The sequence below is a fragment of the Muntiacus reevesi genome, chromosome 1, assembly GCF_963930625.1.
Source record: "Muntiacus reevesi chromosome 1, mMunRee1.1, whole genome shotgun sequence".
NCBI lineage: Eukaryota > Metazoa > Chordata > Mammalia > Artiodactyla > Cervidae > Muntiacus > Muntiacus reevesi.
Window position 1 is genome coordinate 27851565 of NC_089249.1, and position 121896 is coordinate 27973460.

General features: G+C 39.9%; 1 protein-coding gene across 4 annotated transcripts; it reads right to left on the minus strand.

Moving 5' to 3' along the window:
* Positions 1-18187: 18187 nt before the first annotated feature.
* Positions 18188-120704, minus strand: BMAL2 (basic helix-loop-helix ARNT like 2). Of its 4 annotated transcripts, none has more exons than XM_065940015.1 (16): positions 120450-120704; positions 82759-82900; positions 79105-79206; positions 63789-63946; positions 57875-57954; positions 56046-56138; positions 53162-53279; positions 52255-52398; positions 41605-41845; positions 41026-41132; positions 40726-40876; positions 38740-38798; positions 37449-37557; positions 27103-27178; positions 25408-25516; positions 18188-22891 (listed from the first exon to the last, which is right to left on the minus strand). In XM_065940015.1, exons 1-16 carry the CDS (start codon positions 120478-120480, stop codon positions 22755-22757), a joined length of 1857 nt encoding a protein of 618 aa, XP_065796087.1. In that variant the 5' UTR covers positions 120481-120704; the 3' UTR covers positions 18188-22754. The 4 variants fall into 4 exon arrangements, with proteins under 4 accessions (XP_065796087.1, XP_065796086.1, XP_065796088.1 ...); XM_065940014.1 differs by having other exon boundaries at positions 82759-82914; XM_065940016.1 differs by lacking the exon at positions 79105-79206 and having other exon boundaries at positions 82759-82914; positions 120450-120703.
* Between the last annotated feature and the right edge of the window lie 1192 nt (positions 120705-121896).

Genomic DNA, 121896 nt, shown 5'->3' on the forward strand with positions numbered 1-121896 from the left:
TTGTACACTCATGTTCATAAAAGCATTATTCATGATAGCTAAGCTGCTGCTGCTGCTAAGTCGCTTCAGTTGTTTCCGACTCTGTGCGACCCCATAGACGGCAGCCCACCAGGCTCCTCTGTCCATGGGATCTTCCAGGCAAGAGATGGAAGCAAATATTTATTGATGGATGAACAAAGAAAGGCATGGTATATACATATAATGGAATATTATTCAGCCTTACAAATAAAATTCTGGCATATGCTACAACATAGATGAAACTTGGAGACAATAAGCTGAGTGAAATAAGCCAGTCAAAAAATAAACACTGTATGACTCCACTTACATGAGATATTCCAAGTGGTGCTAAAAGTGAAAGTGTTAGTCATTCAGTCCTCTCTCTTTGTGACCCCGAGGACTGCCACCCACCAGACTCCTCTGTCAAATGGTAAAGAATCCGCCTGCCAAAGTAGGAGACGCAAGAGATGCGTATTTGATCCCTGAGTAGGGAAGATCCCCTGGAGAAGGAAATGGCAACTTACTCTAGTATTCTTGCCAGGAAAATTCCATGGGCAGAGGAGCATGGCGGGCTACAGTCCATGGGGTCCCAAAAGAGTCAGACACTACTGAGTGACTGAATACACACACCACTTATATGAGATATTTAAAGCAGTCAAACTTACAGAAACAGAGAATAGACTAGTGGTTGTCAGAGGCTGAGAGCAGGAGGAAGTAAGGAGTTGTTTAATGGGTATAGAGTTTCAGTCTTGCATAGTGAAAAAGTTCTAGAGGTCTATTGGATAACAACATGAATATAGTTAATCCTGTTGAACTGTACACTTAAAAATAGTTAAGACAATACATTTTGCTGTATGTTTTGTAATTTAAAAAATATTTTTTAAAAAAGGAAACCAAAAATAGTGGTGCATTAAGGAGGGGGTTGGGAGAAGGTAGAAAGACCCTGAGAGTCCTACAGCAAATCAAAGGGTTTACCAAAATCCAGGGTTAAGAGCATCAGTCTGGGCAGATCAGGTCTAGATCCAACTCCACAGCTTATGAGCAGAGTGACACTGTTGAGTTATTTAACTCTGAGATTCAGTTTCCTCACGTATAAAATGGGACAATACCAGCATTTATCTTCAGGGTTGTTAGGCAGCTTAAATTCGCACACAGAAAAGGATTAGGAACTGTGCCTGCCATTGTAAGAATTTAATAAAGTTTAGATTTTATTCTTATTCCTTCAGATTGTCAACAATTTAAGGGAAAGCAAGCTGTAGCACTGGACAGATGGTTGTTCCAAGAATAAGTGTCTTCTATATATAACAAAAGTGTGGAAGAATGTGAAACATATCAACACCATTTCTGAAAGATTCAGTTGTAACATAAGTGTAATTAATTCAAGTGATCTATTTGTAGTCTGATAAATTTAAAAGTTTACTAAAGAAGAAATGTTGAGATCAGAAAAGACCACTATTGACATGATTTTATAAATGTATAAATACATAGAAATATATATTTATTTTTAAAACTTTTCAGAAAAAAGGAATAAAGAAGTGTTGAGGGAGGAAAATCTTCCTTCTACTCCGTTAGGTTCTGTGATGGGCCTGAGGATTCAATTGACAAAAGACAGATTAACAGAAGAAAAGCATTCAAATTTATTTAATTTTGTGTGTGTACAGGAGAGTCTTCAGATGGAAAATGAAGACCCAAAGAAGCTCTTAGGCCCAAAAGCTTATAACCATTTTTACACAAAGAAGGATAAATTGTGGGGATGTGACAAGACACAGGAGCAAGGAACTAAACGGAGGGAGCGAATGAAAGATTGGGGTAATGTTTCAAAATTTCTTTTCTCTTTATATATAGCACTTTAACCTATGTTTTGCCTGCCAACTGGAACTGGACCTCTTTTCTGGGCAGCCTCTGGTCTTAATTGTGGCCCACTCTCTAGTTATGGCAGGCAGGCTCCGGAGTGTGTGGGCTCTGTAGTCCCAGCGGGGGTCTAGTTGCCATGTGCATGTGGGAATCTTAGCTCCCTGACCAGGCTTCACATCTGGAACCTGAGTCCCCTACACTGGAAAGCAGATTCTTTTTCCTTGTTTGGCTGCACTTGGTCTTCCTGTGGTCTGTGTGAGCTTCTCATTGTGGAGGCTTCTCTTGCTAAGGAGAATGGGCTCTAGAGTACAGGCTCAGTATTTATGGCGTTCTGGCTTACTTGCCCCGCAGCATGTGGAATCTTCCCAGACCAGGGACTAAACTCGTGTCTCCTGCATCGGCAGGCAGATTTTTAACCACTGGACCACCAGGGAAGTCCCTGGGTTTATTTTAGATGGTCTGTTTGGACAGGTACATTTCAGCATCAATTTCCAGGCTCTGGTGATAAGAATGTTCTTCTCTTCCTGGTACTGGGATGGCAACCTTTCTTTGGGGAAATTTCATGTCCTGCTTTTAGGTAGAATCAGACAGTCACAGAGCCCTTTTCATATTTGATGTTTCTCAAGTGCCTTCAACTTAAAATAATCTGCCAAAGCAGCATGTTTTGGGAAGTCATGTTCTGAACCTTTCAGAAGAAAAGTGGGTGATATACTACCAGAATCAAACTCTGTTGCATTTAAAAGAACAGTTTGGTACTGCCAAAAGAAAAGTCAGATTAACTCAGTAATATGGAAGTCTCTTCTCTCCCTCCTCCCCACCACCTCCACCTCCACCACGACCTCTTTTCCAAGCAGGTTCCTGAATAGTATACAGTATGAGAACTTAAAAGATGATAAATGTAACATTTCAAAACAGTAGGGAAAGGGACTAGTCACTGAGCAAGTGGGTAATATTTTGGAAAGACATAAACTTCTGTATGATCATCAACTAGAATAAACTTCAGCTAGATCGAAGACTTTAGGGTGAAATTATGAAACCACATGACACCTAGGAGGGGTGTTTATATGATCCTGGAAGGAAAGTTTTCTTTCTTTTTTATTTTTAATTAGAAGATAAATACTTTACAATATTGTGATGGTTTCTGCCATACATCAACATGAATCAGCCATAGGTATACATATGCCCCTCCCTCTTAACCTCCCACCCACCTCCCTCCCTATACCACCCCTCTAGGTTGTCACAAAGCACTAGATTTGGGTTCCCTACTTCATACAGTGAAACTTTTCTTTCTAAGAAAACAAATTTTTTAAAAAAATCAACATATTTAGCCTGGGTAAAAATCAACAGTTAGAACTGGACATGGAACAACAGACTGGTTCCAAATAGGAAAAGGAGTACGTAAAGGCTGTATGTTGTCACCCTGCTTATTTAACTTATACGCAGAGTACATCATGAGAAATGCTGGTCTGGAAGAAGCACAAGCTGGAATCAAGATTGCCGGGAGAAATATCAATAACCACAGAGATGCAGATGACAGCACCCTTAGGGCAGAAAGTGAAGAGGAACTAAAAAACCTCTTGATGAAAGTGAAAGAGGAGAGTGAAAAAGTTGGCTTAAAGATTAACATTCAGAAAACTAAGATCATGGCATTTGGGCCCATTACCTCATGGGAAATAGATGGGGAGACAGTGGAAACAGTGACAGACTTTATTTTGGGGTGCTCCAAAATCACTTCAGATGGTGACTGCAGTCATGAAATTAAAAGACACTTACTCCTTGGAAGAAAAGTGATGACCAACCTAGATAGCATATTAAAAAGCAGAGACATTACTTTGCCAACAAAGGTCCGTCTGGTCAAGGCTATGGTTTTTCCAGTGGTCATGTATGGATGTGAGAGTTGGACTGTGAAGAAAGCTGAGTGCCAAAAATTGATGCTTTTGAACTGTGGTGTTGGAGAAGACTCTTGAGAGTCCCTTGGATTGCAAGGAGATCCAACCAGTCCATCCTAAAGGAGATCAGTCCTGGGTGTTCATTGGAAGGACTGATGCTGAAGCTGAAACTCCAGTACTTTGGCCACCTCATGCGAAGAGTTGACTCATTGGAAAAGACCCTGATGCTGGGAGGGATTGGGGGCAGGAGGAGAAGGGGACGACAGAGGATGAGATGGCTGGATGGCATCACCGACTCGATGGGCATGGATTTGGGTAGACTCCAAGAGCTGGTGATGGATAAGGAGGTCTGGCATGCTGCGATTCATGGGGTCACAAAGAGTTGGACGTGACTGAGCGACTGAACTGAAAAATTAACTCTGGGAAGAACACTGTATACACACATAATGGAAATTGGGCAATTTTGATCTGTGATTAAACTTCAAAAAATTCATTCTAAACAAAATAATAAATATATTTGTGTAGGAGAATATTAACTGACATATTACCCATAATAGTAAAACTTGCCAAACATCCTAAATGTTTCATAATAGGGGAATATTTTAAATAAATTGTTGGCTCCCTGTTCTATACCCATTCTGGACAAATCAAGAAGTGGAAATAAAACTACATTTAGAAATATAACTATAAATAACATAATCAGTGAAAAAAGTTTATATGATTGTTCTGGAGATTGAGAATTAGCAATAAGCAAGCTCTTTTTTGGGGGGTAATTTTATGCCTTTCAATACTGACTTTTAATTGATATACATCTCTTACTTTCCTAGAAAAAAATTAAGACTAATAAAATTATCTAAACAGCAGGATTCTAACTTTAAAAAATCATCAGAATATTAAAGCCTAAAAAAAGAAATATTCAAGTGTCAAATGTGATTTTCACTAGGTAGTAAATTATGACGCTTCCAAGGTGGCACTAGTGGTAAAGAACCCACCTGCCGGAGAGTTAAGAGATACGGGTTCAATCCCTGGATGGGGAAGATCCTTGGAGGAGGGCATGGCAACCCCCTCCAGTGTTCTTGCCTGGAGAATTTTATGGACAGAGGAGACTGGCAGGCTACAGTCCATGGGGTTGTAAAGAATTGGACACAACTGAAGCGACTTGGCATGCACACACATGCAAATTATAGGTGATTTTTTTTCTTAGCATGACTCTGTATTTCTTTTTTTTAATTTCCACCATTACACATTTTTAAACTGAAGTACAGTTAGTTTACAATGTTGTGTTAGTTTCTGCTGTAATGGAAAGAGATTCAGTTATATATACATTCTTTCACATTTTATTTTCCATTATGGTTTATCACAGGACATCAAATATAGTTCCCTGTGCTAAATACAGGACCATGTTGTTTATCCAGTCTATATATAGTAGTTTGCATCTGCTAATCCCAAACTCCTAATGCTTTCTTTCCCCACCCTCAAAACATCTTGGCAATCATGAATCTGTTCTCTATATCTGTGGGTCTATTTCTGTTTCATAGATAAGTTCATTTGTGTCATATTTTAGAAACTACATATAAGTGATTTCATTTGTCTTTCTCTGTCTGACTTAGTCACTTGGCATGATAATCTCTAGGTCCATCCATGTAGCTGCAAATGGCATTATTTCATTATTTTTATGGCCAAGTGGTATTTCATTGTATGCATGTATCACATTTTCTTTATGCACTCATCTGTCGATGGATATTTAGGTTGTTTCTGTGTCTTGGCTATTGTGAATAGTGCTGTTATGAACATAGGGGTGCATGCGTCTTTTTTGAGTTATAGTTCTGTCTGGATATATGCCCAAGAATGGAGCAGGAACTGGCAACACACTCCAATATTCTTGCTTGGAGAATTTCATGGACAGAGGAGCCTGGCGGGCTACAGTCCATGGGGTCGCAAAGAGTTGGATATGACTGAACGATTAATACACCAACACACATGCCCAAGAATGAGATTGCTGGATCATATGGCAACTCTATCTTTAGTTTCTCTGAGGAACCTCCATACTCTTTTCCATAGCGACTGCACCAACTTACCTTCCCACCAACAGTGTAAGAGGTCCCCTTTCTCCACAATCTCTCCAGTATTTGTTATTTATAAACTTTTTAATAGTGGCCATTTTGACTGGTGTGAGGTGGTACCTCATTGTAGTTTTGATTTGCTTTCTGTAATAATTAGTGACATTGAAGATCTTTTCATGTGTCTGTTGGCCATCTTCATGTTTGTATATCTTCTTTGGAGAAATGTCCATTTAGGTCTCCTACCCATTTTTTGATTGGGTTGTTTTTGTTGTTGTTGTTCCTGTTGCATTGTATGAGCTTTTTGTATATTTTGGATGAATATTAAATAATTAACAATAATAATATTTATTTACATTATCATTATTAGAATTATTTATCAACACTAATAACCAGTATATTAAGTACTATAAAGAATTATAAACATTGATATTAATGTAATTAATATTGATAATCATTTATTTAATGATATTAAGTAAATATTTGGATACTTATTACCATTTTGAAGTTCTCATCATGTAAGTCTTTTACTTCCTTGCTAAGGTTTATACCTAAGTATTTTATTTTATTTTATTGGATGTGGTTTTATGATTTTGGAAAGTAAGCCCTTGCTGTTTGCATCATTTGCAAGTAATTTCTCCCATTCTGTAGGTTGTCTTTTCATTTTGTGTATGGTTTCCTTGCTATGCAAAAGCTTATAAGTTTGATTAGGTCCCTTTTTTTTTTTTTTTTCAATTGTCTTGGGAGACTGATCTAAGAAAACATTGGTATGATTTCTTTAACATTCTCATTGTAAGAGTTTGACTTGCCTGTGTTCTTTTCTAGGAGTTTTATGGTGTCATGTGTCTTTAAGCCATTTTGAATTTATGTTTCTGTGTAGTGTAAGGGTATGTTCTAACTTGGATTTGCATACAAGCTTGGACTCCAACTTTCCCAACACCACTTGCTCAAGAGACTATCTTTCCTCCACTGTATATTCTTGCATCCTCTGTTGAAGATTAATTGACCATAGGTGTGTGGGGTTTATGTCTCAGCTCTTTATTCAGTTCCATTGATCCACATGTCTGTCTTCATGTCAGTACTACACCTTTTTGAATACTGTAGCTTTGTAGTATTGTCTGAAGTCTTGGAGGGTTAGGCCTCCTGCTTTGTTCCTTTTCTTCAGAATTGCAATTCTGGGTATTTTATATTTTTACATATTTATAAAATATATAAATTTGGGGATTATTTGTTCTAGTTCCATGAAAAATGTGATGGATAATTTGATAGGAATCACATTAAATCTTCAGATTGCTTTGGGTAATATTGCCATTTTAACAATATTAATTCTTCCAATCTAAGAGTATTGTTATCTTTCCATTTCTTTGAATCATCTTCAATTCCCTTTATTACTATTTTAAAATTTTCAACATATAAGTCTTTCACCTCCTTGTTCAGGTTTATTCCTAAGGTTTTTTTTTTTAAGATATGGTTTTATAAGGAATTATTTTTTGCCTTTCTTTTCTGATATTTCATTGTTAGTATAAAGAAACAAAACTGATTTCTATATGTTAATCTTATGTCCTACTATTTTGCTGAAATCATTTATCAGTTCTAGTAGTTTTTGTGTGGAGTCTTTAGGATTTTCTATATACAGTGCTATGTCATCTGTGTACAATTTAACCTCTTCCCTTCCAATTTGGATACATTTTATTTCTTTTTCTTGTTTGATTGCTGTGGATAGGACTTCCAGTACTATGTTGAACAGAAGTGATGAGACTAGGCATCTTTGTCTTGTTCCAGATTTTAGAAAGAAGGATTTCGGCTTTTCACTGTTGAGTTTTATTGGCTGTGGGTTTGTCAAAAATAGCTTTTATTATGTTGAGACATGTTCCTTCTATACCCACTTTGGTAAGAGTTTTTAGCATGAATGGATGTTAAATCTTGTCAAATACTCTTTCTGCATCTATTAAGATCATCATGTGGTTTTGGTCTTTTCTGTTGTTGATGTGGTGTGTCACATTGATCTGTGTATGTTGAACCACCCTTGTGACCCTGAAGTGAATTAAACTTGGTCATGGTATATGATTTTTTATGTAATTTTTTACTCAGTTTGCTAATATTTTGTTAAGAACTTTAACAAAAGTTAAAATCATATCCATATTTATGAAAGATATTGGCCTGTAATTTTCTTTTTTGGTAGTGTCTTTGCCTGGTTTTGGTATCAGGGTGATGGTGGCTTCATAGAATGCCTTTGGGAGTGTTCCCTCCTTTTCAACCTTTTGGAAGAGTTTGATAAGAATCAGTAAAAGTTCTTCTTTGTATGTTTGGTAGAACTTGGTTGTGAAGCCATCTGGTCCTGGACTTTTGTTTGTAGGGAATTTTAGAATTACAGAGTGTGGTTTACTTCTAGTGTTTGGTCTGTTGAAATTATCTATTTTTTCTTGATTCAGTTTTGGTGGGTGGTATATTTTTAGGAACGTGACCATTTCTCATAGATTGTTGGGTTTGTTGGCATATAATTCTTCATAGTATTCTCTTATGGTTTCTAAAATTTATGTGGTATCAGTTGTTATTTCTTTTTCACTTTTTATATTGTTTATTTAGGCCTCCTCTCTTTTCTTCTTAGTTAGCCTGGTCAGAGATTTGTCAATTTTGTTTTCCCTTTCAAAGAACCAGCTTTTGGTTTTATTGATTTTTTTCCCTACTTTTTAATCTCTATTTTATTTATTTCCTCTCTGATTGTTATTATTCCCTTCCTTTTTCTGACTTTAGCTTTTGTTTTTTCTTTCTCTAATTCTTTTAGGTGGTAGGATAGGTTATTCATTTGAAAATTTTCTTGGTTTTTGAGGGAGGCCTACCTCATTATGAGCTTCCCTCTAAGAACTGCTTTTGTTGCATCCTATAGATTTTGTATGGTTGTGTTTTTATTGTCATTTGCCCCCAGGTATTTTTTAATTTCCTCGTTGATTTCATCAACCCATTAGTTTTTCAGTAACATGCTGTTTTTTTCATGTAATCATTTTTTTCTCATTTTTCTGTGATTGATTTCCAGTTTTATGCCATTATAATCTGAAAAGTACTTGAAAAGATTTCTATGCTCTTAAATTTGTTGAGACTTGTTTTATGCTCTAGCATGTGGTCAGTCCTAGAGAATGATCCATGTGCACTTGAAAAGAAGGTGTATATTGGTTTTTTGTATATAATGTCCTGAAAATATCAATTAAGTTTAACTGTTCTATTTTATCACTTAGGATATCTGTTACCTTACTGATTTTGTCTAGAAGATCTGTCCATTGATGTTAAATTCTCCTACTATTATTGTATTCCCACCTAGTTCTCCCTTTATATCTGTTAGTCTTCATTTTATGTATTTGAGTGCATCTATATTGGGTACATAAATATTGACAAATGTAATATCCTCTTCTTCTATTGATCTTTTTATCACTATATGGTGTCCTTCTTTATCTTTCTTTGTGGACTTTGTTTTAAAGTATATTTTCTCTGATATTGTGACCCCCACTTTCTTACCATTTCTGTTTGTGTGAAATATCTTTTTCCATCCCCTCACTTTCAATCTATGTGTGTCCTTTGCCCTAAAGTGAATCTCTTGTAGGCTCTTATTTTACCCAATCTGACACTTTGTCTTTTGATTGGTACATTTACTCCATTGACACTTAAGGTAATTTTTGATAGATATCTATTCGTTACCAGTTTAAACCTTGTTTTCCAGTTGAGTCTATATTTCTTCTTTGTTCCTTCCTTTGTGTTTTTCCTTTTGTGTGCTTGATGATTTCCTTTTCTATTATGCTTATGTTCTCTTCTTTTTGGTTTTTGTGACTCTATTGTATGTTTGTGATTTTCATTTTTCAAGTATTGTTAACCCCTTCCTATAACTACTTGCTATGGACTGAAATTCATATACGTTCAAATGTATTATAGAAGAAAAAAAATCTACATTTTCTTACTCTCCTCCTCCACATTTTATGATTTTTGATGTCCTCTTTTACATCTTCATGTTTATCCTTTTGCTGTTTGTTGTGGTTATCATTGTCTCAAAAAACTTTTTTTTGGATTTTTAAAAATATGTATAATGGCTTACTTAAGTGATTCACTTCCTACTTGTTATTTTCTTTCTTATAGCTTCTTGTTTCTCTTCCACTTAAAGAAGACCTTTCATTATTTCTTTTAGGATATGTTTAGTATTGCTGTATTCTTTTAGATTTTGTCTGTCTGAGAAACTCTTTATCTCTTCCTCTATTCTAAATTTTAATCTTGCTGAGTAGGGTAAGCTAGATTTTTCCCTTTCAAGACTTTGAATATATCTTTACATTCCCTTCTGGACTACAATATTTCTGTAGAGATATCAGCGATAGCCTTATGGGGATTCATTTGTAATTAACCCTTTCTTTTTCTCTTGCTGCCCTAAGATTCCTCCTTTTTTTTTTTTTTCTTTTATAGAAAATTATTTATTTTTGTCTGTGCTGGGTCTTCACTGCTGCATACAAGCTTTCTCTGGTTGTGGCGAATTGGGGCTGCTCTCTAGTTTCATTATGCAGGTTTCTCACTGCAGTGGCTTCTCCTGTTGTGGAGCACAGACTCTAGGGCATGCGCGTTTCAGTAGTTGTGGCATGTGGGCTCAATAGTTGCAGCTCGTCCGCTCGAGACCCCAGACCCAGCAGTTGCGGCACACAGGCTTGTTTGCCCCATGGCATATGGAATCCTCCCAGACCAGGAGTTAAACCTGTGTCCCCTGCACTGGCATGCAGATTCTTAACCACTGGACCACCAGGGAAGTCTGATAATCCTCTCTTCAACGTTTGCCATTTTAATTATATGTTTTGGTGCAGTTTGGATTGGGTTCATCTTATTTGGGACTCTCTATGCTTCCTGTATATGGATGTGTTTCCTTCTTTAGAAGTGGGTCATTTTCAGATCAGAGAAGGCAATGGCACCCCACTCCAGTACTCTTGCCTGGAAAATCCCATGGATGGAGGAGCCTGGTAGGCTGCAGACCATGGAGTCACACAGAGTCGGACACAACTGAAGCGACTTAGCAGCAGCATTTTCAGATATAATTTCTTCAGATAAATTTTTGCTCTTCTTTTCTCTTTCTTCTCCCTCTGTAATTCCTATTACACATAGGTTGGCATGCTTCATGGTATCCCATATGTCTCTTTTATTGCTTTCATTTATTTTTAAATTTGGCTTTCTGTCTGCTGTTCTAATTGGGTGATTTCTATTATTCTGTCTTCCAAATCACATATTCATTCTTCCACATTAATCAATCTGCTATTCATTGCCTGTAGCTCAGCTTTCATCTCAGCAAATGAGTTTTCTAATTTTTCTTGGCTCATCTTTATAGCTTCTAGTGCCTTTTTTTTTTTTTTACAATAATCTGCATTTCTATTGATAGTCTTTCTTAATTTCTTCAATATTTTTATTATCTCCTTTTTGAACTCAGAGTCTGTCAGAGTAAAGAAGTCTGTTTCATTGTTTGTCCTTTCAGGGAAGTTCTCTTGATCTCTTAACTGGAAGCAGTTCCTATGCTTATTCATTTTACACATATTTCTCTTGCTCTGTGAGTTAAGAAGAGGTAATTATTTACTATAGTCTTGGAGGGCTATTTTTATATGGGAGGACCCAAGTTTACCCTGCATGGGTTTAATATTTTTGATATGAGGGCTGTTTTGTATGCATGCCTGCCACCTCCTTCCTCAGCGTGTCCTGGTCACTATCCCCTTGATAAGAGGGAGTGACTGGTTTTGGGTGACCAGCAACCAACTGGTCCTCCTTTTTGCTCAGTGGTTGTCACAGCCCTGTCACAGGCAGGGTCTGCTCCCAGATGTTGGAGTTGAAGACTCCAAATCCATTTCTGAGCTGTGCTTCTGAGCTGAGGCTCCAGGAAAGTGGGATTGGCGCACTCCCGGTGGGAGAGGAGCCACCGAGTATTCCTCTGCCACTGGTGAGTGTGCTCTGTTGTGGCACCTGCCACCCATTGTGTAGGCTCACGAAGTACTCTGTTGTGGGCACTGCCCTTGGCCCCACCTCAACTGTGAGAATGATGACAATCAGCGTTGGTATTGGTATCCTTCGGGCATTGTTTCCACCAGAACTGATCCACTGAAGTCAGGTCCCAGGAAGCCATGGTCATGCATCTAGACACCCCATGGGAGCTAAGGAGGAAGTGCAGACCTTGGCCCAGCCCAGCCCCCAGTGTATGCACCCGCAAAGTTCACAGTTGCTAAGGACAGACCTATCCCAGCTGCAGAAGCACCCATGTCCACTTGGATGTCCCACAGGCTCTGAGTTTACAAAGCTCACAGCAGAGACCATAAGTCTATGGTTTGTGCAGCTATAGGAAGACATTTCAGCTCTGTGCCCTAAGTCATGCAGCCCCCGGGGCTTAGCTATGATTTCAACCCCATTTCTGTGGTGGTCAACCCACTGGTGCCTGTTCCTGGAGCCTCCAAGGTGGTGGCTGGCACAGGATCCCTCAGAGGTGGTGGCAGGTGCATGGGGAAAGAGGCTGTGGTGGTGCTTCCTGCCTCTCGCTTTGTGTTCCCATTAGGAATGGGGGCTTCTCTGGTGTCTCAGATGGTAAGGAATCTGCCTGCAATGCGGGAGACCTAGGTATGATCCCTGGGTTGGGAAGATCCCCTGGAGGAGGGAATGGCAACCCACTCCATTATTCTTGCCTGGGAAATCCCATGGACAGAGGAGCCTGGCAGGCTACTGTCCATAGAGTCACAAAGATTGGACATGACTGAGTGACTAGTGCTTTCGCTTCCACTTTAGGAACGGCGCTTGGCTGCTATGGCATCCCTCGGTTTCTTCACGGATACCCCTAGTTGCAGCTGTACCACACTCCTGCCCCTTCAGATTGTCTCTGCACAGTCAACCTCAGTCCTTTCCCTGAGGCTGGCTGCTAAACCCCAAGTTTCAGCAGCACCCCCACCCTCTACCAGCAGACGTGTGTCTCAAGCTGGGTATGCAGGGAGGTGGCACAGACCGCCTGGGCAATCTCCCTCCATTCTGCCTGCTGCCCACTAGTTGCTGCGGTTTCCACCGAGCCTCTGAGGTCCCTTTCTGTCCCAGCTGGTGTCCCTGCAGGTAAGGGGACTTCACAGTGTGCGGGGACATTTCCTCTTTTGTAGCTTGCTCCCAGGGATGCAGGTCCCATCCCACTTCTTTTTTTTCCCTTTCATCCTACTCAGTTACATGGAGAGCTCTCTAGAGGCTTTCTGCCAGTTATCAGTTGGCATTCTGTGAGAACTATTCCATGTGTAGATATACTTTTGGTGTATTTGTGGTAGGGGGTGAGCTCCACATCCTTGTACTCCACCCCCCTGATTGCAGACTCCCTTTTTTTGTATTTCTGAATCTTCAATAAGGAATATAAAGTTCCTTTACAATCAGAAAACTAATTGATCGGTTGGTACTAAAGAAATTGTGGCTTCAGACTGTGAATTTTAAGTCATTGTAACTAGGTTCAAACACATCTTTATTAGTCAAAATAGGAACCATTACACAATCAACACATTTTTGCCAATGAGAAATAAGTTTTGTTTATTCCTGTAGTGGAAAAATCCATGCCTCGGGATTCAACAAACTCTTGGAAAACATTTTCTGTCTCCTGCTGGCTTTCGAAATGCTTTCCATGCAAGAAGTTGTCAAGATGTTTGAAAACGTGGTAGTCAGTTGGTGAGAGGTCACGTGAATATGGCAGATGACGCCCAATTCATTCAACTTTTGAAGTGTTGGCCGTGTGACACGTGGTCAGGCACTGTTGTGGAGAAGAATTGGGCCCTTTCTGTTGACCAGTGCCAGCTGCAGGTGTTGCAGTTTTTGGTACATCTCACTGATATGTACATACTTCTCAGATGTGATGGTTTCGTTGGGATTCAGAAAGCTGTAGCAGATCAGACTGGCAGCAGCCTGCCAGACAGTGACCATAACCTTTTTATGGTGCAAGTTTGGCTTTGGGAAGTGCTTTGGAGCTTCTTCTTGGTCTAGCCTCTGAGCTGCTCAGCGCTGGTTGTTGTATACAATCCACTTTTCATTGCACATCACAATCCAATTGAGAAAAGGTTTGTTGTTGTACAGGGTAAAAGAAGACAACTCTTTAAAACAATGATTTTTTTGATTTTCAGTCAACTCATGAGGCACCCACTTATGGAGGTCTTTCACCTTTCTGATTTGCTTCAAATGTTGAATGACTGTGGAATGGTTGATGTTGAGCTCTTTAGCAACTTCTCATGTAGTTGTAAAAAGGACAAGCTTCAATGATGGCTCTCAACTGGCTGTTGTCAGCTTCTGATGGCCGGCCACTACGCTCATCTTCAAGGCTCTCATCTCTTTTGTAAAATTTCCTGAAGCACCACTGCACTGTATGTTGGTTAGCAGTTCCTGAGCCAAAGTGTTGTTGATGTTGTGAGTTGTCTCTGCTGCTTTACCACACTCAAATAGAAAAATCTCTTGAGTTTGCTTTTGTCTAACATCATTTTTATAGTATAAAATAAATATAGACAGCAAGTAGTAAGTCATTAGCAAAAAAATAAAGTGAGAAATATGCATTAAAATGATGTATGGCATAACCAGATTTATTTAAGAATATACTCCAATATCAAATGGCAAATTTCAACAATACAAAACTGCAATTCCTTTTGCACCACTCTAACAAAAGCAAAACATGCTACTAATGTTATTATAAAGAAATAGAATGACATTTTTTCAATGTAAATATTATGAATTTTATGATCTTACATATAATCTGATATGTATCCATCCATCTTCTTGCCTCCCCTAGAAGATATTTCAGGCACTGTAACTATGTCTCTCTTGATCTTTGTTAAATAGAATCCTATGGATTCCCACAAATAACTGAACAATCAAGTAATCATATGCTATTGGTCTAAATGTCAGTTCTGATAGATAGGAAGGCTTTTGGTTACTGCTCACTCAATCAAGTATTAAATGAAATTTCCAAGAGTTCACTTAAGTTATAAGTTTACATAAACTAGGCTTCTTATTTATGTGTTTTTTTTTTTTTTTTTAGTTTCATTTATTTTTATTAGTTGGAGGCCAATCACTCTACATTACTGTAGTGGGTTATTTATGTTTTAAAAAAATTTTTTATCACAAAAATTATTTTGATGTATTTACACCCAAGATAACATGCAACAGATTTCTCCCTGGATAAGAGTCTGTGTGTGTGTGTGTGTGTGTGTGTGTGTGTGTGTGCATGTGCGTGTGTGTGTGTGTGTGTGTGCGTGTGCGTGTGCGTGTGTGTGTTAGTCATTCAGTCATGTCTGACTCTGTGATCCCATGGACTGTAGCCCGCCAGGCTCTTCTGTCCATGGAATTCTCCAGGCAAGAATACTGGAGTTGATTGCCATGTCCTCCTCCAGGAGCAACTGAACTTCCCGAACAATCTTCCCCACCAGGGATTGAACCCAGGTCTCGCACGTTGAAGGAAGGTTCTTTACCATCTGAGCCACCAGGGAAGCCATGTGGGAAAGATTGCTTAACAGTCAGTCAAGTGCTAGGACTGCCTAAGTGTCAATTCAATGCCAGAAACACATAAGTGGAAAAGGATTTCACAACTTTTTATGGTCTGTCTCAACACACACTTACTTAAGCTATGGTCAGTTTAGTTCAGTTGCTCAGTCGTGTCTGATTCTTTGTGACCCCATGAACTGCAGCACACTAGGCTTCCCTGTCCATCACCAACTCCCGGAGTTTACTCAAACTCATGTCCATTAAGTCGGTGATGCTATCCAACCAACTCATCCTCTGTCATCCCCTTCTCCCCCTGCCTTCAATCTTTCCCAGTGTCAGGGTCTTTTCTAATGAGTCAGTTCTTTGCATCACATGGCCAAAATATTGGAGTTTCAGCTTCAGCATCAGTCCTTCCAATGAATATTCAGGACTGATTTCCTTTAGGATTGATGGGTTGGATCTCCTTACAGTCCCAGGGATTCTCAAGAGTCTTCTCCAACACCACAGTTCAAAAGCATCAATTCTTCGGTGCTCAGTTTTCTTTATAGTCCAACTCCCACATCCATACATGACTACTGAAAAAACCATAGCCTTGACTAGATGGACCTTTCAGCAAAGTAATGCCTCTGCTTTTTAATATGCTGTCTAGATTGGTCAGTTTTTCTTCCAAGGAGTAAGCATCTTTTAATTTCATGGCTGCAGTCACCATCTGCAATGATTTTGGAGCCCCCAAAAATAAAGTCTCTCACTGCTTCCATTGTTTCCCCATCTATTTGCCATGAAGGGATGGGACCAGATGCCACAATCTTAGTCTTCTGAATGTTGAGCTTTAAGCCAACTTTTTCACTCTCCTCTTTCACTTTCATCAAGGGACTCTTTAGTTCTTCTTCACTTTCTGCCATAAGGGTGGTGTCATCTGCATATCTAAGGTTATTGATATTCTCCCAGCAGTCTTGATTCCAGCTTGTGCTTCATCCAGTCCAGCATTTCTAATGATGTACTCTGCATATAAGTTAAATAAGCAGAGTGACAATATACAGCCCTGACGTACTCCTTTCCCATGTTGGAACCAGTCTGTTGTTCCATGTCCAGTTCTAATTGTTGCTTCCTGACCTGCATACAGATTTCTTAGGTAGCAGGTCAGGTGGTCCAATATTTCCATCTCTTTAAGAATTTCCCACAGTTATTTGTGACCCACACAGTCAAAGACTTTGGCATAGTCATTAAAGCAGAAGTAGATGTTTTTCTGATACTCTCTCGCTTTTTTGGTGATCCAATGGATATTGGCAATTTGATCTCTGGTTCCTCTGCCTTTTCTAAAACCAGCTTGAACATCTGGAAGTTCACAGTTCACATACTGTTGAAGCCTGACTTGGAGAATTTTTGCATTACTTTGCTAGCATGTGAGATGAGTGCAATTGTCTGGTGGTTTGAACATTCTTTGGCATTGCCCTTCTTTGGGATTGGAATGAAAACTGACCTTTTCCAGTCCTGTGGCCACTGCCAAGTTTTCCAAAATTGCTGGCATATTGAGTGCAGCACTTTCATAGCATCGTCTTTTAGGATTTGAAACAGCTCAACTGGAATTCCATCACCTCCACTAGTTTTATTTGAAGCTATGGTCAGAGCCCTCCAAACTGACTAGTGGCTTGGTATTAAACAAGTCAAGGCTTGTTTAAGATAGCCAAGGCTTAGAAACATATGATATAAATTGCTACTGAAGATGCAGGTTTGATCTCTTAATCAACAAGATCCCCTGGAGTAGGAAATGGCAACCCACTCCAGGATTCTTGCCTGGAAAATCCCATGGACAGAGGAGCCTGGTGGGCTACAGTCCATGGGATTGCAAAGAGTTGGACACGACTGAGTGACTGAGTAGGCACACACACTACCCCCACCCTCAAGAAAAAAAAAAGAAAAAAAACAAACCACCAAAACCAAACAATCTGAAAAATCTTGAGGGTCACATAATCTAAACTCACAATTCTAGGAAATCATCAACTCTCAAGAATTATGAGTTTTCCATTGTTCAGTCTGCCTACATCTCCATTCCTTCCTCTGGACCTAGGCAGTTGGGTCAGGCAGTTGGCTATTTTTGACATGATTTCCCTTTCAAGGATGCCTTTTAACTTAGGTTTGGTCACGGGACCAAAGCCTGGCCATCTGTATATTCATTCCAGCCTACTGAACACAGAAGAGTGTCCATGTGAACCAAGCTGAAACAGAGGCCTGGTCAATGGACATTTTTCTGTCAGTTACTAGGAAACAGAGAAGTTTTTTGATTGTTAATTGCCAGGTACAAGAGCAATATATGCTTGGAGCTTTTGAGCATCAGTATGGGGAAAAAGGTTCATTAGAGGATAAAACTCACTTAGAAAAAAGCAGAACTGAGAGATGGAAAGAGGGAGAGGCAGAGAAGAGGGACGACGAGTGGAGTAAGAGAGACCGACAGTGTTAATATCGGATGTGATACGAGCAGAAGGAAACCAGGCTAAGCCACTGCTATTTTAGAGCTGCTATAGCAGTTAGCACACCCTGATGAGCACACCCTAAAATGTGTAAGTGATATGTATCTCCCTTCCCAGTGGTTTTATTTATTTATTTGGCTGAGCCAGGTCTTAGTTATAGCATGCAGGATCTTCTAGCTTCGTTGCAGCACATGGGATCTTTAGTTGTAGCATGTGAACTCTTAGCTATGGCATGTGGATTCTAGTTCCCTGACCTAGGATTGAACCCAGGCCCCTGCATTGGGAGTGTGGAATCTTAGCCCCTGGACCACCACGGAAGTACCCTCCGTGGTTTTAGAACACTGGATCTTCTACCCACTCTTTCCACTTTAGAAAGTAATTAAGAGCATACTTTTTTGGAGGAAGTTTAATATTTTAAATAAAAACCCCAAACTAGTAGTTACTACAAAATATAGTTTAATTTCACTCTTCATTATTTCCCACAAAATTTTAAAAATACCAACATACAGACAAGAGCAAGTGAAACAGAAAAGACCTTAAAAGTTGTATAAAATACAGACCTAAAGTCAAGATTGTATGAGCAGTGACACACACACACACCAAATACTCTGAATTCAGAAAGCATGTCCCCAGTTGGATGCGTTTTCTTTCTAAAGTCAGCTTTTACTGGAGTCACATCTGGAATGATCCTAAACAAAAGTTCTTTTATGTGGAAAGGATTTTCCCAGACTTCTCTTAAAAAAGCATTTCTTATTAAACAGAGGCAGACTTATTCTAGGCACAAAAGTCTTAAATGCCTCTCCTAGGCCACATGGAACTTAGAAAATTTAATGAAAACAAAGCCCTATAGGGATGAGAAAGTGACACCTAGCGGCCACCCAGCAGGTTTTCTTTACGGCTTCTGATAATTCTACCAAAGAGATGTCAACCCTGCTCGTGTCCACAATATTCTGTTTGGCAAACCTAAGTTTCCAATTCCAGAGCCCAGCAATGACCTACCTGAGTGACAAATTCCTCTTTAAAACAGGATCTAAAACTGGACCCATTAAACATGGGCTGATACCTAGAGAGTGGCTATGTTATATACTTGTGCCCTAGACTCTACATAATGAGATTTCTCATTATGACAACTAATGAACACAGCCTTTTCCCATTATGACACTGTATACCTCAAGTTTTATTTGATTTCAGGTTAATGAATGTCTAATACTTCCAAGTTTACTAATTTCAAAAAAGTTTTAAATTTGATACACTGGTAAAGGTTCACAGTTATTTACATTGAACCGAAGATCAATAAATGTTCTTTATAGCAGTTAGAGGTAAACACCATACTTAATAGTATACATTTTGGTCTATTTAAAAATATCTACTTAATAAATGTCCAAGAGCAGGGCTGAAGAAAGAAAATATAATGTGTATCACATGTGTAATTTAAAACTTTCTAGTAGTCACATTAGAAAAGTAGGAAAATAAAATTAATTTTAATGTTTAATTTGGTGTATCCAAAATATTATTTGAATATGTAATCAATACAAACTTGTTATGTGATTTTTTTTTGAAAGGATACATGCACTTCAATGTTCATAACAATATTATTTACAATTGCCAAGATATGGAAGCAACCCAAGTGCTCATCAACAGATGAATGGAAGAAGGTGTCATACATACACACAGAATGGGATACCACTCAGTCATGAAAGAGTGAACTTTTGCTATCTGCAGCAACATGGATGGATGGAGGGCGCTGCTGCTGCTGCTGCTGCTGCTAATCGCTTCAGTCGTGTCTGTGCGACCCCATAGACGGCAGCCCACCAGGCTCCTCCGTCCCTGGGATTCTCCAGGCAGGAACACTGGGGTGGGTTGCCATTTCCTTCTGCATGGAGGGCATTATGCTGGCCAGGATCTGCGCGAGCATGGGCCAGCCTCTACGGGGAGGGAAAAGGTCAGGCTGCGAGCTGAAGGAGGAAGGCTGCCCAGGCGGTCCTCCCGACAAGGCCTGGCCAGGAAGCGGGTTGGGTGGATGATGCGCGCCCCGCACCGTAGAGCTGGCAGGGTTGAAGCGTTATGTGATATTTTATATTCCTTTTTTTCACACTAAGTCTTTGAAATCTGGTATACATTTTATATTCACAGCACATTTCAATACATATGAGTCACGTTTCCAGTTTTCAGTAGCCACATGTGGCCAGTGGCTATCATAATGAACTGACTATATCGAGCATCTGACTATGGGTTCGAGACCTATGGGTGAGAATCATTGCTCCATAGGAAGTAAATGGAGAGATCAAACCTCTTTTTACAAATAAGGAAACTGAGGTACAGAGAGTTAAAATGGCTTTCTTGAGGTCACACAGAGAAATTTAGTCTAGCAGGCTCTTCCAATCCAGGCATGTCTCCCATGTAGGTAATTCTTAGAATTAAAAAAATAAATAAATAAAAGAGTATTCTTTTTAGGGTATTTGATTAAATTGGTAGATATTTTCACCAACATGTAAGAAATTAATCGGTTCAAGTAAAAAAAACAGTATAATGTAAAGCACAAAAAATTTGTCACTCCTAACAGCAATCAAATGTAAAGAGAATGCATTTTGAAGAAAGCACTGAACTTAGAGCTACAGTATCACACAATACTTGGATTGAATTCCAGGTCCAGGGTAAGAAGATAAACATCAGAGTGGGTTACTAAAGGGTCAAAGCATTCAATTCAAAGGAATTCAATTACTATCCACCCATAAGTCTATGGAATAACCTCTCCTCTTACAAAGAGACAGAACTGCTACTATGCAAGCAGGAATGACCAGCTTCAAGAAAGTCTGCCTCTCAGATCCCTGGATCATGAGGGTTGCCCCCACCTCCTTGGGAGGTCAAGGGGCCACAGTGACCTATCCCACTACCACTGGCTTAGGCTGACTCTGGAGGTCTAACACAATCTGCAGTGGTCCAGACTCCTGAAATGTTACCTCTCTAGGCAGACCTCTCTATCTGACTTAGAGAACAGGTGTATCTGTCATGCTTCTTCAGACTTAATTATCATGCTTGCGTGCATGTGGGCGTGTGTGTCCTCAGTAGTGTTCAACTTGGACTGTAGCCCACCAGGCTCCTCTGTCCATGGAGACTCTCCAGGCAAGAATACTGGAGTGGGTTGCCATTTCCTCCTCCAGGGAATCTTCCTGACCCGGGGATCAAACCCAAGTCTCTTGTGTCTTCTATATTGGCAGGCACGTTCTTTACCAATGAGCCACCTGGGAAGCCCCAACTATCATGCATAGGCTGCTACAAACCAATACCCCTATTTTGCAGGATTTTGTTGGCTTTGGCTTATTCTACACTTGAATGTCCCCCAAGTTCTCAAATGCCAGAACCAGGGGTGGTGCTGAACCTCTGACATTGCTGGAACACTGCATTGGCTCAAGACAACAGGTCAATACACCCTTGCCCACATGGCCTCTGCAGATGTCACATGTGAAGGAACATACGTTGCCCATTAATGTGTCTGAAAGTTTAATCTACTGCAGCCTAAGGATATATATGTAAGGTAAAAAGAATGCCTTGTTTGGTGAGAGGCTATGAGGAAAATCTTCTGGAGAGGGACAGTGTGACACAGAAAACTGGAGTTGATCCCCAGGGTTTCCCCATTAGTTTCCTAGCCTGTCTTACTTTTACTTGCAAGGCACAAAAGAGAATATATGGGAATACACTTGGTAAACTAGAAAGAGCTATTAAAACCATAGGCATTATGGAACCATTATAATATTACGGTAGTATGATCTTCAAACATGTAGCTATACATACAGTATTTTAAATATCCTTAATTCTTGCACTCAATTTGAGCCACTTCTAGATTACTGGTTTTAAAAATGCTCTCAATTTTTAATTATAGCTGGAAAATTGGTTTTCAAATTCTTTCTCATTGCCTCATGGTTTTTAAAATGTACTTGTCATTTATGTAATTACCTTTGGTTACAAGCAATAGTAACTGTAATTTCCTAATAATTTAGAGAGCCAACAACTAGTTCCTAGGTCACTTACCTAATCATTTAACTGAGACTATTGTTTTCCCAAATGTGTATAAATAAACTGGTTTACACACATTAAACATTAAAAGATATATAAACTTAATTGTGACATTATGCATGACATTGAATCTGCCTGGATCCACTTCTTCCACTAAGACTAATCTGTTGCTAAGTACCTTTTCAGCATCAGAAACCTGTCCTATCTGTAATAAAAATCTTGAGTGGTTCTATTAAGAGTAAATCTTAATACTCTTGAGTATTAAGGCAAAGGCTAATCACCCAGCTTGAGGGCCCAAGGTCTTTCCTTTTCTGTAAGCAAAGTTGACACTTTCTCAGCTTTTCCCTTTTTTGAGTTTTAAATAAGAAATCATCTCACTTAAAATCTATCTCAAAGTGCTCAAATGACCATAACTATTGTGGTTCTGTACTTGCCCAAGTCCACAAAGACTGAATACAGTATTCACTGTGATCACAATTATAAATTGCACTATCCCTTTAAATGTTCAAGTACTTACTATTTTCTTAAAGTGGATAAGCCCTGTCCTCAGTGAAGGAAATATCTTAGGAATGGAAATGTTCCAAATTACACAAATCTTCTAAGTCAATTATAAATGAATCTCAGACACAAGGAAAATGTCCACACATTAAACTCCCCAAACTCAAAACAACTACACCATAAAATAAAAATAAAACCAAAACAAGATACATGTGGTATTCTTGGTTAAAAAGACTTTAGCAAAAATATAGCAACTAGTGGGTTTGAAGCCATGTCACTGACCAAAGCAGTCTATAGAAAATTCTGCGAATCTGAAGAGAAACATCACATTTCCCCAAACCCCTATTAAAGTCAGGAGCAAATCTATAAAAACTGGCAGACCATTAATAGGAATAAAAGATAAAAACAGTATACAAATAATATAAAGACTATATAGTCTTTTGTAAATGAAATGTTTCAAGACTTTTCTCATGTTTAGAGTTAAAAATCAAATGCTAGAGTGTCCAGTGGATGTCACTTAAGTCCCCGGGGCCTCCCAGGCCCCCCTCTGCTTCTAAGTAATTCATGAAGGCAGCCATGGCTGTGTCATCATTGTCACAGAGGGCTTCAAAGTCCAGCTGGACTCCTTCTCCTATCGAATTGAAATACAGGCTTGTGTAAGTACATTTGGAGATTAAAAAATGAGTTATCATCAAAAATGGCAAAACAAGGTTAGGATACCATACAATGTATTATTGAAGGCAAAGCATACATTTTACAGATGCCAGATGTATTTTTTAATGGGTTGCCTATTTTTATAACAATCTGCTGTCAGATAAATTGCACTTCACTCATTTGATGCACATAAGGGAGTTAGTCTATGAGTTTTCTAATAAAAAATAAAGGCACTAAGAGGTACAGACTCCGAGACAGTTGGACATGAAGGGCTGGGGTTTATTCATGTGTGTATATAGAGCTTGGAAGGAGAAATTTAACTTTAATCTGCCTTGTGAAAATGCTTGTTTAACTCCAAAATGAGAAGACTGAGACAAAAGCATCACCTTCCAAAAATTTGAAAGACTCTTATAAAAGGAAGGAGTCCCCAAATTTTTGATTGAAAAAGGAAATAAAGAGGAACCATGGAAATGTTTTTTAAATCAGATACTGAAGAGGGTCTAGAAATCCATGCTTAAAACACAGCGAGAGATTAAGCAAAGTTTTCTAGGTATCTTCCAAAGTACAAGAGAATTTAAGATGATTAATATGTGGTTTTTGGAGAAGGAAATGGCAACCCACTCCAGTATTCTTGCCTGGAGAATCCCATGGACAGAGGAGCCTGGCAGGCTACAGTCAATGGGATTGCAAAGAGTCAGACATGACTTAGCGACTGAGCACGCAATCTGTGGTTTTGTGTGAAGCTGAATGTCCAGGTTCCTTCAAGGCTTTTGATTCTCGGACTTTCCCAGTGGCTCAGACGGTAAAGAGTCTGCCTGCAATGCAGAAGACCTGGGTTTGATCACTAAATTGGAAAGATCCTCTGGAGAAGGAAATAGTTCTCCACTCCAGTATTCTTACCGGAGTATTCTAGGGACAGAGGAGTCTGAAGAGCTACAGTCCACAGGGTCCCAAAGAGTCAACGACTGAGCCACTAACATTTTCACTTTCTTTTTTTCCCCTCTGATTCTCTTTAACATTTATTTTCAGGAGATCAGAGTCAGTTATGGGGAGCATAAAATTGTATCCCTTCAAGTTTCTTTATTTGGGCTTTGCATAGGTATAGTTAAAATGAATAATTACCTCTTAAATTTTTATGATTGGTATCTTTTAAAAATCTTTTTCTGGAGAATGGAATTTTTCCCTAAACATGAGAGGGTTAGTTATATTTAAATTGTGTTTTAATAATACTCATAACAACTCAGTTGATAATCAGACTTTCAATGACAGGTCCATTAAGTAGAATGTGCTGTGTGTGCTCAGATGCTTAAGTTGTGTCCAACTCTTTGTGACTCTATGGACCGTAGCCCACCAGGCTCCTCTGCCTATGGGATTCTCCAGGCAAGGATACTGGAGTGGGTTGCCATGCCCTCTTCCAGGGGATCTTCCCGACTCAGGGATCAAATCTGCATCTCTCATGTGTCTTGTACTGGCAGGCAGGTTCTTTACCACTAGTGCCACCTAAGTAGCATACACTTAAAAATTAACACTATGATTATTTAAGATCCTGAATGAAAAATCTTAGGGTTTTTTTTTTTATTGAAGTAGTTGATTTTATAATGTATTAGTTTTTGGTGTACAGCAAAGTGATTCGTGTATACATATATATATATATATATTCTTTTTCAGATTTTCCTCCATTATTGTTTGTGATACTATATTGAATAGAGTTCCCTGTGCTATATGGTAGGACCTTGTTGTTAACCTATTTTATATACAGCAGTTTGTATCTGCTAATCCCAAACTCCTAATTTATCCTCTCCTGCTTTTGTCCATATTTGTTTTCTGTTTGTAAGTCTACCTCTGTTATATAAATAAGTTCATTTATGCCTTTGTTTTAGATTCCACATATGTGATACTATGTGATATTTGTCTCTCTCTGTCTGATCTATTTAATATGATAATCTCTAGGTGCATCCATGTTGCTACTAATGGCATTATTCCATTCTTTTTTATGGCTGAGTAATATTCCATTGTGTGTATATATACCACATCTTCTTTATCCAGTCATCTGTTGATGGGCATTTAGGTTGCTTCCATGTCTTGGCTATTGTAAATAATGCTGCTACAAACATTGGGGTACATGTATCTTTTCGAATTAGTTTTCTCCATTATATATGCCTAAGAGTGGGACTGCTGGATCATATGGTAGCTCTATTTTTAGTTTAAGGAAACTCCATATGTTCTCCATAGTCATTGTACCAATTTATGCTCCCACCAACAGGGTTGAAGGGTTCTCTTTTCTCTATGCCTTCTCCCACATATATTATTTGCAGAGTTTTTGATGACGGTCATCCTGACCAGTGTGAGGTGATATCTCATTGTAGTCTGGGGGGAAAACTTAGTTTTAAAGCTGTTTGCATATTTAAAAATTTCCTAAACCTGAAACTATCATGATTAAAAAAAGAGTTTTTGGAAAAACAAAACGGTGGGCAGTTGTGAAAGAAATCTTACCGAGGAGTGGTTCATGACTGAGGGGAGGAACAACACTTTGGTTTTGCTTTGTAGCCTCTCGTTCCCCTATTTCAGATGGACTTAGGGTAATCAACTCCTTATTTGACATCTGTAATGACAAAATAAAAAGCAGTAAGTTTCCTATTTGAATGAAATGACGATTTCTTAGCAGTTTTCATATGTGGGTGTGCTGTCATGAACAATATGGCAATTTGCACTTACTGAGTGTCCTGTGCTAAGTACTCCACAAATAAAATTTTCTTTCATGTTATAAATATTGTGAGGTCAAGAATCTGAGGCCTAAAGAGTCTAATATCTTGTCTAAAGTGTTGGAGCCATGATTCTAACCCAAGTCCATCTGACTCCAAAGCTCCCACATTATTCATAATCATAACTAAAGTACACAATTACACATATAAGGGAAAGTTTTAGATTAAGAAGGAAAAACATTTTGGTATTTTTTAAATGATGGTAAAACTATATCTCATTCAAAGCTACAATGGGAAATACTGCTTTGGAATAGGGAATGTATTAAACCAGAGACTTTTTACCAAAAATTTGTCATAGTGTTACACAGACACAGGCCAAACAATCTGATGTTCAATATAGCTCATCAAAAGAAATCATTTACCTATATTGTCTCATTCAATTGATAAACTTTATCATAATGCCTACATAACATGCACTACTCAGAGATTCTTGTGTGCTACAAGGACTTAAATCCCTGTTTCTGGCATATAGTCTGGCACAAAATGCATACCCAATAAACTGGTGTCAAACGTATGAGTAAAACTTAAAAATACCAGAACAAAAGTCTATGTTACTTTAAAAAGATATTTTCAGGCTCCCTTTTGTCCCTGGTCAGATTTAATTTCTCTTCTCTCCTATATTCTTATGTGCTGTGTGCTATGTCACTTCAGTTGTGTCTGATTCTTTTCAACCCCATGGACCGTAGCCCGCTAGGCTCCTCGGTCCATGGGATTTCCCAGGGATGAAATCCGAGTCTCTTATGTCTCCTACGTTGACGGGTGGGTTCTTTACCACCAGCGCCACCTGGGAAGTATACCTACTTTACAGCATTTTGTTGTCTGGGATACATCACAATTATATTATATGTGGGTCTTCCATATATTCAGTGCTATGTTCAGTACACACATCTTGTATGTACTTCAAATGGCTAATATTTGTTCAATTGAATTAAATAGTACGTAATACTTATTTTGTAGCTTATATTAAACCTTTTTCCAGACCATAAGGAGTACTTCTAATCCATAGACTTGGAGTTTATTAAAATAACAGTAATAACTATTATTTATTGAGCACATACTATGTCCTAGGAACTGTGAGGTTTTTTGTTTCTTTGTGTATTAAATTATTTAATTCACACATCACTTTAAGAAACTGGAGCTATTATTAATCCCTGTTTTACAAGTGAGGAAGCTGAGGTGCAGAGGTTAAAAAACACACAGGAGGTTATCCCAGCAGTAAGTGAATCAAAACTTGGACCCAGACATTATGGTCCCAGAAACTTCACTATTAACCACTATTCTACATTGCCTCTTAAGAACTCTGGAAAGAGATCTTTTTTTTTTTTTTTTTTACAGGATGGCCTCTTTTCTCAAAAGAAATAATCAACAAGGACCAATTTTATCATTCATTTATTTCATGAATATTATCACTTACGATAGTACTTACATTCCTGCAGTTTAGAGTGTGTATATCTTTCAATAAATCTATTGGACTTGAATCAAGGGATGAAGATGACTGTAACCTTCAAAAATGACACATAAAACATGTTATATGTCTATTTATATATATTTTAGAGAAATTTCTCTTCTGAATACAGTCTACTGATAAAAACAGGGAGGAACATAAAGACTGAATATCACAACCGTTTTCATCATTAGACTGACTTGTTCAGAGCCAGACATAAATTTGACGACAGAGTGCTGAAAACGCTATAGTAAATAGAAACATAAACCCCAAGGTGAAAGCTCTTAAGTAAATCATGTTACCTGTCTTAATACAACACGTTGCATAGTAATGGAACAATTACACAGTTCAAAATAGGCACTGACATCAAGAGTCAGTTCTTACCAGGGTACTAAAAAGCAGAACTAGAGTAAAGAAAGATTTCCTAACATTCTGCAACCTTTTCTTTAAGTGGAAAATATGTCATGTTTTTATTATAATAGTTCATCTCCAGGTACAACATCAATGAAACACATGAAGACAAAAACATAATCATAGGCTTTTGAAGAGATAACAAATCTCTTCAAAACTTAATATGTAAAACTTATGGTGTTATATATTACTAAATGCTCAATTATGTGATACATAATGGCATAAACATAACTTTATGGCCTTGTGTATTCCCAAGGATGCAGCTAACAAGAAATTATAGAGGGAGAAATCAAAACAGAAAAATGAAATGAATTAGGTAGGAAACACAGATGAAAAGATTAGTGACATGTTTTGGAGATTTTTCACAATGTAATGTATATAGCTTGGCTGACTTCCCATTCTGTGGTTCAAGGTTTAAAATCATCAACCACTCAATTAGCCCTTGTTTAAAGATGAAAAAAGCTAACTTTCCCTAACCATGCATGTCACTACCAGACTCTGAAATATGGCTTTCTTCATATTAGTTTATTGGGCAAAACCATGCTATTTAACTTCACCTCAGTCCCTTTTAACTAACTTAAAACCCTGTTCCTCAGTGGCCTGATCTCTTCCTCAGTGAATCTCCTTCTTGTTTGCTGAAACCAGCATGCTTTCTCCTACTCAACTCCATACACTGGCCAAGGTGCCTCCATACATAAAACTCCATACACCACACCGTGCACATTCTAATAGTCCCCAGCTAGCAACGTCTGACTCAATTTTTGCTCTCCTTATGCTGCCCTTCCAGCATATACAGTCAAATGATTTTCATTGAGGGTGCCAAGACCATTCAGTGGGAGGATGAATAATCTTTTCAGCAAATTATGTGAGAAAACTGGATATCCATATGCAGACAAAGGGAATTGGACTATAACCCAACTCAGTAATTTTCTTGATTGAACTTTGTGCTACTTAGCACAAATATTTACAATTTACTTCAGAAATACATTTTAGAGCTATTATAGAAAACTCCAAAGAGATATAAAAGTAGATAATATAATGAAATCTCATACACCCACCAAATAGCTTCAGTAATTGTCCTTTCTCACCTAATAACAATGTATTAGATATAAAATTTTAAATGTTTTTGTGTAGGATGTAAAATTAATATAAATATAAATGTATTATATGTAAATTATTAGTAACATCATTCTAGATGCTCCTATTCTTATTTTTTTCTGCATTTGATAAAATATTCTCAGAGAAATATTAATATGTCTCACTATGATTATATTTTTTCTTTATGATTATATATCTTCTAAAAATTTATTTATTTTTATAGAAGGATAATTGCTTTACAGAATTTTGCTGTTTTGTGTCAAACCTCAACATGAATCAACCATAGATATACATATATCCCCTCCCTATTGAACCTCTCTCCCACTTCCCTCCCCATCCCACCCCTCTAGGTTGATACAGAGCCCCTGTTTGGAGTTTCCTGAGCCACCCAGCAAATTCCTGTTGACTATCTATTTTACATATGGTAATGTAAGTTTCCATGTTACTCTTTCCATACATCTCACCTCTTCCTCCCCTCTCCCCATGCCCATAAGTCTATTCTCTATGTCTGTTTCTCCACTGCTGCCCTGTAAATAAATTTTTCAGTACCATTTTTCTAGATTCCATACATATGCATTAGAATGTGATATTTATCTTTCTCTTTCTGACTTAGTCACTCTATATAATAGGTTCCAGGTTCATCCACCTCATTAGAACTGGCTCCAAAGCATTCCTTCTTATGGCTGAGTAATATTCCATTATGTATATGTGCCACAACTTCTTTATCCATTCATTTGTCAATGGACATCTAAGTTGCTTCCATGTTCTAGCTATTGGAAAGAGCGCTGCAATGAACAATGGGATACATGTGTCTTTTACAATTTTGGTTTCCTCAAGGTATATGCCTAGGAGTGGGATTGCTGGGTCACATGGTGGTTTTATTCCTAGTTTTTTAAGGAATCTCCATACCATCTTCCATAGTGGCTGTATCAATTTACATTCCCACCAAGAGTGCAAGAGCATTCCCTTTTCTCCACACCCTCTCCAGCATTTATTGTTTGTAGATGTTTTGATGATGACCATTCTGACTGGTGTGAGGTGATATCTCATTGTAGTTTTGATTTGCATTTCTCTAATAATGAGCCATGTTGAGCATCTTTTCATGTGTTTGTTAGCCATCTGTATGTCTCCTTTGGAGAAATGTCTGTTTAGGTCTTTTTCCCATTTTTTGATTGAGTTGTCTGTTTTTCTGGTATTGAGTTGTATAAGTTGCTTTGTATATTTTGGAAATTAATCCTTTGTCAGTTGTTTCATTCGCTATTATTTTCTCCCATTCTGAGGGTTGTCTTTTCACCTTGTTATAGTTTCCTTTGCCGTGCAAAAGCTTTTAAGTTTAATCAGGTCCCACTTGTTTACTTTTGTTTTTATTTCCATTACTCTAGGAGGTGGGTCATAGAGGATCTTACTTTGATTTATGTGATTGAGTGTTCTGCCTAAGTTTTCCTCTAAGAGTTTTATAGTTTCTGGTCTTATATTTAGATCTTTAATCCATTTTGAGTTTATCTTTGTGTATGGTGTTAGGAAGTGTTCTAATTTCATTTGTTTACATGTAGCTGTCCAGTTTTCCCAGCACCATTGATTGAAGAGGCTGTCTTTGCCCCATTGTATATTCTTGCCTCCTTTGTCAAAAATAAGGTACCCTTAGGTGCATGGGTTTTTTCTGGGCTTTCTATCTTGTTCCATTGGTCTATATTTCTGTTTTTGTGACAGTACCACACTGTCTTGATGACTGTAGCTTTGTAGTATAATCTGAAGTCAGGAAGGTTGATTCATCCAGCTCTGTTCTTCTTAAGAGTGCTTTGGTTATTTGGGGTCTTTTCTGTTTCCATATGAATTGTTAAATTTTTTCTTCTAGTTCTGTGAAAAATGCCATTGGTAATTTGATAGGGATCACATTGAATCTGTAGATTGTGTTTGGTAGTATAGTCATTTTCACAATATTGATTCTTCCTACCCAGGAACATGGAATAGCTCTCCATCTGTTTATGTCATCTTTGATTTTTTTCATCAGTGTCTTATAATTTTCTATGTACAGTTCTTTTGTCTTCCTAGGTAAGTTTATTCCCAGATATTTAATTCTTTGTTTGTTTGCAATGGTGAATGGGATTTATTCCTTAATTTCGCTTTCTGATTTTTCATTGTTAGTATATAGAAATGCAAGTGATATCTGTGTATTGATTTTGTATCCTGCAACTTTTCTAAATTCACTGATCAGCTCTAGTAATTTTCTGATACAATCTTTAGGGTTTTCTATGTACAGTTTCATGTCAACTGCAAACAGTGAGAGCTTTACTTCTTTTCCCATGATTTCTTTTTCTTCTCTGATGGCTGTAGCTAGGACTTCCAGAACAATGTTGAATAATAGTGGTGAAAGTGGACACCCTTGTCTTGTTCCTGATCTTAGGGGAAATGTTTTCAGTTTTTCACCATTGAGAATAATGTTTGCTGTAGGCTTGTCATATATGGTCTTTACTGTGTTCAGGTAGGTTCCTTCTATGCCCATTTTTTTTTAAGAGTTTTAATCATAAATGGGTGCTGAATTTTGTCAAAGGCTCTTTTGCATCTATTGAGATGATCATGTGGTTTTTACGTTTCAATTTGTTAATATGGTGTGTCACATTGATTGATTTGCATATATTGAAGAATCCTTGCATCCCAGGAATAAACCCAATTTGATTATGGTGTGTTAGCTTTTTGATATGTTGCAGAATTCTGTTTGCTAAAATTTTTTTGAGGACTTTTGCATCCATGTTCACAGTGACATTGGCCTGTAGTTTTTTCTTTTTATGTTGTCTTTGCCTGGTTTGGGTATCAGGGTGGTGGTGGCCTCGTAGAATGAGTTTGGAAGTGTTCCTTCCTCTGCAATTTTTGGAAAGAGTTTTAGAAGGATAAGCATTAGCTCTTCTCTAAATGCTTGATAGAATTCTCCTGTGAAGCCGTCTGGTCCTGGCTTTTGTTTTTTGGGAGATTTTTGATCACCGCTTCAATTTCAGTGCTTGTGATTGGGTTGATCATAATTTCTATTTCGTCCTAGTTCAGTCTTGTAAAATTTAACTTTTCTAAGAATCTGTCCATTTTTTCCAGGTTATCCATTTTATTGCCATATAGTTGTTCATAATAGTCTCTTATAATCCTTTATATTTCTGCATTGTCTGTTGTAACCTCTCCTTTTTCATTTCTAATTTTGTTGATTATTCTTTTTTTCTTGATGTGTCTGGCTAAAGGTTTGTAAACTTTGTTTATCTTCTCAAAGAACCAGCTTTTAGTTTTATTAATCTTTACTATTGTTTCTTTTTTTTTTTTTTTTCGTGAAGGTGAATGGTACTATTGTTTCTTTAATTTATTTTTTATTATTTCTGCTCAGATCATTATGATTTCTTTCCTTCTACTAATTTTGGGGTTTTTTTGTTCTTTTTCCAGTTGTTTTAGGAGTAAAGTTAGGTTGTCTATTCTGTTTTTCTTATTTCTTGAGTAGGACTGTATTGCTATAAACTTCCCTCTTAGAACTGCATTGCATAGGTTTTGAGTTGTGTTTTCATTGTCATTTGTTTCTAGAATTTCTTTTATTTCCCTTTTGATTTCTTCAGTAACCTTTTGGTTATTTAGATACTTGTTTAATCTCCATGTGTTTGTGTTTCTTACAGTTTTTTTCCTTGTAATTGATATCTAGTCTCATAGTGTTGTGGTCAGAGAAGATGCCTGATACAATTTCAATTTTCTTAAATTTACTGAGGTTTAATTTATGACCCAAGATGTGGTCTATCCTGGAGAATATTCCATGTACATTTGAGAAGAAGGTGTTTTCTTCTGCATTTGGATGGAAAGTCCTGAAGATATCAATGAGATCCATCTCATCTGATGTATCATTTAAGACTTGTGTTTCCTTATTAATTTTCTGTTTTGATGATCTGTCCATTGGTGTGAGCAGGGTGTTAAACTCTCCTACTATTATTGTGCTACTGTCAATTTCTCCTTTTAAGTCTGTTAGTGTTTGTCTTATGTATTGAGGTGCTCCTATTTCAGTGCATAGATATTTACAATTGTTATGTCTTCCCCTTGGATTGATCCCTTGATCATTATGTACTGTCCTTCCTTATCTCTTGTAATCTTCTTTATTTTAGGGTCTACTTTGTCTGATATGAGGATTGCTACTCCAGCTTTCTTTTGCTTCCCATTTGCATGGAATATATTCTTCCATCCTCTCACTTTCGGTCTATATATGTCTTTAGGTCTGAAGTGTGTTTCTTGTAGACAGCATATTGTTTTTGTATCCATTCAGCCAGTCTGTGTCTTTTGGTTGGAGCATTTAATCCACTTACATTTAAAGTAATTATTGATATACATGTTCCAATTGCCGTTTTCTTAGTTGTTTGGGGTTTGTTTTTGCAGATCTTTTTCTTCTCTTGTATTTATTGACTATGTAAGTCTGTTTAACGTTTGTTGTAAAGCTGGTTTGGTGGTACTGAATTCTCTTAACTTTTGCTTGTCTGAAAAGCTTTTGATTTCTCCATCAATTTTGAATAACGTCCTTGACGGGTACAGTAATCTTGGTTGTAGATTTTTCCCTTTCAGTACTTTAAATATATCCTGCCATTCTGTTCTGGCCTGCAGAGTTTCTGCTGAAAGATCAGCTGTTAAGCATATGGGTTTTCCCTTGTATATTACTTGTTGCTTTTCCCTTGCTGCTTTTAATATTCTTTCTTTGTGTGTTTAGTCTTTGTCTGTTTTGGTATGTGTTGTGGTGTTATTTCTCCTTGGATTTATCCTGTATGGGACTCTTCCTGTCTCTTTGGCTTGATTGCCTATTTTCTTTTCCATGTTGGGAAAATTTTCAACTATAATCTCTTCAAACATTTTCTCATACCCCTTCTTTTTCTCTTCTTCTTCTGGGACCCCTTTCGAATGCTGGTGCATTTGATATTGTCCCAGATATCTCTGAGACTATCCTCAAATCTTTGCATTCTTTTTACTTTATTCTGCTCTTCAAAAGTTATTTCCTCCATTTTATCTTCCAGCTCACTGATTCATTTTTCTGCTTCAGATATTGTGCTATTGGTCCATTCTAGAGTATTTTTAATTTCAGTAATTGTTTGTCTCTGTATGTTTATTCTTTAGTTCTTCTAGGTCTTTGTTAATTGATTCTTTCATTTTCTCCATTTTGTTTTCAAGTTTTTTGAGCATCTTTACTATCATTATTCTGAACTCTTTTTTCAGGTAGTTTGCCTATTTCCTCTTCATACATTTGAACTTCTGTGTTTCTAGTTTGTTCTTTCATTTGTGTAATATTTTTCTGCCTTTTCATTACCTTTTTTTAACTTACTGTGTTTGAGGTCTCTTTTCAGTCTTCAAGGTTGAATTCTTTCTTCCTTTTGGCCCTGATAAGTTTGGTCCAGTAGTTTGTGTAAGCTTCGTATAGGGTGAGATTTGTGCTGAGTTTTTGTTTGTTTGCTTGCTTGTTTATTTTTCCTCTGATGGGCAAGGCTGAGTGAGGTGGTAATCTGTCTGCTGATGATTTGGTTTGTATTTTTGCTTTGTTTATTGTTTAGATGAGGCATCCTGCACAAGTTGTTACTGATAGTTGGGTGATTCTGGGTCTTGTAGTCAAGTGGTTTCCTTTGTGTGAGTTCTCACTATTTGATACTCCGTAGAGTTAATTCTCTGGTAGTCTAGGGTCTTGGAGTCAGTGCTCCTACTCCAAAGGCTCAGGGCTTGATCTCTCTGATGACACGTTCAGTGGTGGGGAGGTGGAGTTTCCTCCTGGACATGATCCCCTCAGCCTCCTACCCTCCTCCCCAGCCAGGGAGATCACCAGACGTGCACTGGTCAACCTGCTTTGCCCTGGCCTCGCTTATCAGGGTGGCCCAGGTACCAGAAGGAGGCGGCCACAGCAGCCCGGCCTCAAATCCCACAAATTTGAGATGCGGGCCCACTGGCCACTCTCTCCAGAGGTGCCAAGTCCGGAGCACCCACAACCATGAATCAGGGAAGCAACACAGGTGACTGCAGCTTCTGATTATATATCTTTTTTTCTTATTTTTGCTTTATGTTCTTTGTTTCTTTGTTGTTAGATGTCTAATGGTTTATGATGTCTATTTTCTTTGTGAATTGTACCTTTTGTTGTTAAAATATTCATCCTTGTTTCATTTAAAAATAAATTAATTCTAAAAAATTGTCCTTTCCTAATCTTGTTAAATGTATTTAAACCAAACTCATACTTCCCTTCTTCCCAGACACTTCACCACTTAATCTGTAAATACTTCTCACTGGAGAAATACTAATTTAATTGATTATGGGGGTACTGCCCATGATATAACTGTTTTCTTGGGCTATTATATCTACCTCTTAAAAACTTGAATTCCAAAACATTATTTTTCTAACATCTAAGGAAATTCTGAGTTCAAAATTTATCTAAAACCTGCCTAAAGGGTTTTAGATGAGCAATTAGGGGCTTGTATATATGCATATTCACATATATCCACACATATCTTTTTTTCTTATGAAAGTGGAAATGAAGTTGCTCAGTTGTGTCTGACTCTTTGCAATTCTATGGACTGCTGCCTACCACACTCCTCTGTCCATGGAATTTTCCAGGCAAGAGAACTGGAGTTGGTTGCCATTTCCTTCTCCAGGGGATCTTCCTGACCCAGAGAGCGAACCCAGGTCTCCTGCATTGCAGGCAGATACTTTACCGTCTGAGCCACCAGGAAAGCCCATAATACTATTCTTTTGTTCTATTTTTGTGCTTTTTACTATTAACCATATAAAGTTCTTTCCATATTAGCATAAATAGAGCTACCTAATATTTAACTGTTGCAAAGTATAACAAAGTATCCTGTATGGTTACAGGATAATAAGTTGTGGTTATGATAAATATTTAAATCCCTACTGTAGATAAATGCAGCAAGGAACAGTCTTATTCATGGATCTTTTTGCAGTTGTAAATGAATATTTGCTTCTGAGGTAGGGTTGTTGAGTCTATGATTATACACAACTATATTTTTGATGGGTATTATTAAACTACCCTCCAAGAACCTTCACTAATTTATACTCCCATGGACAGTTTGACTGTTTCCTCACACTCTCACTAGTATTATCAAACTTGCAAACTTTTGACCATCTCCTAAATGAAAATGGGTATCTTATTATCATTAAATTTTGTGTGTATGTATACATATATATATAATTTTACTATGAGTGGGGTTGAGCAATTTTTAAAGTTTCCTAGCCATTTTTTTTTTCAAGTCTACTCTCCAACTTTTTTTAAAATATTGAGCTATTTTTAAAACTTCCTTGAAAGCTGTATTCTTTATACTACCCATAAAGTTTTATATATATAATTATACAAAATTTATGATACATAAAGTTTAATATAACATTCAATAACTTTATACTATAAAATTCTCCATCAGTTCAGTTCAGTCACTCAGTCATGTCTGATTCTTTGTGACCCCATGGACTGCAGCACGCCAGGCCTCCCTGTCCATCACCAACTCCCGGAGTTTACTCAAACTCATGTCCATTGAGTCAGTGATGCCATCCAACCATTTCATCCTCTGTCGTCCTCTTCTCCTCCTGCCTTCAATCTTTTCCAGCATCAGGGTCTTTTCAAATGAGTCAGTTCTTCACATCAGGTGGCCAAAGTATTGAAGTTTCAGCTTCAGCATCAGTCCTTCCAATGAATATTCAGGACTGATTTCCTTTAGGATGGACTGGTTGGATCTCCTTGCAGTCCAAGGGACTCTCAAGAGTCTTCTCCAACACCACAGTTCAACAGCATCAATTCTTTGGCACTCAGCTTTCTTTATAGTCCAACTCTCACATCCATACATGACTACTGGAAAAACCATAGCTTTGACTAGACAGACCTCTGTTGGCAAATTAATGTCTCTGCTTTTTAATATGCTGTCCAGGGTGGTCATAACTTTTCTTCCAAGGAGTAAGCGTCTTTTAATTTCATGGCTGCAGTCACCATCTGCAGTGATTTTGGAGCCCATAAAAATAAAGTCTCTCACTGTTTCCATTGTTTCCCCATCTATTTGCCATGAAGTGATGGGACCAGATGCCATGATCTTCGTTTTCTGAATGTTGAACTTTAGGCCAACTTTTTCACTCTCTTCTTTCACTTTCATCAAGAGGTTGTTTAGTTCTTCCTCACTTTCTGCCATAAGGGTGGTGTCATCTGCATATTTGAGGTTATTGATATTTCTCCTGGCAATCTTGATTCTAGCTTGCACTTCATCCAGTCCAGCATTTCTCATGATGTACTCTGCATGTAAGTTAATTAAGCAGGGTGACAATATACAGCCTTGACGTACTCCTTTCCCAATTTGGAACCAGTCTGCTGTTCCATGTCCAGTTCTAACTGTTGCTTCTGGACCTGCATAAAGATTTCTCAGGAGGCAGGTCAGGTGGTCTGGTATTCCCACCTCTTTAAGAATTTCCAGTTTGTTGTGATCCACACAGTCAAAAGTTTCACATATTAAGATAATTAGTGTATTTCATCATATATAATACACACATTTTCTATGGCTTATAATTTGTCTTTTAACCTTTAACCCTGTTAATTACAATAGTCATAGTTATGTTTGCGTTTTTATACAATTAAATTTATCCATTTTTATCTTAATGAGTTCCAGGTTCTGTGCAATGTATAGGAAGGACTTTCCAAACTAAGTTGCTACTATAAAAGTGATCTCTTCCATTATGTTATTAAACTGGTTACTGTTTGCATATAGGAAACCTATTGATTTTTTAATATTTGTATGATTAATAAGAAGATGATTCTACTTGTGAAAGTATTTACAGTAATCAAACATTACCTTTGTAAGTCCAGAAGTTCACTTGCAACATCTGTTCCAATACTCCCAGCACCAAGTAATATTTCTGTAGACGTTCCAGGCACACTAATAAAAGACTGTCTAGAGGATCCTAAATCATAACAAAAGATTCAACTGAGGACTTTAAAACGTATATAACTTCGTCAGTATATTTTTTTCAATTCAAATATATTTCCTATTTCCCTCTTTAAAAGAAACAAATCAGCTGCATCCTAAAATGTTAGAAACATTCATGTTTACATTACAAACATTCTCATAATGGTTTAAGATGCTTATAAAGACTGATATGAATCAAGTATGTGGGAAGTCATTAGGGGGTCAATCACGACCTGTAACCCTTGAGTACAAACAGTTCCTTCACACTTTAACATCCACACTAAAGGCAGAGCAATTCTATTTTTTTTCCTTTATTGAGATATAGTTGATTTATAATATTGTTAGTTCCAGGTGTACAGCAGTGATTCAGTTGTACATATATGTGTGTCTCTATATTCCTTTTCAGATTCTCTTCCATTATAGGTTATTACAAGATATTACTACAATTCCCTGTGCTATATAAGAAATTCTTATTATTTTACATAGAGCTGTGTGTATCTATTAGTACCATAACTCCTAATTTATCCCTCTCAACCCCGCTATTTCCCCTGTGATAACCATAAATTTGCTTTCTATGTCTGTGAGTCTACTTCTGTTTTGTAAATATGTTTATGTGTATTATTTTTTCTAGATCCCACCTATAAGTGATATCAAATTTGTCTTTCTCTGACTTACTTCACTTAGTATGACAATCTCTGGGTCCATCCATATTGCTGCAAATGGCAATGTTTCATTCTTTTTTATGGCTGAATACGACTCTACTTTTAATATGTCCTAACATGTTAATTTTTCTTAATGCAAATAATATATTAACATATTCCTGTGGTGAAGAGCTACGATAACTTCCCCTTGGTGCTTTTCATGAATTGGACCAACAGATTTGAGTGCTCTAATATACAAGGAACTATGCTAGCAGCTGCTGGTTCATAATAAGTAAAACACCATTTCTGCTAGTAAGGGACTCACAGTCTAGCGGTGAGCCAGTTGAGTGAACAACTTATTGCAATACAATATAAGATTATAACAGAAGTGTGACCAAAGTACTGTGGGAATTCTGAGGAGGATAACTCAACCCACTGAAATCCTTTCAAGTTCACTTAAAATTTTTCCCTCTCCAAGACAGATAAAGATGATAACTTTCTTAGTAATAAGTCTTCACACCTAAAACTAAGCTTACCTTCTGATGACTGAGAGCTGCAAGGAAGCAATGATGTTTCTCCAGCATCATTATGTCCCCTAGAATTCAGAAGCACCATAGGTAATTTTTTTAAGGTGAAGGAAAATGTTAAAGCAACTACATTAAGCTCTGTGTATCTGAATGGCCAGTTCTTGACCCACTAGTGTTTTATATGCATATTGTTAATGTCACCACCAGATATTGAGGTATTGATGTGCTAAGTACCAGGGCTTTTGCCAGATGCCATATTACCCTGTAATGAATATGTTCTCACAGATACAAATTCTCAGTTTATAGTCTAATGATAAGAAGGCAAGAATTATTGGGATGATTAATAGAATTATCAGGATGGATAATTAGTACCTACTGTAAGTATTAACTGAACTGAACTGAACTGCAGGTACTAAGAATTGGAGGGACTTTTTTAAAAAACTAAATATTTTAGATAAGGACATAGAATTGGGTTGATAAAACCTTATAGCAATTTCAAATAAAACATAGAAAAATAATACTTGTAATGGGGCCATGCTAGCATATTGAGCATATCAAGAAAAGCTGGCTCTTTCTTTAGGCTGACATAGCCATAGACCAGAGCTTGGAAGGCAGTGAATGGTTTGGATTTCTGCTTATCCCTCAGCCAAATATTTTTATACAAGTATATGTGGTCCCAAAGTTTAGAAGATGGACATGAAAAAATGATGTGGAGGCCAAAATGACTTCTAACAATTATGTGCTTATGTGCTTACTTGCTCAGTTGTATCCGACAAAAGTCTTTTCAGCCCCACGGACCGTAGCCTGTCAGGCTCCTCTGTCCATGGGGATTCTCTAGACAAGAATCCTGGAGTGGGTTGCCATGCCCTCCTCGAGGGGATCTTCCCAAGCCAGGGATTGAACCCAGGTCTGCCACATTGCAGGTGGATTCTTTACCATCTGAGTCACTAGTGAAGCCTTCTTACAATTATAGACAGTTTAAAGCCACATCCACAGTATTTTTTGGAAGGACAAAAGAAGGCCATGAAGGGTAGGAAAAAACTGTTCTGGATAAATGCATCTACTGTCACATTTTATACCAAGCCAAAAGGAATTTATTACAAAAGGGCAAACTTTTAGCTTAATTCTGAGAACTAATGCCAATGAGCAGTGAATGAATTACTCAAAATATATACTCAAGTTACGAAGCCAGGGGATCACATGGGTTTTTTTAAATTGAAGTATAGTTGATTTACAATTATTCATGTGTATAGCAAAGTGATTACACACACATATATATTTTCTTTTTCAGTTTCCTTTCCATTATATCATAGGTTATTAAAAGATATCGAATATAGTTCTCTGTGTGATATAGTACGTCCTTGTTCATCTATTTTATATATAGTAGTTTGTATCTATTAATCATCAATTCCCAATTTATTCTCCCCTTTCTTCTTTGGCAATTATAAGTTTGTTTTCTATGTGAGTCTCTTTCTGTTTTGTAAATAAGTTCATTTGTGTCATTCTTTAATAAATTAATTTTTTGGAGGGTAAAATCTCAATTTTTTATTGAGATATAATTGACATAACATTATATTAGTTTCAAGTGTACAAGATAATGATTTAATATTTGCATATATTGAAAAATGTTCACCATGAAAGTCTAACACCTGTCATTACACATAGTTACAATTTTTATCCTTGTGATGAGAACTTTTAAAAGAAATTATTTTTTTGAATTGGAGTATAATTGCTTTACAATGTTTAGTTTCTACTGTATTTATAATTTTTTAAGATTCTATTAATATATGTAAGTAAATAATATTTCTCTGTCTGACTTACTTCACTTAGTAGGATAATCTCTAGGTCTACTCATGTTGCTGCAAATGGCATTAACTCAAGTTATAAAGTCAGAGAATCAAATAGTTTTAATGATTTAGCAAGATGAAAAGAGGGAAACAAAGATACTCATTTGAAATTAGTAAAAAGGTCTTAACAACATAAAATATTACTTACAAAACTAAAGTGTTGACAGACACAATATATTCCAGTTCTTTGGTCCAAGGATTTGTGAAACTAAACCACTGGCTTTTTAAAGTTACAAAAGACCCATCTTTCGCTTTGAATTTGTATGAATCTGTAAATATTTTCTCTTTACTCTGTAGAACTTAACAAGAAAAGGTAATAATCAGCATAACAATTTACCACTGTATACATCAGTCCTTTAAGGATTAGCTCAAGGTTCACAGGAATGAAAAATTAAGAGTTGAAGCTATAATTAAAAAGTACTAAAAGACAACCCCACTCAAGGCATACCTGCTTTGTGCTTGTCAGTCAAATTACTATGGTCATCCTGATGAAAATATTCATAACAAGAAGTTCCCAAGAGTTCCTGAGGCAGATATCCTAAAATTGCTGTTGCCCTAGTTTTAAAATTAAAAGTAAAGTTCAGAATTGGTGAATGTATTCCCTTCTGGAAGATTGCTTTTCCATACATGGTCAGGACAGTAGAGACGTGGACCAGGAGATGAGTAACCCTTAGCTTCACTGGGCTCCCTTTGGCTGCCCTAGACCCAGATGAGAGTTGCAAAGCAGAACGGACACCTAGGCACCAGGCTGCTCCAGAGGCCACCTACCTAAGCCACAGTATGCTGGTCTCACCATGCATCAATAAGACTGTGGCCACAGGCCATGCACAGTTCCTGCACCACTGGTTGAGAAATATTTTAAGTTTACAATTTGGTTACAGATGTATCCATATCCTTATTTCATTTAAGCTTTATTTCCTATTCTAAAGCTTAAAAAAAAAAAAATCCAGCCACGCTACTAAGCCACATCTTTAGTAGCCTTAAATATCCCATTGAACTCTAATCAGTATGGCAAGTAAATGTTTACCTTTGATCAACATAGACAAATTTTCCATTAACTGCAAAACGGGTAATAAATTCCGTTGGTTTCACTTTAATCTCGCCGCTGTTCTGTGGGACAATATGTGGACGTAGTCTTCCAACGGCAACAAGGCAGGTGAAACTACTCCTGTCTTTCTTATTGTCCCTTTCTTCTTCCATTCCAGCAATATTTGGAGGCCAGCTTCTCAAGTAACCAGTGCAGTGGATAGTACAGAATTTTCTGTGATCTAATTCAAAGGTTTAAAAAAAAGAGCACTTGTGAACTATATTGCAATAAAACTAAAAAAAGATAAAAATTTTAAAAGCATTTCAATCATTATGAATAAATTCATTACACTGACATTTATATTAGTTATGATTCTGCTATGAAATAGCCTTTATGCTAAATATGTAAAGGAAATAAGTTGGCATTAAAAAGAAAGCATAGATCATGTTTACTTAATAACTTAATTCCTAATGGGTTATTTTTCTCAAGAACTAAACTATATGTCCTACATCAAAAGGATTGTTTTAATTTCAGTTTAAATAGATCCATAACTATTTCATTATTTCCAAGTTAATTTTTTAAATTACAGTAATTTATATGTTAAAAACTGTTAAACTTCATACCCCCTTGCTCTTTGCTACAGAAATATTATTTTCAGCTTATTTAAATTTTGGTATATTATAAATTATATTCATAAATTTAAAAGACACATGAATATATTCTTAAATTTCTTATGTTAGCATTTATAATGGCTAATAGATACATATTATATTATAGAAACATTTCAGGGAACATTCAGAGATATTTATCATAAAATGTATAAAAATAAAACTTGACTAAACTTTCAAAAAAAACTTAAGCAAGTAAGTCATAAGAAAACACTCATCAAACAGATTCAACCAGGAAAATTAAAAATTGGAAATAACTCATATGTGCAAATATCAGGAAATGCTTAAAAAAACAATAACAGTATAAAAGATAGGCAGTATACAGATTATGGCAATCTACAAAAAATTAACTTAAAGGTAAAAAAGAGGGGAGGGAAAAAACAGTTGTTTGTGATAAGATTTAGGAAAGACCAGAATAGTCATTGTTGTAAGTTGGCACTTTTTGCTCAGACTATTACAAATCTTCAAAAACATTTTTTTGATGGAAAATGATACGGGCTGTCTTATTAAGATAGCAACTAATAATAATAGCAAAGGTGTAAAGAACACTTTACATGCCATGCTCTAAGTTCTCGGTATAATTCATTTAATCTTCTTAATTAAAAGACGCTTGCTCCTTGGAAGAAAAGCTATGACAACCTAGACAGAATATCAAAAAGCAGAGACTTCACTTTGCAGACAAAGGTCCATTTAGCCAAAGCTATGGTTTTTTAGTAGTAATGTATGGATATGAGAGTTGGACCATAAAGAAGGCTGAGCACCAAAGAATTGATGCTTTCAAACTGCGGTGCTGAAGACTCTAGAGAGTTGCTTTGACAGCAAGAAGATCAAACCAGTCAGTCCTAAAGGAAATCAACCTTGAATATTCACTGGAAGGACTGATGCTGAAGCTGAAGTTCCAATACTTTGGCCACCTGATGTGAAGGGCCAACTCATTGTAAAGACGCTGATGCTGGGAAAGTTGAGGGCAGGAAGAGAAGCGGGTGACAGGGGATGAGATGGTTGCCTGGCATCACTGACTCAATGGACATGAGTCTGATCAAACTCTGGGAGATAGTGAAGGACAGGGAAGCCTGGAGTGCCTCAGTTCATAGACTCGCAAAGAGTCAGACTTGACTGAGTGATCAAACAACAAAAACAATATTTCTATGAGAGGTTCTAATACTATCCCCACCATCTTAGGAAACTGAGAGTTACTTCCAAGGTTACAGCAGGGAAGGCTGGAGCTTGGGGTTTCCGTCCAGACAGGCTGCCTCCAAAACTCCCTCTCTGAACCACTGTTCTGGTGCTATTTGATGGAAGTGAGTGCTGTCACAGCAGGTATTCAAACAGGAGCCTGAGTGATGGAGAGGGAGGGCTATAAAAAGCTGTTCCAATAGGGAACAGCCAGTGCAAACAGAGTCAAGAGTGAGCAGTCAGAAGTGGCTGGGGCACCCTCTGTCATGGGGACATATCTGGAGAATAAACCAGGGAACAGACAGTTTCGCTCTTGTAAGCCCTGCACAGCGTTAGTTAGCTGCTCAGTCATGTCTGACTCTTTGTGATTCCGTGGTCTGAAGCCCTCCAGGTTCCTCTGTCCATGGAATTCTCCAGGCAAGAACACTAGAGTGGGGCCCTTCTCCAGGGGATCTTTCTGACCCAGGGATGGAACCCAGGTCTCCTGCATTGCAGGTAGAGTATTTCCTGTCTGAGCCAAAGGACCTTGTATTCAACACTTAACAGACATCAACACTCTCCACAACCCACTGCTACTGCTGCTGCTGCCAAGTTGCTCCAGTCGTGTCCGACTCTGTGCAACCCCATAGACGGCAGCCCACCAGGCTCCCGCATCCCTGGGATTCTCCAAGCAAGAACGCTGGAATGGGTTGCCATTTCCTTCTCCAATGTGTGAAAGTGAAAAGTGAAAGCGAAGTTGCTCAGTCGTCCCACAGATGCCTTAAATTACAAGTTGTTATCTCTTTCAACCCCAAACCAAGTCTTGATCACTTCTTCCCTACCCTGCTTTATGGCACCACAATCAACCCAGGTAGTTAAATAAAAAATCTGGGCTCTTCCCTTTACCTCACCCAATATCCAAGATACCTTAAAGGAATTAAAGATTAGCATAAGTACAAGGTTTTCATTTATACTAACAAAACTAGATCATAGTCAAAAACAAAAAGGCTGGGGCTTCCCCGGCAGTTCACTGGTTAAGACTCTACCTTCCAATGCTGGGAGCACAGGTTTGATCCCTGGTCAGGAAACTAAGATCCCACATGCCATGCAGTACAGCCAAAAATTTGAAAAATAAAATAAAAAGTAAAAAGGCTTATGCCTGTGACAACATGGGCGGACCCTGAGTGTATTATGCTGAGTCAGACAGAGAAAGACAAACACCATATAATTTCACTCATATTTGGAATATGGAAACAAAAAACAAAATAAATGTACAAACCAAATCAACCAAACACACACACATAGATAAAGAGAACAGAGCAGTCGTTACCAGAGGGGAAAGGAAGGAGGGGAGGACAAAGTGAAGGCAAATCAATTGTATGGTGAAGGATGAAACTAAATCTGAGTGGTGAGCACACTGTAATGTATATAGAACGAGAAATACAATGTTGTACACATGAAACTTATATAATGTTATAAACCAAAGTTACCTCAATACAAAAAGAATAAATAAACTTTAAGAAAAGCTTATAGGGACTTCATGGTGGTCCAGTGGATAAGACTCAGTGCTCCCAATCCTGGAGGCCTGGGTTCAATTCCTGGTCAGGGAACTAGATCCCATGTGCTGCAAGCAGCTAACACCTGGTACAACTAAATAAATAAATAAATATGAAAAAGGAAAAGGCTTATACACTGAGTTAGACATTTCTGATTTCTTGCAAATTTACAAAAGATACTAGCTAAAAATATTCTGTGTGTATGTGCTAAGTCGTGTCTGACTCTTGGTGACCCCATGAACTTGGGCCTGCCAGGCTTGTCTGTCCATGGGATTCTCCAGGCAAGAATACTGCATTGGGTTGCCATTTCCTATTCCAGGCTCAACTGAAAATACAGATTGGAAAGTTTTATATTAATCTATGGAATCTCATCCTATAGAACGTAGCCTTTGACTTCAGTTCTCTAACAATAGGGTTACCAACAATTTCTAAGTTACCCTGTTCCTCAGTTCCCACCTTGAACATTCATTCAGTTGGCAGATTTCTAGATGGGATTGTGTAATTCCATCTACTGATGGAATTCGATCCATTTGATCAATTATCTAAAGTTTAAAAAAATCCCATTAAAAAACACTTTTATCCCCAAAATCCTTTAGACTTTTACCTAAATATTGGGATCATGGGCCTCTAACCTTACCAAACTAATTATTTACATTAGCTCCACAAGGTAGATTCATATGCAATCTACTCCATGATTTTAAAAAGGAAAAAAAAAAAAAAAATCCAAGCACTGATATAAGCCACAGGACAGCTTTTCAAAATCCTTTCAAAAGGATTCAAAAGCCTTTATGAACGCTTTCTTCCAGAAGTTGCGGGGTGGGTCTCTCAACTTGATATCTTGCTGGCTTAATTTGAATTCTCACAGAAGCTGATCCTGAGACAAGGATTCAAGTACAAGAAGTAGGTTTGGGAGGTGCTCCTAGGGAGCTCTGTCAAGGAAGTAAGACAGGGAAGACAAAGAAACTAATAGTAGATCCATTTTCCAACAGGTCGCCACTCTGAGAAAACTGAAGCTTAATATATTGGGGCATTCTGGGAGAAAAATGGGGAACAAAAACCTCGAAGTTATGTGGCCTGAAGTGCCTCAAGGAACAGAAGAGCAAGGATATTGACAGTTAACTTAGGCAGGTTGATAAGGAGTCCAAGCCTAAGGCCCTTTCAAGGAGGAGGTAAACATTCTTTCTTTTTTACGTTCCTTTGCCTTAGACAAGATACTGTTCATAGGCAGCAGTAGCTCTTGTTCAAGGACATGCTTTTTTTTTTTTTTTTTGAGGTTTGGATGTATGCTATGGGAGAAGGTCTGGGTAAAAACTCCATAGTCTTGAGCTCTGGGTTTACCTGTTCCTTCTGGCTAATCTCGTGCTGATGTCATTCCAGGATGTTATGTCATGGGATGTATGTTCTAGGATGTATGTTATGGGAAAGGGTCTGGGCAAAATTCTCACAGCCTTGAGGTATTTTTTATCTATTCCCAGCAGCTACTTGAGAAGTATATAAGGCCCCACTTAAATTAGTGAGGCGGGTACTCTCCTGCCCCTTTCTGCTGTCTATCAGATGTCAGAAGGTTTTTTTGTTGTTTTTGTCGCTTTCACTTTAAATCCACACAAAGCTCTGAGTGACTGAGACTGTCTTTGGTCTTGAAGTTAAATCTCTTTCAGAGACCACGAATCCGGTGGCACCGTTGACTGTTCATCACTAAGATATTAGTATTTATATATCAGCTGCCCTCAGTCAGTGGATGGGGGATGCTCCAGGCAGCACTGCCCCGCCAGGAGTGGAGGCCCGCCTCCTACTGATACAGGCAGAACTGTCCCTAAGGACCAGAGAAAGAGGTCAAGTAGAGGGTCACGAGTGTTGGACAGTGGAAGCCAAGTGGCAGGAGAGGATGTTGGGTTCCGATAACTGCCACACTTGCAGAAGAAGCCAATGGATTACTTGCCAAAATAAATTTAAGGAATATCTGAGCTATTTGGTAACAATCACTCATCCCTAGCAGCCTTTGATTTCACAAGTGGAGGTACATGAGTAATCTTAGCCTTGTCTTAAAAGCTTTTTCAAAGTTTGAATGCATGGCATTCATGTTACAATTAGGGTCGAAATAAGGTTTTTAATGCCAATCATATTTTTAAAAAAGACTTTTTATTATGGAAAATCTCAAATATCCACAAAATCAGAGAGAACAGTCACTCGAGTGACTCATGGCCAATCTTGCCTTTCTATAAACCTTAAATTCATCTTCAATTAGCCTAAAAAGGGCTGCTTTCCAGTCTCTCTTCTTTTAAGTTTAAATATAATGAAGGCAAAAACTCATCAAAAATATGATGAGACAAAAAATAAGTGATTGCCAGAGGTAGTTTGGGGAAGAGATGAATAGACAGAGCAGAGAGAATTTTTAGGGCAGTGAAAATACTCTGTATGGTACTACAACGATGACCAAGATTGAACCCTAAGGTAAAGTAATGGGCTTCAGTTGACTATGATGTGTTAACATACTATATATATATGGCATATATACAACAGCATTCTGGGTGGAAGATTCAGTTGATAATGGAGGAAGCTATACATGTGAGGGGACAAGGGATACATGGGAAGCCTCTGTACCTCCCTCTCGATTGTGTTGTAAATCTCAACCTGCTCTAAAAAAAAAATAGTTTTAAACAATAATTTAAAAATTTAACTGTAACTGACGTGTTATGGTAAAAGGGAAGAAAAACACCTTTGCTAACTATAGGCTTTTCTCATTAATAGGGAGTGGTCTTAAAACACAGTGAATTCCACTGGCTAATCATTACTGGAAAAAACAATTTAGTAGCAACTCTACACAAAAATGAAGGTAAAAGGAGAAGAGGGAGGCAGAGAATGAGATGGTTAGATAGTATCACCAACTCATTGGGTGTGAGTTTGAGAAAACTCTAGGAGATAGTGAAGGACAGGGAAGCCTGGAGTGCTGCTGTCCACAGGGTCACAAAGAGTCAGACGTGACTTCAAGACTGGACAACAACTATGTAAAATCTAATCATTTCACTTGGCAGACACGCCCTTTGGTTAAAGTAGAATACAAAAGTGTCTCACGAGTGGGACACCGTCCGTGCGGCCAGTCAGGGCTACATGCTGCAGTTACCTCCTCCTGACCCAGACAACTGTCTGTATGCCTGTCTACATACAGTCTCCCAAACTTTCAACTCTTCCACCGGTGAGGCAGGGCCTCGCCATCAGAATAAGACATATGCCTTGTCACCTTAGTCGATCAGTCATGTCTAACTCATTGTGACCCCATGGACTGTAGCCTGCCAGGCTCCACAGTCCATGGAATTTTCCGAACAAGATACTAGAGTGGGTAGCCATTCCCTTCTCCAGTGGATTTTCCCAACCTGGGTATCAAACCTGTGTCTCCAGCAGTGCAGGCAGATTCTTTATCATCTGAGCCACCAGGGAAGCCCTGAAGAAGGGCCTATCTGATGGTTAACATGCCCTCACTGTTCCTGAGGCCAAACAGGACTCATGCTTTTGGCGCAGAGCTCTGGAGTGTTAAGTGAAATACTTGGTCAGGCACTTGAGCAGATTAAAAAGTCCTTTTTGAAAAGGTGTTTGACTCTGCAGGCCTCTGTGTGGCCTAGCCTGGCAGGGGAATGAACGTCCGTGTGTGGGCAGCGATAGATTCCTAGAGCAGGAGCCAAGCCCCTGGCTGTGTGTCTGCTGCAGAAATCATCTAGAATGGACCTCTTTCATTAACAACCTTTGGCATCTAGGAAGCTACTCCAGTTGGTAGCATAGCACAGTGGAAAGAACACAGATTTTAAGGCCAGATTCCTGATTCTGCCACTTTCTGTGAGACTTTCAACAAGTTACAGAATCTTTTCAGGCTTTGGGTCTTTTCATTTGCAAGACTGGGATGGTTTGCACAGGACTGTTATGCAAATGAAAGTAGGTTACTTATGCAAAGTGCTGGGCATACAGATTTTAAATAATTACTGATTCTCTTCTTGCTCTTTGACTTTCCCTCTCTTCTTTCTGAGCCATAAATAACACCTTACATTTATTGAGTGCTGTCTAGAAGCCAAGCACTGCCTTAGCCACATGTAATCCTCACCTCACCCCCATGTGGTGCTGTTATTCCAGTCATTACATCTGTCTGCTTGGGCTGCCATATAAAATATCAGAGACTGAGTGGCTGAAATAATAGAAATTAGTTTTCTCACAGTTCTGGGAGCTAGCGGTCCTGGATCAAAGTGTTGGAGAGTTTGGTTTCCCCCAAGGCCTCCCTCTGGCTTGTAGATGGTCTACTGTTTCCCCACACGGCCCTAACCTCTTTGTGTGTGTACTCCAGTGTCTCCTCCTCTTCTTATGATGACACCAGCCACATCGGATTAGGCCCGCACTCTTATGACCCTAATGGTAGAAAGCAAAGAGGAACTAAAGAGCCTCTTGATGAAAGTGAAAGGAGAGTGGACAAGCTGGCCTAAAACTCAACATTCAAAAAACGAAGATCATGGCATTCAGTTCCATCACTTCATGGCAAATAGAGGGGGGAAAAGTGGAAACAGTGGCACATTTTATTTTCTTGGGCTTCAAAATCACTGTGGACAGTGACTGCAGTCATGAAATTAAAATATGCTTGTTCCTTGGAAGGAAAGCTATAACAGACCTAGACAGCATATTAAAAAGCAGAGACCTCACTTTGCAGACAAAGGTCCATATAGTCAAAGCTATGGTTTTTCCAGTAGTCACGTATAGATGTGAGAGTAGGACCATGAAGAAAGCTGAGTGCCTGAGTTAATGCTTTTGAATTGTGGTGTTGGAGAAGACTCTTGAGAGTCCCTTGGACTACAAGGAGATCAAACCAGTCAATCCTAAAGGAAATCAACTCTGAATATAAATTGGAAGGATTGATGCTGAAGCTGAAGCTCTAATCCTTTGGCCACCTGATGGGAAGAGCTGATTCATTGGAAAAGACCCTGATGCTGGGAAAGAATGAGGGTAGCAGGAGAAGATGACTGGATAGTATCACTGACTCAATGGACATGAGTTTGAGCAAACTCCAGGAGATAGCAAAGGACAGGGAAGCCTGGGGTGTTGCAGTCCCGGGAATCAGAAAAATCTGAGTGACTGAAGAGCTTATGATCTCTGCTGCTGCTGCTGCTAAGGCACTTTAGTCATGTTCAACTCTGTGCAACCCCATAGATGGCAGTTCATCAGCCTCCTCTACCCTGGGATTCTCCAGGCAAGAATACTGGAGTAGGTTGCCATTTCCTTCTCCAGGGGCTCTTCTGAATCCAGGGTTCCAACCCTCATCTCCTGCATTGGCAGGTGGATTTTTTACTCCTGAGGTACTAGGGAAGCCCTATTGTCAAAGACTAACTGTATATGTTCAGTCATGGGCTGTCCTAGAATTTGACAAAAACAGAAATGAAAATTCAAGGTGAAAGAAAGGACAAGCCTAGACAAGGTAGAGTCCTACCACCGATTTGTGACTTGGAGTTCCATTTTTCAAGATAAGTTGTAATATGCCAATTTAATAAACATACATTTATTTTCAGCAAAGCCCAGATTCCTTTGGTTCCCACTGCAAAGTCATTTCAGGAATACTTATGAGAATTACCATAGAGAAAATGATCCAAGGTGTTTGCTGTCTTGGTCAGCTGGGTCCCCCATAATAAATACTACAGGCTGAGTGGCTTAAACAACAGAAATTTATCTCTTCACAGTTCTGAGCCTGGAGTTCTGAGATCAGGACGGCAGTATAGTTGACTTCTGACTTGCAGACAGCTATCATCTCACTGTGTGCTCACAGACTACAAATCTTCTGGGCTCCCCTCTTAGAAGGGTGCTAAATATAGCATGAGGGCCCCACCCTCATGACTTCATCTAAATCTAATTATATCTCAAAGGTCCTATCCAAATACTACCATGTTCTGCTTCAACATATGAATTTTAGGGACACAATTCAGTCCGTGTGTGCATGAGTGCTAGTTCGCTTCAGTCATGTCTGACTCTTTGCTACCTTATGTACTGGATCCCGTCATGCTCTGCTATCCATGGGATTCTCCAGGCAAGAATATTGGAGTAGGTTACCATTTCCTACTCCAGAGGCTCTTCCTGATCCAGAGATTGAACCCACATCTCCTGCATTACTGGCGAATTCTTTACTACTGAGCCACCTAGGAAGCCCTGAGAATCTCATACTTCGAGTTTAAAGCAATGGTTCTCAAAAAGAATAGATGGGTTGAAAATCAACCTTGTGGGGTTGCAAGGTTTAGAAGCAAACAATAAAATGCTAGGCCAGGGGGTGAAATCCAGCTTTACAGAAGTTAAATGGTTATACTGGGCACTAGCCATGCACCATGACAAAGAGATGACTGAAATATTAGTACTGAATAAGTACATGTGAAAAATCTGCTTTTCCCAGAAGGAGAGACAAACTAATTTGGCAATCCTTAAAAGACTTAAAAGCCTTGATAGTGTTAGCCTCTATTCAACTTACAACTTGCATCAAACATCAAAGAGATTTCAGCTGTGTTGAAGTGGTTGCATTGGCCGCCATGTTTTCTCTCATATGGATTGCTGTGTAGATTAGGTGATTCATTTATAACTGGATCTATTCAACATGGAATTGATTCATCAGAGCCATAATTATTGGATAAATAAATGCTTTTGACCTCAGTATTTGCCTTGACCAGTTCAGTTCAGTCACTCAGTTGTGTCCGACTCCTTGCGACCCCATGGACTGCAGCATGCCAGGCCTCCCTGTCCATCACCAACTCCCAGAGTTTACCCAAACTCATGTCCATTGAGTCAGTGATGCCATCCAACCATCTCATCCTCTGCCGTCCCCTTCTCCTCCCACCTTCAATCTTTTCCAGCATCAGGGTCTTTTCTAGTGAGTCAGTTCTTTGCATCAGGTGGCCAAAGTATTGGAGTTTCAGCTTCAACATCAGTCCTCCCAATGGATATTCAGGATTGATTTCCTTTAGGATGGACTGGTTTGATCTCCCTGCAGTCCAAGGGACTCTCAAGAGTCTTTTCCAACACCACAGTTCAAAAGCATCAATTCTTTGGCACTCAGCTTTCTTTATAGTCCAACTCTCACATTCATACATGACTACTAGAAAAACCATAGCCTTGACTAGACAGACCTTTGTTGACATCCATACATGACTACTGGGAAAACCATAGCCTACCTTGATCACACAGCTTATTTTTTAATAGAAAATATTAGGACATTAATTTTACATCCATGCCTCGAATCACTTGATATTTCAAAAAGATGATACCTTTCTTCTTTGAGTTGGGTAAGTATTCATGCTCTTCTTTGACAGAGATTTTGCAACTCTTGATTCGACAGAAAAAAGATCGTCTTGAGCCAGAATACACACGATTCTTACTTGTGTGGAAATTACTGTGAACTTGCAAAGCAGCTTTCATAGTGCAAGGAGGCAAGAGAACAGGAAGAAAATAATGTTTTCAAATAATTTTTAAATGTTTTCCTCATGTGTTCTGGTCATCTATGGTTATTGACATCATTGTACAGCAAACCCCAAAGTGAAACACACCAAAAAATGTATTATAATCACTTGAAATTTATCTTTATATTTTTCCCCGGGGGGGGGGGGGGGGCAGATAGTAAAGATAACATAAACAAAATAAAAATTACATGAAAAAACTTAACTAAAATAGTATCAGTGGCATAAAACATCATTATTTTATATGACAAACAATTATTAGGCAATAAGTAGTTTCAGAGAAAAGAAGTATTTCTGGAAAAGGTAGAGAATATGTATACTTCCCAAGAACAATTATACAAGGTCTTTCACATTGAGAAGACCTGACACATTTGAGAAAGGGAATAGTTATCCCTCAGCAAACAACTAAATAATAAAAAAACTCCAGCAATTTTTTTTATCCCAAATGACACTTTCCAATAAAGATTTTATTAGCATATGAAAGCTAGAGACTGTGAAGTAATCACATTTTCCCAAAAGCATCTTCATATATTTGCTTTGATACATGAATTCTCTATATAGTGATGTTTTTAAAACTGAGGTTGATGATTATAAAGTTATTAAATAATTCTCCCCTTGATAAAACTATTATTAGCTAACTTTTCAAAAAACGATATTGCTGTACTTTTAAGTAAGAATTATATTCTCATAAAATGATAAGGCTGAAATGTGTACTTACCTTTGGCATCTATTAGCTTCTCTCTGGGTGAAATATCAGAGGAAGAAAGTTGTTCCTTTACTTTGGAAACATCTTTTGGATGTAGGAAGTCAAATAAGCTTTGTCCAATCAAACTAGCCTATTTATAAGGTAGAAGTTCATTTAAAATCAGTATCATGTTTCCTCAAATAAATGATACTGTTTCTTTGGTTAAAGTGGCTTTTTCTTAAGTTTGGATACATCAGCTACACTGGGTGAAGTTACCTTAGTGTTAAAAGCAGAGTAAAACTTGTAGACAAAAAAAAAGTGCATATACACAGACCCAAAATTGGATACACACAAATCACATACACACACCTAATAACTAACATTTTGTTTAAACTTAATCATTGGTAAAAGTGGTAAAGAAAAAAAAAGTGGGCTTCCTGGGTAGCTCAGTTGGTAAATAATCCACCTGCAATGCAGGAGACCCCAGTTCGATTCCTGGGTCAGGAAGATTTGCTGGAGAAGGGATAGGCTACCCACTCTAGTATTCTTGGACTTCCCTTGTGGCTCAGCTGGTAAAGAATCCACCTGCAATGAGGGAGACCTGGATTTGATCCCTGGGTTGGGAAGATCCCCTGGAAAAGGGAAAGGCTACCCACTCCAGTATTCTGGCCTTGAGAATTCCATGGATTGTATAGGCCATGGAGTCGCAATGAGTCAGACACAACTGAGCAAATTTCACTTTTTACTTTCACTTTCATTGGTAAAAGTAAAAATATTATATTACAGAATAATATAAAAGACACAGAATATCTATGATCTCATGATGTGACTCAGAAATTTACCATACTGCCTTAAAAAATTACCATGCCATTTGGTAAAACAAACCCAATTTGGTACACCTCCTACTTGGCATTTCACTTCTCCCCACATGCAGAGCATTCCTTGGCCCATGACTTTGTTTGCAAAGTCTCATCACCTGGAAATCACTACCTCTTCTCTATAAATTCAGCTCCCTGGCCAAGCTAGCCAGTTGCCTTTTACTCCCTAACTTCTAAGATTCCCTCTCCAAACCTGAAATGTCTTCCTCCTCCTCTCTGCTCTAAACTAGCAGACATTCTACTTCACATGTGAAGCCCACAGTGATCACTCTCTTCTGAACTCCTTTATTACCAAAGTAGACCTTCCTATGAAAGGCAGAACAAATGGACCAGCCGGTCCAAGTGGCCAGGAGTGCTTGGCAGTTAGATCAATATAGTTCAGTCACTCAGTCATGTGCAACTCTTTGCGACCCCAGAGACTGCAGCACACCAGGCTTCCCTGTCCATCACCAACACCCGGAGCTTGCTCAGACTCATGTCCATTGAGTTGGTGATGTCATCCAAACATCTCATCCTGTTTTCCCCTTCTCCTCCTGCCTTCAGTCTTTCCCCAGCATCAGGTCTTTTCCAGTGAGTCAGTTGTTCACATCAGGTAGCCAAAGTATTGGAGTTTCAGCTTCAGCATCAGTCCTTCCAGTGAATATTCAGGACTGATTTCCTTTAAGATGGACTGGTTGGTTCTCCTTGCAGTCAAGAGTCTTCTCCAACACCACAGCTCAAAAACATCAATTATTTGGTGCTCAAGCTTTCTTTATAGTCCAACTCTCACGTCCATACATGACTACTGGAAAAACAATAGACTGATGTATAAATCAGATTGCTAGTTTTTTTCTTTTTTTAAGGCAGTTAGATAGCTCTACTTAAAAAAAAAAAGCTAGCAATCTAATTTATATACTTCAGTCTATCATGTGATTGGCTAATATATAAGTCTATGCCCAGAACTCTGCTTCAGAGCAAATTAGTTTTTTTTTTTAATTGAAGTATAGTTGATTTACAAAGTTGTACCAATCTCTGCTATACAGACATCAGATTTCTGAAGCTGAAAAGCTGAGAACAAGACCCTGTACCATGGGGATCCCAAAGTCCTCCTGAGCAGTCAGTGGATCTCTTGGTCTCTGAAATGCAAAGTCAGTATCCAGTGGGACTGGACTCCATGTCACTAATTTGGAACTTAAGAGCTATCTTCAACCGTCAAGTATCTTGGTGTGTGCCTATGTGAGTGATGTTCTCTATTTCTAATTAGAAAATATAATAATCAAATCAGCTGCATGATTCCTTTGGTCTTCACTCCTTTCATATGTAGGCTCATACTATCTATTTCTTTTATTCAACTCAGTATCTATGAATGCCTTCCGTCTCTCCATATTTTCAAGTTTTGGGGAGAATATAGGCTGAGATTGATGAGAGCTATTTATGATCAAAGCTGTTATCTTTATATATATTACATATTATAATATATACATATTATATTATTGTACTGTATTTCTGTTTTAAAGGAGACCACAAGTACTAGTTTATTCTCTCTGTTAATTTCAATCCTATAGTTTTTGAGTAACTAGCTGAAATTAAATGGTGTGCAAAAATGAGGAGACAAATCAATCACACTGCTGGTTAAATAAAGGATGCATTTCAGGATTTGTTGCCAGAGCCTAGAGCCAAAGCTGTTTTGCAATGCATATAGCTTAATAAATATTAATGCTCTCTCTTGGAGGAAACAGGCAAGGGTGACTAATATCTTTCCAACACTCAAATATGATATCTTATTTAATGTGTTTATATCCTGAAAAACAGGTATAATCATAATCATGATTTCCATTTTTTACATAAGAGGAAGTTGAGGTTCAAGAAAATGAAAGAACTTGCTAAAGGAAGTAAATACTCCTGTCAGTAACAAAAATTCATACACTTTCCACATATCTTGCCATCTCTCTTGAAATTCTAACTCAGCAGAACCCAATCCCACAACCCAGGGGGAAGAAAGAGTTCAGAAAAAGAGCTTCAAAATAAACATAGTAAGAAATATTCCCAGTTTTGGATACCTGATCATAATTAAGTATTTTGGAGACCGATTTAGAAACGAAGAGAATTTTTCCTCTTTCACATCCAACCACAAACAGGAAGCCTTCTGCAGTCTAGGATTTAAAAATATAATACAAGGTGAATATTTTAAATGATCTTGAGGGAAATGTGGTTCACTGATTTATGTAGGTATAGACATTAGATTTATTTTGCTCTTCTTGATGTATTAACCTACCCACAGTTTAAATTCTAACGAGCATTGTAAACAATTCAAAAACAAGTTAATTTGATTGTTAATGGGTAGAGTTTCTTTTGAAGGTGATGATAATGTTCTAAAATTGCACTGTGGGAGTTTCCTGGTGGACCAGCGGCTAAGAGTCCATGCTTCCAATGCAGAGGGCCCAGGTTCGATCCCGAGTCTGGGAACTAGATCCCACATGCCACAAGTAAGACTTTTCATGCCTCAACTAAAGATCACATGTACCACAGCTAAGAACCGGTGCAGCCAAATAAATAAATATTTAAAATTTTTCTTTAAAAATGATAACAGTTGCATTGTGATTATGATTGCATAACTGTGAATATACTAAAAACCATATGGTATGTGAATTATCTCAAAGAAAGGAGTTAAACAAAAAATAAAATAAAAGATCTTCTGTCTCTCTCATACATACACATACAGATTTTGAGAAAATTATTGTAGCAGTAAAACTAAAGAGTAGTTGTAAGAGCTAGTAAAGTTAATTTTAAGAAATTTTCTCATTATATAAAAAGATTGATAACATCAAATTGAACTCTAGTCAAAACTAATGTTTTTGATCTGGAAAGTCCAGGCATGTATTATTAAATTGAAATATTTCATAATGTAAAAATTGCCTGTGTCAAATTCTACACTCATATAGAAACTCTGTAAACATATCAAAACACATCCATAACAGTTGCCTGTGGATGTGTTGAGATGGAAGGACTGTGCAGACTGGGATAAAGGAAGCATCAGGAATACTATATTTGAATTCAGCTATTCAGATAAAAAAGGGGCTCTTAAAAAAATTAAAGGACAAATGTATATAAAATCTTTCTATTTAGTCATACTAAGGCATAAAGCCTAGTAGTAACAGCATAAGATCAAGAAACATATTGCCTCCAGGGGGCAGGATAAGCCAATGACATGGTCATATTTTCCACATCAAATAAACCTCCAGACCAGTGAATCTGATGCATCTGAAATGATGAGGACGGAAATGGCAAAGTATTGACTAACAACTCATTCAGTAAGCAGTGGCTGGCTCTGCAGAGGACAGGATCCTGAAGGAATTGAGTACAAGATAGATGACTTTGAAGGAGGGGGTAATAGTGGGACACAGAGCTTACAGTGTGGGAGGTGAGCTTGTCAGGAAGCATAAGGAGCTTAGCGTTAAAGACTAGCTATACTCTCTGCTTTGGAATATGCCCATCCCCTGCCTCTACATTCATTAGCTCAAACTAATAAGACACGGGCTTCCCTGGTGCCTCAGATGGGAAAGAATCAGCCTGCAATGCGGGAGATCTGGGTTCGATCCCTGCGTTGGGAAGATCCCCTGGAGGAGGGAATGGCAACCCACTCCAGTATTCTTGCCTGGAGAATTCCTTGGACAGAGGAACCTAGCAGGCTATGGTCCAGGAGGTTGCAAAGAGTCGGACACAACTGACACAGTTACTTGTATAACTTAAATTTTTATCTTGAAGGAAATTTGGCATAATATAGATTCCTGTACATTTACAACAGTAAGTGAACTGAAGAAAATCTTCCTCCCATTCAGACAAAGATGAAAGGACAATACAACTTAGACAAGCATTTCTCTTTACTTACCTTAAGAATTAAGTGTCTGAGCTCATTATCGTGAATGAATGAAGGTCTGTAATTATTTCCTGCGTAAGAACTTGTCATACCTAAAAATAAAGAAGTAATGTAGTTAACTGAAAATCAAGTAGAGATGGAAATATAGTAAATGCTCAGTGAATATTAGCAATTCTGGGGCTGCTATTGGTGATGACAAGGATGATGGTATTTTCTCTTCTAGCATACTCTAAGATCTCTTCTATAATCATTCTCTTTCTTTCTTGTTACTAGATTGCAATTTCCTGCTTTCATATTTGAACTTATTAGTTCTTATTAGAACTTATTAGTTCTTAGAGCTACTTATTCCTTTATACACAAATGTACAGACAGTAAAAGCTGTATATTGAAAAGAGATAAAAATGCAATATATTATATATAACATTATAATAACATGCAACAATATTCAAGACTCTGGTTATTTTATAATCTCTTAGCTTCCTAAAAGTGATCATATGGTGATCCAGTGGTTAAGGGAATCTGCCTTGCAATGCAGGAGATGTGGGTTCAATTCCTGGTTGGGGAACTAAGATCCCATATGCCTTGGAACAGCTAAGCCCACTTATGCGCCGCAACTACTGAAGCCTGAACGCTCTGGAGTCCATGTGCACAACTAGAGTGTCCAAGCACAATACGGAAAGAGTGCACATGATGTAACAAGGATCCCGCATGCTACAACTAAGACCAGAGGTAACCAAATAAATAATAAAAAATACTCCTTTCAAAAAACAAAAGCAAAAAACCACCTGATCATATCAATTATCCTGAATAGGGAGATTATTGAATCCCAAGCAAATTTTATGGTTTCACAGAATTTTCTATATGACCCTTTAAAGACTATATGGAGACTTCTGACAGTATATAAAATGTATAAAATATAAGTGAAATCATTCATTTTAAGCCCTTTCACAGAGTTCATTGTATTGAAAGGAAAGTCTCTAAAGCAAACAGAAGAGTTTGGAAAAGGGTAAGGAATGATCAGATCAGTTCAATTAAGTTCAGTTGCTCAATAGGGTCTGACTTTTTGCGACCCTAGAGACTGCAGCACACCAGGCCTCCCTGTCCATCACCAACTCCCAGAGTTTGTTCAAACTCATGTACATCGAGTCGCTGATGCCATCCAACCATCTCATCCTCTGTCATCCCGTTCTCCTCCCACCTTCAGTCTTTCCCAGCATCAGGGTCTTTTCCAGTGAGTCAGTTATTCGCCATCAGGTGGCCAAAGTATTGGAGTTTTGGCTTCAACATCAGTCCTTCCAATGAATATTCAGGATTGATTTCCTTTAGGATGGACTGGTTGGATCTCCTTGCAGTGCAAGGGACTCTCAAGAGTTTTCTCCAACACCACAGTTCAAAAGCATCAATTCCATGGCACTCAACTTTCTTTATAATCCAACTCCCACATCCATATATGACTACTGGAAAAAACATAGCTTTGACTAGACAGACCTTTGTTGCTTTTTAAAATGCTGTCTAGGTTTGTCATAGAGCAAGGAGCAAGCGTCTTTTAATTGCATGGCTGCAGTCACCATCTGCAGTGATTTTGGAGCCCCAAAAAATAAAGTCTCACAGTTTCCATTGTTTCCCCATCTATTTGCCATGAAGTGATGGGACTGGATGCCATGATCTTCGTTTATTGAATGCTGAGTTTTAAGCCAGTTTTTCCACTCTCCTCTTTGACTTTCATCAAGAGGCTCTTCAGTTCCTCTTCGTTTCCTGCCATAAGGGTGGTGTCATCTGTGTATTTGAAGTTATTGATATTTCTCCCAGCAATCTGATTCCAGGTTGTGCTACATCCAGCACGATGATCAGGTCAAAGCTAGGTAAAAGTTTGACCTGAGAGAAGTAAGGGAAGAACTAAAAGTAATACATTTGTCTTGAGGACATCCACCAAGTCTTACAGGGAAAGCTCTCCATGGCCACAAGGGGGCGCAGAGGACTGTTCACCCAGCCCAGGTGTGCTGTCCCCAGGTAACTCTAAGCAAGGGTGATTCAAAAGTAAATCAAATTTCCCTTCCTTACACTTCCCACTTTCCCTAAACAGCAACCCCTCCTTCTAGGGACTGAAAATAAAGATGTTTTTGCAAAAAAAAAAAAAAAAACACAAAAAACAAAAAAGATGGGGGTAACACTCTAATACAGGTTAACCATCAACTGGCCTTTGGATAAATTTACAGCCAAAGCTCACCAATTACCTAGGGTTTCCCTGGTAGCTCAGATGGTAAAGAAAGTGCCTGTAATGCAGGAGAAGCAGATTCGAGCCCTGGGTTGGCAAGATCCCCTTGGAGAAAGAAAGGGCAACCCACTCCAATATTCTTGCCTGGGAATCCCACAAACTGAGGAGCCTGGCGGGCTACAGTCCATGAAGTTGCAAAGAGTTGGACACGACTTAGCGACTAAACCACCACCACCAATTACCTAACTGGTGGGGAAAGAACAAAACCAGAAAATAAAACATCCTCATAGAATGATTTGGTAAAGTCTTCTCAGACTGGCAGCACCCTTACAAGGCCTGACATAAGCAAAAGAAAGCTCTTTTGGAATCTACCTTCTAGGTAGCCCTCAAAGAATCTCCCCACACGACTTCTTGTTATTATAATTATTGTTATCAGTCCCCAGGAGACTTGTAGGAGGGAGTTGAGAAAAGGCTAAAGATGCAGACCTGAGTGCCCAGCTGGCACGGGAATAAATCAGTATGATCGAGGCAGTGACACTTGCAGGCTGGTCTGAAGTGAGGTTGGCAGAATTGTGCTGAGGGAACCCGGCCGGTGTCAGTCAGCCAGAGTGGGTGAGCCCTGGTTAAATAGATGAGTGAGGACGTAAGGATATGCCAGCGAGGAAAAGAGGGCAGTCAGTGTAGAGCTGAAGTTAGGGTGAAGTGAGCTAACAATGCATGGTGTGCGATTCTGTCTAGTGGCAAAAACAAATGCGGAACATGATCACTTACTTTTATTAAGTTCTTCATTGTCATTTATTGTCATTTTATTTTATTGTGTTCTTCATCATCATTGAAAATGACAATATGACAATAATAATGACAATGATCATTACACTGATAAGGATAATAAGGACCAATATGACAGGAACAACTCCTCTTCCTCATCCTCGGACCACCACCTCCACCATTAAGAAGCACTGTGCTCAAGGACCTCCCTGAGGACCTGCCTCAGGGAAAGGAAAGGCTACCCACTCCAGTATTCTTGCCTGGAGAATTCCATGGACAGAGAAGCCTGGTAGGCTATAGTCCATGGGGTTGCAAAGAGTCCAACACGACTGACAGACTGACATACACACACATGGAAATGCAAAACTGTTGGGGCATACCAGCCTATGAGCGTTTTCCCCTTAATTAATTGTGCTATATTTTACAATGGATAGGGAAGGGGAATACTTGCCCTTTCCTCAGATAATTTGAGATGCACTGATGTAGAATGTAGAGAAAAAAATCATTTCACATCCTCTGTCTTCAGAGTAATTATCTGTGGACCGTCTACATGCAACCCTCTCAATGCACCTGGGCATTTGGGGATCAAATTGGGGTACCCTCTGGCCAGAGCACTGGAATGCAGCCCCAGGGGCTCTATGTCATCTCACCCGTAAGTAGCACTAAGGATCTGGTCAGGATGTCTGATGAGGATATGGCCAATTCGCTTCAGTTTACAGGGATCAATGGTGAAATCTATGCTCTGTTCCAAAGTACCCCTGTCCTTTTCCTTTCCCGTCTGGATTTAGACACTATCTCCTCCTTACTGAGCTTGCCCTGCAGCTCATCCCATGCATACTTCCACGTAGCATTTATCACACTGGGTGCTAATGATCTCTCCCTGGGTCTATCTTCCTTATAAACCATGTAAACCTGCCCCTAGCGCAGAGCTCTTGCCTCATTCATTTTCCTAACCCCGGCACAGAACAAGAACCCAGCGGATGCTCAGTGCAAGCTTATTGAATTAGGTTGCTGATTCATAGCTTTTCCCTCAGGTCCTCCTCCCTCAGAACGCTGTGAATGTGAAAACTGTTGGGTAATTTTAGGGTTGCCATCAAATGACCTCAGTTGAACCTGCTAATGTTCATTACTAACAGATTTAAGAGATTCATTGCACACAACTTACGCAAGGCCTAGTCGTGAATAAAAGAGAATCTTCTTTCACAATGGACTGTTTTGAACAAAAGACCACCAGTCGTGCTCCCAGAAGGAAGCCTGCCAGGCAGTCCCCCAACCCCAGGACTGCTGTGCATAGGGATCGAGAGCTGTCCTCATTTTTCCCCACAGCCTGCTTTCCAGACCCACTCGTGCTCGGCTGGAGCGCACGAGCCAGTTTTCTACCATCTGCAGATACCTAAGGAAGGTGCTTTAAAGCACAACTTGCACAAACTACTATTAAACAGCCCTGTAATAGCTGTCTCTAGTTTTACTTCCTAATGTGTAGATCCCCCTTCCTCCTCTAATCTGAGTTGATCTGTCAGGATTTTTTGGTTCAGTATGAAGTAAGGTCCTCTTGGTCTGGGCTCCAGTTTGCATGTGGAATCCAGGTAATACCACTCTCCTCTAAGCCACTTTAACTCAACTTGGCAAAATCTGTGTTCTGGCCACAGAACTTCCTTCTCCCTGAAACAGGCTGTCCTTTTCCTGGCAAGCAGTTCAGGACAGAGATCTAAATAAGACTGTTGGCCTTCCTTTGTTTATTCTTTTTAATACTTTTGGAGCAAGATTTCACAAAAATCTTTTAGATCTTTACAAATCTGAACCTTCAGAGTCTCCTCTTGCAGTCTGCAGAAAACTCACCGGCCAGGTCTTCAGACTGTATCAAAATGAATTTATGTCACCAACAATCTTGTATCTAAAACCCCAGTCTCTTTCCATCATTCTGTCCCTCAAGTTGGACTGGGTTTATTCCCAAAACAGATGTGATTTTAACTACACATGTACACAGAATATTTATTACACTTTGATTTAAAATTCAAGTTCAAGACTTCCCTGACTCAGGGGTAATCCGCCTGCCAATGCAGGAGACATGGGTTCAATCCCTGATCCGGGAAGATCCGCCCTGCCACAGAGCTGCCAAGCCCATGCACCACAACTGTTGGGTCTGTGCCCTAGAGCCTGGGAACCACAACCACTGAGCCCATGGGCCGCAACTACCGAAAGCCCCATGCCCTGCAACCAGAGCAGCCAGCTCAATGCGAAACCTGCACACCACAACTGGAGCGTGGCCCCTGCTCACCGCAACTACAGAAAAGCCCGCACAGCAACAAAGACGCAGCATGGCCAGAAGTACATAAACAAATAAATAAAATTAGTTTTAAAACTTCTGAGTTCAAAGTCAGAAATGATCACGCATACCCCAATCCTCATCAGCTGAGGATCTCCTTCACCCAATATGTAAGACTATCTTAGTTTATGTGAGACTATATGAGTAAGTGGAGACACGTACTAATAGTAAGGTATGATGCATTTGCAGGTACTACTTATAAGTCTGAATGAAGTTTTAAGAGAAATGGATGAGTTTAAAGAGTTTTTCTTTTCTAACAATGGAAATCTGACAATAACTTAAAATTATCATAGCTAAATATTTCAGAACTTCTAAACTAGGTATGCATGACAGGTATCTTCACCTTAATATTATACCTGGGAAGACAAGTAGAAATGTAAAGACTTTTCAAGTTCACATAGTAAACCTAAGATGAAGTGTTTAGTGAAACCAATTTTTCTGACATCCAAATTAGTACCTTCTCCACCTATGGAATATGGATGAGCATCAAAATGAATACCCATAAAGCTGAAAGACGCATTTGTATAAAGTCTCAGTAGCCAAGAACAACAAACCAGAGACCTCAATTATAGGGGAGACTTCACAAACCTGAGTGTGGAGGCCATCTTCCAACTCACCTTTTAAAGATCTCAAGTGTTGAACAGCCATTCTTAAAACTGTCAGTTTATCCAGTTTCCGGGCCACGGGACTGCACTGAGGGATCATCGTAGACAGTTTTGCAATCAGGTTGTTCATTTTATCTCTCCTCCGCTTTTCGGTTTGGCTATGAGCTTCTCTATGAAGGAGAAAGCGCCTCTGTTATATTTAACATTCAGCAGACACTCAGGGACCCCAGAGGCAGTAGCAGGAGCACGGGTGGGGCCGGCAAGCTCCCGCTCTTCTTCCTCCTGACCTTGACCCTGCAGATGGCATTCAGGGACGAGGCAGGAGCGGCTGGGACAGGAGTGGCATTGTTCACACTGTTTTTACCAGCCTCCACCTCCTGCCCCCACTACCCTTGCTCCTTCCCTTCTGACCTTATTCCCTGAAATCTGCAAGAAATAAGATTTCCCACTCCAGTATTCTTGCCTGGAGAATCCCATGGACAGAGGAGCCTGGCAAGCTATGGCCCATAGGGTCACATGACTGAAGTGACTTAGCACACGAGAGCTGAGGTGAATTTTTTTTTTCCACTTCCCTCTTAGAGGAAGAGATGTGTGTGCGCGCACAGTCATGCCTGACTCTTTGTGACCCCGTGGACTATAGCCTGCTGGGCTCCTCTGTCCATGGGATTTCCCAGGCAAGAATACTGGAGTGGGTGGCCATGCATTCTGCAGGGGTCTTCCCAACCGGGGGATCAAACCCGAGTCTCCCGCATCTCCTGCATTGGCAGGCAAACTCTTCACCACTGCAGCACCCAGGGAGCCCCTGAGAAAGAGATGGGTTGCCTTCTATTCAAAGCTAACTTCTCTGGTCTCCGCTTGAACAGTTACCAGCATCTTGAGCTCACTCTCTTTCACAGCTCCTTCTATGGGTCAATAAATGGGCTCAAGTCTCTTCCCTTTAGGGGGAAAAAAAACATTTTCCCTAAATCTAGTGATTTTTTTCCCTTTCCCTCTTCCCTCCTTGGCCAGCTTCCTGAGGCTATTGTCTCACTCAACCTTCCATCTCCCAGGCGTCTCCCCATTTATTAAAGCAACCTCCCACAGCCTTCACTCCACTAAAACCACTCTAGCAGAAGTCATCCTCATATTATGCAACCCCAGCTGTTCCCTGCCTTGAATTGGACAACTGGTGCCATTTTTCATTCTTCGTTGGCTTCTGCTCCGCCATCCTCCCACATCAGCTCTTCCTCTGTCCTTCAGTACTGGTACCCTGAGATCCCTTACTCTTTTTTCACCCTATAGCTTAACCCTGAGAGATTGCATTCTCTCAGAAGGCTTTACAGCAACTCATAAGCTACTTAACCATTTAATCCCTATCTCATTCATACCTCATCCAATTCCAGACCTTCAGAACTAGAAGGTTGCACATCAGTGATTCAAAGCACCCTAAAACTCAACAAATCCCAAACTGAATGCATTCTTTGCAACTGGCCTCATTTTAATTCTTCCTCTGCCAGCCTTGATTACTTCTTTTCTTTTTATAGGGCTTATCTTGATTGGTGACACCACTGGACTCATGCTAGACCCTTTATTCTTCTTCATCTGGAAGAACCAAATAATCACAAACTCCTATAAATTCTTGTTTTAAAATTATTTCTTAAAGATGTCTTTTGCTTCTCCCCATCTACCTATTACTGTCTTAGTGTTAATCATTCAGTTGTGTCCAACTTTTTGCGACCCCATGACTGTGGCCTGCCAGGCTCCTCTGTTTAAGGAATACTCCAGGCAAGAATACTGAAATGGGTAGCCATTTCCTTATCCAGGGGATCTTCCTGACCCAGGCATAGAACCCATGTCTTCTGCACTGGCAGATGGATTTATTACAACAGTGCCACCTGGGAAGCTCCATGATACTCATTGCACAACCCCTAAAAGCCTTTGAAATTGATATTACTGCTTCTTTAAGTATCTTCCTTATCTACTCTATCCTACCCATGACTTCCAGAATTATTGTTTTAAAATAAAATCATCTAATCCCATTGCATAATGGAGGCTAACATGCATTTTCACTGCCAAAGAGGAAAGTCCAGACTCCCTAATGACATCCCAGTGTTCTCACGACCTGGCTCATACCTTCATCTCTGGTTTCACTTCTCCGTTCCTTCCCCCTACAGGTCTGGATGTTGTAGAGCAGCAACGCCAGATAACTTGCTATCCTCCAACACACAAAGTCAGCTCACATGTCCTCGATGTCTTGCACTCTTCTAGGATTAGAATGTCCTTCCTTCCTATGTTCCTGGAAAAAAATCCTAGTCCCTCTTCAAAACCCAGGTGACTTATTCTTCTGGGACGCTCTCTTTAACATCCCTCTCAAAGCCACCTCAGTACTTTGTTTCATCAAACATACCACTACCATATTTCATCAAATCTAAGACACCATCAGCTGTAAGATGCACCATTATCTAGTGCATCACCACGACAGAAAAATGCTCTCAATTAAAAGGAAGATAACACTGATGATAAGACATGTTTCACAGGTGGTGTGAGGGGTGGGTGTATATCTTTGATTTAAAGAATTAGGTTATTCTACTTTTGACATTTTACTGTGAATAATTGTCTGTTTCTCCTACAACATACAGATCATGGCAACTCCAGGGTTTCTATATAAGAAAAGTTTTGGGTAAGTCAATCTAATGGGAAAGGGGAAAAATAGGAGATTTGTCCTGATCCATTTTTAGAGACTTTAGATGAAGGAGTGGGAGGAAGGGGAGAAGCACTGATGGAGCTAACAACCCCCCATGCTCCCTCCCCCCCAAAAAACCATTCACCTTTGACTAATGCCTGGAACAAAGTCCATGCTTTGGGATGAAGAGGATGGCATTCAAATTAACATGAAAGTGAAAGTGAAGTTGCTTACTCGTGTCCAACTCTGTGACCCCGTGGACCATAGCCTACCAGGCTTCTCCATCCATGGGATTTTCCAGGCAAGAGTACTGGAGTGGGTTGCCATTTCCTTCTCCAGGGGATCTTCCTGACCCAGGGATTGATCCCGGGTCTCCCGCATTGCAGGCAGACGCTTTACCCTCTGAGCCACCAGGGAAACTGCATTCAAATTAAATGTAGATAACTAGGAGCAAGCAAATTGATCCTAAGACTGTGCTCCTCAAAGTCTCAAACTTCGGAAAGGGTCTTGGGAGTCATGTGGAGGAAAGGAGAAATGAAGGGACTCCTGGAGTGGGGGTGGGTATGATAGAGCTGCTGTTTGCTGTTAAGAATTCATTAAGCAAAGGGTTCTGCAGCTTCAAAAATAAATTGGCTCATGCATGCATTCATTCATCCATACATAAATGGATGTACTTAGCATACATGGATGCATATATGAATGGATAGCTACTACTTTGAATGCCATCCCATTCATCCCAAAGCATGTACTTTGTTCCAGGCATTAGCCAAAGAATGGTCCTTTTGGGGGGCGTGGGGGGATTGTTAGCTCCATCAGTGCTTCTCCCCTTCCTCCCACTCCTTCATCTAAAGTCTCTAAAAATAGATCAGGACAAATCTCCTATTTTTTCCCCTTTCCCATTAGATTGACTTCCCCAAACTTTTCTTATATAGAAACTCTGGAATTGCCATCATCTGTGTGTTGTAGGAAAAACAGACAAATGTTCACAGTAAAATGTCAAAAGTAGAATAACCTAATTCTTGAAATCAAAGATACACACTCACCCCAACATTTTATCATCTGTGAAACATATAGGGCTTCCCTGATTGCTCAGTTGGTAAAGAATCTGCCTGCAATGCAGGAGACTCCCATTCCATTCCTGGCTTGGGAAGATCCACTGGAGAAGGGAAAGGCTACCCACTCCAGTATTCCTGCCTGGAAAATTCCACGGATGGAGATGCCTGGCAGGCTACAGTCCAGGGATTCGCAAAGAGTCGGACACGACTGAACAAATTTCACTTTCACTCACGCTATGGTCTGCTGTTATTGTTGTTTAGTCACTAAGTCGTGTCCAACTCTTTGCAACCCCATAGACTATAGCATGGGCTTCCCTCATAGCTCAATTGGTGAAGAATCTGCCTGCAATGCAGGAGATTCCTGGGTAGGGAAGATCTCCTAGAGAAGGAAATGGCAACCCACTCCAGTATCCTTGCCTGGAGAATCCATGGACAGAGGAGTCTGGCAGGCTACAGTCCTTGGGGTCACAAGAGTTGGACTTAGTGACTTAAGTGAGACAGACTATAGCACATCAGACTCCTCTGTCCTCCACTATCTCCCTGAGTTTACTCAAATTCATGTCCATTGAGTCAGTGATGCCATCCAACCATCTCATCCTCTGTCATCCCCTTCTCCTCTTGCCCTCAATCTTTCCCAGCATCTGGGTCTTTACAAATGAGTTGGTTCTTCACATCAGGTGGCCAAAGTATTGGAGCTTCAGGTTCAGCATCAGTCCTTCCAATGAATAATTAGGGATTTCCTTTAGGATGGACTGGTTTGAGCTCCTCAGAGTCCAAGGGACTCTCAAGTTAGCTCCTTACTGTTTCTGTCCTTTATCATGCCCATCCTTGCATGAAATGTTCCCTTGATAGCTCCAGTTTTCCTAAAGAGATCTCTAGTCTTCCCCATTCTGTTGTTTTCCTCTTATTTCTTTGCATTGTTCATTTAAGAAGGCCTTTTTGTCTCTCCTTGCTACTGTCTGGAACTCTGCATTCAACTGAATATACCTTTCCTTTTTTCCTTTGCCTTTCACTTCTCTTCTCTCCTGTTGGGGCATAGACTTGGATTACTGTGATTATGAATGGTTTGCTTGGAAATGAACTGAGATCATTCTGTCGTCTCTGAGACTGCATCCAAATATTGCATTTCAAACACTTTTGTTGACAATGAGGGCTACTTCATTTCTTCTAAGCGATTCTTCCCCGTAGTAGTATATATAAGGGTCATCTGAATTAAATCCACCCATTCTCATCCTTTTTAGTTCACTGATTCCTAAGATGTCAGTGTTCATTCAATCTTGCTATCTCCTGCTTGACCACGTCCAATTTACCTTGATTCATGGACCTAACATTCCAGATTCCTACGCAATATTGTAATTTATAGCATCAGACTTGACTTTTATCACCAGACACATCCACAACTGAGCATCATTTCCACTTGGCCCAACTGCTTTATTCTTTGTAGAACTATTAGTAATTCCCCTCTGCTCTTCCCCAGTAGCATACTGGACACCTACCAACCTGTGGGGCTCATCTTCTGGTGTCATGTCTTTTTGCTTTTCCATACTGTTCATGGGGTTCTCCAGGCAAGAACACTCGAGTGGGTTGCCATTTCCTCCTCCAGTGGACCATGTTTCATCAGAATTCTTCACTATGACCCATTTGTCTTGGGTGGCCCTGCATGGCATGGTTCATAGTTTCATTGAGTTATGCAGTACCTTCACCATGACAAGGCTGTGATCGATAAAGGGGATACTATGGTCTATTCAAGAACAATTTTTATATTAAAGATTTATGTTTTAAAAATGTAATAGTTATCCTCTAAGGTGAAGGATGTTCACCTCTTCTTTCTAACAGTATTACCCGTTAACACAGACAGTAGCAGCAGACAAAACTGCCTGATTTCAGGAACATACAGCAGAAGAAGTGTCTTCTCTTAGAGCCAGGATTTGAGGGAGATGAGAACTGATGAGAACATCAGTTGGGAATAAGGAATGGTGATGCTGGGAGCTAGGAAACAGAGAGGAAGGTGAGATAGCCACTTTTTGAATAAGGTACTTTACTTGAAGGGGGTGCACTTGAAAAGATTTCTTGGAGAATTTTGTTAAAGAAAGGTATATCTACCCAGAGGACAGTTTTCTGCTTAATAATTTATCAGAGCTCTGGCTCTTAATCCTGTGAACAGCTATTGTCACTTTGAACCAAGTCAGTGTTTCATGAAGTCTTATTTTTTTAAAAAGAAGAACAGATGGAGAAAAAGTAAAATTGAGATCTGGCCATGTTGCCAGAGGTAGAAAAATACTTGTTGATGTTGAAAGAATATGATGAAACAATTGACAGAATTTATGACGATGGATTCCTAATAATCAGAAGCTCCTTGTAAGTAATTCTGATTTGCTTGTTGGATGAATTAGGTTTTCTCTAGTGCTTCAAGGAAATAATAGTTATTTTTAATAAGTAACTATTCTAAGAAAAATTTAAAGACATAGAAGCCAAAATGTTATCCAAGTAGATAAAGAAAAAACGTATAAGGTATATGATGATCACTACATCTCAGAGCAGAACATATGAGAAAAACCTAATATTCCTGAATCTATTCTATCTTGACCTCACTGTTAGTTTCAGCTAATGGTCTGCATATGTGACCTTCCCGACCCACCATAAACCCTCTCAATGATTCACTGTACCCAAAGGACTTCATTTTTACTTGTTGTTCACCATCTTCCTTTCTTCAAAAAAGCAAGATAAAGTATCAAACTACATGAAACCGATCTTCAGTAACTCTTGAGAAATAAATGTTAGATTAAGTTCAACCATCCTAATTCCTACTAAGTCTTTAGTTATACATGCTACCCTGAGCTCCTAATTGAAACGATTATTATTGTCTGGGTGAGCTGCTCTTGTACCAAGGCTGACATGTACCTCATCTCCATCAGGTAACAATAACTATGTGAAGCAACAGTGAATAATAGTTGCTGCTCTGTTTAGAAATTATGCCATGCCAATCTTGAAAAGGAGTATATTCACAGAAATAACATTAAATAAAACAGCTATTTTTAAAACAATGGGTGGCTTAGCCAAAAATGTTGTAATAGCTCTATTACATAGCCTGAAAACTTATTAAAACTCTAACACCTTTAATTTTGTCTGAAAATTCATCTAGACAATAAGAAATAATTTAAAAAACTGGAAACTGATTACTTGCCAATAATATTAATTTTCACATTAGTATATGCCTTAGCAGAATATTCTAAATGTATATATGTGTGTATAAATATTTATATATATATATATACTTACATACATGTACATATGTGGCAGTGTATTTATTCATTCAGAATGTAGTCACCAGACCACTACCAAAGTGATGGTGATAAAATACTTTCCACGTTAAAAAATCATGCAGGCTGAGTAGTTTTTTCTTCAAGTATGTGTTTTAAAATATATACTCCCAAGTGCATTAATTTTTGAAAGGGCATTTTAAAAATTCACGGCAAAGCTTCCATAATCTCATCTGGAAATAACCACAATCGACATTTTAACGTGTCTCCCCTCCATGTCTTTCGTAGACATGCATCTGTGTGTGTGCTCAGCTGCTCAGCCGTGTCCGATTCTTTGTGATGCCATGGACTGTAGCCCGCCAGGTTCTTCCGTCCATGAGATTCTCCAGGCAAGAATACTGGAGTGGGTTGCCACGACCTTCTCCAGGGGGATGTCCCTGACCCAGGGATCGAACCTACATCTCTTGAGTCTCCTGCATTGGCAGGTGGATTCTTTACTACTGAGTCACCTGGGAAGCCTAGACATGTATCTAGATACATACGAAAACAGTTTTGACTATTTAACTTAGTCATGGGGGGCGGGGCGGAGTGGTGGAGCATGGAGGCTATTTATATAGATTTGTGTTCTATATTGTGTATATATTGATATAAATATATAAAACAAAATTCAGATGACAGTGTAAAATTTTTCATGTCTTCTCTGATTCACTTAACACTATAACATAAATATTTTCTCCTGGCTTCAAAATTCTTGAAGAACATAATTTTTAATGACTAAATAGTGGCCCATTGGTTAGCTATGCTATAATTTATTTAATAATTTTCTATTACTAGATATCTCAATATTCTAATTTTTCAATATTATAAATAGTGTGCCTAATACCACCGTGGTGCATGCATCTTCGATTATCCTCCTAGGATAAAATGTTGTTAGTCACTCAGTCTTATCTGACTCTTGGTGATCATGCATTGTAGCCTGCCAGGATCCTCTGTCCATGGGATTCTCCAGGCAAGAATACTGGAGTGTGTAGCCATTCCCTTCTCCGAGGTATCTTCCCAATCCAGAGATGGAACTCCGTTCTCCCACATTGCAGGCAGATTCTTTACTGTCTGAGCCACCAAGGGAGTCCAGGATAAACCTTCAGATGTACAATGTATGGATAACTACTTTAAGGCTTCTGACTCATGTTGCCAAGTTTCCCTCTTTTAGAAGACTCAACAATGATAATTTTCTAGACTTGAAAAGAGTTTGACCTACCTGTGAACTATTTTATTCATATGATGTATTTTATTTGAGGTTTCAATAATATTTTCTGCTTTAAAAAGACAATACATGCTGTTTATAGAGGACTTAATAAAATTTATGAAGAGATGAATATAAATGTTCCAAACAAAAAAGGACCACTAAGATAAAAGCTTAATCAAAGGATGTTTTCCCTTATCACTGTCTAAATAAATAGCTTTGATGACACTTTAGCAAAAGTATTTTCACATGTGTTATTTGATTCTGACAGTATTTAAGAATCATGTAGTTATTCAGTTCAGTTCAGTTTAGTCACTCAGTTGTGTCCGACTCTTTGCAACCCTATGGACTGCAGCACACCAGGCCTCCCTGTCCATGACCAACTCCCGGAGTTTACTCAAACTCATGTCCACTGAGTCAGTGATGCTATCCAACTAACTCATCTTCTGTCATCCCCTTCTCTTCCTGCCTTCAATCATTCCCAGCATCAGGGTCTTTTCCAATGAGTCAGTTCTTCACATCAAAGAACTGGTCACAGTATTGGAGTTTCAACTTCAACATCAGTCTTTCCAATGACTATTCAGGACTGATTTCCATGTAGTTATTACTCTCCCCATTTTACAGATGAAGGAATCAAGGCCCAATAAGGTTACTGCTCGAGGTCATAGACCTAAGAGAAGGCCAATGAAGCTTATTCTATGTAGGCTCATATGCGTTCCTCTATGCCTCTATCATTATCAGCCTGCTCTGTGGTGTAAAATCAAACACCCTTTTGGAAGCAATAGAGAGTTTAGATTAAGTCAGCTTTTTCTTTCTCTTTTCTGCTTGACTTCACATCTAAGCACTAAAGTAGAAAATAATGATACAGGATGAATGAGTTTCTTCCTAATGACCTGGAATTATATACATATATGCACGTGTGCTCAGTTGCTTAGTTATGTCCGACTCTTTGCAACCCCATGGACTGTAGCCCACCAGACTCCTCTGTCCATGGGATTTCCCAAGCAAGAATACTGGAGTGGCTTACCATTTCCTTCTCCAGGGGATTTTTCTGATCCATGGATTGAACCCATGTCTCCTGCATTGGCAAATGGATTCTTTACCACTGAGTCAGCTGGGAATCCCATATATAGATATGCTGCTGCTTAGTCGCTTCAGTCACGTCCGGCTCTGGGTGACCCTATGGACTGCAGCCCGCCAGGCTCCTCTGTCCATGGGATTCTCCAGGCAAGAATACTGGAGTGGGTTGCCATGCCCCATCCAGGGGATCTTCCTGACCCAAAGATTGAACCTGAGTTTCCTGCATTGCAGGCAGATTCTTTACCGCTGAGCCACCAGGGAAGCCCCATATATAGATATATATTACTTCAATTTCAAAAGGTAAAGTTTAAACTGTTTTAAATCATGCTTTTGCTTTGATCATACATATCTTAGCAAATTAACTCACTGACTAAATTTGCCTCCTTGATGAAATCCAAATCTACTGTACTTAAGAAATCAAAATACACTTTAACGGTCCTGTGCAGAACAGAAAAAAGGCACGATCTCGTTAGTCAAACAGTTCATTCCTTTGCAACATGAACCCGGACAATTTGTAAATTTGCTCTTTGTATGTCTTCTCCATGCTGGCATTTGGTCTATAGTAAATATATTTTTACTTATGAATTTTAATAAGCTCATTGATATTAATAATATTCACATTACTTAGATGCATTTTCTTAGTGTAGCTTCTTATACTAAGTAATATAACTTTTTCAAAACAGTGGAGGTTTCCTTGAAAACTACTTTCACTGCATTTTGAATGAAATGTAGGCTCTCCTCATAAATCAAGCAAAAACAAATGAAATTGGAAGAAAATACGGTCAAAACACTTCTCCAATTAGCTGCTTTCCATGCCTTTCTCCTTTTTGAAACTCTCTTCCTTTCCCTTCTGAGATGCCGTGCTCATTTTACAGCCCCATCTCCTCACGTTTTGGGTAGGCGCCCCCCCCCCGAGCCTCCCCCATCTTTCCTGCACCCATCTGCATCCATGCCAGTCACTGATCTTGTTCTTTATATGTTAATGGTGTCTGAATCTCCATCTCCAGGCCACGCCTCAACCCTGAGTTCCAGACCCTTATATCCAAGTGCCTACTTAAAGATTCCCATAAATGTCACATTCTCCTTGTAGCCAAAACTGAATTCATCATCTTCCCCTCAATATCAGTGAATGAAATACCATCCTCCATCCAGGTCCAAGTCAGAAAATTTGGATGCTTCTCAAATTCCTACTCTTCCTATGAACAAGAATGAAATCTTAGAGCTTGTATCTTCTAATGTGTCATAATATGCCCCTCCCTCTCCAGGCCCTTCCTGGCCAGGCTACTCTCTTGGACCAGTGCTCAGAAAACCCATTCCCTAGCAACCGTCTCTCTGCTGTTTTCTCTGCCTGATGGATTTTCCTCCTTCAGTCCATCCTCCATACTGTTTCCTGAATGCTCCTTTAAAAATATATATCTGTACCACTTCACACTTACTAGGATAGCTTTTTTTTCTAATGGAAAGTAACAAGTGTCAGCAAGGGTATGCAGAAATTGGATCCCTCACACATTTCTGGTGGGAATGTAAAATGGTGACGGTACTGTGGAAAACAGTTTGGTGGTTCCTCAAACACTAAACATAGAATTACCATCTGACCCAGCAATTTGACTTGTAGGTATATAATCAAAAGAACTGAAATTGAAAGCAGAGACTCAGACACTTGTGCACCAATGTTCATAGCAGTATTATTCACAACAGCCAAAAAGTGGGAACAACCCAAATGCCACCAACAAATGAATGGATAAATAGAATGTGGCATATATATACAATGGAATATGATTCAGCCATAAAGAAAGAATGAAGTTCTACTACATCGCTACAATGAAGGTGAAACTTAAAAACACTACACTAAGTGAAATAAGCCAGAGATAACAGGACAAATATTGTATGATTCCACTTAGATCTAGAATAGGCAAATTCTCAGAGCTAGAAAGTAGGCGAGAGGATACCAGGGGCCAGGGAAAGGATGGGAGAACTGCTGTTTCATGGGTACAGTGTTTCTGGCTGGGGTGGTGGAGAAGTTTTAGAAACAGACAGTGCTGATGATTGTATAACACTGTGAATGTAATTAATGCCACTGAACTGTACACTTAAAAGTGGTTAAAATGTCAAATTTTATGTCACATATATTTTACTACAATAAAAAACTTTTTTTTAAGTGCAAAGGTAAACAAAAGTTTTAAACATGTAATCTGATCAAGTTCTCAAAATCCCTCCATTTTCTTTGTTGCATTTAAGACACTTTTCAGGCTTTCCTGATGGCTCAGACAGTAAAGAATATGCCTGCAATGCAGGAGACCCAGGTTTGATCCCTCAGGGAGAAGATGCCCTGGAGAAGGGAATGGCAACCCACTCCAGTATTCTCGCCTGGAGAATTCCATGGACAGAGGAGCCTGGTGGCTACAGGTCATGGGGTTGCAAAGAGTTGGACACGACTGAGCGACTAACACTTTCATTACTCAGTTTTCTTTAGTTCAGCAGACATTCATAACCTAGTCCAAGTTTATCCCTCAAGTCTCACAGCTCACCCACCTCCTGGCGTGTCCTCTGCTCTACTCTGACTATTACTTGTTTCCTGATCAGCAGTGCACTTGTTCATACTCCGTGCTTCTGCACAGCTGTTCCTACTGCCTGAAATACCTTCTCTACTTCTGCTCTGAATGGCTCATCCCCATTTTTCACTCAAAACTTAGCTGCCGTCAACATGTCCAGGAAGCTGTTCTTCACTTCTGATCTCATTATTATTTAAACACCCAACTTGTCTTGCTGCCATAATACCGAGGGTCCCTCTTATGGAAATTATCATGATATGTAATAATTCTTTATATCTTTCCCATTTGTACAAATTTCTTGTGCCTTATCTATGTCTTCCTCTCGTCTACTGGGTATCACATTGTTCAATGCAATTCAGTCGCTCAGTCATGTCTGACTCTTTGCAACCCCATGGACTGCAACACGCAGTATATATATAGTAGATACTCAATAAATGTTTAATGTAGATATCACATTGTAGATACTCAATAAATGTTTAATGATTGCATTCCAAGGAATCTTCATCAATGACCCTTTTATTTATTTATTTCATTTATTTTTATTAGTTGGAGGCTAATTACTTTACAATATTGTAGTGGTTTTTGCCATACATTGACATGAATCAGCCATGGATTTATATGTGTTCCCCATCCCGATCCCCCCTCCTGCCTCCCTCTCCATCCCATCCCTCTGGGTCTTCCCAGTGCACCAACCCTGAGTACTTGTCTCATGCATCCAGCCTGAGCTGGTGATCTGTTTCAACCTAGAAAATATACATGCTTTCATGCTGTTCTCTCGAAACATCCCACCCTCGCCTTCTCCCACAGAGTCCAAAAGTCTGTTCTGTACATCTGTGTCTCTTTTTCTGTTTTGCATATAGGGTTATCATTACTATCTTTTAAAATTCCATGTATATGCGCTAGTATACTGTAATGGTCTTTATCTTTCTGGCTTACTTCACTCTGTATAATGGGCTCCAGTTTCATCCATCTCATTAGAACTGATTCAAATGAGTTCTTTTTAATGGCTAAGTAATATTCCATGGTGCATATGTACCACAGCTTCCTTATCTATTCATCTCCTGATGGGCATCTAGGTTGCTTCCATGTCCTGGCTATTATAAATAGTGCTTCGATGAACATTGAGGTGCACGTGTCTCTTTCAGATCTGGTTTCCTCAGTGTGTATGTCCAGAAGTGGGACTGCTGGGTCATATGGTAGTTCTATTTCCAGTTTTTAAAGAAATCTCCACGCTGTTCTCCATAGAGGCTGTATTAGTTTGCATTTCCACCAACAGTGTAAGAGGGTTCCCTTTTCTCCACACCCTCTCCAGCATTTATTGCTTGTAGACTTTTGGATAACAGCCATCCTGACTGGCGTGTAATGGTACCTCATTGTGGTTTTGATTTGCATTTCTCTGATAATGAGTGATGTTGAGCATCTTTTCATGTGTTTGTTAGCCATCTGTATGTCTTCTTTGGAGAAATGTCTGTTTAGTTCTTTGGCCCATTTTTTGATTGGGCCATTTATTTTTCTGGAATTGAGCTGCAGGAGTTGCTTGTATATTTTTGAGATTAATCCTTTGTCTGTTGCTTCATTTGTTATTATTTTCTCCCAATCTGAGGGCTGTCTTTTCATCTTGCTTATAGCTCCCTTTGTTGTGCAAAAGCTTTTAAGTTTCATTAGGTCCCATTTGTTTATTTTTGCTTTTATTTCCATTATTCTGGGAGGTGAGTCATAGAGGATCCTGCTGTGATTTATGACAGGAGACTGTGTTGCCTATGTTCTCCTCTAGGAGTTTTATAGTTTCTGGTCTTACATTTAGATCTTTAATCTATTTTGAGTTTATTTTTGTGTATGGTGTTAGAAAGTGTTCTAGTTTCATTCTTTTACAAGAGGCTGACCAGTTTTCCCAGCACCACTTGTTAAAGAGGTTGTCTTTTTTCCATTGTATATCCTTGCCTCCTTTGTCGAAGATAAGGTGTCCATAGGTTCGTTGATTTATCTCTGGGCTTTCTATTCTGTTCCATTGATCTATATTTCTGTCTTTGTGCCAGTACCATACTGTCTTGATGACTGTGGCTTTGTAGTATAGTCTGAAGTCAGGCAGGTTGATTCCTCCAGTTCCATTCTTCTTTCTCAAAATTACTTTGGCTATTTGAGGTTTTTTGTATTTCCATACAAATTGTGAAATTATTTGTTCTAGTTCCGTGAAGAATACCGTTGGTAGCTTGATAGGGATTGCGTTGAATCTATAGATTGCTTTGGGTAGTATAGCCATTTTGACAATATTGATTCTTCCAATCCATGAACACGGTATGTTTCTCCATCTGTTTGTGTCCTCTTTGATTTCTTTCATCAGTGTTTTATAGTTTTCTATGTATAGGTCTTTTGTTTCTTTAGGTAAATATACTCCTAAGTATTTTATTCTTTTTGTTGCAGTGGTGAATAGTATTGTTTCCTTAATTTCTCTTTCTGTTTTCTCATTGTTAGTGTATAGGAATGCAAGGGATTTCTGTGTGTTAATTTTATATCCTGTAACTTTACTACATTTGTTGATTAGCTCTAGTAATTTTCTGGTAGAGTCTTTAGGGTTTTCTATGTAGAGGATCATGTCATCTGCAAACAGTGCGAGTTTCACTTCTTCTTTTCCTATCTGGATTCCTTTTACTTCTTTTTCTGCTCTGATTGCTGTGGCCAAAACTTCCAAAACTATGTTGAATAGTAGTGGTGAGAGTGGGCACCCTTGTCTTGTTCCTGATTTCAGGGGAAATGCTTTCAATTTTTTACCATTGAGGGTGATGCTTGCTGTGGGTTTGTCATATATAGCTTTTATTATGTTGAGGTATGTTCCTTCTATTCCTGCTTTCTGGAGAGTTTTAATTATAAATGGATGTTGATTTTTGTCAAAGGCTTTTTTCTGCATCTATTGAGATAATCATATGGTTTTTATCTTTCAATTTGTTAATGTGGTATATTACATTGATTGATTTGTGGATATTAAAGAATCCTTGCATTCCTGGGATAAAGCCACTTGGTCATGGTGTATGATTTTTTTAACATGTTGTTGGATTCTGTTTACTAGAATTTTGTTAAGGATTTTTGCATCTATGTTCATCAGTGATAATCAATGACCCTTTTAAAGAAGCAGTTCTCCATTCAAATCCAACAGTGCTGCAGAAAGGGTGAAACTTTTCACACATTCTCTTCTGTTTAAAAATATCCAGCATTTGGAGGCTCCACCAATGAAGTCAACCTCATGCCCTGAATCTCTGGGAAGGATGCTGCACAGTCAGTACTTTGTAAAATTCCTAAAGCACTTTTACATCCCTTATTTCATTAGAATGGAAAATGGTGAGACGAAAGAAGGATTGGGGCAGAGTGGAGAAGTTCTGGGATAGATAATGAGCAAATCAGGGGGTGTACACTCACTTTCTGCTGCCCACTCTATGTGCTCTTCAAGTAGGAATTATGTCATGTGAGAGTCCAGTACTTACCTGCTGCAACTGGATGGTGACATTTCTACCCTTGTTGAAAGGAGACAGGTAAAGGGATTCTGAGAAAGTTTTTCCACCACTTTTTCTTCCATGATTCCTGACCTGGAAGGGAGGAGGCCTTGGGTCATCCCTACCAGATATACTGGAAAATTGGACAGCATGGCTGTCTTCATGTGCTAGAAACACCCTCCCCTGTACAGCTGCAGAGAGACAGGAAGTAGGGTGTAAATAGGAAACCACTACACTGACAATTAGGCATTCCAACTAGCTGGATAATGTTGGGCAAGGCACTTGATGTTTCTGAGTTGTAGCTGCTTCATTTTCTAAAATGTGTGTAATAAATAATCTTTAGGGTTGCCTTCTGCCAGAAAGCCATTATCTGTCAGTATATTGTCACTATATTTTCTAGGGCTCCAAAATCAATGCAGATGGTGACTGCAGCCATGAAATTAATAAGATGCTTGTTCTTTGGAAGAAAAGCTATGATAAACTTAGACAATATGTTAAAAAGCAGAGACTTTGCTGACAAAGTTTCATATAGTCAAAGCTATGGTTTTTTCCAGTAGTCATACATGGATGTGAGAGTTGGACCATAAAAGAAAGCTGAGTGCCAAAGAATTGATGCTTTTGAACCGTGGTGTTGGAGAAGACTCTTGAGAGCCCCTTGGACGGGAGATCAAACCAGTCAATCCTAAAGGAAATCCACCCTGAATATTCATTAGAAAGACTGATGCTGAAGCTGAAACTCCAATACTTTGGCCACTTGATATGAAGAACTGACTCATTAGAAAAGACCTTGAGAAACCAGATCTGAAAGAGACACGTGCACCCCAATGTTCATCACAGCACTGTTTATAATATCCAGGACATGGAAGCAACCTAGATGCCCATCAGCAGACGAATGGATAAGGAAGCTGTGGTACATATACACCATGGAATATTACTCAGTCATTAAAAAGAATTCACTTGAATCAGTTCTAATGAGATGGATGAAACTGGAGCCCATTATAAAGAGTGAAATAAGCCAGAAAGATAAAGACCAATACAGTACTAATGCATATATATGGAATTTTAAAAGATGGTAATGATAACCCTATATGCAAAACAGAAAAAGAGACACAGATGTACAGAACAGACTTTTAGACTCTGTGGGAGAAGGTGAGGGTGGGATGTTCAGAGAGAACAGCATTGAAACAAGTATACTATCAAGGGTGAAAGAGATCACCAGCCCAGGCTGGATGCATGAGACAAGTGCTCAGGGTTGGTGCACTGGGAAGACCCAGAGGGATGGGACGGAGAGGGAGGCAGGAGGGGGGATCGGGATGGGGAACACATGTAAATCCATGGCTGATTCATGTCAATGTATGGCAAAAACCACTACAATATTGTAAAGTAATTAGCCTCCAACGAATAAAAATAAATGGGGGAAAAAAAAAGAAAAGACCTTGATGCTGGTAAAGATTGAAGATAGGAGGAGAAGGGGACAACAAAGGATAAGTAGGTTGGATGGCATCACCAACTCAAAGGACATGAGTTTGAGCAACCTCCCAGCATTGCTGATGGACAGGGAAGCCTGGCATGCTGCAGTCCGTGGAGTAGCAAAGAGTCAAACACGACTGAGTGACTGAACTGAACTGATATTGAACTGATATTTCTAGTATTTCCCTTGTCACTGCCCTCATTTTTCCAATCACTCTCAAAACCACTGTAAGGTCTCAACCATGGCCCCCATGGGACATGTGTGATGCAAATTCTATTGTGTGACTCTAGTTCTCACTTGAAAGTCATTCTTATTTAAATATTAAGAAAGAACAATGGTACTTAAGATTCTAAAGAAAAAAGAAAAAAGTAAAAAGGACTAACAGTCGTTTCTAGCTCAAGGTGAATAAGGACTGCATGCATGCTAAGTCTCTCTAGTCATATCCGACTCTGCAACGCTATGGACCATAGCCCACCAGTCCCTCTGTCCGTGGGATTCTCCAGGCTCCAAGAATACTGGAGTGGGTTGCCATTTCCTTCTCCAGGGATCTTCCTGACCCAGGGATCGAACCTGCATCTCTTACGTCTCCTGTACTGGCAGGCAGGTTCTTTTACCACTGGGACCACCTGGGAAGCCCAGAGCCACCAGGGAAAGGGACTGCCACCTGATAATTAAGGATGTAGAACAGCAAACAGTTCTAGGTAGATGTCACTTGGTCAACTGTAGTTATTTATAATCATCCACTTTATTGGAAGAGACTAAGAGAATACAGACAATCATAAACAGTATATAATCTTTATATACTTATATGTATACAATCTTTATATACATTTATATGTGGCTTGGGAAGTGTGTTGGTCCTTATAGTTGAATAACACTGATTCTGCCATCTTGGAAACTGAAGTTAAATTATAAAGCATACTAGGAAGAACTGAGTTAAAAAGAGCTGAATATTTCATTACATCCTCATCTTGTCCCCTACTCAGGACTTTTCCCATCACTCATGATGGAGAATGGTCATCAACTTTCACGTTCATGTAGAGAAAGTACCAGCTTATAATGAATCGCTCTCGATTGTTATACTTACCTTGCCCTATTATTTTCACTATAAAAACCCAATGTTTGGGGAGATCATTAAAGAATATTTGAAACTGCAAGCTGCATTAGGTAACAAATGAACAAGGAGATAGAGAGTAATCTCAACATTGATTTTATTATCTACTTAGCTTAATAAACATGGAAAACAAGAGTTTTAATTGATTAAAGTTGCCACAGATAACCAAGGGTTGGTTGTTACATAAACAATGAGTAAATCAAGAAGCAAGTTGTGATTATTTTCAGTCAAACATGCAAGATGTTTTCCTCAAGGTTAAGTATTTCAATTAGGAAGGCAAATATCTTGCTGTGACCTTAACTGTTAAGCAAATTAACCTCAAGTTCCTATGTCTTTCAGATCCCAGTTGACCTTCCTGGATAGCTAATAACCTTAAGAGTTGAATCAGTCAATGACAGAGGCAGCAGCTGGGTGGAAAAATAATCTACCCTGTCCAAATTTTTAATTACCATGTAATTTAAAATAACAATTTAAAAGTAATCTTTTTCTAAAGAAGATACACACACACACACAATAGAATATTACTCAGGGATAAAAAAGAATGAAACAATGCATTCTGCTGATACATGGATGGATCTAGTGATGATCATACTAGCAAACTAAGTCATAAAGAAAAAGACAAATACCACATGATACCACTTATATGTGGAGTGTAAATATGACACAAGTGAGCCTATCTACAAAACAGAAATAGACTCACAGCCTTAGAGAACAGACTTGCAGTTGCCAAGGACGGGGTGTGAATTGAGAATTTGGGACTAGCAGATGCAAACTATTATAGACAATCTAGAATGGCTAAACAACAAGGTCCTATTGTACAGGTCAGCACAAGTATTTAACATCCATATATTAAACCATAATAGAAAAGAATATACATGTATCTGTATAATTGAATCACTTGGCTATACACCAGACACTAACACAAAATTATAAATCAACTACATTTCAATTAAAAAGAAACAAAAAGAAAGTAAAGGTTTTAATTTGTTTAAAAAGTAATATTTTTCTTTTCTCCCTAGGGTTGAAGATTTCCTGGGGTTACAGGAACAAACTCACTTACTGCGATGGGTCTGAATCACTCCGTCTTTGTTTTCTTGGCAACTCTGTCACATGTGGGCTGAAGGACATTGGTTTAGTCCAGGGGCTTAGATGACTGGAAACCACAGAAGCAATGCACTGGTTCCCTTCCATCAACACTTTACCTGTGAGACATAAACTGCAATAAAACATCTATTTGAAACATTAATTTTCATTTTATATATCTAGATCACATATTTTAAATGGCTTTCTACTTTGATATTTTAAAATGTCAAGTAAACAATAAAATGGGGGACTTCTCTGGTGGTCCAGTGGTTGGGAATCCCCTGCCACATGCCACAGTGCACACATCTTAGTGGCACAACTAAGCCCATGTGCCACAACAATGAGCCTCTGCTCCAGAGCCCACTTGCCACAACTACTGAAGCCCGTGTGCCCTAGAGCCTGTACTCCACAACCAGAGAAGCCACCGCAATGAGGAGCCAGCACACAGCTAGACAGTAGCTCCTCTTCACCTCAACTAGAGAAACCTACAGGTAGCAATGCAGACCCAGTGCAGCCAAAAATAAATAAATAAATTTTTTAAATGACATGGAATGAAAGACTAATTATACACAACCAAATATTAGTTAACAATGTATTGTTAGTCTGTATCTTTATTTTCCCTAATTATAAAAAATATATACAGATATTGCAGGAAATATGGAAAACACAAAAAGGTGGAATGGAGGGGGGAAATCCAAATTTCGCCAACTAATGTTACTATTTAGAATTACTTCCTTTTAGAATTTTTTCTATAGTTGTTTTTATAGCAATTGAAATCATAGAGTATATTCTGCATTATTTACATATCATTATGATAATAACTTTACAGTGTTATTACAAATTCTTTATAGATGATTCTAATGACTGCATAATATGCTATCATGCAGCTTTGTCATAGCTGCTTAACCACTCTTCTATTGCTGAAATCTAAGTTTGTTTCTATTTTTTTCACCAAGTTTTTATCCACTGGCTAATTCTTTTCATCTTCTACTTATTTCTTGTGGATAGTATCCCAGAAATAGGTTAACAAGATCACAGGATATGAATATTTTTAGTCTTGAATTGACTAAAATTCAATTAAACCTGAACTGACTTAGAGGGAAATTTTAACCCTTCAGTTCAGTTCAGTTCAGTCACTCAGTCGTTTCCAACTCTTTGCGACCCCATGAACTGCAGCACGCCAGGTCTCCCTGTCCACCACCAACTCATGGAGTCTACCCAAACCCATGTCCACCGAGTCAATGATGCCATCCAACCATCTCATCCTTCTCCTCCTGCCCTCAATCTTTCCCAGCATCAGGGTCTTTTCAAATGAGTCACCACTCCGCATCAGTTGGCCAAGGCATTGGAGTTTCAGCTTAAACATTAGTCCTTCCAATGAACACCCAGGACTGATCTCCTTTAGGATGGACTGGTTGGATCTCCTTGCAGTCCAAGGGACTCTCAAGAGTCTTCTCCAACACCACAGTTCAAAAGCATCAATTCTTCGGGGCTCAGCTTTCTTTATAGTCAAACTCTCACATCCATACATGACCACTGGAAAAACCATAGCCTTGACTAGATGGACTTTTGTTGGCAAAGTAATGTCTCTGCTTTTTAATATGCTGTCTAGGTTGGTCATCACTTTTCTTCCAAGGAGTAAATGTCTTTTAATTTCATGGCTGCAATCGCCATCTGCAGTGATTTTGGAGCCCAGAAAAAAAAAGTCAGCCATTGTTTCCACTGTTTCCCCATCTACTTGCCATGAAGTGATGGGACCAGATACCACGATCTTAGTTTTCTGAATGTTGAGCTTTAAGCCAACTTTTTCTCTCTCCTCTTTCACTTTCATCAAGAGGCTCTTGAAATTTAATGAGTTAATCATTTATTTTAAGAAATCAGGAAAAATTAACTAAAATAAATCTAAAGAATTAGGAGAAAGGAAATCATTAAAATAACACTAGAAATACTGAATTAGAATACAAATTAGTACATATCAAAAAAGCTAAACATAGGTTCTGCCAGATTGGAAATTCTAATAACCCTATGGCAAGACTTTTTTTCAGTTCCGTTCAGTCACTCAATCGTGTCTTACTCTTTGCGACCCCATGGACTGCAGCACACCAGGCATCCCTGTCCATCACTAACTCCCGGAGGTTACTCAAACTCACGTCCATTGAGTTGGTGATGCCATCCAACCATCTCATCCTCTGTCGTTCCCTTCTCCTCCTGCCCTCAATCTTTCCCAGCATCAGGGTCTTTTCTTATGAGTCAGTTCTTCCAATCAGGTGACCAAAGTATTGAAGTTTCAGCTTCAACATCAGACCTTCAAATGAACACTCAGGACTGATCTCCTTTAGGATGGACTGGTTGGATCTCCCTGCTGTCCAAGGGACTCTCAAGAGTCTTCTCCAACACCACAGTTCAAAAGCATTGATTCTTCGGTGCTCAGCTTTCTTTATAGTCCAACTCTCACATCCATACATGACTACTGGAAAAACCATAGCTCTGACTAGATGGACCTTTGTTGGCAAAGTAATGTCTCTGCTTTTTAATATGCTATCTAGGTTCATCATAGTTTTTCTTTCAAGGAGTAAGCTTCTTTTAATTACATGACTGCAGTCACCATTTGCAGTGATTTTGGAGCCCAAGAAGATAAAGTCTGCCACTGTTTCCACTGTTTTCCCACCTGTTTGCCATGAAGTGATGGGGCCAGATGCCATGATCTTAGTTTTCTGATCATTGAGCTTTAAGCCAACTTTTTCACTCTCCCCTTTTACTTCCATCAAGAGGCTCTTTAGTTCTTCTTCACTTTCTGCCATAAGGGTGGTGTCATCTGCATATCTGAGGTTACTGCTATTTCTCCCGGCAATCTTGATTCCAGCTTGGGCTTCATACAGCCCAGCATTTCTCATGATGTACTCTGCATATAAGTTAAATAAGCAGGGTAACAATACACAGCCTTGACATACTCCTTTTCCTATTTGGAACCAGTCTGTTGTTCCATGTCCAGTTCTAACTGTTGCTTCCTGACATGCATACAGATTTCTCAAGATGTAGGTCAGGTGGTCTGGTATTCCCATCTCTTTCAGAATTTTCCACAGTTTGTTGTGATCAACACAGTCAAAGGCTTTGGCATAGTCAGTAAAGCAGAAGTAGATGTTTTTCTGGAACTCTCTTGCTTTTTCGATGATCCAATGGATGTTGGCAATTTGATCTCTGGTTCCTCTGCCTTTTCTAAAACCAGCTTGAACATCTGAAAGTTCACTGTTCATGTATTGTTGAAGCCTAGCTTGGAGAATTTTGAGCATTTCTTTATTAGCGTGTGAGATGAGGGCAATTGTGTGGTAGTTTGAGCATTCTTTGGCATTGCTTTTCTTTGGGATTGGAATGAAAACTGACCTTTTCCAGTCCTGTGGCCATTGCTGAGTTTTCCAAATTTGCTGACATATTGAGTGCAGCACTTTCACAGCATCATCTGGACTGGAAATAGATCAACTGGAATTCCATCACTTCCACTAGCTTTGTTTGTTGTGATGCTTCCTAAGGCCCACTTGACTTCACATTCCATGACGTCTGGCTCTAGGTGAGTGATCACACCATCTTGATTTTCTGGGTCATGAATATCTTTTTTTGGTATAGTCCTTCTGTGTATTCGTGCCACCTCTTCTTAATATCTTCTGCTTCTGTTATGTCCATACCACTTCTGTCCTTTATTGACCCCATATTTGCACGAAACGTTCCCTTGGTATCTCTAGTCTTTCCCATTCTGTTGTTTTCCTCTATTTTTTTTGCACTGATCACTGAGGAAGGCTTTCTTATCTCTCCTGGCTATTCTTTGGAACTCTGCATTCAAATGGGTATATCTTTCTTTTTCTCCTTTGCTTTTCACTTCTCTTCTTTTCACAGCTATTTGTAAGGCCTCCTCAGACAGCCATTTTGCTTTTTTGCAGTTTTTTCCTTGGGGATGGTCTTGATCCCTGTCTCCTGTACAATGTCATGAACCTCTGTTCATAGTCCATAGGCACTCTGTCTATCATATCTAGTCCCTTAAATCTATATCTCACTTCCACTGTATAATCATAAGGGATTTGATTTAGGTCATACCTGAATGGTCTAGTGGTTTTCCCTATTTTCGTCAATTTAAGTCTGAATTTGTCAATAAGGAGTTCATGATCTGCGCCACAGTCAACTCCCGGTCTTGTATTTTCTGACTGTATAGAGCTTCTCCATATTTTGCTGCAAAGAATATAATCAATCTTATTTCGGTGTTGACCATCTGGTGATGTCCATGTGTAGAGTCTTCTCTTATGTTGTTTGAAGAGGGTGTTTGCTATGACCGGTGTGTTTTCTTGGCAAAACTCTATTAGCCTTTGTCCAGCTTCATTCCATACTCCAAGGCCAAATTTGCCTATTATACCAGGTGTTTCTTGACTACATACTTTTGCAATCCATACTTTTTTTTAAAGAAAAAGAAAAGAAAGAGGGCATATATGAATAAAGATAGGAATGAAGGTGGGGGTCATAATTTCAGATGCTCTAGAGATTTAAAAGATAATAAATTCTCATGAAAAAATTAGTCTAAATATTTGAAAATTTACATGAAATGAAAAAAATACTAGAGAATGTTTTTGAAGTAAAGTTTATTTATAATATTGTGTTAATTTCAAGTGTACAGCAAAGTTATTAAATTCAATTTTATATATACTTTTTCAGTTTCCTTGCCTCATAGGCTAATGTAAAATATTGAATATGGTCCCCTGTGCCATACAGTAAATCGCTGTTGTTTATTTTATATATAGAAGTGTGTATCTGTTAATGTTACACTCTTAATGTATCCCTTACCCTCACTTTTCCTTTGGTAAACACAAGGAGATCCAACCAGTCCATCCTAAAGGAGATCAGTCCTGGGTGTTCATTGGAAGGACTGATGTTGAAGCTGAAGCTGAAACTCCAATACTTTGGCCACCTGATGCGAAGAACTGACTCATTGGAAAAGACCCTGAGGCTGGTAAAGATTGAGGGCAGGAGAAGGGGACGACAGAGGATGAGATGGTTGGATGGCATCACCGACTCAATAGACATAGGTTTGGGTGGACTCTGGGAGTTGGCGTGCTGTGGTTCATGGGGTCGCAAAGAGTTGGACACAATGGAGCAACTGAACTGAACTGAACTGAAGTTTGTTTTTTATGTCTGTTTCTTTTTTGTAAATAAGTCCATTTGTATTATATTTAAGATTCTACATATAAGTGATAGCATATAATTGTCCCTGGGTAATTTTAACCGACAGAAAATGCAGCAAAAAGAAATAAAAACCTGAATATTCCTATATTCTTTCTTACATATTCAATTCCAGTGGGGCTTCGCTGGTGGCTCAGACAGTAAAGAATCTTCCTGAAAGGCAGGGGTCCCGGGTTCAGTCCCTGGGTTGCAAAGATCCCTTGGAGAAGGAAATGGCAACCTACTTCAGTATTCTTGCCTGGGAAATCTCATGGACAGAGGAGCCTGGAGGCTGCAGTCCATGTGGTTGTAGAGAATCATGCATGACTGAGTGACTAACACTTCCATTTTCATAGAAGAAGAAGGAATTCTTTGTCCCTCACATCTTTTTATAAGGTTTACATAAATTTGACATTAAAATTTGACAATGGCAGTACAAGATAGGATAACTATAGGCCTAATCTCATCTATGAACAAATATATAAAAATCTTAACAAAATATTAACAAAAACTCAGAAATGTATAAAAAGAATAACCCATCATGACCAAGATAGTTGTATCCCAGGAATGTAATACTGGTTTAATATTAGTAAATTGATGAATATAATTTACCAAAATAAGAGCTCATTGAAAAAATATGATTATCTTAAAAGGTTCAGAAATACTAATGAAGAAACATTGAAAAAATCTTTTTACAATCAGAAACAAAAACATTAAACAAAACAACAAAGAACATCTTTCAACACTGTATTATTAATAGATCTGTCAGTGAAATAAGGCAAGAAACTATACTTGAAGAATAAGAATTGGAAAGAAAGAAAAAATAATATCATTTTTGGGAAATATAGAAAACCCAAAATAGTCAACATATAAATTATTAAAATTAGGGGATGGATCAAGGTTGGCTATATATAAAGTCAATACACAAAAATCAACTGCCTTTCCATTCACCAGTAACATAATATAAGAAAATAATACTTAAAAAATATAATTTACAATAACTTCAAAAAATATAGAGTACATAAAGAACAAATGTACAAGAATAAATGTATAAGCTAATAAAAATGCATAAGGTCCTTCTGGAGAAAATTATAAAAATTTATTTAAAACACTGAAAAAGATTCAAATAAATGGAAGAATATACCATGTTTATGGATGGGAAGCCTCAATATCATAAATATTTCAATTCTCCTAAAATGGATGTGTAATTCCTCTCAAAATATTCTCTTTTTTGGTGGAACTTCAAAAGCTGAATATAAAATATATATGGTAGTGCAATGACTTACGACCAGCCAAGGGAAATGTGAGAGGACTGGGCCTCTCATATATCAAATGTTATAAAACTTTGGTAATTAAGATAGGGTGGTATTGGTGTGGAGATATAGACAAACCAAAAGAAAACAATGGAGAGCCCAGACACATAAATATGGACATCTGCTAAATGTCAGAGGTGGACTTTCAAATCAGCATGAGGAGTCCAGCTTTTTAATAAATAACCCTGTGCCAACTTATTTTCTCTACGAAAAAGAATAAAGTCAGATCCCTTACCTTATGCCAAATATAAAAACCAAACCAAATATAAAAATTCAATTCAACTAGATTAAAGACCTACACGTAAAAGGCCAAAATTAACAGAGAATACTCTGAAGGAAACAGAATAAGCTATTGGTGTAGAAAGAATTTCCCAAACATAAAATATAAAAACAATAAAGGAAAATACTGACAAAAATCATCTTAAAATTAAGTTAATATTCATCCAAAGGCACTATAAAGAGAAGGAAACTAAAAGTCACAAACTGGGAGAAGATATGTGCTACACATATAAACAATACAGGGTTACTATGTGAACTGTATAAAGAATGCCATTGCATCAATACAACAAGCCTGCAGAAAACTGGAAAGGCTTTAATGGGCACTTCATAAAAGAAATTCCAATTATCAATACAAAAATGAAATACTCAATTTCATTAGTAATCAGGAAAATCCAAAGTAAACTATAGTGACATACTGCATACCCATCTAATGGCTACAAAGGCAAAGTTTAATGATACCAAGTGTAAGCGAGAATGTAGAGCAATGGAAACAACAATGGAAAGCTCTGTTGGTGGGAAAATTAATTGCTACAAGTACTTTGGAAACTATTTTTGCATTAGTTTTATTTTATTTTCACTAATAAAGTGAAACATATGCAAATAACATGGTTTAATGTTTCATTCCTAAGTATATGGAGAAACTCATATATCTTACAACGGCGGTCTGCAACTATTTCCACACCAGACACTGTTTTCATGGAAGACAAGTTTTCCATGGACCAGGGGTGGGGGATGATTTCAGTATGATTTAAGCACATTACATTTCTTGTGCTCTTTATTTCTATTTTGCAGCAATCTCAGGATATTCTGCCTTGACTTTAGGGTTAGGGTTCATGCCCCTGTGAGAATCGAATGCTGCCCCTGATCTGACAGGGGGCAGAGCTCAGGTGGTAATGCGAGGGATGGGGAGCAGCTGTAAATACAGATGAAACTTCGCTCATTCACCTGCCATCCACCTCCTGCCGTGTAGCCCAAGGTGGGGGACCTCTATCTTAGGAGACATGTACAAGAAATACCTTCACAGCACGGCTTGCAACTGAACAACAAAAATTAATGAGAAAACCAGAAACTCTTTAATTTCCCTCAACAAATGGATAAATTGTTTATTCATTGGATAGAATACTAAGAGTAGTAAAAATGAATGTAGTACTGATATAGTCAGCATGAATGAATCTCAATAATGCTAGGTTAAAAAAAAAGTGCCTATTAATTGTCCTCAGTTTTTTTTTAAACATCTTGTTTTCTTTCATCTTTATTGATATTTTTGAAAGGTAGTTAGCAAGTATTGTATAGGTTGTCTCTCAGTTTAGTTTTTTCTATTATTCCCTGATGACTAAATTCAGGTTATGCACTTTTTTCAAGAACACCAGAAAATTGATTCTGTGTCCTTCTCAGTACTAAGTGCTTTCACTTTAAATTTAATTGCTTCTGGTGCTTTTGGTTGCTTCATTAAGATCCTGCTCTTTAGGATGTCAAATGGTGTTCAGCCCATGGAATCAACAAAAAAAGAGGCAGGGGAAAGATTTATGAGGTCCTTTATTTGGTTGATTCTCTATTTGGTTTAGCTTAGCACAGATCATCTATTTGGTTGTAAGCTCCAACACTGGAAGCTTTTGGTTTTCAGGACCATGTCATCTTTTTAGCTCCAAACCTTAGCACAGTGCCAGACATACAGTTTTTAGGGTTTGTGGAAGGAATGAATCACCTTTCATTTCATTACCCACAGACATTCAAAAGAGAAACTGAAAGGGGTGGAAAATTGGGATTTCCAGATTCACATATTTGGGCTGCTAGGAATGATGAAATTCCCACAATAAAGAATATGCAATTTTCCACGGTACCTACTTCACAAACAAGGAGGCCTACTCCCTATCATTACTTCTTTTTTATCACTTTTCTTCCACAGAAGGAAAAATGCACCTGATTGTCTTCCGGAAGAAAAGATATTATGTGGCATGAGATTTGTCAATCAGAAATAGCTTTCTGAAATAACAAGCAGTAGCTGTTTCACAGGTTTGTGCTAATTTGTTACAATGGAAACCAAATACTGCTTCTTACCACTGACAAGTTACTGGAAGATGCTTAGTCACATAATAGAAATGAAATACTAATTGGCAGTACAGGAAAAATACCAACTTGCTATAAATGTGCAAATGGTGAAAAAGCTTTTACTCAGCAGAGATTAAAAACACTGTATTATTTCACAATAATTATTAAGAGTCGAACCAGGTAGACAATATGTTTAAAAGGGTTAAGATTTAGTACCTGACCTCAGTTCAGTTCAGTTCAGTTTAGTCATTCAGTTGTGTCTGACTCTTTGTGACCCCATGGACTGCAGCACACCAGGCTTCCTTGTCCATCATCAACTCCCAGAGCTTGCTCAAGCTCATGTCCATTGAGTCGGTGATGTCATCCAACCATCTCACCCTCTGTTGCCCCCTTCTCCTACTGCCTTCAATCTTTCCCAGCATCAGGGTCTTTTCCAATGAGTCAGTTCTTTGCATCAAGCAGCCAAAGGATTGGAGTTTCAGCTTCAACATCAGTCCTTCCAATGAATATTCAGGACTAATTTCCTTTAGGAAATCCTGGTTGGATCTCCTTGCAGTCCAAGGGACTCTCAAGAGTCTTCTCCAGCACCACAGTTCAAAAGCATCAATTCTTCAGCGCTCAGCTTTCTTTATAGTCCAACTCTCACATCCATACATGACTACTGGAAAAACCATAACTCTGACTAGACGGACATTTGTCGGTAAAGTAATGTCTCTGCTTTTTAATACGCTGTCTAGGTTGGTCATAGGTTTTCTTCCAAGGAGCAAACATCTTTTAATTTCATGGCTGCAGTCACCATCTGCAGTGATTTTGGAGCCCGAAAAAATAAAGTCTCTCTCTGTTTTCATTGTTTCCCCATCTATTTGCCACAACGTGATGGGACTGGATGCCATGATCTTAGTTTTCTGAATGGTGAGTTTTAAGCCAAATTTTTCACTCTCCTCTTTCAACTTTCATCAAGAAGTTTATAAATCTGTATACGTTTGTGCATATGCAGATGCACAGACATAGAAACCAAATGCAGAATGCATTTGGTACAAGTTTATGAGTTCATCCTGCCAGAACACAGAGGGAAGGGCACTTGTATTTTAGGGAGGGAGTAACACTTGAAAACATTTTTTGGATGGGTATTTCAGGCTAAGAGAACACCATTAACAGGAAGTGAAACAAATACATTTAGTACAATTCTACACTATCTTCGGACTTTCCTGGTGACTCAGTGGTAAAGAATCTGCCTGCCAATGCTGCAGACTTGGGTTTGACCCCTGGGTTAGGAAGATCCCCTGGAGTAGGAAATGGCAACCCAATCCAGTACTCTTGCCTGGGAAATCCCACGGACAGAGGAGCCTGGTGGGCTACAGGCCATGGGGTCACGAAAGAGTCGGACATGACTTAGCAACTAAACAACAACAACACTATCATTAAAAATGACATTTAGGTAATGTATCTGGAGAATATACCACAGTCAAATATTAGGAAATGCATCTGCTGATGTGAGTCTGATCAGTAAAACTGGACTTTTTCAGAACAAATTTTACCTTCTCGTACATCAAACAGAATGCACACTAAATTGACAGAACACCTATCAGACCAGAAACCAGATACCTAATCATCATGGACCATCCAGAAATGCAGATTACCTAGAAAATTCACAGCAGGGATGAGGTTTAGATTCATTGATATTTCATGTAAACCTATCAAGACATTTATCCATTAGTCCTTACAACTCTTCATGGAAGCAAGTAAGTCTTCCACAACCGTCTTTCCTATGTTTCAATCCAAACAGCCAAACGAACCCTGAATAAAAGCAGATATTTAGCCAGACTGGTCTTAACTGAAGCCAGCAGAATAGCTTGCTCAAAAATGGGAGCTCATACAGGGTGTTGAGATACAGCAGTCTAATCAGGTAATTTTCCAGATTTCCATCCATTCTCTTAGATAGAATTTGTCAATAGAGCCTTCACAGTTCAAACACCCCTACTCTTTTTGAAGAGTACTCAATTTCAGACCCCAATACATGCCTTCCTATTCAGGAAGAACTGTATCTGTGATGACCTTTTTCCACAATCTCAACCTCAGTCACCACGAAAGCAGCTGACCTCTGATTCAAAAGCAGGACTTCTACATGGGTCTACCTACAGGGAGAAAAATGAAGGAAACCACACTGACACTCAGACAGTCTTCTGATACAGACACTTTGCATTCAGAAATAAACTGGCATCCTGCTTTTACATGTCCGAAAATTGGCATTGACGGTCTCTCCCTAAGATGGCGTGTTGTGCCACTGGTACTTCCACTCTTCTGCTTATTGAATATGTGACACCTTTGGCAAGTGGGTGAAGTTTCAGGGGTTGACTGAAGCTGCATTCTAAGAAGTATTTATTTTCTTGAAGCTCTATTCAGTTGCTCCCCTTGAAGAAAGCTCTGCGTGCTTAGGTAAGTAAGTGTTAGTCACTCATTTGTGTCTGACTCTTTGTGATCCCACAGACTGTAGCCTGCCAGGCTCCTCTATCCATGAAATTCTCCAGGCAAGAATACTGGAGTGGGTTGCCATTTCCTTCTCCAGGGCTCATACAAGGGAAAATAGAATTGGATGCCTCATTATCAAGGGAGCCCCCAGGCCTGTTCATTATCAGAGTGTTCCTCTCCTTTGTAAAGCACTTCTGACTGTCAGATTGTTTAATTGTGAGCCATTCAGGGACCATTGCTGTTCTGATCTTATCATATCTAATATGCACCCCAAAGATCTTTCCTTTGGGATAGAAGAAATTTAATCTAAAGTCAGGGGTGTTGGAATTTTAACCTGATCTGTGGAGTAGAGAGGTTGAAAGTGCTTAACTCTTGATTGATATCCACATTGCCTGACTTCCTGGGAGTCTGTCTGGCCCCTTTCTGTAACCTTTTTTTTTCAATCCTTGTAGCTCTTCAGCAGAAACTTATTACATTATCAGCATAAGTGAAGTTGGAGAGTCACAGCTTCAGCTATTTTGACAGGCTTCCGAAAGTGAAGGCTTTGATCTCCATCACCCAAAGAATCTCAGAAGCATCCCTCCCTTTCCTGCTACCCCACCTCATACAGAGCTCTGAGGAGCTCCTCAGAGTGAGCTCCTTCTCAGATAATGGGCACTCTTTACTTAGCTTATGAACAGGCAATGTGAGGCAGTTATAAGAGGATACAATTCTTCCTTAGCACCTACTTAGATGCTGTTACAGAGTGAATGCATCCTACAAAATTCATATGACAAAATCCAATCCACAATATGATTATATTTGGAGATGGGGGCCTTTGGGTGGAGCCACTCAAAGATCCTGAGAGTGGAGTTCTCAAGACTGGGATTTTGTTGTTGTTCAGTCATTAAGTCATGTCCAACTCTTTGCAACCTCGTGTGACTGCAGCATGCCAGGCTTCCCTGTCCTTCACTATCTCTCAGAGTTTGCTCAAACTCATGTCCACTGAGTCGATGATGCCATCAAATCATCTCATTCTATGTCACCCTCTTCTCCTCCTGTCCTCAATCTTTCCCAGCATCAGGGTCTTTTCAAAGTGAGTCAGCTCTTCAGATCAGGTAGCCACAGTATTAGAGGTTCAGCTTCAGCATCAGTCCTTCTAATGAATATTCAGGGTTGATTTCCTTTAGGATTGACTGGTTTGATCTCCTTGTTGTCCAAAGGACTTTCAAGAGTCTTCTCCAGCACCACAATTCAAAAGAATCAATTCTTCAATGCTCAGCCATTTTTATGGTTCAACCTAGACAGGGTACTAAAAAGCAGAGACATCACTTTGCCGACAAAGGTCTGTATAGTCAGAGCTATGGTTTTTTCAGTAGTCGTGCGCAGATGTGAGAGTTGGACTGTAACGAATGGGAATAGTGCTGTTATCAGAAGAGGCTGGAGAGCTGGCTCACTGTCCTTCTGAGATGGCAACAAGAAGCTGGCCGGCTGCACCACCACAGCCCCGTCTCCAGAACCCAAGCACACTGGGACCCTGACCGCAGACTTGCAGCCCACCGACCATGAGAAATAAATTTCTGTTGTTGACAAAAAATAAAATAAAAATGATGCTTATGAGCTTTATAAATATGGAAAATGTTTGTGCATTGTTTAATTTAAAAAGCAGCATGAGAGACACAGAGACCACATAAAATCAGGAAACAAAGATAACTATTGGGTTGACTAAAACATTCATCCGAATTTTTCCATAACATCAGATGGAAAGCCCCGAGTGAACTTTTTGGCCAATCCAATATTTTCAGGGGGGAAAAAAAATCTAGAAGGAAACACAGTGCAAGTTTTCCAATTATTTCATCTGAGTGGTCAATCAAAGCTCTTTTTTCCTTTCTACTTTCCTGCATTGTTCTACATTCCACAAGTATCGTGTCTTACTCTTGTAAGATATACATGCAGTTCAGAAAGAAAAAAGAAAAGATTTTTTTTTCTCTCTCAGAAAAAAAAGAGAGATAAGAAAGCCTTTTAAGTGAACAATGCAAAGAAATAGAGGAAAACAATAGAAGGGGAAAGACTAGAATCTCATCAAGAAAATTAGAGATACCAAGGAACATTTCATGCAAAGATAGGCATAATAAAAGACAGAAGTGGTATGGACATAACAGAAGCAGAAGATATTAAGAAGACGTGGCAAGAATACGTAGAAAAACTATACAAAAAAGATCTTCATGGCCCAGATAACCTGATGGTGTGATCACTCACCTACAGCCAGACATCTTGAAGTGTGGAGTCAAGTGGGCCTTAAGAAGCATCACTATGAACAAATCTAGTGGAGGTGATGGAATTCCAGTTGAGCTATTTCCAATCCTGAAAGATGATGCTGTGAAAGTGCTGCACTCAATATGCTAGCAAATTTGGAAAGTCAGCAGTGATCACAGGACTTGAAAAGGTCAGTTTTCATTCCAGTCCCAAAGAAGGCTAATGCCAAGGAATGTTCAAGCTACCACACAATTTCACTCATTTCACATGCTAGCAAAGTAATGCTCAAAATCCTTCAAGCGAGGCTTCAGCAGTATGTGAACTGAGAACTTCCAGTTTACAAGCTGGATTGAGAAAAGGCAGAGGAACCAGAGATCAAATTGCCAACATCTGTTGGATCACAGAGAAAGCAAGAGAGTTTCAGGAAAACATTGACTATGCTAAAGCCTTTGACTGTGTAGATCACAACAAACTGTAGAAAATTCTTAAGAGATGGGAATACCAGATCACCTTCCCTGCCTACTGAGAAACCGGTATGCACATCAAGAAGCAACAGTTAGAACCTGACATGAACAACAGACTGGTTCCAAATAGGAAAAGGAGTACATCAAGGCTGTATATTGTCACCCTGCTTATTTAATGTATATGCAGAGTACATCATGTGAAACGCTGGGCTGGATGAAGCACAATCTAAAATCAAGACTGCTGGGAGAAATACCAATAACCTCAGATACACAGATGACACCACCCTTATAGCAGAAAGCAAAAAGTAATTAAAGAGTCTCTTGATGAAGGTGAAAGAGGAAAGTGAAAAATCTGGCTTAAAGCTCAACATTCAAAAATCTAAGATCATGGCATCCAGTCCCATCACTTCATGGCAAATAGATGGGGAAACAATAGAAATAGTGACAGATTTCATTTTCTTGGGCTCCAAAATCACTGCAGATGGTGACTGCAGCCATGAAATTAAAAGACACTTGCTCTTTGGAAGAAAAGCAATGACAAACCTAGATAGTGTATTAAAAAGCAGAGATAGTACTTTGTCTACAAAGGTCTGTATAGCGAAACTATGAGCCCTGGAGGAGGAAATGGCAACCCACTCCTGATTCTTGCTTGGAGAATCCCATGGACAGAGGAGTCTGGCGGACTACTCCATAGGGTCGGCAAAGAGCTAGTGACATGACTGAAGCAACTTAGCAAGCATGCGTGATTTTTCCAGCAGTCATGTACGGATGTGAGAGCTGGACAATAAAAATGGCTAAGCACCGAAGAATTGATGCCTTCAAACTGTGGTGCTGGAGAAGGCTCTTGGGAGTCTCTTGGACAGCAAGGAGATCAAACCAGTCAATCCCGAAGGGAATCAACCCTGAATATTCATTGGAAGGACTGATGATGAAGCTGAAGCTCCAATACTTTGGCCACCTGATGTGAAGAGCCAACTCACTGGAAAAGAGCCTGATGCTGGAAATAATTGAAGGCAGGAGGAGAAGGGGACAACAGAGGATGAGATGGTTAGATGGCATCACCAACTCATTGTTTGAGCAAACTCCGGGAGATGGTGAAGGACAAGGAATCCTGGCATGCTGCAGTTCATGGGATCACAAAGACTGAGTCAGAGATGACTGAGCTACTGAACAACAGTTAGAAAATAGTAAGTAGATCAATATGGCTGGCTATAGCGTGAAACAGGAGATCAAGCTGGAAGAGTAGACCGTATTAGTTTGTGCGGGACCTTGGATGTCTCACTAAGCAGTTTGAGCTTGATTTCCAGGTACGAGAGAGCTAGTGAAGTTCCCTACCACGGCATCTCAGTTCCCTACATTTCTTGGCTAGTTATCACTAAGGCAGAAGGCACATTTGCACTGTTTTCTAGGAACTAGTTTCCCATTATAAGCTACAAGTTTCATCCTAAGGCATTCTATATTTGCCCAACCTGAATGGCTCATTTCTTACATGGGTTCCTATTTATTTCTGTAATGTAGATTGTACTCAAATCTATTCTAGGCTGACTTTGCTGCCAAGCATGGACAGGGAAAACCAACAAACTTTCACATGGAAATTAGGGTCCCACCTAACAATGACAGAACATCAACACATCACAGAAAGATTCACTTCTCCTATATAAACTAGAAGGAGGAAATTTTATTTTCCTGACCTTGACTTCAAAAGTGTCAAGAAGTCTAAAAGCTGGAGAACCAAAGCAGAGAAAAGAGGTGGCTTTACTGGCCCAACATCAGTCAACTGCTAGGGAGTCATGTAGAAATTCAAGAAAACAAATGAATAAATAATATCTACAACATTCAGCAATTGACTGTTGAACATGGGCTTGAAATACAGAGGTCTACTTATACTCAGATTTCTTTCATTAAAGACATACCAGGGTACTAAACAGTCTGCAATTGGTTGAATCCATGAATGCGGAACCATGGGTACAGAGAGCGGACTATAAAGTTACACATGGATTTTTGATCGTATTGAGGGTCAATGCCCCAACCCTCGCTGTTATTCAAGGGATAACAATAGCAAAATAGTGCATCACAGAGTACATGATGGGTAAGAAAGAGGAGACATCAGAACAGGTTGAAAGAACAGGCAGGTGGCTAGAATATTTGTGTGAGAGTCATAAAAATACAAGACCATGGTCAGGAGGGAAATGTTCAGAGGTAAAGCATTTGCAGTTGATTCAAGGGCCAAGCAAGAGGTGCCCAGGGATCGCCCAGGTGGTGCACTGGTAAAGAATCCACCTATCAATGCAGGAGATGTGGGAAGATCCCCCGGAGTGGGAAATGGCAACCCACTTCAGTATTCTTGCCCGGGAAATCTCAGGGACAGAGGAGACTGGTGGTCTTCGGTCCATGAGGTCGCAAAAGAGTCGGACATGACTGAGCACAAATATACACACAAGATGTGCCCAAGGAGGCGCTGCAGTGCAGTGAAGATGAGGTGTGTTAGGAGAGAGAAGAAAGACCAAAGTCACCCAGGATGACATCAGGGGATGGCAGGAGAGGAAAATGTCAAAACACAAGGGGCAGCCTCCTGGAGGTGGGGAGGCGGGTGATTAAAATAAGGATAGAAGATGGCTGAATAAACAGAAAACCTAAATAAAGGTACAGGCATACCTCATTTCATTCCACTTCCCAGATCTTGTGGTTTTTTTGTTTGTTTGTTTTACAAATTGAAGGTCTGTGGCAATCTTGAATGGGCAAGTCTATCAACGCCATTTTCCCTATAGCTCATTTCATGTCCCTGCATCACATTTTTGGTAATTCTCACAATATTTCAAACTTTTCATTATTATTATATTTGTCACAGGGCTCTGTGATCAGGATCTTTGATGTTGCTATTGCAAGATCATGACTCACTGAAGGACCAGATGATGGTTAGTATTTTTTTTAGCAATAAAGTGTTTCAAAATTAAGGTATGTACATATTTTTAGACATACTCCTATTGTACACTTAGATCACAGTAGAGTATAAATATAACTTTTATATGCACTGGGAGTACCTGGATGGAATTACTGGCTCAGACAGTAAAGACTGCCTGCAATGCAGTCTTTCATGGAGACCTGGCTATAATGGAGACCTGGGTTCAGCCCCTGGGTTGGGAAGATCCCCTAGAGAAGGGAATGGCAGCCCACTCCAGTATTCTTGCCTGGAGAATCCCCATGCACAGAGGAGCCTGGCAAGCTACATGAGGTTGCAAACAGTCGGACATGACTGAGTGACTGACACACACACACACACATGCGCACACCCACTGGGAAACCAGAGAATTTGTGTGACACATTTTATTATGATATTTTGCATAAGGCAATAATGCAATGGTCTGAAATGAAACCTGCAATATCTCTGAGGCATGCCTCTCAGTAAGTGACAGTGGGGAACAACATCTGGAAATAGCAGTGAGGCTCAAACAAATGCCAACCTCACTTTCTAGTTCTGAAATACACAAGAGTCATTAGCTTTCATAAACCCACTATGGTCAATTCCTTCAAATTTGGTCTGATCACAATACAGATCACCTCAGAATTACTGCACTGAAAAAAAAGGGAATTTCCCCCCTTATCCTAATAAATTATTGTACTCACAAGGGAGCCTTGAAGAAGGGAAAGAGGTGAGAAGAGAGACACTCTTAACAGTTTCATATACTTCTGGTGAAAGTGATGACTGGCATAACCATTTCTAAAAGGAAATTTGGGAAACTGTATCAAGGGAAACAGATATTTATATCCGTTGGCCCATATATTCTATTTCTTTGAGTTTATCCTAAAAATATTAAAGACATACATAAAGGCTTTTGTATAGGGAAATGAATTAAAATATTTCAACAGTGTATACCTGAAAACAACCTAAAGGTATCAACAAAGGGAACAACTTAAAAACCAGAGTGTAACCCTGTGATGGACCACACTGGAGCTTTTAAATACGATGTTTTCTAATTATTTATGAAATGGTAAATGCTATGTGTCATTGTCATTGTGCTAAGTCACTTCAGTCATGTCCATCTCTTTGCAACCCTATGGACTGTAGCACATCAGGCTCCTCTGTCCTTGGGATTCTCCAGGCAAGAATAGTAGAGTGGGTTGCCATACCCTCCTCCAGGGGATCTTGCTGACCTTGGGATCGAACCCGCATCTCTTATGTCTCCTGGGAAGCCCCAGTATATGCTATAAAAAATATTACATTTTGTATGACTTTTTGGGTTCTTTATTGCCTAAAAAAAAAGTATATGAATAGAAGATTTGAGGTATACTAAGGCCAAAAGATGAGAAGATAATTACCAACAAAACAGTAGACTGTGGTTCACAGTTTCTAAGAGGAAGAAGCATGCCAGGCCACATGGAAGAAGCATGCCAGGGCCAGTCAAGAAGCAGAGGGAGAGGGGAGTTTGTGGGCAAGTTTCTCTACTGTGGTTTGTGGGAGGGAATGGGCAAGACAGGCTGAGCAGTATTAGGACTGGCTACTCTGAATGACTTCAGCAGCACATGGAACATTGGGGCTATCCCCAGCTGTCTGGTACCTGGCCCAGGGGCATTCAGGGTGGATAGCAGGCCAGTGTGTGAGATTCTAATAGAGGAGGTGGCTGGGGTGTGGGCTCTGAATTGGCTGATGTGTATTTGAAAAGTGCACTCACAGGTAAGTTGTTGACTCTCAATGGGCTCATCATGGTAGGGGCAGTCCCTCCAGCATCAGCAACGCCCCAGATGTCAAGGCATCAGAATACAGAAAGTAAAGAATATGTGAGTGTATTTATTTTCCTTCCCTTAAAATTGCTTAAAAATTAAAAATTTCAAATTTTCTACAATTAACTCATTTTTTAATTTAGAAAAAGTAAATATTCCCTCCAAGGCTCTCTGTTATTCATATGCCTTGGGTATTTCTTGAAAGGATAAATGTATACCACTATTTGAAGAGTAATACATGCAGCCCTTCTTACATTGTTTTTTAAAACCAAAGAGTGAATACAGACTGCTGATGCCACTAATTTGGTGCTGCTGAAGATGAGATGGTACTGAACCACTTACAAAGCACATTTTAATGTTTTCCTAAAGAGAAGAAGCAGGGAGTTTCTAATCAAATATATAGGAATTCAGATTGATCCTTGTCCTCAACTGTGGGTGAAAGAGAGGTCTGCTGGCAAAGTGTTTAAGAAAAGAGTTAAGAAGAAACTTTCCACAAGCGTTATCTGCCTATAGAGGATTCCCTTTGTTGCAGAGGGCAGTTAACTATTGATTTCAGACAGTGGCAGCTACATGGGATGACTGATTGAAAGCATCCATCAGGCGCCATGTTTAATGTTTTGGAAAGAACTGGGACACCACAGAGTTCATAAAGGGTTATTGTTGGTGGCAGAGAACAGCCCCCAGTCTGCCAAAAGCACTGCTTCGTTTTATTACTATTTATTTATTTATTTTTGAGTTGTGCTGGGTCTCTGTTGCTGCCGGGAGCCTTCTCCAGTTGCAGCAAGTTTCTTCATTGTGGTGTATGGGCTTCTCATTGCAGTGGTTTCTCTCTTTGCAGAGCACAGGCTTTAGGTGCATGGGCTTCAGTGATTGCAGCATGCAGGTTCAGAAGTCATGGTGCATGGGCTTAGCTGCTCTGCAGCATGTAGAATCTTTCCTGACAAGGGATTGAACCCATGTCCCCTGCCTTAGCAGGCAGATTCTTATCCACGGGACCACCAGGGAAGTCCAACACTGCTTCTTGATGGGGAGAGACTAAGTGACTTGACAACCTGTACTGGTTTCTGAGGACTCTTCTAAGGGAAGAACGTCCTGACTGTGTGGACTTCATGGAGCCCAGCTCAAGTTCAGCCCCCACTGCAACAACACTGTTCCCCACACAGGGGCATCCCACCACCTTCACCGACCATGGGGCTGAATGGCCATCAGGCGGTACAACAAGGGCACTCTGGTCCAAGTCCCCCTAGTGCACGATGTGCCTCTAGGGGAGTGGTTTACTCTCTCTGCGGATCGCTCATCTACAGAATAGAGATTATGCTACAGACTAGAGTTACCTTACAGAGCTTTAATTTTAAAAAAGGAAATAAAGATTGATGCCTCTTGGAATCTACAAAGTTTTGCTAGACAGATAGTAGGTAGGACATTAATTACTTATCTGAATTGGGTTTAATGGGCTTATGGCCAAAGGGACACCAACAAGCATCTCTCTCTAACCTCACACAAATGGTCAGATTGAACGATTATGTAACTGTTTAAGATGACTGAGGTCTGAGTCAAATTCAGGGGCAGCTGCAGAGCTATTAAGAGATTAAATCAGAGGTATTGTATCAGATAGTTCAGGTTTCTGCATGAAAACCCTCTTATAATTAGAAAACAAACAATTTCTCCTACCCCTTCTGAAGAAGGTAACCTGAGACATTGATCAACAACCAAACACAACATTCAAAACTGTGATTTTGCTATGAAAACTTTTTTTCATAGCAAAAAAGCAGAGCACTATGAGACTACTCAGTATGCAGTCCCCTAGCAGTAGGATCACTGCACAATATCTTGAGTATTCCATTCCATTGCTCAAAATTCAACTGTGGCTCCCCACTGAATTTTCTTAACTGAAGTATAGTTGACTTAGAGTGTTGTGTTAGTTTCAGGTGTATAGCTCCCCACTGAATTTAAGATGACATGAAATAAAAGTCCCTATGAGCCAGATTCCATGCCACTCTCTTATTCATGACCCAGGCAGCGGCCACAGGGCACCAAGTAATAGTCCCAGTCATGTCACATTGCCCCCTGGCTCTCTTCTCCAGGCACGCCCGTAACTGGAAATGCCTGTAATCCAGTAGTACCTTGTAAGTGACACCATCATTGAGCTGATCTCACTTCACTGTAACTGTCTCATCACCAGTCCATCTCTCTCACCAGACACAGCTCCTTCAGGCCAGAGACCATGTTTGTGTTAGTTTAACATAATCCTTGATATACCACCCACATTCAATAGTTGCGGAAATGATGGAATATGCAATAGCTAGTATCAGGTCAAATCCTTACCTATTTGGAAAACATGAAATCTCTATTTCCTTCTATTTACCAAAATTAATCTGTGCTGGATGAATGAGTTAAGTGTAGGAAAATAAAATCATAAAAGCATAAAATAAAATGTGTGGATATTTAAATAATCTTAAAGTGAGGACTTTCAAAGTACGATGCCAAAGGTAAAAACTGGGAAGGAAATTACTACATTAAAAAGTTAAAATTTCTATATATCAAAACCACCATAAAATTAAGATATGAAAAAAATGGGAAAATGTTTCCCATGCCCTTCCCTCTACCTCAATTCAAGGCAAATATGACTTGCTTTTAGTCTTTAGCCATTTGTCTGCATTGTCTAGGCTTCATATAAATAGAATCATAAGACATATTCTTTTGAGTTGGGCTTCTTTTCCTCATTACGTTCTGAGATTCATCCATGTTGTGTGGTCTTATTGTTGATGTATGTTCTATTGGGTTGGCAACAAACTTGTTTATCCATTTAATTCATTTGTTGATAGTCCATTTGGCTTATTTCTAATTGGGGGCTATTGTAAATAAGGCTACAAATCTTTTGTAGGCAATGTTTTCATTTATCTTGGGTAGGTAAATTCATAGACATAGAATGACTCGGTTGCAAGGTGTTTTTGGGAAAACTGCCAAACTGTGTCCCTAAGCGGTTGTGCCTTTTCACATTTCCGCCAGTATCAGTGTGACTTCCAGCTGCCCTATTCTCACCAACAACTGGCACCTTTTAAACTATCCATTCTAAAGAGTGGGTTGTGCAATGAATTACACAGTTATCCGTGTACTTTTAAGACATTTTTATTATTAGAAAAGTTTACTTCTTGGAAGGTCAAAAAATCTCTCTATAATTTCTATCCATCATCTCCATGTCTGATAAGTCTAATAAGTTTCCGTTCAGTTGCATACTTATTATTGTGCGAGGCACTGCATTAGAACCTAGAGAGGATGCAAGGATAAGTATGACATGCCGTTCACCCTCAAAGAGTTCAGCCAGATAAGAACATGCATCCTAAGTCACTTCAGTCATGTCTGACTCTTTGTGACCCTAAGGACTGTATCCCGCCAGGTTCTTCTGTCCATGAGATTCTGCAGGCAAGAATACTGGAGTGGATTGCCAAGCTCTCCTCCAGGGGATCTTCCCAACCCAAGGACTGAACCCACATCTCTTACGTGTCCCCTTTACTGGTGTGCAGGTTCTTTACCACTAGTGCTATCTAGGAAGCCCAAAAAGCACAGACGTAACTCAAACGCAAGGTAGAATGGAAGGTGTCTTTTGAGAAATCTGGGTCACAGCACTCCATAAAGGTTTCAGGAAGGAGGTAGCAGCTTAGATAATTTGTATGGAGAATGGTTGGTTGCTTTAATCACTAAGCCATGTCCAACTCTTGCAACCCCATGGACGCAAGGCTGTAGCCTGCCAGGCTTCTCTGCCCATGGGATTCTCCAGGCAAGAATACTGGGGTGGCTTGCCATTTTCTTCTCCAGGTGTATAGAGCATAAAACTCTTCAAGCTTTGATGGCCAACCATAATATTCACACTTTTGTCCTAAATCCCTCTCTCATCTAAACCAAACCATGTGATTCTTTCAAACATTACCCATAGGTTGCCTTATCACTAGCTAGCTCTCTTCTGAATATACTTTGGTTAAAAATACTTTGACATGTGGTATGATTGGTATTCAATATCCAAGAGCTGTCTAGTCCACAGAGAGGAGAACAGAACTTTGATGGAAAAGGTTCTGATTATACTCTCACTATTTATAAGACTGCATTAGCTTTTAGTTTACATATTGGGCCTTCACTTTAAACTGTTGATTCATTTGTTTATGTAATTTTAGAACTGTAACTGACATGAGAGATGATCCAGTATAGCTCCCCTTTTTTCCAAGAAAGAAACAGAGTCTCATAGTTGATTCAGTTCCTTGCCCTTTACCATACAGCCACACATTGATGTAACAGGGGCCTCCTGACTCCCAACAGGGGCTTTTTGGAGTAAACCTAAACTTGTCTTTTCTACAGGCTATTGTTAAGTCACATCTTTATCATTTCAAAGATGTGCATTTTGTTTTATACTTAGATGCTGGCCCTTTTTTTGGTTGTTATTGTTAAGTCACATCTTTATCATTTCAAAGATGTGCATTTTGTTTTACACTTAGATGCTGGCCCTTTTTTTGGTTGTTAAGTTTCATCTTCTTTGATATCACCCTATCAACATCTTTTTGGATTCAGATTCTATCTACCAGATTGACTAAGCCTCCTCAAAATATGCCATCTGCAAAAGTGACCAGCATGACATTTACATTTTCAAACCAAATGTCTGGCTGGTGTGTTGAACAAGAAAAGGGGAGGGGGAGAGGAGGGAGCTATTCACTGTGACCAAATACAGCATAGGCAAAGTGAGACCCAAGTCAGAGTCACAGAGGTGAGCACAAGGCTGACAGTATGGAAGAGATAGGAATGTTACAGTGGGCTCGGACAATCACTCAGCAAGTAGGAGAAAGGATCCACTTTGGGGTGGAGAAGCAGTCTGGGAGTAGGATAGTGAGCAATGCAAGGGTGTCACGGAGTGTGGGGATTAAGTTGTGTTCATTGCATGGGCTATCTTGAGCCTCCTGGCTCAAAATGGGCCAGAGGGGAATCTGGTTTCCTACGTGACAAACACCTCCTACTAGGAAGGAGGGGCTGAGGCACTCCCAGACCTGCTCTGCACAAAAGGCATTTATATTCCAGAGCATGTGTGAGGTGAGATGTGGATTTGCTTACAGCATTCCCATCAGACTAGGTACTAAAAATGGCTTTAAAATAAGGTGTCTTGGATTTCCTGCAAGGTTCTCCATATCTGATCATGAGGGTGCAGCATTCAGGGTGGAACACAAACCAGTTGCGTGGGTGTGAATGGGAGAAGCAGGATACAGAGGGATAGAAACTTTGGAGCTTCCAAACCTCAGAATGAACCCAAAAACCAGTTCCCCAGTTTGCAGCACAGTAGGTACAACAGGTAGAAAGAGCATGGAAGGAGAAGAGCTAGTCTAGTCCCTATTGGGCTAGTCACCGGATGAGCAGAAGCTGTCAGCTGTGATCCCAAGACGTCTGCATGTCATGCCATCAGTACATATTCATCAAGCTACTACAAGGCGGACACCATGCTCTAGAGGCTGGGAATACAGGTGACCAGAGACTTCTTCCTCACAGAACTGGAAATTTAATCAATCCTCCTGCGTATCCTGGGGTTCTGCTGGTATTACCCAGCTCGAGTGCGGCTGGTGGTGCAGTGAAATGGAGGAAAAGGACAAACTACTGGGAAAAGGTATCATTGATGAATTTCAGTGACTAAAATCTGGTACATGATCTTAAAGTGTTAAGGTATGCAGCCCACTCACTTTCTGGATGACATTCAATGCCAAAGATGTTATTCCTATAGACTTTCACAGTTCCTAAGTTCATTCATTAATGTGCTATTTCTCATCTGATGGAGTGGGGAAGTGGAAAATTCTCTTGGCTAATTCTTTATGTACTATCTGATTCAACTATAACAAAGTACTGCCTTTTAATGTTCTCTTTTGATCTGGTGGGGAAGAAACTTTTTGTTCAAAAAGATAAAAATAGTTATAAAATATTTGGAGAAAACCCTAAAATATAGATATATCTGATTTTCTTAACTTGTAATAAAAGATTAAGAGGAGGGAAAAGGAACAAAAGAAACCATCCTGTCCAATTCATTCACCTTACCGTGGAGGAAACTGAGGTTCAGAAATAAGACGCCCAGCTGTGTGTTACACTACAGTTTCAACAAACGAGACAGAAACAGGGACTTTCCTGGCCCAGTGGTTAAGAACCCGCCTGCTGATGCAGGGGACATGGGTTCAATTCCTAGTCAGGGAGGATTCCACATGTCTTGGGGCAGCTAAGACTGTGAGCCACAACTATGGAAGCCTGCGTGCTCTAGAGCCTGTGCTCTGCAACAAAAGAAGCCCCTACAATGAGAAGCCCACACACCACACCATCTCCATGACTAGAGAAGGCCAGAGCACAGAAACGAAGACCCAGCACTGCCAAAATAAATACATTAATTAATTAAAAAAACAAAACAGGACTTAAATACAACAGCCTGTTTTGGAGAAACAGTTCTCATTCATTTCCCACTCAATCATTGCAGAAATTTAAAAAAAAAAAAAAAAAAAAAAAACATTCAGTGCCACTGGGAGAGGAAGTTCTCCCTCCCACAAGCTTTAAGCAAGCAAGGGGAGCTACACCATTGCACCGAAATATTGAGGAACGCTATAAACACAGTGGGTCAGGATGTCAGGGAGACATTTTTTCAAAGATGTAGGGAGTAGAGAGTTACTTTAAGCCTCCAATATGGTCTTAAAGAAAAAAACAAAGATGGATAAGAAGAGATTTTAGGCAGGAAGGTCAATCAGGCAGCAACCACTGCAGTGAACCAGAATGAACAGGAGAGACAAAAGGGGATGAAATCACTACCATAGGTGAGACCACAGGGGCTGCTACTGTTACCACCCCCATTTCCACCACCACCATCAATTAATAATCTTGCACTGAATCCTCCCACACCAGGCAGTAATATTTTTACACCTAATTTTGTCCAGTCCTCATAACAGCCCTATGGTGATGGTTTACCACGTGAGGAAACAGGTTCACAGAAATGAAGTCACTTGCTGTGATGGTCTTTGTGTCAACGTGGCTGGCTACAGTCCTCAGTCACTCGGTTAGATATAAATCTAAGTGTTGCTGTATTTGTAGCTGTGATTAAATTCTATTATCAGTTGTCCTTAACAGGGGAAACTGTCCTAGATTAGGGTCAGGGTTAGAGTCAGGGCTAGGGTTACCTAGAGCAGTAGTCCCTTTTGAGTAGACCCTTTTTGACACAAGGGACCAGTTTCACGGTTTAGGCAGTAATGTGATTGATGGGAGCAGCAGGTGAAGCTTCACTCGCTCATCCTAGCTCACCTTCTGCTGTGAGGCCTGGTTCTTAACAGACCTCGAACCAGTACCTGTCCACAGCCCAGGGGTTAGGGACCCTTGATCTAGAGTTAGCCTAGACAATCTGGGTGGACCTGATTTAATCAGTTGAAAGCCTTAAAAACAGCTGAAAGTGAAAGCAAAAGTGAAAGTGTCAGTCACTAAGCTGTGTCCGTCTCTTTGACACCCCATGGACTGTAGCCCGCCAGGCTTCTCTGTCCATGGAATTCTCCAGGTGAGAATACTGGAGTAGCTTGCCATTCTTTTCTCCAGGGGATCTTCCAGATCCAGGGATTGAACCTGGGTATCCTGCATTCCTGGTGAATTCTTCCCCACCAGGTTTCCCTAAAGAAGAAGAAACTCCGCCTAAGGACAGCTGCTTCAGCCTGTGCCTGAGAGCTCCAGCCTGCCTTTCCTGATGGCCGGCCCTACGAACTCCAGTGCTGTGGCCTGACCTCGCATTTGCATAAGCCAATTCCTTGTAATAAATCTCTCACTATACATATCCCCTATTGGTTCTGCTCCTCTGGTTGAACCCTGATTGATACACGTGCCAAAGATGACACAATTATAAGGTGAGAGAGCTCAGATTTTCTCAAAGCCAAAAAAGGTAAATATTCCATACTCCCTCCTCAGAGAAGTTCAATCTTAGACATCAGCATATCACAGAGATGGCACCTCCTCCAGGGGTCTATGGGCTTCCCTGGTGACAGATGCTGAAGACTCTACCTGCAGTGCAGGAGACTTGGTTCAATCCCTGGATCGGGAGGAAGAAATGGCAATCCACTCCAGTATCCTGCCTAGAGAATTCCATGGACAGAGGAGCCTGGTTGGCTACAATCCATGGGCTCACATAGAATTGGACATGACTGAGCGACTAACAGGTTCACTTCCACCTTCCCAGAGGTCTAGCAGGCATGGCAGACAAGGATAAAAGCTCTGGAGGCCAGTCTGTTTGGGTTCTAATCCTGGTTCAGCTACTTACTAAGGAAACTTTACCTTGGGGAATGTACTTAAAATCTCTGCCTCAATTTCTTCATGAGAAATATGCAACAGGGACTTCCTTGATAGCCCAAGGGTTATGACTCCATGCTTCCAATGCAAGGGGCACAGGTTCCATCCCAGCTTCGGAAACTAAGGTCCTACATGCCATGCTGTGTGGCCAAAAAAAAGAAATATGTACATAACCATGTGTAAAATAGATGGTCAGTGGGAATTTGCTATATGATGCAGGGAAGTCAATTATGGTGCTCTGTGACAACCTAGAGGGGTGGGATGAGGTGGGAGGTGGGAGGAAGGTTTAAGAGGGAGGAAGCATATGTATACCTATAGCTGATGCATGCTGATGCATGGAAGAAACAACACAATATTGTAAAGCAGTTATCCTCCAATTAAAAAGAATTTTTAAAAAAGAAACATGAAACAATAATAGTACCTACTTTATAGATTTGCTGAAGATTTGTGAATTATACCATGTAAAGCATTTAGACAACTAGCACATAGTAAATGTTAAGAATTATTAACTATTTAGAAGAACCAAAAGGTGAGAATCATCCATGCTAAGCTTTTGAAATGGGGCAAAGAGGGAACAAAAACACCCATGATGACTATAAGGAAATCAGAGTCATGGGAAACCATTCGTTGTGATGCAGAATGTAATCAGAGTGATATAAGCACCTAAGAATGCTTCCCTGATGGTGACTATTCCAGAAAAGGCCAACCTTCCATAGGCATTATAACCTAATCCAGGGATGGGCAAGAGCAAGAAAAAGCAGTTCATCAGAATTTGTTCCACACTGAAACAGAAAATTCCCCTAACTCTGTCCAGGACTGATTGATCCTCAAGAATAAGGAGAATGCAGGGTTCAGCACTTTCAACATCAGCAAGTTTCTCCAAAAAGAACAGAAACAATTTTGATGAGCTATACCCGCATCACTGTTACACAGGCAAATACAATTCTTGCAGGTTATGAGTAAACAGAAAACATGATATAGACTATCGTCATGATCAATACTAGTCAGGCATGACTTGATATGTCAGATTCTATACAAAACCTACAAAAGATATCATGGTTCCTTACCTCTAACATATCAACAAAATAAGACACCTTCAGTTAACTCTGAGAAAAAGAATTCATCAGTGCTCACAAAAATATTTATGTATCTTTTCACCTAGTGGTGATTACTCTAGAAAGAAGAAAGACCCTTTAAAAGGGGGTGAAAGAAGAAGCACTGACTTTGCAATAAGAAAATGCTAAGGCCCTACAAACTGAAATAAGTATGAGTTTTTAAAATAATAAAACCCAACATGACATTAATGACTTTAATATTGTTTATGTATTAACATATCATAGTTACAATGATGATCAGAATCCAAAGCTGTCTTCAGTCTCTTCCTAAACAAACAGCTAACAAAAAATTACTTTAAAACCTCTTGATAAAGAATTTGTCCTAGATGTCTTCTAAAAGATGAGGTGTGAATTCCAATGTGCGTCTAAGATCAGGCTGCATGGTTTGTGACCCACATGTTCCAGAAGTAGCAATGGTTACTGCTGAAAGAAACTGACGGGCCAAAAGTGCTAGTTGAACTCAAGTTGAAAGGTAAAGAAAAGACAATTGTCCTAAAGAAGCCACTAACCCCAGGATGCAAGGGAAATTGGGTTTGGTCTCTCTTTTCTAGGTCAGTGTTGTTGCCTGGATGACTCATTAGAGAAAAGAGATGGTCTCCCTGGAAGGCCATATTGTTTGTCTCCAAGATAGTGTGAGCATGGCCTGCCTTTGGGTACCACGTAAGTCAAAGTGGAAATCCAGTTCTCTGCCCAGGAGGTTGAGGATAGAAATAAACATAAAGCCGGCAACTGTGTTCAATTTTTCAATCAAAACTGTTCTCTAGATTTTGACAAAACAATTACTAATCATCACAATCTTCTATTAATTTAAACATATACTGATCTCTACTCTGTAAAGTGTTCAATTTCAATTCTGCCCATGGTATACTGATCTCTTTTCTACAGTCTGTCTATAAAATGCCTATACCTTGGTACCATCCAGGCTCAACAACAATCTCTTCTCCCTCTCTTCTCCTCTCCGAAGAAGAAAAGCTAAAGAGGTATTTTGATGTACATAAGTGTTTCTGCTTTTGAGTAACTTCCATGCCAGAGAACCTCTTCACTGAGTCTGAATCAACAAAGAACATCTTCTGATGTTATCACACACAGTCGTTTGCAGGAGTGTTCTTTTAAGAATGTGTTCCGATGTGCACGGCAATGGAGTCCTTTTGGTTTATAAACTTTCACTGCTTGTTTTGGACGTCAAGGCTGATAGTTCTGTTCAGTCCTGCACCCTGGGGCTGCATAGGAAGGGTCTGCAAGGAGGTCTAGAGCACATGTCCATAAGAGGAGGACGTCAGTGGCCATGATGCTGGACAGAGGATGGAAGTCCAGAAACCTGCTTCCCAGCAGGCTGCAACAGGAATAATGAGCACTAGTGATGCTTTTAAGAAGAATAATGTGAAATGGATTTAAAGACAGAAGCAGCTACTTTTTTTCAGGGAAGAGAGGATGGGCGAAAGTAGTGGCCCAGATGCACCTGGAGGGAAAGCTAAGACAGTATAACTAATCATCTGGCAGGAACCAGGACCTCTAATGTTCTTCTTTCTGGTCAGAAATACGCCGCAAGTAACCTTTCAGGGTGATACAACCGGTCTCTTGCTGGCCAGGGACCAAAAAGAATATGCACGAATCTTTCCTTCCGGAGCCTGTAACACAGGTTTTCCACATTAGCTGTCCTGCCACATCACAGGGTGGGAAGGCAGTGCTGGGCGACATTAACAAGGCAAAGACAGGTCAGTTCTTCCTTTCCCACTTTTCCCAGCCAGATCAGCACCAGTTCTTCCAAGCACATCACTGACGATTTTCCACATACACGTCTAATCTCTGTTGTGGATGACCCTCTTTGCTGCCTCCACAAGTTATCTACCCTTCTATACTAAACTTGACCCCTTCTCTGAAAGCCAACTCCCCCACAAACTAGATATAATTCTTCCCAAATGTGGGTGGGGAGGCTCACTCCTAGCAGTTAAACCATAGCTTATGCTAGGTTCTGTCTTTACAACACATATTTTGACTGTTTTTCATCTCTCCTTTTATAAGCTCTTTAATCCTTCTGCTTGTCTCATCCGTTTCTTCATCTCTGTTTGCCTAGAACAGCAATATGCTTTATGAATAAACCAGCCCTGTCAGTACCTCAAACCAACAGTCACTTACAATCAAAAAGCTTGGTTAGGTACTTAATAAGTGCAAGGAGGTGAAGGCTGTAAAGATGAGCCAGGTCCAACCCTGCTCTCTTAGGGATGTGCAACCCAAGGATGCAGCTAAGATACGTACCTAAACAAGCCATGGCAAGTGGGCACACGGTTCTCGTAGGCATGCCAAAAACTACAGTGAGGAAATAGAAGGGAAGAATCATTTCCATCAGCAGGTAGGAGAAGTTCTGGGAAGGGTTCATGAGGAGAAGAAAACTCATCTGTTGAAGGTCAGATTTCACTAGCTTGGAATCATCTCATTTAATTGACACATGACTCTTCAAGTTAGGTAATTTTTTACCCCCATGTTATAGATGAGGAAATTGGGGCTCAGAGAAGTTAAATAATTTGGTCAAGGTCACAGAGCTAGTATATTAACTGGCACCCACACTCCCACTCCTGGATTAGGCAATGGAAACCCACTCCAGTGTTCTTGCCTGGAAAATTCCACGGACAGAAGAGTCTGGTGGGCTACAGTCCATGGGTTGCAAAGAGTTGGACATGACTGAGCACGCACACACACATACTCCCACTGACCTGACTCCAAAGTTCATGCTGTTTTCCTGCACCAGCTCTTCTGTTCCAGGGGTAGAGGGAACACAGTGACACCTGAGCTTGGCCTTCAAAACTACAGGGGACCCCTACAGGCCCATCTGGAGGGAGGACAGGGCAGTCTAGGAGCAGCCCACGGCCTGAGGAGAGGCCTGGACCATACCAGGGAAGGCAGACTCCCTCACATAACTAAGTCTAGGACGTGTAAAGGAGAAGCAGTGGCGATGTGCTGAGAAAGAAAGCCAGTGGATGGTCCTCCACTCCCCCTGTGCTCTGCTTGGAACAGAGGGTAAAGTGTATTTCTTATCTAAGTAAAAAAATTAACAGGACTTCCCTTGTGGCCCAGTGGTTAAGACTCTGGGCTTCCACTGTAGGGGGCCTGAGTTCAATCCCTCATCCAGGAAGAAAGATCTCACATGCTGTGCAGTATGGCCAATAAATAAATAAATAAAATTAATTTAAAAATAGCATTTAAAAAATTCAATAAAATATTGTAAGTGAAACATTTTGAATGTACTGGGAATTGCTCTTTTATGGCAATCATCTGGACCTGCAATTGTAAATCTCTTATAATGCAAACCTGGGCTTTACCAGCTGGTTAAGAATCTGCCTGCAATGTAGGAGACCTGGGTTGGGAAGATCCCGTGTAGAAGGGAACGGCTAGGAATGGCTACCCACTCCAGTATTCTGGCCTGGAGAATTCCATGGACTGTACAGTCCATGGGGTCGCAAAGAGTTGGACAGGACTGAGCAACTTGCACCTTCACGTCACTATTATGCAAACCAGGTTGAGTGGAAGAAGGATTCTCGCTATATTTCCTTTTCCTCCAGTCTTCTTTGCTTCTTGCTCTCTGTAAAGATACTATCTAGAGATTTAAATCATAAGATTGAAGACTAGAGAAACGAAATCCCAGAAATCTACTTAGATAAATGACAAATTTCCTATCATGCCCAACAATTAAGTATTTTCAAATGAGAATTTTAATATTATATACCTAGACTGATTTAAATATTTTAACTAGTTTCAAAGTATTTTAAGTTTAAAAATTTGGGGGCTGCGTAGATGAGGCACTTGGCTCTTGCTGGCTCTCTGAGCCCCTGGCGGTGCTGACACTGACTAACCACCTGGATGCAGGCCCCGAGGTCTTCAGCTCAAGGCAACTGAGATTAGGGCTATCGAATGACATCTTATTATCTTGTTTAAGACATCCTGAACATTATACAAAGGAAGAGATTTCAAAAGGATGCTCTAATTAATGTTCACCACACAGAAAGAGATCATGCTTTTTCTTCTTCTATTTTTTTTTTTTTTTTTTTTTTTTTTTTTTCTGTGCTGATGGTTCTTTGTTGTTTAGTCTGGGCTTTTTCTAGTCGTGGAGCACGGGGGCTACTCTTCATTGTGATGTGTGCGCTTCTCACTGTGGAAACTTCCCTTGTTGCGGAGCACAGGCTCTAGAGTGCACAGGCTTCAGTAGTTGTGGCCCGTGAGCCCGAGAGCTCAGGCTCGGTAGCTGTGGCTCAGAGGCTTTAATTGCTCTGCAGCAAGTGGAATCTTCTCAGACCAGGGATTGAACCCATGTCCCCTGCGTTGGCAGGCGGATTCTTATCCACTGTACCATGAGGGAAGTCCAGATCATGCTTTTCAGAATCGAGAAGTCTTTCCACAAGGAAAAAAGTATACTGAAATCACTGTTTACTAATATTTTGGCTTTCCCATGTATTTTAAACATTAGATTTCTTTTTTTCCTGGAGTCAAACTCTGATGGGTGGCAGTCCCTACCCTTCCTTCTCCCCTGCATCTCTCCTCACCTCCATTCCTCCTCAGCCCTCCCCCGACCCACCGGGTTCAGTTCCTTTCCTCTCCACCCCCTTCTCCACCCCCTCCATCCTTGTCTTCAACGTTTCTCCACAGCTCCTTCCCTCTCTCCTCCTCTCTCTTTACTCCAACCCTCCTCTCTCACTCCTCCACCTTTCTCTCTTTTCCTCTCACTTTCCTCCCCCTAAAACATGTCAAAAGTCATTTTTAGCCCATCTTGGTTTATCTTGAGTAATGCACAAGGACAAGAAGAGTAGCTTATGCACAGTGGACTGGGACGTGACTTTCGATATGAGTCACAAAAATGAATTTAAGCCACTACATAATTGCAGAACTACCCCCTTAAAAGAGTTGGGTATGATAACATCACAGGTGAAAACAGGGGATGGTAAAGAGTGGGGGAAGGGGAGGTGAGAAAGTTGCCCCCTGGATGCCTAGCCCCAAGACCACGTCTGGCAGTCAGCCTTGGGACAGGTGCTGCTCTCCCAAGAATGCCTGCTCCCTAACTCCAAGGAGTCTGGAATCATTTACCAGAAGGTGCCAGTCACTTGGCATGGCAGCTTGCTTAATCTTGTTGTTTACCATCAACCCATCAAAAACAAGTGAGCAGGCAATCATGTTATGTACCAACTGATTTTTGGTGGCCATCTTCAAAACCAGCTCCCTCAATTTTTTCAACAGTGTAATCAAACCATGGGGATTTTTTTCCATATCACCACTATTAGATTTTTTTTTTTCCTTTGGGCTGCACTGCATGGCATGTGGGCTCTTAGTTCCCAGACCAGGGATTGAACCCAAGCCCCCTGAAGTAGAAGGAGAGCCCTAACCACTAACCACTGGGCCATCGGAGAATTCCCTGATTTTCATTTTATTGTGAAGGCTTGAATGTCAATCTGCCTAGGAAAAAGGAATCTGGAGGGATTTTGTGCCAGAGGGAAAAAACCCGTGGCCCTGGATTCTGATATAGAGACCTGTTTTGGTTTTTTCCTCCAGGAATGGGAGAAGTTGCAACAATAATTCTCCCTCTTTAGACAAAGAGAGTGTCTGGCAGTGAGCACAACTGCCCATTAACCATCCAAGCAGACAGGAAAGAAAGAAGAGCAGCCCAGTCAGGAGTCACAGAGTTTAACTTCAGGTTTGTTTGTCAATTTCTGGTTACAGCTTCAGTTTTTTCACCTCATCGATGAAAGGGAGATAGTATCACCCACATCACAGGGCTGGTATGAGGCCAAGAAATGCCTGGCACATAATAGGAGCTCAATAAACGCTGGCCCTCTGAGGCCCCGTGGAGACTTTGTTCCTCTTACTGAAAAAAGATTAATTTTGATCATCCCCAAGTTAACATCTGGTATGCAGTAAACAGCAATAAACTCTTTGTCTAAAAACTTGTCGTAAAGACTTACCTGCTGTAAGCCATATTTTGAATTAGCAGGAGTATTTTCATGCCCCCCTTTTCCAGAAAAGCTCAAATATTTGGCCAATTTTAACTTGAGTGCAACAACACACTTGAGTGCAACAATACTTTCTTAATAGACATGAGATTCATTACTTTCAGGAAGCAAATTGAAGCTGTAAATGAATAACAACTATATTAAGCTAACATTTATGGAGTACTTACTATTTCCCAAGAACTGTGCTAAGCACTTTATATATATATATGTGTGTGTGTGTGTATACATATTTAAATACATTTATATCTTGGATGAACTTCTTTGCAAAGGAAAGAGTCACAGATGTAGAGAACAAACTTATGGTCACCAAAGGGGTGTGTGCTGAGTTGCCTCAGTCGTGTCTGACTCTTCGGGACCCCATGGACTGTAGCCCACCAGGCTCCTCTGCCCATGCGATCCTCCAGGGAAGTGTACTGGAGTGGCCTGCCATGCCCTTCTCCAGGGAATCTTCCTGACCCAGGGATGGAACTCACATCTCTGATGTCTCCTGCACTGACACGTGGATTCTTTACCACTAGCGCCACCTGGGAAGCCCAAAGGGGAGTGGAATGGATTTGGGAGACTGGGATCAACATATATACACTACTATGTGTAAAACAGACAACTAATGAGAACCTTCTACCCAGCACAGGAAACTAAATGGGAAGGAAATCTAAAAGAGTGGACACATGCATACATGTAACTGATTCACTTCTGCTGCACAGCAGAAACGAACAGCATTGGAAAGCAACTATATTCCAGTAAAATTTTTTAAAAAACAAAGAAGGAACACAGCCCCTGGATAACGTCATAGAGCGAGTAACCAAAGTCTACTCTTTGGTTAGACTTTCATGTACATAGAAAAACTCTTGTTGAGGTCTCTCTAAAGTCACCTCAACTATATTCTGGCTAAGAGAGAAGGGTGTTAAGAGGTTTCCTAAAGGATAGTATTCTGTTAGTCGCTCAGTGGTGCCCGACTCTTTGTGACCCCATGGACTGTAGCCCACCAGGCTCCTCTGTCCATGAGATTTTCCAGGCAAGGATACTGGAGTGGGTTGCCATTTCCTTCTCCAGGGGCTCGAATCCGGGTCTCCTGCACTGCAGGCAGACTCTTTACCAACTGAGCTAAAAGGGAATCCCTCCTAAAGGATAGCATATCTTTAAAAACATCTTCAAGAAAACTAGTTAGCCTGGTGAAGGAGAGGGGTATATTGGTCATGAGGGCCAGTTGCAAAAAGAAGGGTGCTTGGGGCAGAGGAGACTACAGAGTCAAGGTAAAGAGACCACGGTCCAAGGAGCTCTCAAACAGGAACAGAGGCTTGGAGACAGGGAGCTCGGGAAGACGAAGAAGTAGAACTCAGGATGAGGCTGCAAAGGCTGGTCAGATGCCCAAAAGACTTGAATGGTGGGTTGAGAACCTTGAACTTTTTTCACATAGGAATGCAGCGCTACTGAAGATCCTATCAAAGGAGGGATAGGATAGTGCCCTGGTGCCAGCACAGAAGGTGGGTGTTCGGGAGGCCGAGTCAAAGGCAGTAAGTGAGGCAGCCATCCAAATAAGGTGTGATCAGAGGACCCTGGTGGGCTGCCGTCTATGGGGTCACACAGAGCCAGACATGACTGACGCGACTTAGCAGCAGCAGCAGCAGAGTGTGATCTCCAGGAATGGCAGTGTAGAGAAGATGGGACAGAACTAAGGTCTGCGTAGTCAACCTAGGGGGCATAGAAGAGGGGGAGGTAAAACAGACTCTCAGACTTCTGGATTAAAGGAGAGAACCACAACTATGGCAGGAGGAAGAACCATTTGGGATGAGGAGGGAGATGACAGCTGTTTCAGAAACACTGGGTGAGACATCATCATTTGTGCCAAAGCTTGTCATTATCAGCTATCCCCTGCCTAGAGCTTAAATAGGGTATCAGAAACAAGGACGCAGATTCCAGGGAGGGTGGGCATTTGTCTAGACACCCAGTGTCCGCAGACATCAATGGCCCAACATAGGACGGTAAAAGAGGGAGAAAAAAGAGGAAGGGAAAAGGGAGGTAAAAATCAATCAAAATCACAGGAATGTGAAACACTAGTGCTTCTCTCCAGGCTCTTCTTGGTGGGGGGGGGGGGGGGGGAGCAGAGAAATAAACGTGCACAAGACTTTTTAGGGAGAAATGGTGAATAACAAGGAGTTGAAACTATTACAAAAACTTAAAGCAAAACTTCTGTCCAAAATGATTCTTGCAACCTCTATGCTAAATTTTATCAGTAATAAAAGCATATCCAAATAAAAAAATATATATATATATTTACATCTCATTTAATCCTAACAATCCTATAAGACAGATACTAAAATTATCCCCACTTTACACACGAAGAGACTAACACTAAATAACTTAACCCAGGTGACATAGTAAAGGGCAGAGTTCAGTCACAGCCAAAACAGGATTTCTGGGCTTAAAATGATGAATACTGCCTTCTCTTATCAAACTAGTGCCTTCTCACATCTTCATACAGACCAGAAAGATTTCAAATATTCAAATGACAGAACTTCAGAAACCTCCCCATGATCTAAATCCCTTATCAGATTTTCAAAAGACCTCTTCTCATTGCTGTATTTCCCAGAAGAATCTAAACCCATCACAATATTCTAAAAGCAAAGTGGAGATTTAACAAACTGCTTCCCTGAACTTCTCTCTGCCGGCCTTTTAGTTATTTACATGTTTTTTTCCCTGCCTCCTGTTCGTCTTAAGTAACAAATATTTTATGATCAGTCCATAATTATGAGTAGTCATATGGGAGAGACCAGAGAATGTTGTCAGAGAACACCAAAGAGAGGAAAAAGACGTAGCAACGCTTCCAACTCAATTCACAAAAACTCCAAAATAATATAAAACGAAACAAACAAATTCCACGGATGACTTTCCTAGTGCTGAAATGGCATGAGAGCCGCCTCTCGCTGACAGAGGGCTGTCGCGGTGCAATCTGTGGTTTTCAAGAGTAAGAAATGTAGGGGACCTGACTCCCCACGCCCGCCTGCCCGATCCACCGCTAGGCAGGTTTTAAAGAAGCGAATAGAAGTGAGAATTTCCAGTTTAGAGGGGATAGGATCGCAGAGCCCGAGCTCCTTCAACGGCTAATGGCAAATGGTTTATAAAGGGGGAAAATGAAATCTAAGAAGTCTGCGCAGCAGTCCTTGCCGACTGAGAAGTGGGCGCCCAGCGGTAGGCTGGAGGAGGTTACTCGCGGTCGCTGGGTGGACGGTCCCTCGCCAGCTCATCTCGCAGAAACGTCCGACCCGGGGCCCCGAAATGGGGCTGCGGGCAGTTCGAAAGCCGGCGGCGATCGCGGGCGTCACCCCCACCCCCGCTCCGGGCGAGGATGCTCGGGGCGCCGATCCGCACCTGTGCCGCAAGGGACGACCTCGGCCCCCTAGCCCGCCGAGGTGATGCAGGATCGGAGGAGAGCCCCCGGCAAAGTGCGCGCACCTGGCCTTGCGCACCGGCCGCTCCCGCAGCGGGAGCCCCCCGCCCGCAAGCTCACCTCTCGCCGCCGCCTCCGCTTCCGTCGCCATCGCAGGAGCCACCCGGCCGGCTCCGCAGCCCCGGGGCCCGCAGCATGGAGGGCCCCGGGCCAGCGCTGAGCCGGCCCAGGCGGCCGCCCCGCTGAGGGGCGCAGGCACGTGCAGGGCTCTGCCCGGTGCCGCGGTTGCCCCGCTGCAGCTCGGGGCTCAGGAGCGTGCGGCCCGGGGCCCGCCCGCCCGGGGGTCTAGTCTAGTCGCCGCCGGGCCGGGGGCGGGAGAAAGGGACCGCGCGGGGCGGAGTCACGGCAGCCCCGCCCGCCGACCGCGGCGGAGGGAGGCGAAGCGAGGGCAGGCCAGCCGAGCAGCGCCTGGAGCCTCGCTGGAAGCGCGTCTGTCTAAAGCAGGTTTCCCCCATCACTTCAAGATTCGCTGTCTGGTGTTCTGCAGTGTGGAGTTGCTCCCCTTGTGTGCGGGGGGTGAGGTGGGGGGAGATTGTTGTTCAATGTCTAAGTCGTGTCCGACCCTTTGCGACCCCATGGACTGCAGCACGCCAGGCTTCCCTGTCCATCACCAGCTCCCGGAGCTTGCTCAAACTCATGTCCATTGAGTCGGTGATGCCACCCAACCATCTCATCCTCTGTCGTCCCCTACTCCTCCTGCCCTCAATCTTTCCCAGCATCAGGGTCTTTTCCAATGAGTCGGCTCTTCGCATCAAGTAGCCAAAGTATTGGAGCTCGATCATCAGTCCTCCCAATGAATATTGAGGGTTGATTCCCTTTAGGATTGACTGGTTTGATCTCCTTGAAGTCCCAGGGACTCTCAAGTCTTCTCCAGCACCACAGTTTCAAAGCGTCAGTTCTTCAGCGCTCAGCCTTCTTTATGGTCCAACTCTCACATCCATACATGAACACGGGAAAAACCATAGCTTTGACTCTACGGACCTTAAAGTGATGTCTCTGCTTTTGAATAAGCTGTCTAGGTTTGTCATAGCTTTTGTTGTGGAGCGGGGAGGTAAAGGATGGATGAAGATCATTTTGTGGTGGAAGTTACAGAGCGAGAGCAGGAGTTCCGAGTGGGGGGGTTGGGAGGAGGACTTCCCTAGTGTCTTTTCTGCCATGGAACAGCTTGGCTGCAGAGATGAGGACACGTTCACAGGGAGGAGTCCCCAAAGAAGCTATCTGGGGTCCTGAGACAGTTGGGTAAATCCAGAAGCAAGATTCTTTGGAGACCATTTGTTAGCCCCTCATCATAGCCAGAGTATGCTGGTTCGCTCCCCGCGCATAGGACCCTAGGGTTCCTAGGTCACAGTTTGTCTTGTAGTGGAGGGAAGGAACGGCGGAGAAAACACCAAAGCTCTGCATCAACCAGCCTAAAACGAATACTGTTCCTTCGGGACTTCTTCATCACAGCGTCGTAACTAGCTGCTTAGGGTGTCCTGAGAGCTACTCAGGATGAGGGAGTTGGACG

Excerpts from the sequence above, each read along its gene's own strand:
- BMAL2 (XM_065940014.1), bottom strand. The coding sequence starts at position 120,526 with ATGCTGCGGGCCCCGGGGCTGCGGAGCCGGCCGGGTGGCTCCTGCGAT. Across the intron at positions 79,207-82,758 it reads AGTGATTCAGACCCATCGCA|GTCAGGAATCATGGAAGAAA; the intron begins GTAAGTGAGTTT and ends CCTCCCTTCCAG. Across the intron at positions 52,399-53,161 it reads GAAGCTAATAGATGCCAAAG|CTGCTTTGCAAGTTCACAGT; the intron begins GTAAGTACACAT and ends GCACTATGAAAG.